Source organism: Symsagittifera roscoffensis, chromosome 4 (genome assembly GCF_963678635.1).
Source record: "Symsagittifera roscoffensis chromosome 4, txSymRosc1.1, whole genome shotgun sequence".
In the NCBI taxonomy this organism is placed as follows: Eukaryota; Metazoa; Xenacoelomorpha; order Acoela; family Convolutidae; genus Symsagittifera; species Symsagittifera roscoffensis.
The window spans coordinates 32614998-32759176 of record NC_087065.1 but is presented as its reverse complement, the minus strand read 5'-3'; the positions used below and the strand labels follow the sequence as shown (position 1 = coordinate 32759176).

The 144179-nt window shown below is 37.4% G+C and overlaps 3 protein-coding genes across 3 annotated transcripts; 2 read left to right on the top strand and 1 right to left on the bottom strand.

Annotated features, from left to right (window-relative positions):
- The first annotated feature begins 43420 nt into the window (after positions 1 to 43420).
- On the top strand, positions 43421 to 90189 carry LOC134844335 (uncharacterized). The gene is made up of 4 exons (XM_063860970.1): positions 43421 to 43547; positions 43905 to 44086; positions 44356 to 44572; positions 88637 to 90189. The coding sequence occupies exons 1-4, from the start codon at positions 43485 to 43487 to the stop codon at positions 88925 to 88927; spliced, it is 753 nt and encodes a 250-aa protein (XP_063717040.1). The 5' UTR covers positions 43421 to 43484; the 3' UTR covers positions 88928 to 90189.
- Positions 58963 to 84908, bottom strand: LOC134843640 (CAP-Gly domain-containing linker protein 1-like). The gene is made up of 5 exons (XM_063859832.1): positions 84594 to 84908; positions 83460 to 84117; positions 62843 to 63156; positions 62371 to 62557; positions 58963 to 61359 (listed from the first exon to the last, which is right to left on the bottom strand). The coding sequence occupies exons 1-5, from the start codon at positions 84871 to 84873 to the stop codon at positions 59277 to 59279; spliced, it is 3522 nt and encodes a 1173-aa protein (XP_063715902.1). The 5' UTR covers positions 84874 to 84908; the 3' UTR covers positions 58963 to 59276.
- Positions 90190 to 102565: 12376 nt separating the features above from the next.
- Positions 102566 to 103528, top strand: LOC134844846 (uncharacterized). The gene has a single exon (XM_063861663.1). The coding sequence runs from the start codon at positions 102566 to 102568 to the stop codon at positions 103526 to 103528; it is 963 nt and encodes a 320-aa protein (XP_063717733.1).
- The last annotated feature ends 40651 nt before the right edge of the window (positions 103529 to 144179 follow it).

The window sequence follows — 144179 nt, the reverse complement described above, 5'->3', positions numbered from 1 at the left end:
AGAGAATTGCATTCGTTTGGATATCCAGTCGAAGTGATCCGAAATTTCAAAAAATAATGAACCGAGTGTTTTGTTTTGTAATCGGACTTCCTCCATTCCGACAACTTTCAGATTTCCTAGATTATTTTGCAAGCATCATATGTAATTGAAAAAACAAAAGCTGATATTCGGTTGATCGCGTTTTTCAAAAATTGTTTTGAGCCTGCTACGTTTTTTGTAAAAATACTTTGGAGTAATTTTTTGAAAAAAAATTTAAAAAAATTTGAAGTCAGATTTGAAATTTATTGTTCCAAGTCATAGTTGCCCTCAACTTGGATCTGAAGTATTCAAAAGGAAACAGTACAATTTGGGGGTTGCTCAAGGTGTCCTATCGTCCAAACTTGAATATAAATCTGAAAAAATAGAACCCAAACAAATAGTCAAGTAAAAAATGCTACATCATTGCAAACCAACCATTTTGTCGCACGAGTGGTGAATGATATAGTTGATTTAGGGTGGGGGGGGGGGAGCGGGATGCCCCCTTTTTCAAAGATTCGATCCCCGGCCGACCCATTGGGTTCTTTTTTGATGACGGACCCTTTGGCGCCAACATATACAATTTTGGTTATACAATAGCTGGTTATATTGAGAGAAGCCGTAAAAGAAATTGATGGTCGACGTGGTGATTATTCTCATAATTGTGAAAAGTCGTTAAAACCTAATTATTGAGAGAATTGTCCAGCTCGAAACACTATTGTAACGATTGCGGGGGTCAAGGACACTTCTCAAAACATTGCAATAAAACGGGGTAAATCATGTCGATGGTACTAATGACTTTACTGAGTGCGAGACGAACGTGATAAACAGCTTTGATTACGGTACTGACAAAAAAAATTCGTGTATTCGCACTCCGCACGGTGTGGGTTAAGGCGAGAAAAGAAAACCGAAATTTGTTGAATGTAAAAATGGGAAAAAACCAATGCCGCTCAGAGTTTTAGATAGAATGCGCTAGCTCAGTCTCCTTCATGTCACAAGGAACATTACATGAGCTAAAGATATAAGATAGGACTCTTGCAGAAAAATTGGTACCAGTCGAGATACGGAACGACTGACGCCGTCATCAAGGTCATTGGACGATTTGTCGCAGATAATAAATCCGAGGGTTATATCGCCAATGGTGATGAACTATAGATTACCGAGGGCTTATAAAGAGACATTATTGAAAATAATAGCCTACTACTGCTCGTTATTGAAGTGAGACAAAAGTCATTGACGCGGGCAGTAAACTAAGTTAGAGGGAGGGACGGAGAGTATTACAGAGGTTAAAAACTTGACAGTAAAACTTATGTACATCAAGTGTAATCAGAGAAAGTTCCAAGGCCTCTTTGAACAAAAAGGTGCACTTAAAATATGCGAAGTTGGAACGCATTTCCAGGAAACGTTGCGACTGGTCCAGGTGAAACGAAAACGGGTCTCATTCCACGTTTTACCAAAAATTAAGGAAAGAGGGGCACACCGAAAAATTAGGCCAGTGTACCGAGGATTTTATCAACGGTTTTTACAGTTAAACGTGACAGAACGGTGAAAAAACTCCACTTCAAAACGCATATATAAGTAAATATAACGGGATTGGTATCAAATGAACCCGTAGACTGAACCCGAACATAAATGAATTCGCGGAAAATGTCGCATTAGCGACTAGTGGTAATACATCTGACCCAAATTTGTTTTATAATATCGACCTGAAAACTGCATATTCGCAAATGCCGTTAAGTGAGAAAACTAGTAGACAGTGCAACTTCAGCATCGTCGGGGGCAATTTAACAGGGACATATCGTTTTGTGACGGGGATTTAGGGATTAGGTGATATGCCTAATGAATTCCAAAAGGTTATAGATACAATGTAAGGCCATTTACCGGGGATGTATGTGTACCTGGAAGACACTCTCATTGCGAACAGAGGTTCAGGAGAGCGCCACTCCCGGCAGATTAGAAATGTCATGAATTAGTTGCATGAAAATAATGTCGCTGCAAAAAGGAGTAATATTACTTTCTCCGCGAAAAAAATTGAGTGGTTGGGTGTTCAACTTTCAGATGAAGGTGCAGTTTCAGTTGAGCGGAAAATGACTCCTTTTTTGGAATTGAAACAGCCCGAGAACAAAAACGATGTTAGATCTTTGATTGGGTCAATCAATCAACTCATTCGGATTTTTCCTAATTTAGCTGCTACTACAGAACCTTTTAGTGATCTTATTGAAAAACATTCACATTTTGAATGAAATGAAGGAAAGTGTTAACGATTTAGTGCATAATCATTTTTTCGATGTGAATAAAAGTACGCAAGTGAAAATTGACTCAGCGAAACATGATATGGGGCAATTTGGAGTAATTTTGCAAGCTGAGGGTCGGAAACCGGTATCGTACGCATCGACGTTTTTACATGGTCCCAAATTAAAATATAGCAATAACGTATTGGAAATTTTAGCTGTTATTTGTGCGTTAATGTACTATCAAAACTAATGTTTGGGGTTCCGTTCAAGATCACAACCGACCATAAAGCGTTGCTATGGTATTTGTTAGAGGAAAAGAACACAAAAACGACCCAAACTGAATTAGCAAGAAGGGTCGATCAATCATTACCATTAGACTACGAACTAGAGCCCATCCAGGGAAGATTATGTGGCTCGTTGATTACTTGTCTCGGTATCCGGTCGGTACAGCTCCAAAATTATCATTATTAGACGAAACATTCATGGCAGCGTAAATTAACGCGGTTAACCTTCTCTTTGCACTGTCGGCTAGTTAAGAATTCACTTCGCCAGCCTTCGGCTGAAACTTCCGTTATCCCTCAGGTTATGTTTCCGGCCCTTTTGTTAGATTGGTCCAAATTTTTTGACGCTGAGTTCGTCGCACTACTAATTGAGGCGGATGAGATTTTAAATTGTGTTGTTAGATCGTGAAAATCGAATAATCTTGATGATATTAAGAATCTAGGCTCATATTTTGCACACCATGCGGATAACTTATATACATCAAATGTCATGTTATTCCTCCTAGACCGAATGGTGGTACCGCCACAATTGAGAGCATCGACTATGATACGTCTTCACAAAAGACATTCGGGAATGTTTTAGATGATAGACGTGGCAAGCAGTTATTTCTAGTGGCCGCACATGAACCGACAGATACAGTCAACGGCAGCCAAAAACACTGTGCCGAGATATCAAATCTCGAGACACTTCTCAAAACATTGCAATAAAACGGGGTAAATCATGTCGATGGTAGTAATGACTTTACTGAGTGCGAGACAAACGTGATAAACAGCTTTGGTTACGGTACTGACAAAAAGAAATTCGTGTATTCGCAATCCGCACGGCGTGGGATAAGGCGAGAAGAGAAAACCGAAAATTGTTGAATGTAAAAATGGGAAAAAACCAATGCCGCTCAGAATTTTAGATAGAATGCGCTAGCTCAGTCTCCTTCATGTCACAAAGAACATTACATGAGCTAAAAATATAAGATAGGACTCTTGCAGAAAAATTGGTACCAGTTGAGATACGGAACGACTAACGCCGTCATCAAGGTCATTGGACGATTTGTCGCAGATGATAAATCCCAGGGTTATATCGCCAAGGGTGCTGAACTATAGATTACCGAGGGCTTATAAAGAGACCTTATTGAAAATAATAGCCTACTACTGCTCGTTATTGAAGTGAGACAAAAGTCATTGACGCGGGCAGTAAACTATGTTAGAGGGAGGGACGGAGAGTATTACAGAGGTTAAAAACTCGACAGTAAAACTTATGTACATCAAGTTTAATTAGAGAAAGTTCCAAGGCCTCTTTGAACGAAAAGGTGCACTTAAAAACTGCGAAGTTGGAACGCATTTCCACGAAACGTTGCGACTGGTATCGGAACTTTCACCTGCACACCATGACGCTGAAATAATGGTCCCAATTATCGCACAATAAATGTCCCAAATTGTCCAAAATGGCAATATTTAAAATCTCAGAGATTTTTGAGGGGGAAGCGCCTGCCGAAAAAACTCGATGTTTTGGTCATAATTTTCTAAAAAGTGCCTTAAACCATTTTCGGCCTGTTTTTTTTCTTTAAATTCTGCGTGCGGCGCAGAAAATTAGCCGACACAGGGACATTTTAAAGGGGCAAAATTTTGCTTAATTACTGATTAATGATTTTCAGCGTCTTTAATAGCAAGCTAAAAGTCAATTCAATTAAATGATCATTGTACTGTAAACAAGACTACTCGTATCAGGGCGAATCCCTAAATGTTCCGACTGCCTTTTAAGGTCAATGAAGCATAGATAACATGAAAAAAATTAAATGTGATAAAAATGAATTGAATTTTACTTTTTTCTATTTGAGATTTTTGTGAAAATCATCGCCCCACACGCCATAATAAGTACAAAGTGATAGATTTTTCTCCTAGTAACCAATCAATTATGGCGAATAATTTCCTGCAACCAATTTGGAACATTTTCTGAGACGGATTATATCTCTGCTTACGCGTTAACAGCGCTAAATGTATCGCACAATAACTGTCCGAAATTGTCCAAAATGGCAATATTTAAAACCTCATTACTTGGCAAAAATGATCACAGGTGAATTGTTTTTTTTTTCAAACTTAAGCTCAAGACAACAATACCTTTTGAATGATATAAAAAAAGTTTCCGTTAAAAATGCTTAGTTGAAAATCGAAACTTGTCTGCAGAAAAACCCAACCCGAGCACAAATATTCCGTTACTTTCGTAACAAAAGTTGGGGCAAAAGCAAAAATGATTCTGTATTAAATGTTTCAAACGGAAATCCGATTGCACATAGTAAATGAAGGGTATCAAGCAAAAACAATTCTCTGGGAAAAACTTATTTTTCAATCACTACTTGAAAAACGGCTATAAAAAATGGGCTTACAGCAACAGCAGCTTAACGTGCAAAGTTTTTGTCCAACGATTAGGATGATAACTTTTACGTTTTATCCTCTAAAATGAAAACCGAAAACCCGAGATTTTTTACAAGCAGTTGTGCATGGAGAAACTTACACCAGTGGCCGCATTGCACTTCGCAGTGGTGAGAGAGAGAGAGAGGTGAACTGCTATACAAATGAGTTAGCCAAGGGCATTCAAAATCCGCCAGACATTGATTTTTATCAAGTTTGGCAAAACTCAAAAAACGGTCAACCAGCTGGTTATGTTGAGAGAAGCAGTAAATGAAAATAATGGTCAACATATTGATAATTGTCCTAATTGTGGAAAGTGGTTAAAACCTAATTTTTGAGAGAATTGTCCAGCTCGAAACACTATTGTAACGATTGCGGGGGTCAAGGACACTTCTCAAAACATTGCAATAAAACGGGGTAAATCATGTCGATGGTACTAACTAATTTACTGAGTGCGAGACGAACGTGATAAACAGCTTTGATTACGGTACTGACAAAAATAAATTCGTGTATTCGCAATCCGCACGGTGTGGGATAAGGCGAGAAGAGAAAACCGAAAGTGGTTGAATTTAAAAATGGGAAAAAACCAATGCCACTCACAGTTTTAGATAGAATGCGCTAGCTCAGTCTCCTTCATGTCACAAGGAACATTACATGAGCTAAAGATATAAGATAGGACTCTTGCAGAAAAATTGGTACCAGTCGAGATACGGAACGACTGACGCCGTCATCAAGGTAATTGGACGATTTGTCGCAGATAATAAATCCGAGGGTTATATCGCCAAGGGTGCTGAACTATAGATTACCGAGGGCTTATAAAAAGACATTGTTGAAAATAATAGCCTACTACTGCTCATTATTGAAGTAAGACAAAAGTCATTGACGCGGGCAGTAAACTACGTTAGAGGGAGGGACGGAGAGTATTACAGAGGTTAAAAACTCGACAAAAAAAATTATGTACATCAAGTGTAATTAGAGAAAATTCCAAGGCCTCTTTGAACGAAAAGGTGCACTTAAAAATTGCGAAGTTGGAACGCAATTCCACGAAACGTTGCGACTGGTCCAGGTGAAAAGAAAACGGGTCCCTTTCCACGTTTTACCAAAAATTAAGGAAAGAGGGGCACACCGAAAATTTAGGCCAGTGTAGATACAATGTTAGGCCATTTACCGGGGATGCATGTGTACCTGTACGACACTCTCATTGCGAACAGAGGTTCAGAAGAGCGCCACTCCCGGCAGATTAGAAATGTCATGAAATAGTAGCATGAAAACAATGTCGCTGCAAAAAGGAGTAAAAGCACTTTCTCCGCGAAAAAAATTAAGTGGTTGAGTGTTCAACTTTCTGATGAAGGTAAAGTTTCAGTTGAGCGGAAAATGACTCCTTTTTTTTGGAATTGAAACAACCCGAGAACAAAAACGACGTTAGATTTTTGATTGGGTCAATCAATCAACTCATTCGGATTTTTCCTAATTTAGCTGTATTTTTTCGGTGTGAATAAAAGTACGCAAGTGAAAAGTGACGAAGCGAAACAGGATATGGGGCAATTTGGAGTAATTTTGCAAGCTGAGGGTCGGAAACCGGTATCGTGGCATCGACGTTTTTAGATGGTCCGAAATTAAAATATAGCAATAACGAAGTGGAAATATTAGCTGTTATTTGGGCGTTATTGTACTATCAAAACTGCTTGTTTGGGGTTCCGTTTAAGGTCACAACCGACCATAAAGCGTTGCCATGGTATTTGTCAGAGGAAAAGAACACAAAAACGACCCAAACTCAATTAGTAAGAAGGGTCGATCAATCATTACCATTAGACTACGAACTAGAGCACATTCCAGGGAAGATTATGTGGCTCGTTGATTACTTGTTTCGGTATCCGGTCGGTACAGCTCCTAAATTATCATAATTAGACGAAAGATTCATGGCAGAGTAAATTAACGCGGTTAACAATCTCTCTGCACCGTCAATTAGTGCAGGCACTTCTGGGCTGATCAGCCAGAATGAAGTTATTACCAGAACAAAACCAGAGTGGGCATCGGAAGGAATGGGCAGCGAAGAAACTAATCGAAACGTTTCGAAACTAACACTTGATCAAAGTTTGTGTTGCAAATCACAAGCGAATTGAAACTGCCGAAAATCTGAGTTTTTAAATTCCTTGAGGTTGGTCAAAACGTCTACCAAGAGTCAGCTCCTACCCGAGGGCGTAGGGCCGGTGAAATTCCTTCAATTAACGTTCATGGTAGGAATTCCTTTCGCCAGCATTCGGCTGAAACTTCCGTTATCCCTCAGATTTTGGTTCCGGCCCTTTTGTTAGATTGGTCCAAATTTTTTGACGTTGAGATCGTCGCACTACTAATTAAGGCGGATGAGATTTTAAATTGTGTTGTTGGATCGTGAAAAACAAATAACCTTGATGATATTAAGAATCTAGGCTCAAATTTTGCACACCATGCGGATAATTTATATACATCAAATGGCATGTTATTCCACCTAGACCGAATGGTGGTACCGCCACAATTGAGAGCATCGACTATGATACGTCTTCACAAAAGACATTCGGTTGTTTTAGATGATAGACGTGGCAAGCAGTTATTTCTTGTGGCCGCACATGAACCGACAGATACAGTCAACGGCAGCCAACAACACTGTGCCGAGTTTATCAAATCTCAAGACACTTCTCAAAACATTGCAATAAAACGGGGTAAATCATGTCAATGGTAGTAATGACTTTACTGAGTGCGAGACGAATGTGATAAACAGCTTTGATCACGGTTCTGACAAAAAGAAATCCGTGTATTCGCAATCCGCACGGTGTGGGATAAGGCGAGAAGAGAAAACCGAAATTTGTTGAATGTAAAAATGGGAAAAAACCAATGCCGCTCAGAGTTTTAGATAGAATGCGCTAGCTCAGTCTCCTTCATGTCACAAGGAACATTACATGAGCTAAAGATATAAGATAGGATTCTTGCAGAAAAATTGGTACCAGTTGAGATACGGAACGACTGACGCCGTCATCAAGGTCATTGGACGATTTGTCGCAGATAATAATTCCGAGGGTTATATCGCCAAGGGTGCTGAATTATAGATTACCGAGGGCTTATTAAGAGACCTTATTGAAAATAATAGCCTACTACTGCTCGTTATTGAAGTGAGACAAAAGTCATTGACGCGGGCAGTAAACTACGTCAGAGGGAGGGACGGAGAGTATTACAGAGGTTAAAAACTTGACAGTAAAACTTATGTACATCAAGTGTAATTTGAGAAAATTCCAAGGCCTCTTTGAACGAAAAGGTGCACTTAAAAATTGCGAAGTTGGCACGCATTCCCACGAAACGTTGCGACTGGTCCAGGTGAAAAGAAAACGGGTCCCATTCCACGTTTTACCAAATTTTAAGGAAAGAGGGGCGCACCGAAAAATTAGGCCAGTGTACCGAGGATTTTATCAACGGTTTTTACAGTTAAACGTGACGGACGGTGAAAAAACTCAATTTTCAAAACGCATATATGAGCAAATATATCGGGATTGGTATCAAATGAACTCGTAGACTGAACCCGAACATAAATGACTTGGCGGAAAATGTCGCATTAGCCATTAGTGGTAATACATCTGACCCAAATTGGTTTTCTAATATCGACCTGACAACTGCATATTCGCAAATGCCGTTAAGTGAGAAAACTAGTAGACGTGCAACTTCAGCATCGTCGGGGGCAACATAACAGGGACGTATCGTTTTGTGACGGGGATTTAGGGATTAGGTGATATGCCTAATGAATTCCAAAAGGTTATAGATACAATGTTAGGCCATTTACCGGGGATGCATGTGTACCTGTAACACACTCTCATAGCGAACAGAGGTTCAGAAGAGCGCCACTCCCGGCAGATTAGAAATGTCATGAAATAGTAGCATGAAAACAATGTCGCTGCAAAAAGGAGTAAAAGTACTTTCGCAGCGAAAAAAAATTGAGTGGTTGAGTGTTCAACTTTCAGATGAAGGTACAGTTTCAGTTGAGCGGAAAATGACTTCATTTTTTGGAATTGAAACAACCCGAGAACAAGAACGACGTTGGATCTTTGATTGGGTCAATCAATCAACTCATTCGGATTTTTCCTAATTTAGCTGCTACTACAGAACCTTTTAGTGATCTTTTGTGATCTTTTTGAAAAATATTAACGATTTAGTGCAAAATCATTTTTTCGAGGTGAATAAAAGTACGCAAGTGAAAAGTGACGCAGCGAAACAGGATATGGGGCAAATTGGAGTAATTTTGCAAGCTGAGGGTCGGAAACCGGTATCGTACGCATCGACGTTTTTACATGGTGCGAAATTAAAATATAGCAATAACGTATTGGAAATATTAGCTGTTACTTGGGCGTTAATGTACTATCGAAACTATTTGATTGTGGCTCCGTTCAAGATCACAACCGACCCTAAAGCGTTGCTATGGTATTTGTCAGAGGAAAAGAAGACAAAAACGACCCAAACTCAATTAGTAAGAAGGGTCGATCAATCATTACCATTCGACTACGAACTAGAGCACATTCCAGGGAAGATTATGTGGCTCGTTGATTACTTGTCTCGGTATCCGGTCGGTACAGCTCCAAAATTATCATAATTAGACGAAAAGTTCATGGCAGCGTAAATTAACGCAGTTAACCGTCTCTCTGCACCGTCAATTAGTGCAGGCACTTATGGGTTGACCAGCCAGAATTAAGTTATTACCAGAACAAAACCAGAACGGGCATCGGAAGGAATGTGCACCGAAGAAACTAATCGAAACGTTTCGAAACTAACACTTGATCAAAGTTTGTGTTGCAAATCACAAGCGAATTGAAACTGCCAAAAATCTGAGTTTTTAAATTCCTTGAGGTTGGTCAAAACGTCTACCAAGAGTCAGCTCCTACCCGAGGGCGTAGGGCCGGTGAAATTCCTTCAATTAACGTTCATGGTAGGAATTCCTTTCGCCAGCATTCGGCTGAAACTTCCGTTATCCCTCAGATTTTGGTTCCGGCCCTTTTGTTAGATTGGTCCAAATTTTTTGACGTTGAGATCGTCGCACTACTAATTAAGGCGGATGAGATTTTAAATTGTGTTGTTGGATCGTGAAAAACAAATAACCTTGATGATATTAAGAATCTAGGCTCAAATTTTGCACACCATGCGGATAATTTATATACATCAAATGGCATGTTATTCCTCCTAGACCGAATGGTGGTACTGCCACAATTGAGAGCATCGACTATGATACGTCTTCACAAAAGACATTCGGTTGTTTTAGATGATAGACGTGGCAAGCAGTTATTTCTAGTGGCCGCAAATGAACCGGCAGATACAGTCAACGGCAGCCAACAACACTGTGCCGAGTTTATCAAATCTCAAGACACTTCTCAAAACATTGCAATAAAACGGGGTAAATCATGTCGATGGTAGTAATGACTTTACTGAGTGCGAGACGAATGTGATAAACAGCTTTGATTACGGTTCTGACAAAAAGAAATCCGTGTATTCGCAATCCGCACGGTGTGGGATAAGGCGAGAAGAGAAAACCGAAATTTGTTGAATGTAAAAATGGGAAAAAACCAATGCCGCTCAGAGTTTTAGATAGAATGCGCTAGCTCAGTCTCCTTCATGTCACAAGGAACATTACATGAGCTAAAGATATAAGATAGGATTCTTGCAGAAAAATTGGTACCAGTTGAGATACGGAACGACTGACGCCGTCATCAAGGTCATTGGACGATTTGTCGCAGATAATAATTCCGAGGGTTATATCGCCAAGGGTGCTGACCTATAGATTACCGAGGGCTTATAAAGAGACCTTATTGAAAATAATAGCCTACTACTGCTCGTTATTGAAGTGAGACAAAAGTCATTGACGCGGGCAGTAAACTACGTCAGAGGGAGGGACGGAGAGTATTACAGAGGTTAAAAACTTGACAGTAAAACTTATGTACATCAAGTGTAATTTGAGAAAATTCCAAGGCCTCTTTGAACGAAAAGGTGCACTTAAAAATTGCGAAGTTGGAACGCATTCCCACGAAACGTTGCGACTGGTCCAGGTGAAACGAAAACGGGTCCCATTCCACGTTTTACCAAATTTTAAGGAAAGAGGGGCACACCGAAAAATTAGGCCAGTGTACCGAGGATTTTATCAACGGTTTTTACAGTTAAACGTGACGGACGGTGAAAAAACTCAATTTTCAAAACGCATATATGAGCAAATATATCGGGATTGGTATCAAATGAACTGGTAGACTGAACCCGAACATAAATGACTTGGCGGAAAATGTCGCATTAGCCATTAGTGGTAATACATCTGACCCAAATTGGTTTTCTAATATCGACCTGACAACTGCATATTCGCAAATGCCGTTAAGTGAGATAACTAGTAGACGTGCAACTTCAGCATTGTCGGGGGCAACATAACAGGGACGTATCGTTTTGTGACGGGGATTTAGAGATTAGGTGATATGCCTAATGAATTCCAAAAGGTTATAGATACAATGTTAGGCCATTTACCGGGGATGCATGTGTACCTGTAAGACACTCTCATTGCGAACAGAGGTTCAGAAGAGCGCCACTCCCGGCAGATTAGAAATGTCATGAAATAGTAGCATGAAAACAATGTCGCTGCAAAAAGGAGTAAAAGTACTTTCGCAGCGAAAAAAAATTGAGTGGTTGAGTGTTCAACTTTCAGATGAAGGTACAGTTTCAGTTGAGCGGAAAATGACTCCATTTTTTGGAATTGAAACAACCCGAGAACAAGAACGACGTTGGATCTTTGATTGGGTCAATCAATCAACTCATTCGGATTTTTCCTAATTTAGCTGCTACTACAGAACCTTTTAGTGATCTTTTGGAAAAACTTTCACATTTTGAAAAATGTTAACGATTTAGTGCAAAATCATTTTTTCGATGTGAATAAAAGTACGCAAGTGAAAAGTGACGCAGCGAAACAGGATATGGGGCAAATTGGAGTAATTTTGCAAGCTGAGGGTCGGAAACCGGTATCGTACGCATCGACGTTTTTACATGGTGCGAAATTAAAATATAGCAATAACGTATTGGAAATATTAGCTGTTACTTGGGCGTTAATGTACTATCGAAACTATTTGATTGGGGCTCCGTTCAAGATCACAACCGACCCTAAAGCGTTGCTATGGTATTTGTCAGAGGAAAAGAAGACAAAAACGACCCAAACTCAATTAGTAAGAAGGGTCGATCAATCATTACCATTCGACTACGAACTAGAGCACATTCCAGGGAAGATTATGTGGCTCGTTGATTACTTGTCTCGGTATCCGGTCGGTACAGCTCCAAAATTATCATAATTAGACGAAAAGTTCATGGCAGCGTAAATTAACGCAGTTAACCGTCTCTCTGCACCGTCAATTAGTGCAGGCACTTATGGGTTGACCAGCCAGAATTAAGTTATTACCAGAACAAAACCAGAACGGGCATCGGAAGGAATGTGCACCGAAGAAACTAATTGAAACGTTTCGAAACTAACACTTGATCAAAGTTTGTGTTCCAAACCACAAGCGAATTGAAACTGCCGAAAATCTGAGTTTTTAAATTCCTTGAGGTTGGCCAAAACGTCTACCAAGAGTCAGCTCCTACCTTCAATTAACGTTCATGGTAGGAATTCCCTTCCCCAGCCTTCGGCTGAAACTTCCGTTATCCCTCAGGTTATGTTTCCGGCCCTTTTGTTAGATTGGTCCAAATTTTTTGACGCTGAGTTCGTCGCACTACTAATTGAGGCGGATGAGATTTTAAATTGTGTTGTTTGATCGTGAAAATCGAATAATCTTGATGATATTAAGAATCTAGGCTCATATTTTGCACACCATGCGGATAATTTATATACATCAAATGTCATGTTATTCCTCCTAGACCGAATGGTGGTACCGCCACAATTGAGAGCATCGACTATGATACGTCTTCACAAAAGACATTCGGGAATGTTTTAGATGATAGAGATGGCAAGCAGTTATTTCTAGTGGCCGCACAAGAACCGACAGATACAGTCAACGGCAGCCAACGACACTGTGCCGAGTTTATCAAATCTTTAAGAACTTGAATCAAATCAATCCCGAATCAAATCAATCCTTACATGCAATACCGAGGGCAATGAGAACCGAACAAGGGACGGTATTTGTCGCCAAATCCATCGGCAAATTCTGTAGTAGAAAAAGTATAAAAATTATTGCGGCCCACTGGATTGGTGGAACGATTGATCCGTACCCGGCGGAAACAACTGATTGCATGTGCTTTTCAGCAGCCACGACAACCCTTAACATCAAGTTTGAAAGAAACTTTGTATAGCAAACGAACTACTACACATCAATGACTAGGAAATCTTTAGGTTGATCTCCGATGGAGGTAAATTTTGGCAGAAAAACAAATACGGTTCGGCGTAAAGTGCGTGTCAAGTTACCTTTCCTGGAAAATGTTTTGTATTTCCAAGAAAAAAGAAGAAGTTATTTCCGCTAAGAGCATCCGTTAGTGAGAGACTCATCAGAAAGGATCAGCGGCGAACAAACAAAAACAAACTCTCACGGCGCATCGAAAAGTTTACAAAACGTTTTGGAAAAACCAGGACCAATTAAATCCGAACTTTACGAGAAACCGAGCATACAGTTACTCTGGATTCGAGGAAAGTTGACAAGTTTAGGTGAAAAACCATCGGATGTTTGGGACCTAGAGTATTCTGCTCACGAAACAACGCCAAAAACACCAGAAAGCAGTACTTGGGAGACCGACGAAAGGAAGCCGCTTTACAAGCTACCCAGGAGAGGATGGATGACCAGGAAGAAGCCATACGCAGTAGTGGTACGGCCCATATCATGTTTTTCTGAGCTGAAAAAAATGTTCGATGGTGTGCTGAACAATGAACGAATTAGTTATCTTGAAAATGATTGTGTTCTTACTAAATTATTGAGCAAAAGATTTAGTTAATTCTATTTTGAGCAAAGTCAAATTTTTAGTACCTTACACATCCGATATTGAGAAAACTGATTTTGCTACTCCCCATAGATCCATAATCATTCCCTTCCTCTTTTATTATCGTAAGAACGTTTTCAGTAAAAAAAGTAACCATTTCCGTACTATTTCCTGCTTAAGCGATGTATCTGGCAAACTCAAAAACAAATTGTAGGCTGAGTGAAGAAACCTTATTTCTCAAAACTAATGAACATAAGCTTGTTAGTTCAAAACTTACAGAAATTGGAAATTAAACAGAATTTATGTACGTTTCTTTTCATCATGTAGATCTGTTTTCATTGACCGCTTTCATGAAATTTAACGAGCAAAAAACTAGAAAAATATTGAAGAGTCCAAAAAAATTGAAAGTTTTTTGTGTCCCAAGTTTTCATAAATTCCTGGGCGGTCCACCATATTCTCCTAAAATAAGATTAACGGCTTTTTCAAAAACCAGACAAACACATTGGAATATGATTTATCAAGTTTCAATTGTCCAACTTTCTATACAAAACTGTAAAACACTTACATTAAGTTGTTAGACTGAAACTATTTATAGTTTCAGCCAAAACAGAATAAATTTAACTTACTAAACAGTTGTTCTTCCTCAGAACAGTTCTTGATATCTAGCCTCGCAAATATAAGTATAAACTAGATTTATTGAGACTAAAAGATAATAATTCCGAGGGTTATATCGCCAAGGGTGCTGAACTATAGATTACCGAGGGCTTATAAAGAGACCTTATTGAAAATAATAGCCTACTACTGCTCGTTATTGAAGTGAGACAAAAGTCATTGACGCGGGCAGTAAACTACGTCAGAGGGAGGGACGGAGAGTATTACAGAGGTTAAAAACTTGACAGTAAAACTTATGTACATCAAGTGTAATTTGAGAAAATTCCAAGGCCTCTTTGAACGAAAAGGTGCACTTAAAAATTGCGAAGTTGGAACGCATTCCCACGAAACGTTGCGACTGGTCCAGGTGAAACGAAAACGGGTCCCATTCCACGTTTTACCAAATTTTAAGGAAAGAGGGGCACACCGAAAAATTAGGCCAGTGTACCGAGGATTTTATCAACGGTTTTTACAGTTAAACGTGACGGACGGTGAAAAAACTCAATTTTCAAAACGCATATATGAGCAAATATATCGGGATTGGTATCAAATGAACTGGTAGACTGAACCCGAACATAAATGACTTGGCGGAAAATGTCGCATTAGCCATTAGTGGTAATACATCTGACCCAAATTTGGTTTTCTAATATCGACCTGACAACTGCATATTCGCAAATGCCGTTAAGTGAGATAACTAGTAGACGTGCAACTTCAGCATTGTCGGGGGCAACATAACAGGGACGTATCGTTTTGTGACGGGGATTTAGAGATTAGGTGATATGCCTAATGAATTCCAAAAGGTTATAGATACAATGTTAGGCCATTTACCGGGGATGCATGTGTACCTGTAAGACACTCTCATTGCGAACAGAGGTTCAGAAGAGCGCCACTCCCGGCAGATTAGAAATGTCATGAAATAGTAGCATGAAAACAATGTCGCTGCAAAAAGGAGTAAAAGTACTTTCGCAGCGAAAAAAAATTGAGTGGTTGAGTGTTCAACTTTCAGATGAAGGTACAGTTTCAGTTGAGCGGAAAATGACTCCATTTTTTGGAATTGAAACAACCCGAGAACAAGAACGACGTTGGATCTTTGATTGGGTCAATCAATCAACTCATTCGGATTTTTCCTAATTTAGCTGCTACTACAGAACCTTTTAGTGATCTTTTGGAAAAACTTTCACATTTTGAAAAATGTTAACGATTTAGTGCAAAATCATTTTTTCGATGTGAATAAAAGTACGCAAGTGAAAAGTGACGCAGCGAAACAGGATATGGGGCAAATTGGAGTAATTTTGCAAGCTGAGGGTCGGAAACCGGTATCGTACGCATCGACGTTTTTACATGGTGCGAAATTAAAATATAGCAATAACGTATTGGAAATATTAGCTGTTACTTGGGCGTTAATGTACTACCGAAACTATTTGATTGGGGCTCCGTTCAAGATCACAACCGACCCTAAAGCGTTGCTATGGTATTTGTCAGAGGAAAAGAAGACAAAAACGACCCAAACTCAATTAGTAAGAAGGGTCGATCAATCATTACCATTCGACTACGAACTAGAGCACATTCCAGGGAAGATTATGTGGCTCGTTGATTACTTGTCTCGGTATCCGGTCGGTACAGCTCCAAAATTATCATAATTAGACGAAAAGTTCATGGCAGCGTAAATTAACGCAGTTAACCGTCTCTCTGCACCGTCAATTAGTGCAGGCACTTATGGGTTGACCAGCCAGAATTAAGTTATTACCAGAACAAAACCAGAACGGGCATCGGAAGGAATGTGCACCGAAGAAACTAATTGAAACGTTTCGAAACTAACACTTGATCAAAGTTTGTGTTCCAAACCACAAGCGAATTGAAACTGCCGAAAATCTGAGTTTTTAAATTCCTTGAGGTTGGCCAAAACGTCTACCAAGAGTCAGCTCCTACCTTCAATTAACGTTCATGGTAGGAATTCCCTTCCCCAGCCTTCGGCTGAAACTTCCGTTATCCCTCAGGTTATGTTTCCGGCCCTTTTGTTAGATTGGTCCAAATTTTTTGACGCTGAGTTCGTCGCACTACTAATTGAGGCGGATGAGATTTTAAATTGTGTTGTTTGATCGTGAAAATCGAATAATCTTGATGATATTAAGAATCTAGGCTCATATTTTGCACACCATGCGGATAATTTATATACATCAAATGTCATGTTATTCCTCCTAGACCGAATGGTGGTACCGCCACAATTGAGAGCATCGACTATGATACGTCTTCACAAAAGACATTCGGGAATGTTTTAGATGATAGAGATGGCAAGCAGTTATTTCTAGTGGCCGCACAAGAACCGACAGATACAGTCAACGGCAGCCAACGACACTGTGCCGAGTTTATCAAATCTTTAAGAACTTGAATCAAATCAATCCCGAATCAAATCAATCCTTACATGCAATACCGAGGGCAATGAGAACCGAACAAGGGACGGTATTTGTCGCCAAATCCATCGGCAAATTCTGTAGTAGAAAAAGTATAAAAATTATTGCGGCCCACTGGATTGGTGGAACGATTGATCCGTACCCGGCGGAAACAACTGATTGCATGTGCTTTTCAGCAGCCACGACAACCCTTAACATCAAGTTTGAAAGAAACTTTGTATAGCAAACGAACTACTACACATCAATGACTAGGAAATCTTTAGGTTGATCTCCGATGGAGGTAAATTTTGGCAGAAAAACAAATACGGTTCGGCGTAAAGTGCGTGTCAAGTTACCTTTCCTGGAAAATGTTTTGTATTTCCAAGAAAAAAGAAGAAGTTATTTCCGCTAAGAGCATCCGTTAGTGAGAGACTCATCAGAAAGGATCAGCGGCGAACAAACAAAAACAAACTCTCACGGCGCATCGAAAAGTTTACAAAACGTTTTGGAAAAACCAGGACCAATTAAATCCGAACTTTACGAGAAACCGAGCATACAGTTACTCTGGATTCGAGGAAAGTTGACAAGTTTAGGTGAAAAACCATCGGATGTTTGGGACCTAGAGTATTCTGCTCACGAAACAACGCCAAAAACACCAGAAAGCAGTACTTGGGAGACCGACGAAAGGAAGCCGCTTTACAAGCTACCCAGGAGAGGATGGATGACCAGGAAGAAGCCATACGCAGTAGTGGTACGGCCCATATCATGTTTTTCTGAGCTGAAAAAAATGTTCGATGGTGTGCTGAACAATGAACGAATTAGTTATCTTGAAAATGATTGTGTTCTTACTAAATTATTGAGCAAAAGATTTAGTTAATTCTATTTTGAGCAAAGTCAAATTTTTAGTACCTTACACATCCGATATTGAGAAAACTGATTTTGCTACTCCCCATAGATCCATAATCATTCCCTTCCTCTTTTATTATCGTAAGAACGTTTTCAGTAAAAAAAGTAACCATTTCCGTACTATTTCCTGCTTAAGCGATGTATCTGGCAAACTCAAAAACAAATTGTAGGCTGAGTGAAGAAACCTTATTTCTCAAAACTAATGAACATAAGCTTGTTAGTTCAAAACTTACAGAAATTGGAAATTAAACAGAATTTATGTACGTTTCTTTTCATCATGTAGATCTGTTTTCATTGACCGCTTTCATGAAATTTAACGAGCAAAAAACTAGAAAAATATTGAAGAGTCCAAAAAAATTGAAAGTTTTTTGTGTCCCAAGTTTTCATAAATTCCTGGGCGGTCCACCATATTCTCCTAAAATAAGATTAACGGCTTTTTCAAAAACCAGACAAACACATTGGAATATGATTTATCAAGTTTCAATTGTCCAACTTTCTATACAAAACTGTAAAACACTTACATTAAGTTGTTAGACTGAAACTATTTATAGTTTCAGCCAAAACAGAATAAATTTAACTTACTAAACAGTTGTTCTTCCTCAGAACAGTTCTTGATATCTAGCCTCGCAAATATAAGTATAAACTAGATTTATTGAGACTAAAAGATAAAAGAGTAAGATTAAAATTGGTATTAGACTAAGATTTATCACGAACCTATTCGGCCGAAAATACGATAGCGTGACGCACAGACGGTGTACCTGATCTCAAAACACTCTACGAGGGAGCTAACTCAAGCTTAAATTGAATATTAAATAAAAAAAGTTCAGACACCCAATAAGCCAAATATCAACCAATCTCGACTCAGAAACAGTCGCATGGAAAAAAGCAGGGTGAATGAGAAGCGTCTGATCTATTAGGTGCACATCCCTGTTTATACGAAAAAGCTGACTGCAACGATTATTTCTCTACAAAATTATCAATGCAATACATATTTGCATTCACTAATACGAATTAAAACACTTTGAGCAGTAACATTCATTTCCAAAATATATATCTCTCAATGATTTATAACAGGCAAAAAAATATCAAAGCCGATTTAAATCAGTCGTTCATCCTAAAGAAGTCTGCGGTAATTTTGAAACCTTTGTAATTTTAAAATTGATTGAAAAAAATGATTATAAAAATAGGTAGTTTGAAAATTTCAAATAATTTTTTTATTAAAACCTACTAATTTCCTTGCTTCTCAAGGACTTCTGTCATCTTTAACCTCGCTTCTTTGTTTCTTCATGTGAGGCATACCTGATAATCACTCAAAAAATTCATATCATTTAAACTAATAAATTCTAATCTTTCTTAAACAATTAATTTTGAGTTCCAACCTTGTCAGGGCCTATCCTTGTTTTATTTCAGCGTAAATATTTCTTTGAGCCAGCTTATTGTGGCTATCCTTTGCTTTTTAAATCTATAATTTAATTACTTTTTCCAAATCATTTTGAATATTTCCTTGGACCAACTAGAACAATTGAACCTTACATGCTCACTGTAATCCCGCACAAAAAATGATTCGAAACCACAATAATTTGTAGATGACCTTATCCTCCACTTTGTCATTAATCAATTAATCAATCTACAAAGCGATCCAGCTAGAGGACAACACCAACTTTGCCATAATTTAATCGTAAGTTTTTTTTCAAAAAGGACATAGCCTATAAACAAGAAATCAAGGAAACAAAAATCAAATGACAAATAGTTGATCACTACCTACCAAGCACCAGTATGGTCATGTCATATTACGGCACATTTGCCATTGAAATTCTACCATCGCAATCAACCATCGAAACAACACACTCAATACAAACAGATGATATTGAACTAGATTTCTCAAAAGTTTTTACAGAATATATCAAAAATATTCAACGTCAAAACTCACAAAAAGCCAACTCAATTGTCACAAATGATGTCTTCTCCATCATTTATAGTTATGTTTCTATATTAGAAACAAATGAAACAATTTAAGTATCATCACCAAAAACATCTCGACACGCAATAGTAAGAGGCAAAATAAATTTTTTTCCACAATTTCTAGACTCAGTTCGTGAAAAACACACTGATAGTGAAATATAACTAGATTCAGCTGTTACGAAATGTCCACACATGGACTATCAAACAAATAGATCAATAACTGAAAAGCGATCAAATAATAAACAAAGACACCCAAATGGAAATAAATTTGCAAACCATAATTCTGATTGTTTCACCAATAATAACAATAGTAATCCAATAGCACGACCATTTTATACAACCCCAAATTGAATTCCACAATCATAATTAAACCCAACAGGCACCAAAACCAATTTTTCAATCAGTAAGTTTTAATGATAAAGGAAAAACTCAGACAGACCACACTGAAAAATATCTTTTTTTTCAACAAAACAAAAACAAACTAATTAATAGGCAATTCCTTAGAAGCCAACCACACTACACTGAATTTGAAGATAAGTTTCATAGAATACAAAAAAAATATAATAAAAATTAACGAAAAAACCTCTGGATTGGTATAGATCAAGATTTTTTCGAAGCTTACATGAACTCCCATCAACCAAGACAAAAACAACAACAATCTTCTAAAAGATAAAAATTGGCACAACCTAGTAACAACTTGCAATCACTATACTATCAAAAAACTCAAAGTAATCCACCCAATTCCATGAAAAATGAAATTCTGTTACTTTTTTATATACAACTACATGAAATTACAAAAAATCAACTTACCAATTTTACACAAAAACCAAACACAGCAGAATCACTCAAAATGATAATGAATCTATACCATCTATAACATCTAATAAACGGCTAATGGTATGAACATCAACAGATCCGGAATACTCAGTAGAAGACTACTCAAATGCTGTTACAGGTAACCCAACCTTAAGTATAGGCCCAGAACCTGCAAATTTCATGCAATTTGGATTCATAGATGCACAGCACTTATACAAGATACACTTGACGGCGCAGCCCAAAAATGATTTCTTATAAAAATTAAACCCGATTGAAAGTTTTACCCATAAAAATTAAACCCGATTGAAAACGGTTTACTCAAAAATTTTCAAAAATGTTTGATTCTGAAATAAACAAACAACATCAAAGGGTTTTATGCAACGAAATTCGTAGACTTCTGATTGAAACTATAAAACAACTCGTAGTAAGAAGAGAAACTGTAGTATAAAAAGCTTAATCTTTCATTCACATGTCTACACAAATACACAAAAAAGAGCATCACACCCATCATCAATCCGAGATTTCGATATGGAATTACAGACATTAGTAGATAAATTAGAACCAGCTGAAAGCACAATGAAACTAGAGGAAAAAGAAAGTTTAAAACTATAATACATAAATAATGGTTAAGCAATAACCCCATATATAATTAACATCCGAGATTCCGACTAGAAATTAGCATTGAAAACACCCAAATCCTGAACATCTATGAAAATAAAGCAAGGTTTAAAGAAAATCTTCATTCAAAAATGGTATATCTTTTGCCGCAGATACGGACATAGCATTGACGAATGCAGACAAAAACAACAAGAAAAATCAAATAGACCATCAAAATACAAAGAAAGAAACAAATTTTTCTATCAAGAAATGAAAAAAGACCAGAGTTTACCAAACGAAAACAATCGAAGTAATAATACCTCAGAAAATCAGGAAAATCACTCCCAACTAGCTATAATAATAGCAGATCACAATACACTTCAACTAATATTTTTCGCGGAAGAGTACCAGATAGACGAAATTCCAAAATTCTAATAGAAGTTACTTCTCAGTTCAAACCCCGGAGTAAAGAGTATTCCAAGAACCGATTACGAAATTTTTCAAACAACAGAAATTGAAATTATTCGAATAATCGTAACAGTAACTACTCTAACAATAGATCACAAAACTATTCTAACAACAGACCGTATCATAAAAATAATAATAACAGATCCCGTGATAATTCAAGAAAAAGAAAAAAAAACAACTATCAAAACAGATCAAGAAAATATTTTTCGTCACCATATTTAAACAATTCACTATATTCAAATCCACAAATACAAAACAATAGAAGTAGTAATAAGCCAACACATCAAAAACGAAGCAAAAAATTTTAACCTACAAATGAAACAGTTCCAGACACCCCAGGTTTTGATAATACAGAAACTTCAGAAATTCGATTAAACCATACAAACTGTGAAAGCAGAGATGGCCAAAAGGAAACCTAAAGTAATTTATTTCTTAACATGCTTAGAATAGAACCTGAACACGAAGCCCCTATTGAGCCAAATTATTACCAGAATGAATTTTTTAACTCAGAAATTCAATAACATAAAAACAACCAAGGTAACATGAAGTAAACTTCTCATACAACCGAAAACAACTCAAATAAAAACAAAATATACCAGAAAACAACAAATAAAGTATCATCGCATCAAAAAATAACATAAACCAACAGATCTTGAAACAGATTTTTGAACCGACTCTGGAGCAGAATCAAACGTTCTTAATAATCCTATTTGGAAAGAAGTTCGTAATAGACACCCAAAACTTTTACTTTCCAAAACTTTCCAGTAAACTAGCCACCGCAGAAAGCACAAATTTAAAACTATGGAAAGATTCAATTATCACTTCAACCAACTCGAAAAATGGATTAAAACTTTTTTTACAAGAACTCTTTAAGCAAACATTTCAGATAACAGCTATCAAACACAATATAGTTCGAAACACAATTATCACAAAATGTATCCCAAGCATAAACATTCAAACAGAAAATAACCGATCAAAGATAAAATACAAGATTAAATAATACATCTCTAATTTTTTTCAATGATTAAATAAATAACCCCCATTATTTTTCTAAAATTTACCCTGAATATAATCAACACAGGAAACATTTAAAATCACTAACAGGACATGCATATGATTTTTCCATCAACCAAGTTCATCAATATAATAACGATCAGGAAAAAAACTATATATGTTGACCTTGACTTCAGACCGAATCATAAAACTTTTAGAGTAACAATTTCAACTATAAAATACGCTGAAAACTTAAATATAGATAAGAAAGCACAATATGTATTTAAAAATGGGCCATATAAAATAACGCTTCTTTTAGGACTATTAGAATATTGCGAAACAAATGCAATACTATAGCCTTGCACAAGAAAAAGCATACAGAATGAACAATATCTTAAAATTATTACAAAATTGTCAATCAATTTTTATGGAACAATTATCTATTAATAAAATTACCAAAGATTCGAAAATAAACACGTGTTATTTTACAAAATCTCTTATTTCAAACCACCATTCATAATTTCAAATTACACAAATAAACCACAACACCTTTTGACAATGTTTAATTTTCAATGTTCTCAAATTGATCAACAAGACTTTGAACAGTTAGCAGATTTAATTTTGGAATAGCCCATGGTTTAAGCTACATCAAAATTTGATGTTGGAAAAAAAATTCAATAACACACCTACCACTCAGACTCGACGCAATTTTCAAAAAACAACGAGCAAGTACACTTCCAATTTACTTACAGGATTTTTTAGACGTCTTTGAAGAATAGAGAATTATCTCACCAGTAAACAAGGAACAGCAACACATCAGCCCAGTAATTATTCTCGTTATTGGAGATTCGCTTGAAATTGTTTTAGACGCACGATATCTAAAATCTTTAATTGATAAATCAAAAGGCAATCGGCCTATAGAATCAAAACAAGTAATACTCACAAAATTAGGTGGACATTATCATACCACCGCAGATATGAATAGTGCATCTGATCGAATGCCACTAGATGAAGAAACAAGACGCTTGACACAATTCGTTATTGGAAACCCACGATACGAATTCAATAGACTAATTTATGCCATATCTTTAGAACCAAAATCTTTTTCTGCCATTGTGAGTAAAATTTTCAGACCACTAAATGTAAGCAAAATTTCAATACGTATTTGGACAATGTTTTCATATAATCGCAAGCAAAACACGAAGTGTTAAAAGTTTTAGAAAAAAACAACCAAATTTTGTTAAAAGAGAACCTGAAAGCAGCACGAGATAAATCACATTCTTTTCTTACTCGTGTAAAATTACTTACACATATTATCAAAGAAACCACACTAACACCCTTGAAACCTCGAATAGATGCAGTTTTAAAATTCCATCCAACATCCAATAAAAAGAAAATCCAAGAATTTTTTGAATGCTAAACTTTCTGAGTAAATAAGTTTAAAATATGCAATTAAACTTCAGACCATTCTACAACATTTCTTAGAACATCAAAAAGAACAACAAAAACGCTTCGATGAAATATCAACTCTTCTTACGGAACTCTTCTCGCGGGAGACGACAGCAACTTCGCCAAGTACGACGAGCCTCCACTCAATGTGTCCAAACAATGTCTCTTCGAAAGAGAGTTCAGAGACTTCTAATTTATTTCAATAAGTGACACAAAACTCAAAATCTAAGCTGAAGCCTACCCGGGTTGAAATAAGTTCTAGATTTTTTACCTTGTTACAAACACCTTGTAATGATTTTATCATATGTCAATTAAATCATTTTTTTCCACAACGAAATCAAATAGCAGAAAAACAAGAACTTAAAGTACAAAATTTTTATTAAAACATTAGAATCTCATTCGATACAAGACGCCCTATGTTCTTCTCCTGAGAAGAATACTCATATATAATAGTAATTGTAGAGGCATTTATACATTAAGTAGCACTCAACCCCGTACCTCCACGTTAGGCTTATTATGCATATACAACACTCTATGAACACTGGATAGCAAAGTTTGGTCGACCCGACACCCTAGTTACAGATAATGGAACAGAATTCATAAAAAAATGAAATTACTACCTTATGTCACCTTCACAGTATAAAACATGAACCTAGTACATCACATGCCAAATGAACAAATAGTGTAGTCGAAGGCTTGAACCGCTCACTACAAGAACACCTTCAATATATAATAAACGGAAACGATCAAAAAACACCGAATGGTCAACAGACGTAAAACTTTTCCATTAGCATATAAATCGCAGATCACAACAACAATTGGACTATCACCGTATAAAAAAGTTTTTAACCAAAAACCACGCAAACCTTTAAGGTTCACAGTCAATTCGTCAAAAATTGCACAAGTTTTTTGTCAACCAACTAAAGATTCAATTTGTTACAACCTACCACTTCACACTCATGATGAAGATTGTTTTCATCGTCGACAAATTTCAAAGTTAGCGCCTGGAAGCCACACAGAATCGGTTTCGAGCAGAGACAAAAAAATGAAAACCGTCAGAAAAACGCAAGGAAATTATAACAAAGACAAAACATCCAATCTCAAACAAATTCACGCTTTTCGCCAGCATCAGACCTTAAAATAGAAAAAATTGTTTCTATCCCAAATTTTTCAATACAAAGAGGAATCTCAAAAAAAGCTAAAACCTGATTGAAAAGGACCATATCATATTACAGAAAAATCTACAGATGTTACATATAATTACTTGACCACAATGAAAAAAAAATAATTAGGCATAGAAACTTTTTTTATCATAGTATCCTAAAAAGCACGCTTTTTACGAACTAACACAATTATATTCTTTTACAGGACTATACATTTATGACGAAACAAAAAAATAATACTACAAAAAAAATTGAACACGCTAAATAAATTCTCACAAACACCCTAGGTTATTCCAAATGAATTAAGACAAAAAATGCAAAAAAAAAATCATTCAAAAACAAAGAACTAATCACAAACTACAGGAAAAACTTCTAATACCCGGAACGAAAAAATCACAAGAACGCCGTTAATCTCGACTCAGAAGTCAACCAAGAAAAGATAACAAAAACTTCATCCATGTAAAAGAAAGTAAGACTCCAGCAGCAATCTGATTAGTTAAAAACATCAATAACATTTTCATAAAAAATATTCATTATATTCATCTAAAAAATCTTTCATTACGTATATCAAATTTTTCTCTTTCAGAAATAACTAGTTCGATTTCAGCGATTCAAATCACTAGATACCAGCTCACTTTTTATTCAAACACTAACACTATCATTAGCCGATATAGCTCCAACTTCAACTAAAGCTATAATTCCAAATCAAAGACCTACAGTGAAAACTAAGCACTCCTCTCATATTTGACAACTTAATTAAAGGTCGTACAAAAGTTACAACCCACTTCTATCAATCAATACAAAAATCAATAACATTTTCTCAATTGTTACACCGAACATCCTAAAAGGGAGAAAATAGCCTGGAGGAAAAATTCAAGCTGAACATTTAGCCTACAGACATTCTATTTAAAAATAGCGTCTGGAAGCCACACAGAATCGGTTTTAAACAGAGTAAAAAAAAGTGAAATCTATCCAGAAAACGCAAAGAAAACTTAACAAATACAAAACATCCAATCTGATATAAATTCACACTTTTTGCCAGCATCAGACCTTAAAACAGGAACATTTGTTTTTATATTAAATTTAACATTACAAAAAGGAATCTCAAAAAAGCTACAACCTGATCGAAAAGGACCAAATCAGATTACAGAAAAATTTAGAGACGTTACATATAAATTACTTGACCACAACAAAAATGAAACAGTTAAGCATAGAAACAATTTTTACCTTAGTATCCTAAGAAGTACGCTTTCTGCGAAGTAACATAATTATATTCCTTTACAGGACTACACATTTTTGACGAAACAAAAAAATAATAATACAAAAAAACTTGAAAACGCTAAATAAACTCTCACAAACACCCTAGGTTATTCCAAATGAATTAAGACAAAATATCTAAAAAAAAAATCATTCAAAAACAAAGAACTAATCACAAACTACAGGAAAAACTTCTAATAACCGGAACAAAAAAATCACAAGAACGCTGTTCATCTTGACTCAGAAATTAACCAAGAAAAAACAACCAAAAATTTCATCCATGTTGAAGAAAATAAAACTCCAGCAGCCTCTGATTAATTAACAACATCAAAAACATTTTCAAAAGAAATATTTAATATATTCGTCTACAGAAATCTTTCATAACGTATATCCAATTTTTCTCTTTCAGAAATAACTAGTTTGATTTCAGCTATTCAAATCACTTGATACCAGCTCATTTTTTATGCAAACACTAACACTATCATTAGCCGATAAAGCTCTAACTTCACCTAAATATATAATTCCAACTCAAAGACCTCCAGTGAAAACTAAGCACTCTTCTCATATTTGACAACTTAATTAAATGTTGTACAAAAGTTAAATTCCACTTCTATAAATAAATACAAAAATCAATAACATTTTCTCAATTGTTACACCGAACAACCTAAAAGGGAAAAAATAGCCTGGAGGAAAAATTCAAGCTGATCACTTAGCCTACAGACATTACACCTACCAAAACTCCCTCATCATTCCACAAATAAGAACAAGAACCAGATTTTTAATACCTAAAAAGCCACATTTTCCTGCAACAAAAAATCTTCATACCCGACCTACTTGTCAAAAATTAATAAACAATCCGAACCCATTTGATATAACCTCGAAAAAAGAAGAAAAAGAAAACGTTTCATTAAAGAAAGTTATTTTCAAATGCTTCTTTGAGACTTAATTCAATAGAATTTTATTACAATTATTTCAAATTTTCTTTTAACCTTTTTTACAAATTTCCAACTTTGTATTTTGTCAAAACTGTCGGCCAACTCGATTCGTTCAGAATCGGTACAATTCTGAACAAATTTTCTAAATTGCTAAGTCGGAACGACATTTTTATTCTTTTTTCACCTTGATACCCTTCCATCACCTTGATACCTTTCCTAATTTTGACAATTTGTAAATGTATTAACATAGCAAAAATTGCTTTTGTAGTGGCAATTGTTTTGATTATCATTTTTGCTGAAGACTTTTATCAAAAACATAAACTCCAGTAGTACATCAAAAAATATTCAATAAATTTCAAAATTGCTTATCCAAGCCCTTTTAAAGATTCCCAGCCTAACAATCCACCCCATGAACCTCAAACAAAATCTAAATCTAGTTAAACGAATCAACCGCAATCTATCGGTATATAATATGTAGAAAACTCCCACACCTTTGAAAAAAGACAAGCATCATTATCAGAACCATTAACACCAGCACCTCTGAGCGAACCAAATTACGAGCCAAAACTCAAATCTACCAACTAAAACTTACAAATAAATTGTTCATCGCCGACGCAAAAGAAATCTGACAGCATCACTTCAAATTAAAACTCCCTCATCCCCATCATCAACACCTCTAGATTTTTCTCATAGTACGATGCAAAATACTTCTGCCACTGCAATTCACTTTTCAAAAAAAAACTAAATCTTCCATCAAGTTAATTAGGTTCGAAACCTACTTCATCCGAAAGACTTCCACATTGGATGACCCAAACTGTTTCTCAAGGCGAACCCGACGTTGTAAACGAGCCAATAGAAATATGCTCGGATACCACCTTGTCATTACCAGAAACACGATCACTTCCATCAACACTCTCAGTCATAGGTCAAAAAACCTCAATTAACTTCCCAACAAACTTTCCAAGTCAATTAAACGACAGATACCGCGAGCAGCTACAAAGCACAAGTAAACCTTTTAGGCTTAGATTGGAACTCCTTTGTAGAACAACCTCCAATTTTTTGGCCAACACCTCAATAGTAGAAAACGACTCCATAATTGGGCACTAAACAGACTACAAAACAGACACAATTTTCACAAAGACATTCAAGAACATAACAGATTAGATAGTTTCACAGCAAAATTTAGTTCTCAAATTTGAATAAAAAGTAAAGTTTGAAAAAATAGTACATCATACTTTACCATAGTTACCACGAGACATCACTGCTCAATCCTTTCTCTCTCCATTTATCACAACAGAACCAATATATAAATACGCCAGGTACACAAAAAAATGGGCTATTTATCTTTTTTAACACTTTTTTAGGATTCTCGTACACATTAATCTTTTAGAAGTTTTCTCAATCAAATCTTTTTCTCTTTAAGTACACCATGAACTCATAAATCATAAAAAGCTTTCTTCCGAAACAGGACCAGAAGACCTCCTTGTCACACAAAATGATTGTGAAGATCACCAAGAAAAGACACTACACAATTATGCAATTAAACAGGTCAGACAAAGTGAATTTGACCAACATTTCATTGAATCACGACTGTAATCGCTACCCCAAAGCCCGAGCCACAACTCTAATAGGCTATGAAATTACAGGACAATTCTCTGAAAAGAAAGTACATGGTTCACAAGTTTCAAATGGAATTAAGAATAGACTCGGTCACAAATCCTTTTACCACAATAACATAGAAAGATTACTACATAATGACCCAGAAGACTCCAAAAACAAACAAAAACTTTTAAAAGTAATTACAAATAAAGCAGAAAATAGTGAATTAGTAAATTTTTAAATTTTTCCCAGACTTCGCACATCAAGCACAATTTGAACACTACCAAGGTCATATCGAAGCAAAAAAACTGTAAAGCAGAAAGTTCAAAAACTTCAGGATATTGAGAAAAAATGTTTTTTGATTGGGAAACTCAGTTCGAAAACGTACCACTAACACGAGATTTATAAAAAGACACTACATATATCAGGAATTCGCTTGCCTTGTAAGAACGATCAAGGATATTGAGATCCCACTGCACGATGATTTACAGTTGAATAAAAAGTTACAAAAAAGCCCCTGAAGAAACTTGTACCATATTTCAAGCCGTTAAAAATCACGCAAGATTGATAAATGTTCACAAAAGAATTCTATAGAATCCATACACTTTCATAAAATAATTCCTGACCAAACAAGATCAAACCCAAAACAATATAGGAATCTAACTTAACAGAAAAAAATTAAACGGTTTCACTTTTACCCTGAAACTGAAGTGGCATGCAAATACTCCAAACTACTTTTTCGAACCCAAAAATTAGAATTTATTGTCGAATACGAAAAAAGTTTCAACATGAAAACAGGCGAACTAGTTCTTGATATGGCAGAACCAAATTAAAAAAGAGAAAATGGAAAACCTTACTTTCCCGTATTATTTTACAAACCAATGAAAACATTGGAGAAAAAGTTCTTCAGGAAAACCAGGTTAGTAGAGCAGGACTACAAGAACTATCACATGTTCTGGTGCAATTCACTTTGACTTTAACTTTGATATGAAACTAGATTATCCAATCAGCGCAAATTTCACTTTCAGAACTCGAAACACTGCATCAATCATGTCAACTAGAACGAGCACAAAGTTTACAACCTCATAGTTTAGCAGTAATCCAGATACTTCATGCAGGATACATGTTATCGGGCGACTTAATTGATAAGGAAGGAAACTTTTTTAATGTATTCGATGACAAGAGATGCTACCAACATATACCTAGAATATTATAAAAAAAGGACATTTTGTAGACACCTTATCACGCCGCACATATTTGTGGGACACAACTGCCCATGTGAATCTGAAAACAACCATAATGTAGTACAGTTTAACCCAAACGCAGAGAAATTTTATCTACCCTGCTTTACTTCCGTCCTTAAAGAAATTCTCACCTGAAAGATTACGCGCAATTGCTCGTGAACCAAATATAGATTTACAATCTATAAGCATATAATCCAAGTCAGATATACAACATCACACTCAAACACAAAAATTTCAAACACAATAACAACACATTCAAACACAGCATTACATTCAAACACAACAATTAACTAAAGTGAATAAAATCCAAAGACAATCAATTGGCCGAAAACTCCACAAACTAGCTGAAACAGCAGGTTTTTCAGACATCTACCGACAAGACTACAAAGGATATTTCAAGGAATTTTAAAATTGCACATACCCAAATGGAGAAAAATATTGGCCACATTATATTCCATCTATCAAATTTTTTAGTTCTTCAAATATCAAAAATGAACTCCTAGCATTTCTATGCTGACCCTATTATATCTTAGAAAGACTGAATATATTAAACGCAATGTTTACTTTTATAGGTTTTGTCTTGTTATTCCTAAAAAATCTATAATACACGCGCAATACACAAACGAAAGTCAATAGACAAGCTAGAGTAGCACGAATTTCATTGTTTTCACCTCTCTTAACAAAATTACAATAAAAAAACGGATGCAATAAAAATTATCTAAATCCAAAAACATACGATACTCCAAAAAAGACAAAACTAATAACAAGACAATTACTACACCTACAGCACCATCACATTTACACGGTTTACAAAACAACCACCCTCTATCCTTAATCCCTCAAAGTTATCGAAATACACTTTCGAACACTGAATGAAGATTACATACTAGTAACTTACAACGTAGCCCTAGATCTCATATAGAACTTCAACAACCCACTATTGACAATACACACGAACAATTTTCGAACAACCTAGCAATTTGATTTTTTTTTCTTTATACAATCATCTTTTTAGCCCACGATGACGCGCCAAGTTGGATCCCTCAACCGTTCCCTTTTCTATCTATCTAATCTCCAACGCCATATTTCTCTCATTACAAATTCAGTCCTCATCTCTCATCTCTACGTAGAATTTTTCTAACTCACCGCGCATTAAATCTTATGATTCAAATCAAACTGTTTTTAACACTATTTCTAACTTCATTAACTCAGAAATCGAACCATCTGATGAGTTCCTAGATTCCGAGCCCAGTCCCACTAATTTTAAACAACCACCCTTTCAACCTATAATTCCCCCTAACCTGTTGAAAACTGTGCCGCACACCTCCTCGCATACTGAGGCTACCCCCGTCATTTCCCAACTTTCGAGTAATGCACCCAATGTACCAAGCCTCATCACAGATGACCAGCTAGAGCTTGATTTAGACGACTTTATTATTCACCAGTAACAGATTCACAACACCACTAACTCATTAACTTTTCATCAACTAACCCACTCTGGTTCAACCTCTGAATTCTCTATCGCATTGCCCCTACGCACGCACAAAGAATTTCTATAAAACGTAAATATCCAAATTCTACACAACAATTCCTCATTAACCGCCCATCATCATCTCGACTCTTTTACCAACACCCGCATATTTAGTGGAGAACCTTCCCTTCTTCCCTAATACACCTATTACAACGGAAAAAACTCCTCCCAACGAGCATAATATGTTGATGAACATTCCCTACTCCCAACTCTTTCATGGATATCATATTATAACTTCACTAACCCACTAAAACAACCCCTGAAAAAAACACAGAGGACGATGAGATTTGCGGCTCAATCATTCACCAATTCAGAAACGCACTTCTCCTAAACCATTTTACAGACATAGACTGAAATCGAACAATTAACGAATTCAATGCACAAAAAGCTAATCAATATTATTTTAATCACTATGATCATGCTGTCCTTCGATACATGGAAGACTCACCATTCGACACTGACCCTGACGTAAATGCACAATTAACTGAAAAATTTCTCATCAAATCAGAATACGTTTTTCACCTAGATAGTACTAATAAAAACGTCGACCTCATCATCGACACCCACCAATGAACATAAACTATTACGAACCATTTTTCAGTAAATTTGATCACTTTGCACAAACATTTATTTTTCTAACACCGAAAGAACGAGATATTAACTGTTCTCATGAAGTTATGTTGAAAAATAAATTAACACACAAATATATTTATGTGAAACTCATCCAATGACACTATCTTCACATTTCACCATCCCGCAACCCCAATGATCGCTTCATACTTATTAACTCTAAATATACATCACCTTACTTCTTAAATTTCACTTAGTGTATAAAATCAACTAAACTTCACAGCATTATCCTTTACTACGACCTCGTAAAACAAATATACATCTTTCGCCTCCTGACGAACAACACACATGAGTACCCGCAGGAGTACAACCAACCCGTCGAAATTGACAGTTTAGAAAATATTCATAATTCATTTACTCACCAACCTCATTCAAATTTCTAAACACGAATTGTCTGCAGTCCTCGAAGAAGTCGATATCATCAGCGCGCTTGATCTGCTTTGGCCATTCTTGCGCACTAAAAACGTAATCCGCATGCTTGCTAAGCTTTTAATAACCTCTGACGCTGTCAAAATTAACTTCCCCCTGGATTTTCTTCCGAACCAGACCCTTCATAAGTAAGATATAATTATATAGTTAATACAAATACAGTGATTCGTCTAGCAGAAAAGAATGAGAATAAAAAGAAAAATCAAACTCTGTTTCAAGTTTCAAACTTATAATCTAACTATGTTTCATATAGTATATCAGTGAAATAACTTCAATACAACAGCAATAAAGTATTAACAAAACTGTAAGTTCGCAATACAAAGTAGTAAATTGATAATAGAAAATATATTATTAAAACTAACCTTTTTATGCGTGCTTACATATACAAAATTTGATTTTCTCAAATTCAATCGCCCTAATTTCACGCACTTTTTCCACCCAAATTAAGTAACTCGTCATCGTAGAATTCTTTGAAAAATAAAATTCTATCTTTACAAACTAATTGATAACAACTTTATCTTGCTTGCACGCATTTCAAACTTTCCTGTAACCCTGATGAAAGAATTTAGAAATACACTTAAGCTAACCAACGCAGTTTTTTAATGCCACAAAACCAAACACATGTATGAGAAAGTCTCATAGTAACGAAACCAGATTAAACCCAGATTGAAACTGGATAAATTATTCTTTTGAAACGTGCTTTAAAGTTTTATTAAAACCACTTGAATCACATGTCAGACAAATGTGAACATAGTTGCATAGGCAAATGAGTGTTAAGCAACCCGTTTACTGAATTTGATTCAAAATCTCAGATATTGCAGTGTAGTTTTCAAGAATATTCAAAACGTTAAAAAAAGCAAAAATCAAATGTTTGACGTTTCCGGGGGCGATAATTTCTTGTGTGAATTTTTTTAAGAGTGGCCGCTAATGCAGGGAAGCTTCCCACTACCCGTTTTTTCTATTGAACCCACAATATCAAATTTGAGAAGTTTTTTTTAGGAAAGTCAAAATGTTTGAAAAAACGGTCAAAAATCAAAAATTTGACTTTTTTGACGGCCAAATTTTTTGTTTAAAAATATTTAGGCGGAGCTTCTTATTCAAGGGAGCTTCCCACAATCTATTCTAACCATCGAAACCAAAACTTCAGGTTCTGGAGCGTAATTTTGAAAAAATTCTAAGTTTCAAAAACGGTCAGATTTCAAAATTTTTACTATTCCAAGGGCCATAACTTTGTGACAAAGGTTTGGGCGCAGCCGCTTATGCAGGAAGCTTTCAAAAACTTTTCTATTTAATTACAATTATTCTAACTGTCAAATATTCCCCCACAGACTACTTCGAGGGCTGTAGACAGAAAAAGAAAGTAATAAGAGACACTAGGATGGTATGCATCAATAAACTTTTCATAACTAAATTTTCCATGTCTTTCTTTTGAACCGATCAAAACATTAGGACTTAAGCCGATAAAAAGTAGGCCGAAAAACTTTTTGCAGAGGAATTAATAAAAAAACAAAGACGAAAAGACGAAGTCAAGATAGGTAAAACTACAAATTGTAGGAGTAAATCTAACACAAAAAAGCAATTTAAGAAGTGCGCAGCAAAAAAAAAGATTCCAAGATGTCACAACTAGCCCAAAAAGAAATAAGCAGACAAATAATTGGCCGACAAAAGTTTTTAAAACGGAATTTTTACCGTTTGAAAAAAAGCAACAGCTACTGGTCAGATCTGTCCCAGGCATATTAGCCATCTCTATGCTAAGTTGGCGGGAAACGCATATAAAATTGAATTCATTGTGCAACACGCTGCAAGTGATTCTATTAATAAAGCTGCTAATCCGAAAAAAAGTCTATAATCCAATTTGATAACGTTTGCTAATCGCAAGCGTAGAAAAAATTCTCGAATCAATTTTGAAGTTTTTTAATTGTTTTTGAATTTTAGTTTTGTAGCGCAATAATAAATGCATAGATCTTGTATTGAGTCACAACTTTCAGGTCTTCACCCTGATGCGAACAGCCATGTGATTCATTCCGAGTTCTGAATACATTGAGGTAATGTATGTGCTCGGCGTGGTTTTCAGCGCGTTTTTTATCAAGTGTCTTGTAACCAAGAAGTAGAATTTTTTCCCTTAAGCAATTTTTTCCTGCATATGTTTCTCTTCTTTTTACTTCTTCTCTTCTTTTTTCTTTTCTTTTTGAATTTGAAGATTCTGTTTTTTTTCAGTATCGATGACATAACTAATTTTGATTGTGATGTAAGTAAGTTGCATTGCAGTTGAAAATGCAAGTGTTTTCCATCCTATTTCAAAAGGGAACTTAGAAGATTCAAAAGTTTTTTTTTTTAGTTCAGTTGGTGTCAGCTCAAAGACTTTCGACTTAGTTGCCACATATCTGAGTTGCCACATCACGACTTAGTTGCCATATCTGTAGCTACGAAAGTTGAAATGGTGCAAAAAACCAGCTTGATTTCTGGTTTCGAAAATATAATTTAAAATTTAGATTTCTCAGCGGAATAAATTTTTTTTCTTATAATCTAATTTTGGTTAATTTCATCAAAAAAGCCAAATATTATTTGCTCTTAAAACTCATAGAACTTAAAGACCATTTTTTTGAAAATCGGTTGTTGGAGTTTTTTTAAAAGCTTGCGAAAAAAAAACAGATGGAAATTGAAAAAATCCAACAAAAAAAATATATTTTTTTTAGAAAAAAAGGAAATAGTTTCATAAAAAAATCAAAAAACCCAACCATCAAATTTAAATTAAACTGTAGTATTACTGAGTGGCAGCTAAGCGAACAGAAAGTGCGTAGAAGCCCATTGAGCCCGAAACACGAACTTGCATAAAAATTGTTATGAAAAAAATCTCAAGCACTTAAATTGTTACTCTTTGAAATCTTACAAAATTATAAAAATTGTTCAAAACTTTCAGATAAAAAAATATAAGAGTCTGCCACTGAAGCGAAGCAAAATCGAATGACTAGACCAAAAAAATCGAAACTATTTTGGGCAAATAAAATTTTTCAACGAAAAAAAAAGAAAATAAACAACGAATCGGTACTAATTTTACAAATTACAGGAGTGAAACAAAAACATTTGCAGACGACAGTACAAAAAATGTTATTACAAAAAAATAAGCATGACAAAACATAAGCACACAAATGGGACTCCAGCAATTCGACTTTTCCCGGCCAGGCCTTAATTGGACAACTATGAAGCCGCAAAATCATCAGCAGAAAATAAATATCAAAACTCTTTAATTATAGATACGGTAGTTTGTGTTCTAGATATATCATGCAGTCGTAACTAAGAATCTAGCATGCAGTAGTTAAAATTGAGTTTTCATGAAATTGAGCATCAGAAAAGATTCAACTGATTTTGTGAAATTAGTTGTTAGCCCGGAAAAAGTTTTTTCTTCCGGTTTTATAAAGCTTGGTATTCGAAAGCCTAACAGAGAGGAGAATCGGAGCTTTGCACCATTTTCAATACAATACAAAAAAACATAAGTCGAAAAAAATTTAAATGTTGAAAACAATAGGTGAACGAAATTTCTTTGAAAGTCTCGATAAAAAAAACACCCACAGGCCCAGCTAAATCTGGAGGTACGTGCTTAATATTGAACAAGTCTGCTATAATGAGGCGGCAAGAAAATGTGATTTCAAAAATTGGATTTTGATTTTCTCAAAATTTCTTGCTCTTCTGAGTTGTTTTAGTAGCGAAACAAATAAAGTTATAGGTGAAGTCCATTTTTTGAAATCACATTTTTGTTTAGTTGTTCTGTACTAAAAAAACTCAGAAGAGTGAAAAAATTTGAGAAAGTCAATTTTTGCAAGGAGATAACATTTCTCTAACAGAAAAATAAGGAATCGCTGCTTTTGCAGGAACAATTATCGCAACCAGTTCACTCAATGGAACTTTTCGTTGTGTAAATTTGAAGAAATTTCAAAAGTTTCTGAGAAGCGGTCGAAAGTTCTGAAAAAAAGATTGAAAAGACTTCAAAAATCCACAACGTTCTTATGCAAACAACAGGTTATGGTCAAACAGAAAGTGGGTAGAAGCCTATTGAGCCGGAAACACAAACTTGCATAAGTAAAAATTGTTATGAAGAAATTTTCAAGCACTTAAATTGTTACTCTTTGAAATCTTAAAAAATTATTAAAATTATTCAGAAGTTTCAGATAAAAAAATTAAAATGTCTGCCTTTGAAGCAAAGCAAAAACGAATGACCAGGCCAATAAAAAAAATCGAAACTATTTGGGCCAAATAAAATTTTTCAACGAAAAGAAAAAAGTAAATATACAACCAATTGGTACTAATTTTACAAAAAACAGGAGTAAACCATAAACATTTGCAAACATTAACAATTGCAGACAACAGTAAAATAAAAACTTTTACAAAAATTAAGCAAGAAAAAACTTGAGCAGACAAATGGGAGTCCAGCAATTCGACTTTTTCCTGCCAGGTCTTAATTGGACAACCAAGAAGCCGCAAAATCATCAGCAGAAAATAAATATCAAAACTCTCTAATTATAGATACAATAATTTGTGTTCTAGATATATCATGCAGTAGTAGCAAAAAACCTAGCATGCAGTAGTTATTTTTGACTTTTCATGAAAATGAGCACCAGAAAATATTCAACTGATTTTGTTAAATTAGTTGTTAGCCCGGAAAAAGTCTACATTCCGGTTTGATAAAGCTTGGTATTCGCAAGCGTAACACAGAGGCAAAGCGGAGCATTGCACTACTTTCAATACAAAACAAAACAAACATGAGTCGAAAAATTTAAAAAGTTGAAAAAACTATGTGAATCAAATTTTTTAAAGTCTCGATAAAAACACCTACAGGCCCAGCTAAATCTGGAGGTACGTGTTTAATATTGAATAAGTCTGCTCTACTGAGGCGGCAAAAAATGTGACTTCAAAAATTTGAATTTAATTTTTTGAAATTTCCTTGATCTTCTGAGTTGTTTTAGTTGAGAAACAACTTAAGTTTTAGGCGAAGTCCATTTTTTGAAATCACATTTTTCTTTAGTTGTTTCCGTACTAGTTAACTCAGAAGAGTCAAAGATTTGAGAAAATCAATTTTTTGCAAAGAGGTAACAATTCTCTAACAGAAAAATAAGGAATCGCTGCTTTTGCAGGAACAATTATCGCAACCAGTTCTCTCAATGGAACTTTTCGCTGTGTAAATTTGAAGAAAAATCAAAACTTTCTAAGAAGCGGTCGAAAGTTCTGAAAAAAAAAGAATGAAAAGACTTCAAAAATCCACAACGTTTTCAGGCAAAAAGCAGGTTATGGCCAAACAGAAAGTGCGTAGAAGCCCATTGAGCCGGAAATACAAACTTGCATAAGTAAAAATTGTTATGAAGAAATTTTCAAGCACTTAAATTGTTACTCTTTGAAATCTTAAAAAATTATTCAAAATTTTCAGATAAAAAAATTAAAATGTCTGCCTTTGAAGCAAAGCAAAAACGAATGACCAGGCCAATAAAAAAAATCGAAACTATTTGGGCCAAACAAAATTTTTCAACGAAAAGAAAAAAGTAAATATACAACCAATTGGTACTAATTTTACAAAAAACAGGAGTAAACCATAAACATTTGCAAACATTAACAATTGCAGACAACAGTAAAATAAAAACTTTTACAAAAATTAAGCAAGAAAAAACTTGAGCAGACAAATGGGAGTCCAGCAATTCGACTTTTTCCTGCCAGGTCTTAATTGGACAACCAAGAAGCCGCAAAATCATCAGCAGAAAATAAATATCAAAACTCTCTAATTATAGATACAATAATTTGTGTTCTAGATATATCATGCAGTAGTAGCAAAAAACCTAGCATGCAGTAGTTATTTTTGCCTTTTCATGAAAATGAGCATCAGAAAATATTCAACTGATTTTGTTAAATTAGTTGTTAGCCCGGAAAAAGTCTACATTCCGGTTTGATAAAGCTTGGTATTCGCAAGCGTAACACAGAGGCAAAGCGGAGCATTGCACTATTTTCAATACAAAACAAAAAAAAACATGAGTCGAAAAATTTAAAAAGTTGAAAAAACTATGTGAATCAAACTTTTTAAAGTCTCGATAAAAACACCTACAGGCCCAGCTAAATCTGGAGGTACGTGTTTAAAATTGAAAAAGTCTGCTCTACTGAGGCGGCAAAAAATTGAATTTAATTTTTTGAAATTTTCTTGCTCTTCTGAGTTGTTTTAGTTGAGAAACAACTTAAGTTTTAGGCGAAGTCCATTTTTTGAAATCACATTTTTCTTTAGTTGTTTCTGTACTAAATAACTCAGAAGAGTCAAAGATTTGAGAAAATCAATTTTTGCAAGGAGGTAACAATTCTCTAACAGAAAAATAAGGAATCGCTGCTTTTGCAGGAACAATTATCGCAACCAGTTCTCTCAATGGAACTTTTCGCTGTGTAAATTTGAAGAAAAATCAAAACTTTCTAAGAAGCGGTCGAAAGTTCTGAAAAAAAAGAATGAAAAGACTTCAAAAATCCACAACGTTTTTAGGCAAAAAGCAGGTTATGGCCAAACAGAAAGTGCGTAGAAACCTATTGAGCCGGAAACACAACTTGCATAAGCAAAAATTGTCATGACGAAACTTTCAAGCACTTGAATTGTTACTCTTTGAAATCTTACAAAATTATTAAAAGTATTCAAAATTTTCAGAAAAAAGATAAAAATTTCTGCCTTTGAAGCAAAGCAAAATTGAATGATTAGGCCAAAAAAAAATTGAAACTATTTCGGCCAAATAAAGTTTTCCAACGAAAAAATAAAAGAAAAATTACGAATTAGTACTAATTTTATAATTTACAGGAGAAAATCAAAATTATTTGCAATTATTAACATTTGCACACGACAGTACAAAAAAATTAAGTACAAAAAACTGAGCATGACAAAACATTAGCAGAGAAATGGGAGTCGAGCTATTCGACTTTTCCCGGCCAGGCCCTAATTGGACAACCATGAAGCCGCAAAATCATCAGCAGAAATTAAATATCAAAACTCTCTAATTATAGATAAAATAACTTGTGTTCTAGATATATCATGCAGTAGTAGCTAATTATCTAGCATGAAGTAGTCAAATTTGAATTTTCATGAAACAGATTTTGTTAAATTGGTTGTTAGCCCGAAAAAAAGTTTTTATTCCGGTTTGATAAAGCTTGGTATTCGCAAGCATAACACAGGAGGAGCGGAGCTTTGCACCGTTTTCACTACAATACAAAAAAGACATTGGTCGAAAAATTTTTAAATGTTGAAAACAATAGTTGAACGAAATTTCTTTGTAAGTCTCGATAAAAAACACCTACAGGCCCAGCTAAATCTGGAGGTACGTGTTTAATATTGAAGAAGTCTGCTATACTGAGGCGGCAACAAAATATGATTTCAAAAATTGGGTTTTCTCAAAAATTCTTGCTCTTCTGAGTTGTTTTAGTAGAGAAACAACTAAAGTTTTAGGTGAAGTACAATTTTTGAAATCCCATTTTTCTTTAGTTGTTTCTCTACTAAAATAACTCAGAAGAGTGAAAAAGTTTGAGATAATCAATTTTTGCAAGGAGATAACAATCCTCTAACAGAAAACTAAGGAATCGCTGCTTTTGCAGAAACAATTATCGCAACCAGTTCTCTCAATGGAATTTTTCGTTGTGTAAATTAGAAGAAAACTCAAAACTTTCTCAGCGGTCGAAAGTTCCGAAAAAAAGACAGAAAAGACTTCCTTCGAAAATCCACAATGTTTTTATGCAAAAAACAGGTTATGGCCGTTTAAGCGCTAAGATTTGCCAAGCCAGATTTTTCGATTGAAGACTTGCTGGAAGGCGATAACTTTTTTTAACAAGCTAAGCATCGCTAATTTGAAAGGTAGGCATTCAACAATCTGTTTATTCGATTAATTCTATATCGGATTTAGCAGAAATGTTAGCAAGAAACGACAAAAAAACTGTCAACAAATCAAAAATTTTGACGATTCCGGGAATCATAGCTTTTTGGATGAAAAGATTCAGAAGGGATTCAATCAAACTTTAATTTCAATCGAACCCAAAATCTGGTAATTGGTATGTTAGTTTCGAGAAAAGTCAAAACTTTCAAACAAACGGTCACAAAACCAAAAATTTTATTTTTCCGAGAGGTAGTATTTTTGGAGTCAAACAACTTTTGCGTAATCACATAAGCAAATGAAATTGCCGAAGCCCGTTCAAAAAATTGAACCCAAAATTTCAGGCATGGCAGGATAGTTTTTGAGAATTACCAAAAAGTTTAAGAAAACGGTGAAAAAATCAAAAATTTGACTTTTCAGAGGACGATAACTTCTTAAGTAAAACATTTTATTAGTGTCCCTTAATGCTGATAGCTTCCCGCTACCGGTTATCTCAATGAACCCACAATATCAAATTTGTTAGAGTATTTTTCAAGAAAATTCAAAGTCTTCAAAATGTGGTCACAAAATCAAAATTTTAACTTTTCCGAGGGTGAAAAATTTTAGAGAAAAAAAATTTGGGCATGCTCGCATTAACAAATGAACTTTCCGAAGCCTGTCGTGAGAATTGAACCCAAAATCTCAGGTATGGCCGGTTAGTTTTTGAGAATATTCAAAAGGTTAAAAAAGGTTAACATCTTGAGTCAAAATTTTTGATAGTGTCCGCTAATGGAGAGAAACTTCTCACTACCTGTTATCTCATTGAACTCACAGCAGAAATTTGAGAGTTTAGTTTCCGAGAATAGATACACAAAAAGTTCAAAAGTCAAACTTTTGACTATTCCGAGTGCCATAACTTCATGTACGAAAAAAAATTGGTCGCAGCAAATTATGCAGGGAAGCTTGTCAAAACAGTTATCCGTCGAAACCAAAAACTCATAATTGGGAGAGGTAGTTTTCGCGAAAAGGAAAAAAAAATATGGTTCAAAAATTCCCCCACACTTAAGACAGAGGGTCATAAGTAAGAAAGACTCTGGTGGTGTATGCAGGCAGACAGAGAGAGTAAGCGGTCTTTCAACTGATACTTCTTTATGAAAATCAGAAGTTCCTGAGAAAAACTAAATTTCTGCATACAATGAAACGAAAAAATTGTATTTCATAAAACCGATTGAAAAACAAACAACCAACTTGAAAAGTGCGGAGGAGAGTGCTTAATTGTGTCGATCTTGAAACAACCCAAAATTAGGTCATTAAACCGATGAAATAGGCCGAAATATTTTTGGCCGAAGAATTTTTTTAGCGAAACAAAAAAATAAAGGAAATCTGAAGTCTGGGTAAGCAAAATTACAAAATGTAGGCGTAAATCAAACACTAAAAACAATATTTAAAAAATGCCCGTAGAAAAAAAAACAATTCCAAGATCTGACAACTAAGCCGACAACCGATAATCAGACAAATAATAGACGAAATTTTTTTGAAACAATATTTCTCGTTTGAAAAAAAGCAGGCCCTAGTCAGACTCGAGCTCAGGACCTTTGCCGTACCTTTGGAGGCTAAGTTGGCCAGGAACGCTAAGAAATTTGCACACCTAATGAAATGGGGTAGAGATGACTCCAGACGAGTCCTGTGGACAGTTGTTTACGGGCAAAAAAGTAACAGGTTGCATAACCCTTGCTTATCGCAAGGATAATTATAATTCGAAGTGTTAATTGGTTTTAATTTTGCAAATTTGGCCAGTCTGGAACAAATAACGCGCAATGTTTTGCGTTAGGAACGCTTAAACGGATGTTTACTCTATCAAACTGAAACAAAACGTGCTAATTGACCTACTTTTTCATTTTGACCTGTGCTAATTTTTGTTTCGACTTTCGAAGAAAGTGACAAAAATATTTGTGCTCGGCGTGGTTTTTTTCTCCAGAAAATTTTCCATTTTCCCTAGACACTTGAATACTTTGCTATATGCAAAACATACCATTTTGTACTTAGCAAAGCGTGTAGAATTGTCACAAAAACTAGCGTCCGGACTAATTAAGCCATAGCAAACATATTTAGTAACCATAGGTTACACAGTAAAACCAATAGTTACAAAAAACCGATGCTCGCACCGATGGGGTGGAAAAGAAAAAGAGCATACTTGCTTAAATGATGTTTTCATAAAGTATTTCAGAAACATTGAAGGACAGTCGGAACACTCAGGGCTTAACTCTGATACGAGCAGTCCTGTCTCAATCTGTACTTAACATAGCGTGTTGGGGTATGATTTTCAAACTAAAGATCTCAAAAAAAAATGATTTTGTTTTCATTTTTTTTAAAAATCAGCATGCCAGTTTATTTATACACCAAACACTAATCCATAGACTTTAACAGGCAGTCGAATCAATCATTCAGGTTTCGCCCTGATACAAGCACTCTTACTTTTTTCACATTCGAATAATTCGACTGGACTCATGTTGCATCGTTTATATATGTAAGGAGAAAAGTATAAATTAATTTACCTCACTTCAGAGTTCCCATTTTTTATTTTAAAACGTTCTAATTTTTTGGATTTTCATTATGACACGTGGTGTGTATAGAAATACACGTCAGCATAGCATCTGATGCAATTAATTATTTACAATAAAAATCCATGCGGCATCTTGGACTAAAAAACATTCGTGTTGAAAAATACTGGTGGTATCCAAATGGCTGAAAAATTGAGCAATTCTCACGAATTGGAAAGGGCCTCACCCAGGAAATCATCCAAGGTGATCTTTTGTAATTTTTTTCAATTTTTTTCTTCAGATCTGAATCGTTTTTTGGCAAAACTATGATAAGTCTCAAAACAGCAGGCAACTAAAATAAATGTTGCTTATTACCTTTGCTTCAAATATGGTTTTAGTTTATAGCTCGCATAAATCATTCGACGAATTTTTGATTTGTCCAAAAAGTGAACTTCAAAAAATAACAATTTCGCCATCCCATTATACTTCATGGCAAGCATGTTACCCAGGAAAACAAGAATTTTTTTATTTTTATCAATAGTTAATCAAATAAATTTATGAATTTAGATTAAACAGTTTCATTAAGAAAAATTTTGATTAACTCTTCTGACATTAATTCAGGACATGATGATGGAGCTGATGAATAAAGAGACTTCCAGACACAGAAGGAACTTCCTCTTGCATTGCCAGTTCCAGTCACTTCTGGATCAAAGCAAAGAGTTGAAGAGGCGCTGGAACAAACAGAGTACGTTCGATGCATTGCTAAAGCTGTCCGCTGAAATACATTTGGACAGGATGCCTGCGTAAGTCCGGAAACATAATTTGATTATTTTTTTCATCAGATTCAGTTCTGAGATCAATCGATTGGATGTTATTCACTCCGAGTTGGGCTGACAGCACCCGGGATACCACCGGGAAATTATGCTGCATTTGTGGCGACTAAGTCGATCAGTTTCTAAGACAATTTTTTTTTGAAGAATCAAAATTGAGACATAAATGAGATGGAGGCAGTGTGTATATTTTTACGCCCATTCGCTTGGTTAACATGTCGATGAGTATTGCCGTGCGATAGGTCAATTGAGGTCATAGTTGACGCAATACATTCTGCAACATTGGACGATACTGTTGTGCAGCAACTGGAGCAGTACATGGAACATATTGAGCTGTTGGGGCAGTGGAGAAACCAGTTCGAAAACACTGTAGTGCAAGTGCTGCAGACTCACTACATAGACTGGCGGGATCTCAACTTGACAGAGTACTCCGCATTTCTGGACCAATCCCTCACAGAGGTACCCAAATTTGATTTATTGTATCACCAATCGTCTATCGCCCATTCTACTCCCGACTGATTATCGCTGTAGACAAAAGAGTTGTTTAAGCAATGCTAGCTTGCAACACAAATGCGAAGTATAATTTGTCCAGTTTGATAGAAAACAGTGAACTCAAAACATGCACAGCAGTATTTTCCTGATGAACTTCAGACAAAAACCAAATCATTTCTATTTCCACAAAAAAGGTAGATAATATCGCCACTTAATGGTTGGTTACTATTGACAAAACTTCCTCTGTTTTTTTTTCCCGCAAAAAACTACCAGAAATCAGCAGCAAGTACAACAGATTTTTTTACGCCGTAGTATTGGCATATAAACATTTGTTCGACTAATTGCTATCAAAAATGATCAAAATTTCCAATTTTAAAGAGCAGGTGTACATTTTTTGCTTTTGAATGGGATCAATTGAGCAATCTCCACCATAGTTTCTTGAGACATGTTTATAACCACTTGAAAATAGTTTGGATGGTATGAAATCATAAAACAGATTCTCCAACGAATGTGAAACGCCAAAATTTACAATATCGAAGGTCAAAAATTACAATCAGAGTGAAAAAGAATCAATAAAAATGAGACATAAAGCGACTTTTTTCTGTCCTAAAAGGATGAAAATGTATTGCATACAAATTTAAGGTGCAGCAGAGAGCAGTTTTTGATATTCAGATACAAGGCTGGAGCAGCCACCCTGGTAAGTCGCTTTCCTGATGAAGCAATGGTCGCTCTAACAAAAATTTGCAAAATGTTTTAAAAAATAAAATTCGATTTTTTTCGTTTTCAAAATTTTTCTCTATGCTCATATAAACTAAACTTCAGTCGGTCAATTGATGGCGTGCTACGAGCATATCAACCATCTTCTTGCGTTTGCTGATGTCTTTTTGTAGCGCTTTATCGTTCTTGCTTGGTGGGAGATAGCTCAATTGCTCATTACGGGGGAGGGGGGAGGAGATTGCTCAATTGATGGGACGAATATTAAAACAAAAAAATCAAAAAACAACTTCCAAAAGTTCTTTAAGAAATATAAAATAAAACTATTTAAAAAATTCGGCAAAGGTTCTTGGAACTCAATTAATTGTACCAAAGGGGATCAAACTAGATTTAATTTTTTTAAATGCTTTAACCTTAGGCAAGTTCCAAACCGTGGCATCTAGCCGACAAAAACAGACTAAGATTTTTTGACGCGCGAAAACTTCAACAAGAAAAAAACTTATAGGCAGGTGCATTACCTTTGTGCCACATGCGCAAATCAACGCCTTTCTTTGAGAGAAACCAAAATGTAAAACGATCCAAGTGATTCTGTTAAGCTATGTTTTCCCGAAAAAATCTACGTTACCATTCAATAACGATCGCTAATCGCAAGCCTAATGAGAAAAAGAAATTGTCTGGTGAATCAAAAATTTACGGACCAGAAACTGAGTGAAATTTTTAAGCGTAAGCATTTGAGATTTGAAAAGTCAAACAGTTTATCTAAAAAATCGGGAAATGAAAATTCAATTTACATGAAAAGCTTTGACGCCTTGAATTTTGGAACTTAAAGCACTGCTATACTAAGTAGGCAGCAGCATGTCAGTATCGGGTTTTCGTAATAAATAGAGCTCGTTTTTCAAGTAGATGTAAGAAAAATTGTTCAATTGGAGAAAAATCTACTAGAATACAAGTTACTTGCTCTCGCAATTGTAATGTGAAACAAAACTGTGAAAGTCAAAGGATCGACTGCAACTAGGCGTAAAACTAAATTTTATATAACAATAAGCTGAAAGTCTAAAAGATGAACAAAACACCTGCCTGCTCGAACTAATTTAGTGCAAGTTTTTGTGCAAAGTTCGAAATGTCTGAGACATTTCGAAATTAACAACGAGGCCAAACTGTGCAAAACCTTATGATATTTCAAACTTCTTAACAAAGTCAACCTGTGTTTTTTGTGATTTATGAGCGGATTCCACAACAGGTCGAAAACAGATGTGTTGCGCAAGCCATAGCCTTGCTAGTTTTCTTGATCTTTTTTTTGCAGTTTTGGATTCCTCGAATAAATAGCTTAAAGACTGTATCGCTCAAAATCGCTTCAAAATAAGGAGATTGTGCAGAATCTGCAATCGATTTCCCAGAATCAGAAACAGTTTCTGGAATTCAGAAATAATTAAATGTATATGTGACTTGTAAAGTTATGCAGTCGCGGAATCCGCAACTGTCAGCGGAATCCGCAAATTGTAAGTAGAAGTCGCAAAACGTGAGCAAAACCCAAAAAATCTGCTCAAATTTAAACCTACTACAATTTTCTTTCACCCAAGCTGCCAAACTGTACGAAAGAGATCGAAACACTTTCAGTTGTTGAGTGCTGAATCAATTCACATCGTTTTTTTCTGACCACACTATCCAAATTGAATATGAGCATTTTGTTGTTTGAAAAAAGCTTTTCCTATGCTTTTCATTAGTAACATATGCTTTCAGACATACTCTTTACAAAAGTAAGAACAAAGAAAACAGCAAAATGCAGGTTTTGACACGATAAACTTGATGTTTTATTTCTCAGTTCAAATCTTTCAATGAACAATATAATATATTTAAAAAAACAATAACATACCTTTAAAATAAGGCAACAAAAGTTTCGTTGCCCAATAGCGTTGAAAAACAAAAAAAAATCATTACAAAAACTTTCTTTCCTTTTTTTGTTCCGTTCTTCTTCTTCAAGCAACGTTAAAAATTTTTCCTTGTTTTTTATTGAATTAATTTTTTTGAATGTGGTGTGATGAAAGGATCTGCCGAAAACCTGATTTGTAGACATATCCGAGTCACGGTAAAATGGTCAAACTGAGCAACAGTTTTTGTCAAGAACTGACTAGAAAAAAAATTAAAATTAAACAAAATATTCTTAAATTTTTTACAGATAATTTTGAATTTTTGAAGTTTTTATTCCAAAAATAGCGCTACCAAAAATTCAAAGACAAACAACTTATTTGCTCTATATTAGACTAACGCTTGAAATTTTTAAATCCGTTTTTCTCGACTGGGACCACTTTTCAGAAAAAATTTCTCGACGCTGGAACCACTTTTCAGATCCCGACTGAAAGGTCTTCAATATGATACATCATTCGACCCATTCCGATGATTAGTTGTACCTGATTTTGCGGCGAAATCAAGGAAAAACTAAAACAAACCCAAATGAAACCAGTTCTAGACTAGCATTTATAGACCAATAATATTTATGATCGAATATCACAAAAAAAAACATTTATAACTAACCAATCATATTCCATCTCTAACATTTACACTTATTTGTAAGCACTTAAACTACTTGTAGTTTCAGCACCAGAACAAATTGAATAAAACCTAGTATACAGTAGTTCTTCTTCTGGTAACTAACTTGCATAAATCGGTATACACTAGATCTATTGAGACTAGGAGATATAAGAGTAAGATCGGTATTAGATTAAAAAGTTGCACGAATCTTTCCGGCCGAAAATAAGATAGCGTGACGAACAGACAGTGTACCTAATCTCAAATTACTCTGTGAGTACAGTCACTAGTACATAACTTTGTTGGTCGGAACAAAAAAAATAACCGTTACTTGATGCAGTACAAACGCTATCAAAAAAGATTTAACTCATGAACAAAAAGTAGACTGGTTGAATCGAAGGAAAAATTGGAGTGAACAAAATTCAGCAACTGAAGCTGCATTTGTTCAAATCAGTTTTTATGTTCTAATGGACTACTAAATAGAGCAAAAGCATACTCAACAATCAGTTGGAAAACGTCAGCGACCTCACTTCGGCACTTTTCCAGTTCCATTCTCTTGACTTTTTGCGAACCTCAACTTAAGAAAGTTATTTTCTAAAATGACTTTTGTTATTTTTAACTGTCACAAAACGTGAAAAAGAGAACAGACTGTTAAATTAATTTTTAAATACAAATACTTATTATCTGACTTCCATTCAGCAAATGAAACTAAAAAAAGGCAAAAATTAAAAATGTTTAAAAAAAATTTAGAGCGATAAGAGCTTTTAGATTATGTGAAAAAGACAATTAAAAAATTTCTTTATTATGTTCCATGACACTTTAAATGTTTCGATAATGATCACCCTACATTATATTTGTCACCTCACATTCAAATGTCACCTTACATTTTTTTGAAAAGGGAAATACATTAAGTGACTCAAAGCGAAGCTGGAAAATGCAAAAATTACAAAAAGGGAAAAAGATCGGATAAACCCAACCGAAAATTCTTAAAACTGCGCGTATCAGGGCCTTCTGTATAAAAATTTTCCAAAGATTCTGGCAAAAAATGATATTATTATTGTAGTGTTGTTTAATTATTTTCATTTTTTTGGATAGTGAAGTATTCTACTCACACGCAATGTCAAGATCACAACTACTTTTTGCGTTTTTCAATACATTATCTGAAAAAAATTTCAATTATTTTGAATGCCATAAGAGAAATGGGAAATACCGCGCTTATTTGATTATCCTCAATTGGCAATTTTCAAACTCTTTCAATTCTCAAAAGTTGGTTGCAAGTTATACATAACTTCACTTTTGAGCTCCAATGAAAAATCTCGTCAAAAATGGCCAGCTTCAACTTTTCTGTTTAAAAACCACGCCGATCACAAATGTTCCGGCAATTTTTTCTTTAAATCTTTCATGGGATTCATTGTGTTCAATCGTTAATTCAAAGAAGCTACTATTTACCAGTTAACGCGGGTCGCTTCTAGCCACTAGTCTAATTACGGCAAAAACACGTTCCCATTTTCATCTTCTGGTCGCAAAAGGTTCTCTTAAATTTTGCTACCTGGTTTCCCCGACTGAACGTTTTGACTGAATGAACTTATGAAAAACTACATATTTTTTTTCTAATGCATCTTGTACATTATTAATTAGCGCAGTATTCTTGGATAAAATCGGTAATCAAACACGCCAAAACGAATGAAAGTCCTAGATAATTTTGTATCTCTTTAAAAAACGGAATTTTGATAAATGACGAGTGAAAATTTCTTGCTTGGGCTTTCTTTGGCCTAGGAAAATTTGCCATTCTCAACAGATCTCAACTAACACTTCAAAATAAATGCGAATGATACACAATCTATCTGGATGGAATTAAATAATTCTCGTAATGAGGATGAGGTTTTGAGGGACTACCACTATTATGGCCAAGATAACCATTACAGAAACATCCCTCATACAAATTGCAATTGATTAAGTCATTTGATTGTAAAGAGAAAACTTTTGAAGCCTGTATAATGACACTCGTGGCAAGTGTTATTTTCAGCACAATAACAGGGAATCATGCGACGTGGATTAAAAATTTGAAATTCATTTTGAGTCTACGTGTGTTGAAAACATTTGATCGTCGTCGCACTCGTGAGTCCAGTGCTCGAAGCAATCACATATGTCGCAGTAGGGTCTCGACTCGTGATGTTGTCGTTATTGCGTGTTGCTGGCGGACTCAGAGGTCTGCTATCCTGCATCGGACAATCCTCTGTGTCGCGCACGTCGAACTCGTCACAGATGTCACAGAATGGTCTAATGTTGTGATTGTATCCCTTCACAAGCGAGTCTTCGTCCAGCACACTCGGTCCACTAGACGCAACTCCAGTACCGTCCAAATGTCCTCCGAACGGAAATTCTTCAGGCAAAATTTTTCTCTATACTCATATAAAATGAACTGCAGTCGGGCGATTGATTGCATGCTACGAGCACATCAATCATCTTCTTGCGTTTGCTGACGCCTTTTTGTAGCGCTTTATCGTTTTTGCTTGGTGGGAGATGGCTCAATTGCTCATTACGGGTGAGGGGAGGGGGGTTGGGGGGGAGGAGATTGCTCAATGTATTCGACGAATGTAAAAACAAAACAAAAATCAAAAAAACAACTTTCGAAAATTCTTTAAAAAATAAAAAATAAAAATATTTAAAAAATTCGTCAAAGGTTCTTGGAAGACAATTAATTGCACAAAAGAAATCAAACTATATTTAAATTTTTTAAAATGCTTTAACCTTAGGCAAGTTCCAAACCGTGGCATCTAGCCGACAAAAACAGACTAAGATTTTTTGACGCGCGAAAACTTCAAGAAGAAAAAAACTTATAGGCAGGTGCATTACCTTTGTGCCACATGCGCGAATCAACGCCTTTCTTTGAGAGAAACCAAATTGTAAAACGATCCAAGTGATTCTGTTAAGCTATGTTTTCCCGAAAAAATCTACGTTACCATTCAATAACGATCGTTAATCGCAAGCTTTATGAGAAAAAGAAATTGTCTGGTGAATCAAAATTTTACGGACCAGAAACTGAGTGAAATTTTTAAGCGTAAGCATTTGAGATTTGAAAAGTCAAACAGTTTATCTAAAAAATCGGAAAATGAAAATTAAATTTACATGAAAAGCTTTGATGCCTTGAATTTTGGAACTTGAAGCACTGCTATACTAGGTAGGCAGCAGCATGTCAGTATCGGGTTTTTGTAATAAATAGAGCTCGTTTTTCAAGTAGATGTAAGAAAAATTGTTCAATTGGAGAAAAATCTACTAGAATACAAGTTACTTGCTCTCGCAATTGTAATGTGAAACAAAACTGTGAAAGTCAAAGGATCGACTGCAACTAGGCGTAAAACTAAATTTTATATAACAATAAGCTGAAAGTCTAAAAGATGAACAAAATACCAGCCTGCTCGAACTAATTTAGTGCAAGTTTTTGTGCAAAGTTCGAAAAGTCTAAGACATTTCGAAATTAACAACGAGGCCAAACTGTGCAAAACCTTATGATATTTGAAACTTCTTAACAAAGTCAACCTGTGTTTTTTGTGATTTATGAGCGGATTCCGCAACAGGTCGAAAACAGATGTGTTGCGCAAGCCATAGCCTTGCTAGTTTTCTTGATCTTTTTTGCAGTTTTGGATTCCTCGAAAAAATAGCTTAAAGACTGTATCGCTCAAAATCGCTTCAAAATAAGAAGATTGTGCAGAATCTGCAATCGATTTCCCAGAATCAGAAACAGTTTCTGGAACTCAGAAATAATTAAATGTATATGTGACTTGTAAAGTTATGCAGTCGCCGAATCCGCAACTGTCAGCGGAATCCGCAAATTAAAAGTAGAAGTCGCAAAACGTGAGCAAAACCCAAAAAAATCTGCTCAAACTTAAACCTGCACTTTTCTTTCACCCAAGCTGCCAATCTGTACGAATGAGATCGAAACACTTTCAGTTGTTGAGTGCTGAATCGTTTTTTTTCTGACCGCACTATCCAAATTGAATATGAGCATTTTGTTGTTTGAAAAAAGCTTTTTCTATGCTTTTCATTAGTACCATATGCTTTCAGACATACTCTTTACAGTAGTAAGAACAAAGAAAACAGCAAAATGCAGGTTTTGACACGATAAATTTGATATTTTATTCATCAGTCAAATCTTTCAATGAACAATATAATATATTTAAAAAACAAAACAAAAACAATAGCATATCTTTCTATTAGGCAACAAAAGGTTCGTTGCCCAATAGCGTTAAAAAACAAAAAAAAATCGTTACAAAAATTTTCTTTTTTCCTTTTTTTGTTCCGTTCTTTTTCTTAGAGCAACGTAAAAAGTTTTTTTCTCGTTTTTTAGTGAATTAGTTTTTTTCGTACGTGGTGTGATGAAAGGATCTGCCGAAAACCTGATATTTGGGCATATTCGACAGTCACTGTAAAATGGGCAAACTGAGCAACAGATTTTGACTAGAAAAAAAATTAAAATTGGACAATATTCTTAAATTTTTTACAGATAATTTTGAATTTTTGAAGTTTTTATTCCAAAAATAGCGCTACCAAAAATTCAAAGACAAACAACTTATTTGCTCTATATTAGACTAACGCTTGAAATTTTTAAATCCGTTTTTCTCGACTGGGACCACTTTTCAGAAAAAATTTCTCGGCGCTGGAACCACTTTTCAGATCCCGACTGAAAGGTCTTCAATATGATACATCATTCGACCCATTCCGATGATTAGTTGTACCTGATTTTGCGGCGAAATCAAGGAAAAACTAAAACAAACCCAAATGAAACCAGTTCTAGACTAGCATTTATAGACCAATAATATTTATGATCGAATATCACAAAAAAAAAACATTTATAACTAACCAATCATATTCCATCTCTAACATTTACACTTATTTGTAAGCACTTAAACTACTTGTAGTTTCAGCACCAGAACAAATTGAATAAAACCTAGTATACAGTAGTTCTTCTTCTGGTAACTAACTTGCATAAATCGGTATACACTAGATCTATAGAGACTAGGAGATACAAGAGTAAGATCGGTATTAGATTAAAAAGTTGCACGAATCTTTCCGGCCGAAAATAAGATAGCGTGACGAACAGACAGTGTACCTAATCTGAAATTACTCTGTGAGTACAGTCACTAGTACATAACTTTGTTGGTCGGAACAAAAAAAATAACCGTTACTTGATGCAGTACAAACGCTATCAAAAAAGATTTAACTCATGAACAAAAAGTAGACTGGTTGAATCGAAGGAAAAATTGGAGTGAACAAAATTCAGCAACTGAAGCTGCATTTGTTCAAATCAGTTTTTATGTTCTAATGGACTACTAAATAGAGCAAAAGCATACTCAACAATCAGTTGGAAAACGTCAGCGACCTCACTTCGGCACTTTTCCAGTTCCATTCTCTTGACTTTTTGCGAACCTCAACTTAAGAAAGTTATTTTCTAAAATGACTTTTGTTATTTTTAACTGTCACAAAACGTGAAAAAGAGAACAGACTGTTAAATTAATTTTTAAATACAAATACTTATTATCTGACTTCCATTCAGCAAATGAAACTAAAAAAAGGCAAAAATTAAAAATGTTAAAAAAAAATTTAGAGCGATAAGAGCTTTTAGATTATGTGAAAAAGACAATTAAAAAATTTCTTTATTATGTTCCATGACACTTTAAATGTTTCGATAATGATCACCCTACATTATATTTGTCACCCCACATTCAAATGTCACCTTACATTTTTTTGAAAAGGGAAATACATTAAGTGACTCAAAGCGAAGCTGGAAAATGCAAAAATCACAAAAAGGGAAAAAGATCGGATAAACCCAACCGAAAATCCTCAAACTTAAACCTGCACTTTTCTTTCACCCAAGCTGCCAATCTGTACGAATGAGATCGAAACACGTTCAGTTGTTGAGTGCTGAATCGTTTTTTTCTCACCACACTAACCAAATTGAATTTGAGCATTTTGTTGTTTGAAAAAAGCTTTTTCTATGCTTTTCATTAGTAACATATGCTTTCAGACATACTCTTTACAAAAGTAAGAACAAAGAAAACAGCAAAATGCAGGTTTTGACACGATAAATTTGATATTTTATTCCTCAGTCAAATCTTTCAATGAACAATATAATATATTTAAAAAACAAAACCAAAACAATAGCATTTCTTTCAATTAGGCAACAAAAGTTTCGTTGTCCAATAGCGTTAAAAACAAAAAAATCGTTACAAAAATTTTCTTTTTTCCTTTTTTTTGTTCCGTTCTTTTTCTTAGAGCAACGTAAAAAGTTTTTTCTCGTTTATTAGTGAATTAGTTTTTTTTGTACGTGGTGTGATGGAAGGATCTGCCGAAAACCTCATATTTGGGCATATTCGACAGTCACTGTAAAATGGGCAAACTGAGCAACAGATTTTGTCAAGGACTGACTAGAAAAAAAAATAAAAATAAACAAAATATTCTTAATATTTTTACAGATAATTTTGAATTTTTGAAGTTTTTATTCCAAAAATAGCGCTACCAAAATTTCAAAGACAGACAACTTATTTGCTCTAAATTAGACTAACGCTTGAAATTTTTAAATCCGTTTTTCTCGACTGGGACCACTTTTCAAAAAAAAAATTCTCGACGCTGGAACCACTTTTCAGATCCCGACTGAAAGGTCTTCAATATGATACATCATTCGACCCATTCCGATGATTAGTTGTACCTAATTTTGCGGCGAAATCAATGAGAAACTAAAACACCCAAATGGAACCAGTTCTAGACTAGCATTTATAGACCAATAATATTTATGATCGAATATCACAAAAAAACATTTATAACTAACCAATCATATTCCATCTCTAACATTTACACTTATTTGTAAGTACTTAAACTACTTGTAATTTCAGCACCAGAACAAATTGAATAAAACCTAGTATACAGTAGTTCTTCTTCTGGTAACTAACTTGCATAAATCGATATACACTAGATCTATTGAGACTAAGAGATATTGGAGTAAGATTAAGATCGGGATTAGACTGAGAAGTTGCACGAATCTATCCGGCCGAAAATAAGATAGTGTGACGAACACACGGTGTACCTAATCTGAAATTACTCTATGAGTACAGTCACTAGTACATAACTTTATTGGTCGGAATAAAAACAATTACCATTATTTGATGCAGTAGTAGTAGTAGTAGTAGTAGTAGTTGAGGCTTCTGGGAAGTCACGCTTGCCAAGGGTTTATGAGTCCCGTCATTTACATGTTTTCATCAAGTTAAGTTTGAGTTTCGAGTTTTGTCAAGTTGTTACAGTGAATGCATTTGCAGATAAATCTCCAAGTGCATCTGTTTAGATAATTGAATTTTCTGACAAAGCAATCCCAATAAAGTTTGCTTATTGATTTTTTGTCAAGTTGGTTCCCATATTCTTCGTAGTGTTTGATGACGATGTTGTGTAAGAGTTTCGTTCTGTGAAAAAAGTTTTCGTCTGATTTGTTCAGTCTGTTTTTGTTGACTGCATGTTCTCCTCTGCTGTGTTGGCGAGTTTTTTCTTCCTTAGAAGATTCAACAGCATTTGATATGTCATATTTGGAATTTACTAAGGATAAATACACGAGAAGATCGTGCATTTCAACGTAGAGGCATAATGGCAGTAGTTTAAGTTTGACTAGTCGTCCATTGTAGTCAAGATTGCAATTAAGAATCCATTTTGTGACCATTACTTGTACTTGTTCGAAACTTACTAAGATGGCTCTACTTGGTGACCAAGCTTGTGAACAGTAAGTTATAATCGGGACGATGTAACCAGTTTACGAGTGGAGTTTGTTAACCCATGAGCACGTAGCGGATATGTTTCACTTTAATTGGAAAAAGGCCCTTGTGGCCTTTTGGACACGCACTTTACAGTTTTCGTTCCATGTAAGATTTGGGGTTATTAAGAGGCCCAAATCCTTTTGAACATTCGTGGGATGCAGTTCGGTGTCGTTCAGTTTGGTGGATAGATTTCCTCTTAAATTTAGTAATTTACATTTACTCGTATTTGTCGTCATTAAGTTTTCATAACACCAGTTTTCAAGTCCCCGAGCGCCATTCCTTAGGTCGATTTCATTCAGAGCAATTAGTTTACAATCATCAGCAAAACCATAACTTTCAAGGTGAGGGCTTGCGTTGGGTAGATCATTGATGAATATTAAAAAGAGTAATGGACCTAGGATAGAGCCTTGGGGTACTCCACTGCTGACTTGTATTAGATTAGACGAGGCGTTTTCAATTTTACCGAATTGTTTGCGTTTATCGAGATATGAAATTATGATATTAAGTAGTTTTCCGCCCACTCCAAATATTTTAAGTTTATCGATAAGCAAATGATGCGCAACTTTGTCAAATGCTTTTGCAAAGTCTAGATAAACGACTGCCAATTCTTTTATGTTTTTGTCGTCGAACTTTTTGTATACAGAGTCTAAAAAGAGCAATAGTTGGACTACAGCTGACCTTTGTCTGCGAAAACCAAATTGGTTTTCATGCAGTTTGTGGCGACTATGTACATACAATTGATCAAAAAGAATTTTTTCGAACTCTTTTGAAATACAACACAGTAGGCTTATCGGACGATAACAGCTAACATCTGCTTTGTTTCCTTCCTAGAATACAGGCGACACCTGGCTTATCTTCCAGTAACTCGGATATACACTTTTATTCATTACTGTTTTATAAAGCAGGAGTGATTTCGGCAGGGATTTATAACAATTTTTGAGGACGATATTACCAATATTATCGGGTCCTGTTGACGTTTTCAGCTGTAAACTTTCAAGCACGGTTTCGATTTTCTTTTCCGTAATTTGTATATCGTTAACTTCTCTTTTGGTATGATCTGGCGTTATTGATTGTTTTTTTTTTGTAAAAACACTTTGAAAAAATGAGTTAAAAAGATTTGCTCTGTCTTCGCTTGACTCCGCAATCGTTTCGTTGAGCTTTATTATTGGGGGTATTGATGGATTTTTTCTTATTGACGACAGATATTTCTGTATGTTGCTAAAACGTCGTGTTTGGAACATATCAGCCTCAAAACAACATAGATCAGAATCGATTAAGGAGCTTAACTGTTTTTCCAATCGTTTGACTTTTGTATGTTTGGGTTTGGCCATTGACGCTTTTTCGTTGCTATTTCAATTATTAGAAAAGAAGATTGTTTTGAGATCCCGGGTGGAAGTGACGATCGATGTTTCGTGACTTTGGGTATGTTGTTGTTTATTACGTCTTCTATCCAGTTATACCATTGTTTGACTAGAAAGTCGACATTGCTATAACAGTAGTGGTCAAAAGAAAAAGTAAAGATAACAAAATATGCCTTTAAGAAAGCAAATTGGGATGAAATTAACAATGTTATGGATGGAATTACGATAGAATTTTTATTAGCAATAAAGCTTGTGTTTATTGGCTTGTGGTCAGAGCAAGGTTTGTTATTGATACTAAAATTGCTTAGGACGTCTAGGTCCTTTTTGCAGTCTGTAAATGGGTCGGGTTTGTTCGTCAGGATGACATCTAACTGAGATTCTGATATATTGGAAAAATTATGTTCAATTAGAATTTCTAATATACCGTTTTCGTATTCGTCATTTGAGCTCATGTCGCAGTACAAAAGCAGTACAAACGCTATCAAAAAAAGATTTAACTCAAGAGCAAAAAGTAGAATGGTTGAATCGAAGGAAAAATTTGAAAATTGGAGAGAACCAAAATCAGCAACTAAAGCTGCATTTGTTCAAATCAGTTTTTATCTTCTAATGGAATACTAAATAGAACAAAAATATAAACAACAATCAGTTGAAAAACGTCAGCGACCTCACTTTGGCACTTTTCCAGTTCCATTCCCTTGACTTTTCCGAACCTCAACTTAAGAACGTTATTTTTTAAAATGACTTTCGTTATTTTTAACTGTGACAAATCGTGAAAAAGAGAACAGATTGTTAAATTAATTTTTAAATACAAATTCTTATTATCTGACTTCCATTCAGCAAATGAAACTAAAAAAAGGCAAAAATTAAAAATGTTTAAAAAAAATTTAGAGCGATAAGAGCTTTTAGGTTATGTGAAAAAGACAATTAAAAAATTTCTTTATTATGTTCCATGACACTTTAAATGTTTCGATAATGATCACCCTACATTATATTTGTCACCCCACATTCAAATGTCACCTTACATTTTTTTGAAAAGGGAAATACATTAAGTGACTCAAAGCGAAGCTGGAAAATGCAAAAATCACAAAAAGGGAAAAAGATCGGATAAACCCAACCGAAAATCCTTAAAACTGCGCGTATCAGGGCCTTGTTTAAAAAGCTTTCTGAAAATTATGGCAAAAAATGATATTATTATTATTTTTCAAATGTAGTGTTGTTTAATTATTTCCATTTTTTTGCATAGTGAAGTATTCTCCTCACACGCAATGTCAAGATCACAACTACTTTTTGCGTTTCTCAATACATTATCTGAAAAAAATTTCAATTATTTTGAATGCCATAAGAGAAATAGGAAATACCGCGCGTATTTGATTATCCTCAATTGGCAATTTTCAAACTCTTTCAATTCTCAAAAGTTGGTTGCAAGTTATACATATCTTAACTTTTGAGCTCCAATGAAAAATCTCGTCAAAATGGCTAGCTACAACTTTTCTGTTTAAGAACCACGCCGATCACAAATGTTCCGTCAATTTTTTCTTCAAATCTTTAATGGGATTCATTGTGTTCAATCGTTAATTCAAAGAAGCTACTATTTACCACTTAACGCGGGTCGCTTCTAGCCACTAGTCTAATTACGGCAAAAACACTTTCTCATTTTCATCTTTTAGTCGCAAAAGATTCTCTTAAATTTTGCTACCTGGTTTCCCCGACTGAACGTTTTGACTGAATGAACTTATGAAAAACTACATATTTTTTTTCTAATGCATCTTGTACATTATTAATTAGCGCAGTATTCTTGGATAAAATCGGTAATCAAACACGCCAAAACGAATGAAAGTCCTAGATAATTTTGTATCTTTAAAAAACGGAATTTTGATAAATGGCGAGTGAAAATTTCTTGCTTGGGCTTTCTTTGGCCTAGGAAAATTTTCCATTCTCAACAGATCGGTTTGAAAATGGCTGATTTCATCAATTAAACTAATACTCTTCAAAATAAATGCCAATGATACACAATATATCTGGATGGAATTAAATAATTCTCGTAATGAGGATGAAGTTTTGAGGGACTACCACTATTATGGCAATGTAATCCAACATAGCCAATACAGAAACATCCCTCATACAAATTGCATTTGATTAAGTCATTTGATTGTAAAGAGAAAACTTTTAAAGCCTGTATAATGACACTCGTGGCAAGTGTTATTTTCAGCACAATAACAGGGAATAATGCGACGTGGATTTAAAATTTGAAATTCAATTTGAGTCTAAGTGTGTTTAAAACATTTGATCGTCGTCGCAGTCGTGAGTCCAGTGGTCGAAGCAATCACAGATGTCGCAGTAGGGTCTCGGGTCTGTGATGTTGCCGTTATTGCGTGTTGCTGGCGGACTCAGAGGTCTGCTATCCTGCATCGGACAATCCTCTGTGTCGTGCAGGTCGAACTCGTCACAGATGTCACAGAATGGTCTAATGTTGTGATTGTATCCCTTCACAGGCGAGTCTTCGTCCAGCACACTCGGTCCACTAGACGCAACTCCAGTACCGTCCAAATGTCCTCCGAACGCAAATGCTTCTAGCTTGGCGGCCAGATGTTCGTTTTTGTTGCTCAGCTCGACAATGACCGAGTTCAAAAAGTCAACTTGCTTCTGCAGAGAATCTCGCTCCGATTTGATCTGAGTGTTGAAGTCTCCCCCTGCTGAATACACACTCTGTGCACCCTCAGCCTTCTTCAGGGCCACGTCTAATTCTGCCTTAAACTTGGAGTTGGACTCCTTGTACTGCAGAATAGACAATTCTTTGCTCGCCACTTTCTCATTCAACTCCACCACATTTCGCTTCAGCCTCGACACTTGTTCTTTCAAGTTATCAACCACTTTCAATTGCTCCCGCGCTTCTTCTAGTTTCTTCTCCAATGCCGCGTAGTCTTCAATCAACAATGCAATGCGTGAACTCTGCTCTTCATTATCTGTTTCGAGTCTCCGCACAGTCTGTTTCGTTTCTACTAGCTCATTATCTTTACTTTCTATCGCGCTCTGCAAACTCATGTATTTACTTAACACTGTGTCATACTGCTCTCTAATCAAGCTCAACTCACTATCACTTGCAGACCACTCTTCTGCCGACAGCTTCATGTTAGCTATCTGCTGTTCTCTGGAGTTCAGAGCTACCCTGCAATCAGCTAATTCTTTTTTCAATCCTTCAATTTCACTCTCCAATCTAGAGACTTGATCCTTGTAGGGTATGGATTCAGACAACTTTTTTCGCAGCTCATTTAACTCGCTCTGTTGATCAATTGTTTCACTACTCTTATTGTTAGAACTTTCAATTTCTGACTTCGCTTGACTCAGTAGTTCACTCATTGTTTTGAGCTCATTCTCAGCACTTTGTTTCTCCAACTTCCATTTTTCTCTTTCCTGCTCCGCCAGCTCTCGTGCGCTCTTTTCATTCTGACACTTCTCTCTCAATTCATCCATACATTTGGAGCTCTTGTTAACCTCTACCTGATACCTTGTCATGTTTTCGTTCGCTTCTGCTATTTTGCTTTCCAGTTGGCTGATTTTCTGTTTCTTTTCAGCTAGTTCTTTCGAGTGATCGTCATTTGCATCCCTCAGTTTATCAGCCCACTCCATTTTAGTTGTATCAATCTGTGCCGTCAATCGAACTCTCTCTTCTCTCAACTCCTCCATCTGCGTTCTCATCTGTTCTGCTGCAGCCTGGTGACTCTTCACTTCTTTGGTCAGAATGGCTACTTGACTGTCACCACTGTTGTTGACCAGCGATTCTACCGTTGCCTCCAATCCCTGCTTTTCCCTCTTTAGGTAGCTTGCTAACTGAATCTGCGCTTTCAACTGCTCCTCCAGAGAGCTGTGGCTGATTTTCATCTCGTTCAACTTGAACTCTATTTCGTTGGCCTCATTTTGTTTGCAATTGAGACAATTATTCAACTCACCGAGCTCCCTTTTGAGCTCGCAAATTTCTTTTGCTAGCGAACTTTCCTTTGAAAGTTGGAGCTGCGCTTGTTGTAGAGTATGGTGATTCTGCGACTTTTGCTGATCTAGTTGGGCGCGCAGCTCACACAGGCTGTCTTCTTTCGCGCGGACTGTCTCCTCCAGTTCGGTTACGTGGACTGCAAGATTGGTGGTCAGTGAGTTGGAGTTGGAATTCACACTTACTCCTGAGTCGCACTCCTCTGACATGCTCTGTTCTGCTAACTGGAACTCCAGATCCGAGTAGTTCTTGCGCAGTTCCTCCAGTTGTTCACGAACCTCGCGCAGCTCCTGTTCCATCATCTCCTGCTGATGTTTCAACATATTCTTTTCGTTCATCAAGTCACCCCTCAAAATAGCTTCTTCCTCCATGCTGAAAAAAGAGCACAAGTGCATAAGTGGACAGGGAGAATAAATGGAAAAGTCCATTCTCACAAACAAGCCGACAGCTAACTCTCAACACATATTCAAAATAAATTGATAAATTCACTCATTCGAGTGTTGCTCTGTGAAATATTAAATCTTTCACAATACCAGACAAACATTTGCACTGTCTAAGATCATTGAACTTCAGTTGTTTTTCACACATGCAGCAAACTTTATGTTCAGAAGATCATCTATTTCCTCGGACAATGCGCAATAAACGAGCTGCTAGAATAAAAGCTTCTTCTTTGTTATGTGGCCAGTTTACATGGTAAAGCTAACGTGTTTTAATCTATCAGTTTTCTTTTAATAGCCACAGGACATCTATACTGATAGCATTCGTTTCAAGATAATGATAGCAATTGTCACTCATCACTGATGCAATAACGACATGGTGCCATTATTGCAGCTTGTGTTGCTCTCTCAAAGCTTTCCGACATCGCAAGGGTTGCATTAATTACACCCCTTCTGGGTTCATGACGTTTTTAACGTAAAAAACGTTATTAACTGTTAATAACGGTTAAGTTTTAAAAAGTTGGAGCAGTGTACCAAACAATGAATTATATTCAATCAGATTTTAGTACACGGAGACAAAAAGCCAGTTTCCAAACTTTTACGGAGTCGAGGCGGTTTCGCAAGTCCGAATGGACAAAACCCATTGTCGAGAAAGCTCTTTCCAAGCCCGCTGTGGTAGGTACTAGCTTGAACATTTTGAGACAGAGGTCAGCCAGTGCATCAGGCAATGCATTGCAACAGTTTATAACAGCAGTTTATAACAGGCCTGGTTAAATAACAGTGTTAATAACAGTGTAAATAACCGAGGTGTTAATAACAGTGCAACCCGGGACATCGCTAATTGAAAGAGCTACTCGCTTAACTGCTAACTTGCACTTGGCTAAACATGGAAAATTTAAGGTGTCCTTCTTTCCTAAGATTTAAGGGGAGAATGGTCGATTGTTACCGGAAATGAAGGTCTTCAACTTTGCGTCTCTCCTCTTCCAGCTGTCTGTCCAAATCTAACTTGGCCTTGTCGCTCTGATCAACCAGCAGGGTCAGCTGACTCTCCCTCACCTCCGCCTCCCTCAACAGCATCTGCAGCTGCTGCAGAGTACCACCTCCACTACCACCGCCACTGTTGCTCAGCATACCTACGAACAACTTAGAGCTATAAGCAGCTTCAGCGATAGCAATCAGCCGACTAAGTATTGCTGAATGTATCGAAAGTACAGCTACAATCAATCACATTCCTTGATCTCTATTACTTTGAGACTAGTAGCAGAATTTGTTTGTTTCCGTTTATTGCAACTATCCAGTTTTTTTTTTACAAGAATTTACTTCATTATTGAAATATTTATACGCCCAGTTGGCAGCCAATGCAAGAACAATTTCTTTTTAAACTCTTATAACCAAGTGGTTTGATATTGTGGCTGTACCGTTGAATTTGGCACTGGCGGCTGACCCGATGGAGCTGACGCTGCCTGAACTGCCGCCCAGTTTCTCTTTCTGCAGCAGAAGCTGTCCAGTCGCACTTCCCCTCCTCTTGGCCAGCACTGCAGTCTCCTGCTGTTGCTGTTGTTGTCGCAGTCGGGGGTCTACCACTGCAGACGCCGGCCTTTGTGGCGTGGCAAAAGACAGCAGCTGCTTCTGTTGCATGGCTTGTGGGAAAGCACTAGGCGCTCTTTTAGGCTCCTTCGAAATTTTGGAGATTGGCGAGAACAGACCAAAGCCATGCTCGCACTTGAAATATCTAGAAATGAATAAAGAGCTGGCTCAATCAGTTAGAAGCAAATACTTGCATGAAATATGCAACTACGCAACTTTACATGTCATGAGCGGGTAGGTTCAATGATTCACTGTTTAGATCACTGAGCCTACTACTAGAGCCTACTACTAGACTCATTCTATAGAAACGAACTTTACCTACCTCTCTTGACAAAAATACATGTAGATGCCATATTTGAACTTATTGAGTGACTTCCGTTTAAAATCAATAGATCAAAACAAGAATATTCGACAAAATAATCTGGTAGTTCTTCTTTACCCTGAAAAAAAATAATCCTGGAGTCCAGAATACATCACGCCGCTTCAAACGACATATTTGATTCAGTATTAACACATACAAGAAGCAGAGCTTTGTACCACTTACGATACAAAAAGTTAAGTGAAACAGGAAAGCTGTTGAATGAAAGTTTGAGCGAAACAGGAAAATTATTTTAAAAAAATGGAAACTAATCACCAATTCCAGAAAATAGTAGCTTGTAACGCACCTCCGGTGCTTCAAGCAGACTAGTGAACCTGAAGCTGCCTATAAATAAAATAATTAGAAAAATCAACGAAATATTTGATATTATTTGGAGGCACAATTCGCAACCCCTCGGGTAGCGCTGACCGCATCCCACTATTGGTCAGCTAGTTTCACACTTGGCGCAATAAACACAGAATTCAAGCTTGAAAAGCACCAACTTTTGTTTGATAGTCAAAAACGCGATTTAAAAATGCCATTTTTGACAATCTTAGGAGATTATACCCTCCTAGAACTTTGTTGGTCTATGTAAGAGGCTTAATTCCCCCTTTTTGCTTAAAATTTTGGTTCCGAATTCCGCAAAATAATTTCCACCATAATAATTCTGGTAAAATTCTAGCAAATTTTGCTCTCTTCACTTTTTCTAACCTCAACCCAATTTAATAAATACGTCTTTTCCGGATAAAACAAGTCAGTGCTATAAATAAATGTTCAGAAAACTAGATCTACCAAACAAAAATTCAGATGATTTCTCAGTTATTTTTTTAAGAAATTATTTTTCAAGAAAAACAATTTCCAGCATTAAATTAGAATTAAAACCAAATTTCCGAAGCGGTAATGAGTTAGGACCGAAGTGTAACTCATAGAGTAATTTCGGATAGGGTACACCGTCTGCTCGTCACGCTATCTTATTTTCGGCCGGATAGATTCGTGCAACTTCTTAGTCTAATACCGATCCTAATCTTACTCTTATACTATCTAGTCTCAGGTTGTTTAACTAGTCTCTGCTAGGCTCAATAGATCTAGGGTATACTGGTTTATTGCGGCTGCTGAAGTGCTCGGGAGAGTCCAACTAATTTCTAAGTTAAATTCAAATCTCTCTGGTGCTGAAATTACAAGTAACTTCAGCACTTACAAATAAGTGGGTTGTTAGTTAGATGGATCATGATTGGTTAATATTAAATACTTTACATTGGTAAAACATTTAATTTATCCAATCATAAAATGTAGTTTAGATCAGGTTCCACCCATCCGGGTTTTACAGAGTTTTTTAGAATAGTTCTTCTGCAATTCGAAGGATGGATGATGGACGTTTGTTTTTGGCGAACATCATAATTTTCTTCCGTTTCCTCTTTTGTTAGGGAAGTTCCAGGAAGCTGGAGTTAGAGACATAAGACGTTGTGTCTTCTAGTGACAACGACTACGTCTTTGCAACAAACTCAAATCTGATTTCAGAATGGTTTGCTATGTCAGGTTTTTCTGTTCTGCGTGGAGAACTTCTTTTGTGTATGATCTAGTTTGGGAATGGCGTGGAGATTGTGCGTGGAGGGGATGCCTGGTTACTCGGATCTGTACGTATACTTGAACATCGAGGTGGTCATTGGTCTAGTTCAATGAAGTCCTTTTCTGCGAGGTCAAGTCGTACTCTAAATCCTTTGAGTTGTGATTGTGAGCGGCATATCGATTGTAGTTGGTCATTCTCTCTCGAGTGTAGTGGGGTCGTCTTGTCTTTTGATGTTCGTCCTTGGTGTTGTATTCTGATCTATATATTGCATCATGTGATTTTACATTTTTTTAAAACTTTTATTAGTTTAATATTTTTTAATAATGATTTTAGTTAGTTGTTTTCACAAAAGCTTTTTGTTTTAGTTCGGTTATTTTGAAGAGTTACTCACACTTGAGTAGCTCTTATTAAAAATAGTGGTGTGGTCACAAAGCGTGGATGTAGCGCGGTGGGTTAGGCCGGCTATAGAGCATGCTCAGGACGTCCTTCCTGGTGGGTTAGGCCAGGAGTGGGAGTATGATTTCATGCGGTTTTTGTGAGGGGTCCTGTTATGTGACAACGTTTTATGTTGAGTTTGTTGTGGTCTTACTTATGTTTTGTTGGTTGTGTCCTTTTTTCAAAAATCAAATTGTTTGTGGTATGGGTTTGTCTTTCGACTTTTTTGTGTTTTATTATTTCTTTCTTAGACTTTATAATAGTCTTCAAAAGAATAAATTATCCAGTTTTAAACTGGGTTAATCCGGTTTGGGTACCGTTGGTTTCTTTTTCTAAGTCATGCTGTTATTCTATGATTTGTGGTATTTAGTAAGCTGCGTTGGTTAGTTTTGTTTAGTATATGATTCCTTTCCAACCGGGCTAAAGGAAAGTTTGAAACATGTTATTATATGTTAGAGTTGTTGAGTGTGAAAACTTGAAACTGAAATTCATTATTTTAAACAATTCTTCGTGGGCGAGCTGTGCGAGTGTGGATAGAATTTCTGTGCGAATGAATGAAAATATCAAAAGGTTAGTACTGCATTTGCATTTATTTAATTTACTACATAGAATTTAGAAATTTACTGCTAGTCATGGGGGAATATTAAGATACAAATTTTCATCATAATTAGATTTACTGCTTGTGGGGGAAAATTTTAGAAATGAATTTACTGCATTGGTATTAAATTTATAAATTTATAAGTGTAAGAGATTAATAGAATTTTTGAAATCTGTTTGATGAAATTTGCGATTTTTATTTGTCTTTTGTGGTTTTTGTAGGTGATCGTCGGATGAAGGCTAAAAATCTAAAGAAAACATGAATAAAGTATGGTGAGTTTTTTAATATTTTAATTAGTTAGTAATATTCATTTAATTCATACTTACCTGTTAGTCGTCGGGGAAAAAACCGTGGGGGAAGATGTCGTGAATTAGTTCTGAAGTTGTTAGTAGTTTAGCTAAGATGCGGATGATATTTTTAGTTTGAAGCAGTGGCCAAAGCAATTGAAGTGCCTTGATAGTGGTTAGTTCTTCAGTGCCAACTGCAAACTCATAAGGTGTGTTTTGGATTAAGTTATATAATTTGTGATTGAATTTAGTGTTGTGGATGAATTCTAAAATTGGGATTTCTATGGGTTGTACAAACTCGTGCGGGATAAGGAAGGGTCGGGATTCTTCGGCGTTGAAGGTCTTGGTAATGGGACAGAAGATGTACATTTGGGTTATGGGGTCATAATTACGAAGAATACCATGGAGGTTAGTGTCTTTAATACAATATGTGAAATTTAGGAAAAATGGTGAAGTGTATTTGGAATTAATGAATTGAAAACGATGGTGTGGTTGTCTAGAGGGTGTGTGTAGGTCAAAGTGATTTTGGATGAAACGATAATAACTATATGTGTGGGTTTGTTTAGTGCGCAACATAATATCGTGTGAGCAGTGTAAATCTCTTTCGTGTGGTGCAAGGAAATGAAAGGTTAGTGAAAATATTTGGAAGCGTTCTTTAAAACTTTCGTATGCTTGTGTGTCTGTTAGTGCTTCTGAAATAATGTGATCAAACTTTCGGTCGAAGATGTTTAGTGTGAATGTATATGGTGTCTTGATGAAAAATTTCTCGGTAATTTGTGGATTAGCGAAGCGATCGTCGTCTAAGAATTGATCTTGGTTAGCTCTGATGATGTTGTGATCATAGTATTCGAGTGTATATTCGTTAGCTCTAGGTGCAGTGTGTGTTTTTAGTGATTTTTTATATCCAACGTAAGTAAATTGTCTAGGTGTTAGTGGTGTAGTGAGTCGATATAGTATGTCCGTATTTCGCTCTATATCGATGTGAGTGTTAGATAAAGGTAAGCAAAGAGGGTTAGTGAAATGATAATATGAGGTCCAAGAGAGAGTAGGCATTAAAACGTATTCATCTACGAAGTTGCGTGTTTCGTTAGTGTCGTGGGGGGTGTTTAAGGTGTATTGTGGGAATGAGGGTAAGGTGATGGCTAAAAATTCTTTTGTGTTAGTATGCTTGGGGTGGTTGATGTATTCACGGGCTGTTCCTGGTTTTGCTGGGAAAGGATGGTTGGGGAACTTTCTTTTAAAAGTGCGGTAAGCTCTATTAGTGTTGAGTGAAGATTCAGTTGATGTGGATGATGGTGCTAGTTATTCAGTATAAGTTGAAGAGGGTGTAGGGGTAGGGGGGTTGGATGAATTTATTGTGGAGGAGATTTGATTTATGGTTGGGGTATAAAGGTGGTAGGGTTGTTGTTGAAGGGTAATAAAATTATCTAGCTCTGGGGAGATTCGGGGGGTGTCTGGAGAATGAGATGATTGGTCAGAATGGTATGAGGGATAGGTTGGGGTAACTTGGGAAGCATAAGAGGGTGTGGGAGTAATTGGGTCAGGGTTATTGGATAATATGGGTTGAAAAGGGGGTTGAGAAAAATTAAAAGAGTTATGAAAATTATTGGATGGGGATGGTTCTGAGTCGGCGAATTCATCGGGGGTTTCAATATTCGGGTTATTTAGCTGTGAGATGGAGTATAAAACTGAGATGTGTGAATTAGTGTCGGAATTCATGCCTGATGTTACATTACTAGATGGAAAATCGGGTGGCGGAAAAGCAAAAAGTGGTATTATTGGGATTGGAGAGGTAAGATTGGTTGGGTGGGAATTTGATCGGTGTAGTGATCCAAGTTGGCGGCTCATCGTGGGCTAAAAAAATGATTATTTTGAGACTGAAAAGCGGTGGTATGGGGTTGTTCAATAATTTGTTCATAAGTATTATCATCTTGTGACTGGTGTGTCATTATATGTTGAATGGGACTTTGTGATGTGGTGAGTCGAAAATTTGGATTATGTGTGATGGCTAAGTTTCGAAAATTTCGTGGGACTAGGGATAGTGGATGGTTATTTGGTAGGGCTGGTAATTGTGGTGCCGTTGGCGTTATGTCTACATTGTTATGTTCTTCGTCGTATGTATTTTGTCGTGTTGTTATTTTTGTGTTATATTCTTTTATTTGTGCGTCTAAAAGAATTTTGTTTATATATGTAGAAAAGATTCCAAAAAATCCTGCAAATAGTATGCGTGCTACACTTGCTTGTCTGTTTACTTGTGTGTGTATAGCACATGTGTTGTAGATTCCTTTTAAAAGTGAGAAAAGAAATCCAATAAAGTTAAACATTGCGTATAAAATAGTCAATTTTTCTAAGATGTAGTAGGGCCATCCTAGAAAATCGAGGATCTCATTTTTGAGTGTAACAAAGCTAAAAATGTTAATTGGTGATATATCTTGGGGACGGTATTTTTCACCGTTTAGATATATGTAATCTTTAATGTCCTTAAAATATCCGCTATAGTCTTGCGTGTAGATATCGGCAAATCCTGCGGTTTCTGCAAGTTTGCGTAAATTTTGGTCTATTGATTGTCTTTGTATAGTGTCCATTTGTGTTAATAATTCTTGGAATTGTTGTGTTCTAATGTGATGTTGAATATCTGATTTTGAATAGATTCCTATTGATTGTAAGTCTATATTTGGGTTTCGAGCAATAGCGCGAATGCTTTCTGGTGAAAATTTTTTGAGTGATTGCATTAATGTGGGATATGGTGTGAGAAGATAATATTTATTTTCATCAGGGTTTAGTTGTACTACATTGTGGCTGTTTTCTGATCCACATGGGACTGCGGTATCCCAGAAATAGGTTCTTCGTGAAAGTGTATCCACGAAATGTACTTTATTCTTATAAAAGATAGGGATTCTTTTATAACATCGTTTATCTTCAAAAACGTATAGTGGTGATACTTTTTTAGTACAAGTATAAAACCATAAGATGTTTCCTTCATAGTCTAAAAAATTTGATCTATTTCCAGATAATAAGTATCCTGCATAGGGTATTTTTAATACTGCTAGTGCAAGTGATTGTAATATTTGTGTTCGTTCTAATTCGCATAATTGGTGTAGTGTTTCTAATTCGGAGAGTGACATTTCTTGAAAAATTCGGCTAATTGTATAATCTAGTTTCATATCTAAATGAATATCATAGTGGATATTACCGAAATATGTAGTGTTCATTAGTGATAATTCTTGTAAGCGTGTGCTTCTGGTGTCCTGAGGTTTTAGATGTCCACCAGGTTGTCCGTTGCTTTTTTGAAAATTAACTGGTATATAGGATGTTCCTTCGTTTAAAGGATGACCTGTGGCATATGGGTCGATTTTTATTTTTCCAGTGGTCATGTCGAATCCTTTTTCGTATTCAACTAATATTTCAGAGTATTGTGTTCTGTGAAGTGGATTCCTGTATTTACATGCAAGTTCTGTTTCTTGATATATTTGAAAACGTGTCAATTTGTTTTCTATATTGTCTATGTTTCTAAAATTAGAACTTAGTTTTCGTGATGGATGGACTTGTTCATATGGAATTGATTGTATAAAATATTTTTCGTGAAATTTTATCATACGAGCGTGTATTTTTGCTACTTGAAATGTTGTACATGTATCTTCGGGGAACCAAACAATTGTTGCTTGTGTTCTCGTTGTAGGGTCGCAATAACCTTGATCATTTTTACAAGGTAATCGGATTCCTTGATAGATCATTGTATTATCTGATAAATCTCGTGTTAGTTGTATTTTTTCGAGTTGTATTTTCCAATCGAAAAACATTATTTCTTGGTATCCTTTATTTTTTGTGTCTGCTTTGCAGTTTGATGGGTCATTTATACCAATGTGTGGTATCCAATGTTTATCGTGTAGGTCATAGGTTAATCGTCCGTGTGCGCCGTTATACGGGTATTTTTCGTCTAGTTTTATATGTCCTTGGTGTCTTTCAAGTTGTGATTGATGTACAGAGTCTGAAAAAACTTGAAAATTAACTAATTTTCTTTGGGAGTTTTTATTTTGTGTGATGTTTAGTCTTAGTAATTCATTTTTACAATCGTCGGGATTGAGATGTAAAAGACGTTCTATATTACTTTGATAGAATGATTCATGGTCAAGTCGGTTTTTGTTTCCATTCGAGACTTGTGAACAATGTACTTTCTTTTCGGAAAATGTTGCTGTGAATTTATAACCTGTAACTGTTGTTGCTCGGGCTTTTGAATAGAGTGTTGCTATTACATCTGTGGTTTCTATAGCTTGTGGTTCTGTTTCACATTGTGATACTTGATTTATTGCATATTTATGTAGTGTTTTTTGTTCATTTTCTTCACAATCGTAATGTGTTACTAGTAAATCTTGTGGTCCTGTACGAGGAGAAGGGTTTATGTTTTGATTTGAGATTACTAGAAAAGGGAGTTGGAGAAAAATTAATAATTTTAGAATATACATGTGTATGATAATCCTGAGTATGGATTATAAAATGTAATGTAGCCAATTGTGTTTTTGGTATATCTGTCGTATTTGTATATTACTTCAGTAGTTATAAAAGGTGGTGGTAGTGATTGAGCTGTTATGTTAGGTGGATTTAATGGGTAGGGATGTTGGGTAATATTATTTAACTTAACTGTGATTTCAAACTTTAATTGTAAACTGTTTTGTTGGAGTATTTGAATATTATGATCACGGATATCGTTGTGAATATCTTGGCGATATTGTAATCTATTAAGTGCCCAGTTATGAAGGCGGTTACTTTCTTGATGTTGTCCAAATAGTGGTGGAGGTGCTGTGAATGTATTCCAATCTAGTCTTAAAGGAATATTTATTGATGATTGTTCTCGATATCTGGCGTCGAGATTATTTGGAAAGTTTAAGTTAAAGGGTGGTGGTGAAAACTGGCTTATTGATGGTGTTGATGGTAGTGATAATGTTTCTGGTAGTGATGAGGATGTTGTTGTATCCGTAGAAATATCTATGGGGTCATTGACTAAATTTGGTTCACCTTGTGTAAATGAATGTGTAGTCCAATATGGTAGTCGCGATGCCTGGTTTGGGGGGTTAAAGGGATTTTCACGTATTTGCTCAGATGTTGGTGTTGAACCTAAGTAATCTGATGGTAGGCTTGAGGTGCTACGTTGTGAAAGAAGCGTAGGGGTTTCTGGTAATATACCAATGGGGTTTTCTGGAGTGTTTTGTGATGGGGATTGAGGTATATCAAAATGAACTCGGGGAGTTTGAAGATTTCTGTTTCGTCGAGGATGTATAATTTGTCTATTTATTTCGACTGTATTTTGGCTTTGACTAGAATTTCTTATTCTACTTAGTTCTTGTGGTAGTGTTGGGTATAGGTTATATGTTGGTTCGCTTAAAGGTGCTTGTCGTTGGACTGGTTCTAGTGGTTCTGATAAACGAGTATGTCGTTCTTCAAAAGTGTATGGATTGTCTTGAAAAGAAATTCGTGTAGACGTTTGAGGATTTTGAGTAGTTGAAGGTGGTGTTTGGTTATCTTGGGATGATGTCGGTGAAGACTGATGCTGTGACTGTTGGGTAGCAATTTTTGATGGTTTTTTGAATTATTACTTTAGTGAGAAATTTTGTGTTTATTATAATATTCTTCCAAAAAAAGAATTAGAAGGACTGTTGCTAGGGCAAATGTGAGGATTGCTTTCTTTATACATTTACAGATGGTCAAAATGAGGGATGATAAAAATGTTATGAAAATTACAAACAATAAAAAAATATCGGTTCTACTGAAAATTGTTCGTATCATTTAGACAAGTTGTTAAAATCGTACCTGTGGATATATTCAAGGGTTTTGGAAAGTTGGAGGAATAGTTCGAGAATAGTGTAGAAAATTAAAAAAATGTTACAAAAAATGATTAGGATTATTAGAAAAGATTCAAGTATATCAAAAAGAAATATTATAAAGGCTTCAAGTATTGAAAAAAAATGTTTAAAATTTATAAGTATTTGAGCAACTGTTTGAGAGAAGAGCATTTAAGAAATGATCTCTTGGTCGAATATTTTTTGCTGTTTGAGGCGATTTTCTAGTGTGGTCGAATTATTTATTATTTTTTTTGACAAGTGGGTTGAGTTTTGTAAAAAAATTGTTGGGGGCAATTTTCATGGTGACTGGGAGGTCGTCTTTTTCTTTATTTTTGTTTGTCAAATGATCCGGGGTATGGTGAGATTTTTATACTTTAGGCTAATTAAAATCTTCATTTTGTTACTTTAGGCTAAGTTATCAAATTTGTTTTGGGGGTATTCGTGGTCTGAGTTGGGGAAATATTGTTGATCTTTGGGTTATTAGATAAGGGAGGGGTACGGTATTATGGTGATATTTATTTTAGCTGTCAAGTTGGAGTGATTTGCTTATTTTTGACCTGGAGGTTGTAAAGTTATAGTTAGAGATGTGCCTGGAGTTCTAGATTATTCGTCTAATTGATCTTAGTTTGAGTTAGAGAAAGTGGCGGATTGGATGAATCCTATTGGTCTATTTTGAACTAGAATTATTGCGTACTTGTGAGCATGTTATTTTGAAAAATTGAAATGAAAAATGTTACGGAGGTTTCAAGATTGTGAAGTATGAAATCTTAAAATTACTTTTTAAATTCTACTTTCTTTAATATTTTAGATTGGGGGATGAACATTTTGTAGTTTTTACGTGGTTGATTTCGGAGTCTTGTTGTTTTTCTATGTTCAGATTTGTCTATTTCTTCTTGGGGTATTATTTGTTCTGTCATTTTTCTATTTTTTCTTTGTTTTGGAGATTCTTTATGGTTTTGTGTATTGTTTTTGGTGGCGGTTGGTTTTGTGTTTTGATTTTCGGTGGGGTTATCATTTTGTTCTGTGTTTTTCAGATGTGGTTCATTTTGAATGATTTTTAATCCTGTGAAAGAATATAATTTAGTTAATTCGCGGAGTGCGTATTCTTTTGGGTAATAAGGTAATAGGTTGTTTCGATGTTGAACGATTTCTTTTGTGTTTGAGTCGGTAATTTTATATGTGACATCAGTGGGTTTTGCAATTATTTGGTATGGTCCTTTTCGAAGGGGTTGTAATTTTTTAGAAATTCCTTTTTGAGTATTAAAATTAGGTATTAAAACAAATGTTCCAATTTTTAAATCGGAGGCTGGTGTAAAACGTGAATTGATTTGTTCATTGATGTTTTGTCTTTGTAATAACTTTTTTGTTATTTTTTGATAAATTTCATTGTGTTTTTTATCTCTATTTAGAATCCATTCGGTGTGTGTACCGGAGGCTAGTTTAAGAATTTGTGGGTGATGAAAATGATCTTCATCATGTGTATGTAAAGGTAGGTTATAACAAATTGAGTCTTTATTTGGTTGACAATAACCTTGTGCGTTTTTATGAGAATTTGCTGTAAACATTATTGGTTTGCGTGGCTTTTGGTTAAAAACCATTTCGTATGGTGACATTCCTAAAGTTGTCGTTATTTGTGAATTATATGCTAAGGGAAATAATTTTACATCTGCTGACCATTCGGTATATTTTGTATCATTTCCGTTGATGATACATCTAAGATATTCTTGTAATGAACGGTTCATACCTTCGACTAAGCCGTTTGTCCAAGGTGCATGAGATGTACGTGGTTTGTGTTTAATGTTATATAAATGACATAGTGTGATAATTTCATTATTTATGAATTCTGTACCGTTGTCTGTAACTAAAATTTCTGGTAGTCCGAATTTTGCTATCCAGTGTTCATAGAGTGTTGTGTAAGCGTAATAAGCGTTACAATGTGGTACTGGGTTAAGTGCTACATAATGTGTAAATGCGTCAACAATTACCATAATGTAGGAGTTTCCTTCTGATGAGGGTGAAATTGGTCCCTTAGTATCAAATGAGATACGATGGTTAAAGTACAAACTTTGTCCTTTAAAATCTTGTTTTTGTGCTATTTGTTTTTGATTTGGGTAAGGTTTATTTAGTTGACATACTATACAATCATTGCATAGTACTTTTATCCAAATTGGTGCATTTGGGAAGTAAAAATTTTGTATAAAATTTGAATATGTTTTTTCTGATCCAGAGTGTCCTTTAATATTTTGTGTATGTGAAATATTAAAAGCTATAAGAATCATACTTAAAGGGAGACATGGAACTGTAGATTCATTCAGGTTATACTCTAAAAGGTCTGTATTTTCGTTAATTGTTGTGTTGTTAAATTTGCGAAAGTATCGGAGGAGTGTTTTGTTTCCTAGAATGGTTGAATCTGGTTTGATAGGTTTAGTTTTATATATGTGCCATGATTTCAGTTGTCGAATTACTGGGTCAAGGTTTTGATATTGTTTCAGTGTTGAAATTGTAATTGTTTCTGTTGGGGGGAGAAAAATGTTTTCGATTTCTAATTTAGATAAGGGTATTGCGTCAAGTGGGTCGTGAAGGTCAAAAACTTGATTTATTGTGTATTTTGAATCATTTGTTTGTGGTCCTGATAAATTTATTTTATCAGTTAAATCTTCTTTTTCAATTAGTGGAAAATGGTCTTTTTTAGGCGGGTGTTGTTTTGTTCGTTTTTGTTGGGTGTTATTTTTGATCCATTGAGAATATGGGATTGGTTTGAAAGTTGATGTTCCAAGTAGATCAACTTCATAATGATTATTTTGACAATCTAAATAAAGTGGGAAATGTTGTAAATTATTTATTTGTGATTGTTCAACATCAGTTTTTACTGCATATTTGCATTCCAATCGGGGTGATGTTTCGTTTTCTGCAAGGTAGAATTTTATGTTTTTGGGTATTTCAACTGTTGTTTTTCGTGTAAGTAATTCAGGTGGTGTATTTCGACTTAAGGTGTCTGGTAATGCAAGATTTTTTCCTGCAGTCCAAACTATATGTAAGTTTGGAAATTTCATTAGAATTAGTTGAAATCTGTAAACTCGGTGGTTTGGATTAGACTTTTGTGTAAAAAGAAAAATGATTGGTTTATGGTCTGTGAATAGAACTGTTGGATGTTTTGATCCAAGTATCAGAAATTCATATTCTGTCAGTGTATATATTATGGCTGTGCATTCTCTCATTAGAGTTGAGAGTCGTAGCTCTGCTTGAGTGAATAGTCGAGAATTTGCTGATATGAGGTTCATTTTATTTGTACCATTATGTGATTGTAATAGTGCTGCACCGATGCCAAAGTTCGAAGCATCGCACATTGCATAAAATGGTTGATTTGAGTCTGGAATTGTGTTTGAAATTTGTTCAGTTAAAAGTTTCTTTATTTCTTCAAATCGTGTTTGATGTTCTGTGTTCCATTCAAAATTATTTTGTTGTCTAAGGATGTTATAAAATGGTCGTAGATATAATTGCATTTTATAAACATATTTACTTAAAAAGTTTAACATTCCAAGAAATTCTTGGATTTTCTTTTTATTTGTTGGTGGTTGAAGTTTTTGAATAGCGTCAATGCGTGATTTCAATGGAGTGATTGTTTTTCTTTCTATATTATGTCCTAAGAATTTAACTCTTGTCAAAAAAAAGTGTGATTTATCGGGGGCGGCCTTCAGATTTTCGTTCTGAAGTATTTGGTGATATTTTTCTAAAACATTGAACATCTCGTCTTTTGTTTGTGATTGCATAAAAACATCGTCTAAATAGGTGATTGCGTTTTTCTTGAGTATTAGTGGTCTAAAAATTTTGCTCATAAAAGCTGAAAATGCTGCTGGTCCTATGGATATTCCATAGAATAAGCGGTTGAATTCATATTGTTGGTTTCCTATAACAAATTGTGTTAAACGTCGTGATTGTTCATCTAGTGGCATTTGATTGTATGCACTATTCATATCGGCGGTTGTAAAGTATTTGCCGTTTATTTTTGTTAAAATAACTTGTATTGGTTCAATGGGCCAATTACATTTTGATTCATCTATGAGTGAATTGAGGTATCTAGCGTCGAGAACGATTTTTAATGATTCTCCTTTAGCTAGAATGATAACAGGGTTGATGAATGTGTTGCCTTTTGGTTGTTCTTCTTTGTTTACTGGTGATATAATGTTGTATTGTTCTAAAATATCGAGTAATCTGTTCACTTTATCATGTAAGTGAATTGGTACTTTACTTGCTCTCTGTTTTTTGAAAACTGCGTCTGGTTTTAACGGGAGATGTAGTGATGAACTGATTTTGCCAACATCGAATTTTGATGTTGCATAGACTGATGAATATTTAATGAGCTGTTTGGCTAATTTTTCGAATTCGTCTTGTGTTATTTGTGAATGTTGGAAATTAAACATTGTTAAAAATTTCTGTTGGTCCTCTGTGTAGTTACTTATGTTGAATGTAGGTTTGAAATATGGAGTTTTTGTGAAATAATCCGTATTTCTGTTTTCGTTACTTATTATATTATTTATAGATAATTCTTCATTAAGAATTGTAGATTGGCAAATATCTAGTAATTGGAGTATATTATTTACGCGATAGGCTTTTTCGTGTATTGGTGATATTGTAGCGTTGGTTTCGCAGTATCCTAAAAGTCCTAAAGGTAATGTTACTTGGTAAGGTGTGTTGTTATAGACATGTAAGGAAATGATATCGGAATTCGAATTTTTCAAATATTTTATGGATGAGATTGTGATTTTGAAAAATTTATGAATAGGTTTGAATTCAAATTCTGACATATAAAATTTTTGTTTGTTTTGTTCTTTATCATATTGGTGAACTTGTCTGATTGAAAAATTATAGATATTTCCTGATAGTGGTTTTAGGTGTTTTCTTTGTTTGTTAAATATCGGGTAGAATTTTGAAAAGAATGGTGGTTGTTTATTTAATCTTTGAAAAAATGTTAAGGATGTTTCTTTTGTTTTTGTATATTTATCTTTGATTAATATTTTACTATTTAGTATGTTAATTGTTGGTATATACTTCGAAATAAATGGTATTCCAATGATATTATATTTAATGTCAGTGATATGGAATATTTGTTTAAATGGCTTATTTAAAATTTTGCTTTGTTCCATTGTTCTGGTGGGGAGGAGAAATAATTGGATTTTTCCGTAGTTTATCAATGTTGATCCTTGTGCTGTTGCTAACTTACTGGAGGTTTCAAGAGGTATTAACTTTGGTTGTAAAGTTTTTATTTCATTCCATGTGGGGATGTTTATTATGTTTGATTCTGCTCCTGAATCAATTAAAAAATCTATTTCAAGGTCTGGTGGTTGAAATTCTTTATTTCTTGGGCTTTCTAAGAGAAATGGTATTGTCCAAATTTTTTCTTTGGGTTGTTCTTTTTGTATATTTTGATAAATGTGGTTTGTATTCAAGCATTTTGTTTTGGTATTTTTATTGGTTTGATCTGTAGTGTTAATCTCGTTTGTTTCTTGCGTCGTTGGTGTGGAATTTATGGGTGTAGTGTAATAATTTTGAAGAAATTCTGATTTATTTTCATATATGTGTGATGAAAAGGGTTGTTCATATATGACAGATTCATAGTCATTTTCGACTTTTATCATATTGATAGAAAGAGTGTTTTCAGTATCACTTTCTGAATCTGATGATGTACAGTTTATTTGATTGAGTTGTAACGTATCAGTTACTGTGTCATCAATACCTGGAGGGTCTGATGTTGTTTCTGGGTTAGATTGTACTTGATTGATTTGTCTTTGATGTTTAGGTGTACTACTTCTGTGGCGATTATTAGAATTATTATAGTTATTATTATTCCGGTGTGGTGATTGGGAATAATTTCTATAACGATTATTATAACTTGGGTGTCGATTTTGTGAATTATTTCGCGATCTGTTTTGGTAATTATTGTTTGGTCTGTTATAGTTCGATCTATTATATGAGTTATTCCTTGATCGATTGTTCGGGTAATTCTGGTTTCGGTTGTTTGAATAACTTCTATTTCGATTATAGGAGTAGTTTCTATTCCTGTTGTATGATGAATTTCGTGATTGGTTGTTTGGATAGTAGTTATTTCTTGATTGGGAATTAGATCTAGAAACAAATCGTTGTGTGTTTGAATTTGATCTGGAGTAGTTATTTCGACTATTTGGTCTATTGTAGTGATTTTGTGATGAATTATACGTGTTTCTTCGTTCTGGTGATCTTCCTCTATAACTTGAGTTATATGGTGATTGATTTCTTGTATAATTTGTATTGTTCGGGAGTGGTTTTCCTGAACTGTTGTTGCTGTGGACTGTTTTGTTCGGTAGATTTTGATCTTTTTTCATGTATTGATAGAATGATTTATTTGGTTCTTTATATTTTTGAGGTTTATTTTGATTATCTTGCTGTTTTTGTCTACATTCGGAAATACTATGTCCGTATCGTCGGCAATAATTACACCATTTTTTGAAAGATGGTTTGCCTTTAAAGTTTGGGTTCTTTTCGTAGATATTGAGTATTTCAGTGATTTTTTCAACGAGGTCTGTCTCTGATTCCTGTATATTATTAATATTAGTGGGAGTCGTTTCAATTCTGTTAACGTATTGTAATTTCAGATTTTCCGTTTCTTCTAGTTTCATCGTGATTTCTGCTTGTTCTAATTTGTCTACTAGTTTTCGAAAATCTAAATCGGGTTCTCGAATTGAAAAAGGATGTGATGCTCTCTTTTTTATTGCTATTTTCCTTAATTGTGGTGTTAAGGTCATCATTAAGATTTCTGTCATCTTTGTGTTTTTATAGTCATGTGTATTTAATGAATATGCTTTTCGAACTAGTGTTTCGATTCGTACTGCTATTTGCTTGATGGTTTCGTTTGGTAATCTGCGAATTTCATTACATAAAACTCTTTGTTGTTGTTTGTTTCTTTCGGAGTCAAACATTTTTGAAAATTCTTGTGTAAATCTTTTCCAGTTTGATTTTATTTCTAGAGGTAGTACTGAAAACCATTTTTGGGCTGCGCCATCTAAGGTTGTTTGTATTAACGCTGTGCGTCGATGTATCCAATTTTGATGTAGTGGCGTATTAATTGGTTCAGGTCCAATATTTAAAATCAGGTTTGCTGTTACTGCATTTAAATAATCTTCTACAGAGTATTCAGGGTCTGTTCCTGTGAAAACCATTAAAGGTTTGTTTGATGTTATTGATGATCCACCCATAAGGTATGGATTCATTGTCATTTGTAATGATTCTGCTGCATTTGGCATTTGAGAAAAATTTGAAAGTTGGTTTCTTGTTATCTCATGTTGTTGGAGATAATATGGGAGTGGTATTTCATTTTGCATTTGTGATGGTTGATACGAGTGTGCAGTCATTGGATTTTGTTGTTGAATTGGTTGAAAAGATTGTGTATTAATTGGATTTTGTTGTTGAATTGGTTGTTGATTTTGTGCATCTATTGGTTGTGGAGAAAAATTTCTATGATTTGTACGTGTTCTCTGTATTCCTTGTCTACGATATTCTTGAGTATTTTGTGCAAATATATCTGGTTGTAAGAAATCATCATCTGAGGATAAATAATCCATTTGATAAGATGTCTGTTTTTTATTTTTATTTTGTTGAAAAAATGGGTAATTTTCACTGTGATCCCGTGGAGGATTTGTTTGGAAATTTGTTGAATTAGGTTGGGCCATTGGGTTATCCCAATTTCGAGATCTTGTATATTGGTTAAAATTTCTTTGTGGTTGATTATATGTTTTTGATGGATGTGTATAATTATAATTATGGTCTGCAAAGTTGTTTCTAGTGAATGTTTTGCGTGTTTTTGGTGGTATTGTCATGGGTCTGTATGTTTGGTAATCCATATGTGAATATTTAGGGGCAACCGAAGGTTTAACGGTTGATTGTAAGGTTACCTGTGTTTGTGAAGGATTTGTATTTCTTGGTGTTGTTAAATTTGGGCGTATTGGTGAAATACTTTGTTGTGTAGTTGTTGTGTGTATACAATTTCTTCATTTATGAAGTGTGATGGTGTCTGGATATCTTGTTGAGTAAGATTCCTAGTTCCATTGAGGTTTTCATTGTGTATAACTGTAGAGTTTAAACTATTATTTTGTGTATCGGGTAAAAATGTATTATAGTTTAATGGTGTTGCATCAATTGTTAATGGTATTACTCTTACATAATCTCTTATGTAAGATATTGTACCTATTGCTTGACTTGAGATTGATTGTGGAAAGCTTATAAATGCGGGATGAGACCATTCGGGGTCCCAAACATAATCTGATTGTTCTGTGATAGCGGTATCATCGTTCGAATTTTGGGGTCTAAAATTTTTTCTTGCTTGTGCAATTAAATCAATATTGTGTGTGAAGTAATCTATTATGAACCATGCCAAAATTTTTTGTAGATCGTGTTTTGTATGTTGTGAAACGTCGTCTTTCGTGAAATTTTCTTTAATGATGTTTAAATAACTAGAGAGTAGTGTGATTTCATGTCGTACTTTCAAATGTTTAGATGTTTCTTTTGGTGAGACATTTGTTATTGGGATTTCGTTTTCTAATATCGAAATATAACTATATATTATTGCGAAAACTTCATTGGTGAATATGGAGTTTGCTCTTTGTGAGTTATGGTATTGGATGCTTTTTATATATTCTGAAAAAACTTTTGAAAATTCTGAATCAAGATCGTCTGTTTGAATTGTATATTTTCTATTATTATGGTTTGGTGAGGTGAATTCTATGGAGTAGATTCCATACTGTTGTGTTATGTTGCATATATCTTTTAGATAGTGATCTATGATTTGTCTTTTGATTTTTACATCGGGGAACTCTGTTTTACATGGACTGATTCCGGGTTCAAATAAATTTACGAGTAAATTTTGACAAAATATGTGTTGTCCTCTATCAGTATCTGCGTCTACTATAAAAGGAAAGATTTCATCATCATCTGGAGTTTCTTCACCTGGGGTGTGCGTTGAACTCATTTTTTCGTTCGATTACTGTTAATATGTAATTATTAATGTGTCGAATTGGTTGATTCCAATTGTATAAATGTACTGGTTTGTGTTTGTACTGCTTTTTTATTCTTCTTTTTCCTCTTTGTGATGAATTTGAAGTTGTTTCTGAGTCAGAGAAATATAATTGATCGTGAATTGGGCAATTTTTATCTATTGATTCTTTTAGTTTGTAAAGTTCGTCTAAACTGTTGGTTTCTGATTCTGAAAATGCGTTTCGATTTTTTGAAAATCTTTTTCGTGTTATTTGTCTTTGTTTCGTTATTATTTTTCTTTTTAGTGTTTGTCGTTTTGTTCGAATGTATCCAACTGTTTGTGTATGAGGTGTGATTACAAGGTCGTATTTTTTGTTATCTATTTCACAATTGTGTAAAACGATTGTTTGTTTATTTCCTAGGTTTTTAAATGACATAAGGTTTAGAATGACGGATGCAAAGGGTTGTTAAATGATTTCTATTTTCCTAAACTGTTAGTTCTTACGATTTTTTGGTTAGCTTAACCTGGGTCTGTTTGTTCAGGGTTGGAGAGAAAAGTATATCGATTCCGAAGAATGATTTTTTACTTTCTCGTGGCTAGTATAAGTTAAGGTGTTAACTTACTTAATCTTACTTAGGGGTAGTGATTGTGTTCAAGGGTTGGAGAATAGTAAATCGATCCACAAGGTTCAGGTATAATTAGAACGCGAGTAGTTCGTTAGATACTATTTTAAACTTACTAAGTCTAAGATTTATCCTGGGTCTGGTAAGAGGGGGGGTCAAGTGAAGGATGAATAACCGAAGTTCTTCACTGTTTATCCTAATTTGAATGATTAGTTTTGTTTAAAAATTTCTATTAGTCTTAGGTCTTTAGAAAGGGTTGGGTAGTGAATCGACGTTTGAGGTCGTTAGACACTAATTAAGTGGGTGGGGGAGAACAAAGTTGTTCTGTTTGATCCAAGGATAAGCCTTGATGATCAAATTTGAAATTTAATTAAGTAGAAAATGATTTAAGATCCAAGGATAAGCCTTGATGATCTGGTTTTAAAATTAAGTGAATTTAAGTTTTAATAAAATTTTAAATGTGTGTAAAGGAAAGATTTAGTGTTTTGATGATATTAGTGGGTTTATGATTGCTGTTATGTTTTAGATGATGAAGCTGGAACAACAGGATGATTTATGATTACTAACCATTTATTGTCATGCTACTAATTTTTATTTTTATTTTCCAATAAATATTTTTCAAACATGTTTTGTATAATACTGCAGAGTTTTAGGAAAACGATCTTAGATCTTTTTATCAATCGTTATTGTATATTAATAAATTTGTTTAGCGCCTGAAATGATTTTGAAGAGTAACTTCAAGGTTTTATGTTTGCAAATGGAAATCTAAATTCATTGCAAGTAGTATTCGAAATATAAAAGTTTGTTCTGGCTTTTGCCGAACTATCATATAACTATACGGCAAGTTTCTACTTTGTCGTATGTCGTCTTTGGTTCGAGGTCTTCTTCCAATTCCGGGTAGTTCTGTTATGGTTCGGAATATTGGCTCTGATCTATTGAGTCGTAGAGACATTTCGATTAAATTATTGTCGTATAACATTTTTGTAAATGTTTTTGTCTAATTTCTAATCTATTTTGGTTAATTCTAATCTATTAAGGTCTTGTTCGAGACTTATGGTCGCACCAGATGAGTTAGGACCGAAGTGTAACTCATAGAGTAATTTCGGATAGGGTACACCGTCTGCTCGTCACGCTATCTTATTTTCGGCCGGATAGATTCGTGCAACTTCTTAGTCTAATACCGATCCTAATCTTACTCTTATACTATCTAGTCTCAGGTTGTTTAACTAGTCTCTGCTAGGCTCAATAGATCTAGGGTATACTGGTTTATTGCGGCTGCTGAAGTGCTCGGGAGAGTCCAACTAATTTCTAAGTTAAATTCAAATCTCTCTGGTGCTGAAATTACAAGTAACTTCAGCACTTACAAATAAGTGGGTTGTTAGTTAGATGGATCATGATTGGTTAATATTAAATACTTTACATTGGTAAAACATTTAATTTATCCAATCATAAAATGTAGTTTAGATCAGGTTCCACCAACCAAGCGCACAATACTTTGGCTGACACCTTTCAGCCGAGAAAAAAGAAAGTCCAGTCGCGTAAACATAGTTTTGAACGCAATAAAAAATTTAGTACCCGGTTGCAGTACCCTTGATTATTGCAAGGGTAATAATGATCAGTCAAATGAGAAAACAAATCTGTTTATATCCCATTGACTGAAATCTTTTGCCGCAATTTTCGCAAATTATTGATGATCTACAAAACTCTGAACCATTACATTTATTTTCCTTAAAACATACCTTTTGCCACTGACAGATCCGTCATTTTTGCCTGATTTGTCTCCGAGGATGATTCCGACCCACACTCCGGTCGCAAATTCGGTTTCTCCCACAAAGGCCACTGCACCTTGTTTCAGCCCATTCACCCAAACTTTCTCGCCTACAGTCAGGTCTTCTGCGGAGAGAACGTCGGCCTGGGCTCCTGGTTTCACTCGCATTTGAACTGCACCGAAGTTAGACTGGTTGTTGGCCGGGGTCATTGACCGCATGGGAGCATTGCTTGTACTAATCTTTCGAGGAGTACTCGCAATGTCTGATAAAGGCGCCATATTCAAAGGACCAGAAGGCGCACTCATTTTTTTGGAAGGTACTGAGACTTCATTGCTACGTATTGATGAGTTAACAGCATCTCCGCTGCTGTTCAACTTAATGGCGGAGCGCGATTGATTGACAGTTAGAGGTACTTTGACCTGGGCAGGAATTATTTTTGGTGTCTGCTGGTCAACTCGCGTGAGTTTATTTGGCTTGATAAATATTCCATACTTGTCTGGGCAAGTGAAGTAAGACTTCCCGTCGAGTGATCCGTCGTTCTTCCCAGCAGCTTCATCCAGATACACTCCAGCCCACTCTCCCTTGGCGAAGTGGGTCTCCCCCAAGAACAGCAGCTTCCCTTGCTTGCCTTAAAAGTTGCTTACATAATAAATTAGACTACTTAGATTTTTTGATTTTTGTTCAAGCGACACGCTTATAGATCTGTAAGCGTCAAACTATTATTATTTCTCCTCTAAAACAATTTGGAATTCCAACAGACATTTGAAAAAGAGTCGATGATATACTTTTTAGACATAACTAACCCAATTTGAGTAAACTGGATCAATGGGTAAAATTAATATTCTGCTTGGAAATCTGAAAATTAAAATTAATTTTCGAAACTAGTTTTTCGTGACCTTTAAACTCATTCGATCGATCATGGAGTTTCCTTTCATATTAACAAGCGAAATGAACTAGAAAATAAATCAAAAGTCAAACCGCAAAAAAAAATCAAATTTAAGCACGAAAAAAATCTAAAAAAAAACTAACAAAAAATCTTCACGATCTATGTAAGACTCTTCACCATGTTAACCTTGGGAATTCAAACTGATGCCAAGCAATTACCTCCAGGAATTGAAACAACGTCTCCAACTGAAAGTTGTATTTCGGATGGATTTGTAGCTGTGTCGGCTTTCTTAGCTGTTGAGTTGACCGATGTACTGGAAATGCTGGATACCGAATCCCTCCTCTCAGCACCTCTGTTAGCACCCAAAGCAGCAGCAGTTGCAAGAGGGTTGGCGGATAACGCAGTGGCTGCCGTCCCTGACCCACCTAATGGTTTTCCTATTGGTTTCACTAGCCTAGAGGACGGCTTCTGTAGTCCACTAGCTGATCTATCTGCCATCTGTAATCGGTTGCTTTTCAGTACATAGCTCAAAATTATCTGAATTATACACTGAGGTTTCGAAAAATGCAATAAGATGTCACTACCTTGACTACCGATAGTGAAAATACCGAAAGCTTTCAACAAAAACAGGGCTATTTGTTTGCTGCGCCGGTTTCGACACAGTTTACCACTTACTACAGCAAAAGGAAATCTAACATTTTCACAAACAAGCGTTTTTTCAAAAAAAGCCTGCGACATTAAATAGGTCTTCTGAATTGTTTTTCGAGCTCTCCTCAAAGGTCAACAAGATCTCATTTTTCAAACGTTTCCGCATCACAAGAACAAAAACTGAAACTGCCAAAAAACTTTGTTCGTTAATGGATGATTCAAGAAACATGTCAAAAAAATGGTTCTTGAATCTGAATTGATCTGAGTTATACACTGATGTTTCGAAAATTACAATAAGATGACACTGCATTGACTACCGATAGTGAAAATATCAAAAGCTATTAACAGAAACAGGGCCATTTGTTTGCCGTGTTAATGGTAAATATGCATATCAAATATTTTAATTTGAAGCACCAGAAACAGTAAGGGACAGTTAACGAACCCATTTGGGCTGCGAAGCACTGCCCGTTAATCAAGCATAAATACAAAAATTAAGATCTTCAAAGAAAAGGAAGACATATATGTGAAAACATAAAGGAACACATTAAAAAAATGTTAACGTTTAAATAACATACAGCAGCAGATTAATGGCATTGTTTAGCCAGGTTAATGACATAAGGTCCAAGCTCTGCATCAATATTTCAACTGATTGTTCAGTCGTATTCAGTGTAAAACCAAGCCAAATAAGAAAGAAGTTCAAATTCATCCCCAAAATTTCTGAAACTCGCTAGTCGTAAGCACTATTCGGTATGAAAAACATAACTGGAATAGTCGTAAACCCTATTCGGTTTGAAAAAAAAACAACTTTAATTTGTTCACTTTATGATTACAGCTTCTACTAATTGTGTCCCATCCCTTGAAGCCTCTTTAACATCAGTAGAACTGATTAGAACATCAGTAGAACTCTGACATCAGTAGAACTGTCATATCTAATCGCAGCAGAACTGTCATAGTAATTCGGTGATTATTTTTACCATAGCAATTTGCCCTGACCGACTCCCTATTGTTTCCTCAATTATTTATTCAATAATGGTAAAACAACCTTCTTGTTAACGCGAAAACTTGCAAAAAAATGTAATCAAAACAACGTGTTCGTTTAAACCGTGTATAGTTTACGCGGCTCTAATTGCTTTACATTGCTAAGCTTCAAGAGCCTGAAATCTTTCAAACAGAGGCGAAGCTGCATTTCAGCAAAAATAGAGAAAATTCACTAATATTTTTAGATATAAAAATTTAAACTCAGTAGTGGATTTAGTCCGCCCCAACCGACTCAAAGCCCCCCTTTGTACTACTTTGAGACATCCATTTTTGACTCACTAGCCCTTAAATTTTTCTAAAGGCGCCTTTGTCGCCAAATAAACTAACCTTGATGGGAAAACGCGTGCCGAAAAAGTGTGATTTTTTTCGTGCACATTTTCCAAAAAGTGTCTAAAACAACTTTTTTGGCTAGTTTTTCAAAAAATTTGACTGCGGCCCAGAAAATTTGATCAAAATGGGGCCTCTACAATGATTTGGGGGGAGTCAGAAAGTCAATTTGGTCGACCTAAAAAAAGGTCGACTAAATTTTCGAAGAAGTTTTTTGAAAATCCCCTCTCGAGATAATCTCCTAGATCCGCTCTTCGCACATGGTCTCCCGGTAAAGTTTCCCTTGTTTCAACTGTGGACCAGTAGCGGGATTTAAGGGAGCGCAGATGCTTCCAGGTCTAAGTCATTTGACTTCTTCGCCACAAAAAGCTTTTAATACTATTTAACGACATAAATTTTCGGCTGAAAGTACCTAATTTTCATTCAGGCGCCTTTGGTTTCAAATAACTTGCTTTGATGAGTGTCCCTCCGCCAAAAATAAAGCAATTTTTTGTTCAATTACTATCAAAAAATTCCCAAAAAAATTCTGCCCCTTGCTAAAGTCCGCGCTTGCAATTATCCAGGTCGTCTGGAAGATTTCTGGCTTCAAGTATTGATTATTCTAAGACGCATCAGGCATAAAAAAACTCTTTACGAAACTGAATATAGCTAGTTCCTATTGTTCAATGAACGGCTTGAAATTTGTGATAAAATAAACAACTTTCGTTGCGAAAATGGACTGATCTTATGAACTAGAACTTTACTAGACTAATCATAACGAGTACCCCAGCTAGTTGTGAGAACCATCCCCCAAACCAAGCTTTTCCTGTGCATTGATCCTTTTCGAGGAAGTCATTTGCCTGCGCTTTATTTGGGAGCGATACATAAGCCCCCAAGTTTCAAGTCTTGGAAGCGTCTAGTAATTATCTAGTTTATACGATCAGTCCATTTTCGCAACGAAATCTTTACATTTTATTGCAAAATTAAAGCCGTTCATTAAATAACATGATCTAGCTAGATTCAACGTTTTCTTTTATGCCTTTTATGAGAAAAATCAAGGTGTGAAAGTGAAATTAGAACACACAAGACCACGTAGCTGATTGAAACCGCGGAACTAGGATTTTAGCAAGCGGCAGACTTTTTTGAGGTTTTTGTTAACATAGGGACAAATGGCATACTTTTTTGGGATAAAGGACAGACTTTTTTGTTAACATAATTTCTACATTGACAAATGCGTACAAATGGCAAAAGGAAACAATACTATTGTTCAGTGAGAAAAAACGAAACCAAAGGCAAGAAAACCATTGAAGTTGAAAATCCAAGCATTTGGTTAGTCTGATAAAATTAGACTTAGCATCGCTTGAGTAAAACAGAAATTTTTGCAAAGGGTTTTAGGCTACTGCAGGTCTTTTTGAGCCGAAAGAAAGAGATTAGAGAAGAAACACATGAAAACTAATGGTGAAAAAAGCAGAAAGAAATTCTTCGCAATCCGAACCAGCCACAGGAACACGTCACCGCAGGAAACAAATTCAAAGCAAGACTATCAGCAGCTTCAAATGGAGACCTGACAGAAACTGGAGAACAATCGGGATGAAATAAACAAGAGGCGCAACGCCAACCGGTCATAAAAAATTAACTCGAATCAATTCTGAGAAAAGCGGATCACTTTCTTGAGTTCCGTGCACTGCAATTATGATGACATTGGATAATATCAGCCTAATTAGTGTAGTAATAGTTAGGCTTTTGTGCGGGGGCACATGGGGCTATCACCCCAGTCTGTTTACAAGTTCTATAATGTCGTCTTATTTCTGCATTTATACGTCAAGCAGTCGCAACCAACTCTCCATGTGCATTTGTTCATTTACTCGTAACCCACAAGTTTTCGCCAAAATATACGCAATATCTGTTTTTCACTCCATCTTTTTGACTTTGACCAACTTTCGCAAAGTTTGCTAGCCTGCACGACAGAAGAGAGACCTAATTTCAAAAAATTTGCATTTTTAGTTGGTCATCTAGCTGTTTCGGCAACACATATTACCTGAAAGTTTGCGTTGGAAAATTATGCTTCCAGTGAATTGAAACGCTAGGCGGCTAAATGTACGAGAATTGATTGCAACTGCATTGAAATTAGATACGTATTACAAATGGTTAAATACTATCTCTCAGATTATATTGTACAGCTTTACCCATATACTGCAATATTTTTTACTGTAGGATTAAATACATGAAAATTTTGATCTATAAATCTCTCACCAAATATTAAAATTAGGTGGCTATTACCCCTCTGACAGTGACGGTTTCCGAAGACCTCGAAGACAGAATGCACTTAGTACAGATCTGGTCTGACCTGGATTCTTTGTGCAATCGGTTGACATTGCTTATCCCAGATACTCGAGCACTTTCCACCCATGTAGAGAATAGAGGTCAAAACAACATACTCTCTGAGCTGTTTGACAAGAGCAGTAGGGCTGATATCTTGCACTACATCAGGTTCGAAATTGGTGGTTTTTTTTTTCAAATACTTGTAGCTACGTATCAAAAACTGATAGTTTTTCACTAAACAAGGTATTTTTTTACTAAATTTTTCATTTAAGCAACTGGATGATATTGAGAAAAACGTAAGAGCAGCTACTTCCTAGTTTTACTGGTAAAAATCATATAACCGATGAAGATCGCCGCCTTTTTGCACAACTACTATGAATGGGAGGATTAGACGACCACCTCAGTAACATGCACTTTTCTGGCAAATATGAGTGGTCACGAGCAATTTGTGATCCGTTAGAAAACAGTGATCCAAAAACAACTGAAACGGAACAAACTCTGATAAAAAGAAACAGATAAACTGAGAGACCGAACATCACGTTCTCAAAAAGCTGAAATTATGGAAAACTGCTAAGCAGAAAAAAGGCGAAAAAAATCCAGCATCACAGAATGGAGCATCGAACTGGCTAAGCGTGCTCCCTTAACAAAGACAATTTTTCCCTCAACAAATCAGAGTTTGAAGATGGTTTTACCACCAAACAATCCACATACATGACAACGTGGACAACCGATTTGTCCCGCTCAAGGAAGCCGTTGAAATAGCCCTGAGGCACGGAATTCAATACCGTGAAAAATTGTTATTGGTTTTGACAGAATCAGGTATTGGTATTGGAATTGGTATTGATCAATACCAGGTTCCTCGTATTGGCATTGGTATTGATCAATACCAGGTCACTGGTATTGGTATTTATCAAAACCAGGTTCTTGGTGTTCTGAATCGTCTCAGATCACTCTAAAATCACAAAAACCAATGTAAGATTAATTTTTCATTGTTCATTTTTCAAGATTAATGTAGAAAAACATAAAAATTTTCACAAAATCAATTTTTATAATATAGGTAGAAACTCAGCGTTCTTTGTGTTGAAAACATTGCGAGCATGATGCTCAGCAGTCATTCTGTTTTGCAAGTAGATTTTTGAGTACCCGCATAGCGAAAAAGGACGCTCAGGATCTACGCTCGCTGGTCGAAAACTTTTTATGTAGTCTTCAACGCGGAAATCGTCCTCGCTCACCCTTTTGGAAAAATCTTCAAAGGAAATGTTATTTTGAAGATTATACAGATGCTCATTTTCCACACTTTCTTCATAAATCATCCGATCTCTCATTAAATTGTACAAATCACCACGTTTCTTCATAAGTACTTCCACAGTTGAGTTGTCAGTCAGCCATTTCTTAAGACATCTTTGACGTCTGAATTTATAGTTTGGACAACTGACTGTAAAAATAAAATAACCTTCTTAGCGGTTTCATTTAATACACTTGCGCCATTCTGTTTGAAAATTATTCTTATTTAATACACTTGCGCCATTCTGTTTGAACATTATTCTTAAACTGCACGAAAAACTTTTTGTTGACTTCCGATTTTGCCGTTTTGTTTACTCGATATTCCACTAACACTTCAGTTACAGCAGTATCTTCGCGAGTTGTTATTTCGTTACTTTAGAAAAAAAACGTTTATGTTACCTTTACCAAAAAACGATTTTGTTTTGTTACTGAACAATCTAAAACTAGTATTGAATACCCTCCGATCGTTAATCATATGTTAAAAAAAAATAGAAAATTATAGAGAACTCATGCCAGACATTTCGATCCGAAATGTTTCGTGTTTCAAACGTTTGGCGATTTTTGAGGTATTGTAACAAAGTATTCAGGTATTGACTGGGTTTGGTATTGGTATTGATGATTCAGTTCGGTATTGGCCTTGATTTTGGTATTGTGGTATTGGTATTGAATTCCCTGCCCTGAGGAGATTCTATGAGCAAATCAATCTTCCGGAAATATCTCGCAAAACTATGAAAAAACTACTAAATTTAGCAGTGAGTAGTGTACACTTTAAATGCAATGGTTTGTGGTATATTAAAAAAAAAACAGTTTAACAATGGGCGCATCCCTTGCAGTAACACTGGTCAATTTGTGAGTCAACGAATACGAAGCTGCGTTAGTGAAAGAAGTACCAAAATTGACAGTGCCAAATGAGGATAACAAGAAAGTCTGCCCTGGATGTCAGAAGAAGGCGAGATATCGAAATAAAGGGGTAGAATGCAAAGCTTGTTTGATTTGGTACCACTTAGAGTGTGGTAACATATCGGGATCTGAAGACGCAAACATCGCTGAAACAGTCTGGTATTGCATGAGTGGCAAAAAAAAACAAAAAAAAGCAGCTCGGACTGAGAAGGGTGTTAAAGTTTTTCTAAGATATGTGGACGACATAGTTAGAACTATCAAGGGCGATCCTGAGGTAGTCCTCGAGGCTGCCGAAAATTTACATCCAAATTTGGAGTTCACCATAGAAGAACTCGAAAAGGTACGGTAATTTGGTTTTTTTGGGTTTAAATGTCAACGTGGACTCAGGAAAAAATGTTACAGGTGGGTGGTACCAAAAACGCACTGATATCGGCACCATCATGAATTCTAGAGGCTGTGCACCTTTGCAATACAAAAGAAACGTTATTGAAGGGACGGTCCATAGGGTTTTCAGAAGTACCTCAACATGTAAAAATTTAGATCGGGCATTGGAAGAAAGTCGGAAACAATGGATTGAAGGGACGGAAAGGACGGATTGAAGGGACGGTCCATAGGGTTTTCAGAAGTACCTCAAGATGTAAAAATTTTGATCGGGCATTGGAAAAAAGTCGGAAACAATGGATTGAAAATCAATATCCGAAAAATTGGTCGGACAGGGTAGTGTTTGAAACTCTGAACAAGATCATTGAAGGGAAAAACTTAGAGGTGACGGCATCAGAACCGAGAACTGATAAGTGGTTGAAAACCTCACCCCCTTTTTACAATGCAATATCGAGGCAATCCATCTCAACTGTTAGCTGCAAAGATTAGACAAATATCCGGGGCAAAAATAATTCTTACAAGAAAATTAAAAACTTGCTTGCCATCCCTCAAAACTTCCTTTGCTCGTGAATTGAGATCCAAAGTGGTATATAAGCTTACATGTAGTGGATGTAACTCCACGTATGTCGGTCAGAAGTCCGACATTTAGCCACGAGGGTCGATGAACACCGCAAAGAGGACTCCCCAGAAGGGCAAACTTGTTAGAATGTAGCGAGGAGGTAGGCGGTACTGCTGAGCTGAAGTCAGAGATTATAGACTAAGCAACCAACACTCAGAAGCTACTCACACTAGAAGCTTTGCATATTTGGAGGGAGAGGCCGATGATTTCAGGAGCCGGGAATTAACACTAAAGTCATAGTCCATGTATAACATGGCTAAATTGCAAAAAACTGACATGTCAGAATCAAAAAACAAAAAAAATTACAGAAATTTACAAGAAAATGTTATTAAGGATTACGTGATTTATTATGTAATTACAGTTGTTTAAATTTGATTGGTCAAACAATTTTAAATCATTTTTAGACATGTTTCTAATTTTTTCAGATCTTTGATCGTTTTGTAAACCTTGTAAAAATTTTAATCCTGATGATGTACAAAATGTGCGAAAACGTTTGAATTAACATTTGAAATTTCTTACTACCAAAATCCATTGAAAAGAGCGTCAAATCGCGTGATCAGTTCTGATCTGTCCTGTTCAGCTGTTGTGGCTCTAAAACAGAAGTTTGAGTGGCGGCAAAACTTTGCTTGGTACTACAATGATTGAGCGGTCCCTCGAAAAAGCGTTATTATAGATAGGTCCTGCATGATTTCGCATGTTATAATTTTGAAAAGTAATTCGTGAATAAATTGTTCATATCAAACATCTCGTGAAACACGTTGAATCAAAAACTTATAAGATTAACATTTGTAATTATTACTTTTAATTTTTACTATTTTCTCACTTCACTTTAGTTTACGGTTTAACAACTATAATTGGGTTGATTAATTTGTCAGCAAAAACCACTTAAAAGGTTTTTCTTTTAATGTTAACGGTAAAAAGGTGGGGGGACAATTCAAGAAAAAACAAAAGACCAAATTTGTTTGAAATATACTGCGATATCTTTTTGAATTGCGAAATAAAAATTTATGAACGTTTTCAGAGCTCTGTCTCATTCTCAAGGGACTTGGTTATTTTCAAGGGACCACTCTATCATAATAGTACACTCTGCTTTATAAGGAGTTTGTAGTACACTCTGCTTTATAAGGCATTAGAAATTGATTAATGCCTACATAATCTCCGTCCTTTTTTCGTGTTTTTTGTTTTTTCGAGGACGCTTTTTCTTCATTTTCTTTTTGTATTTAGTTGTCTGAAACATTCCAATGATTTGGTCGATTGATATTCTTTTGTGGTAAGGACAAAAAGATTTTCTGAGAAACTTAATAGGCTATGGTTTTTGAGAACGATCATAGATACTTTCTTTCTCTTAAATTTTCTAAGCTGTATCAAGCTGGATTTTGCCACGTTTAACTTTTTTATCGCCTTTTTTGAATTTGTACACAAAGATTTTTTTCAGTTCGAGTTTTAGTTAATAATTTTCGTGGCTCCGCCTGGTCTACCGTGCTATTAAAACAAAGCTGCCAGTCCCAAGCTCGGAAAAAGGAGGAGGGTGGATGCCAGTAAGGGCATCCGGTTTAGATAGATTTCGTTCTGAAAAAGCTCTGTTAAGAACATCGCTCTACATAATTCTTGGAAAGTCAACCTAGCAAGGGCTCTCAGTCGCGTGTGCACCTAAATGGGGAGTGGTTTCCAACAACATCACGGTGTCACTAATATGACTAATGTATAACTCAAATGTATAAAACAAAAAGCCCGCTCTAGAAAAATTCGTTTCGGCTATGCTCGTGGAACGTTCGCACGCTAAAAAGAAAACTCCTTAAGATATGGGAAACTCTAGAAAAGAGTAGATATCCATGTTTAGTCTACATGAAACTCGTTTTGAAGGAAGTGTGGCACCAGAAGTTTTAGAGATGGCGACCACAAGTTTTCGTTTTTCTGGCAAGTAGACTCAGAAGTCACAAAAGGTGTTGCAATAGCCAACACTGGTAGAATTCTGGAAAAGTTACCGGAGGCCAGTAGATTAAATTAATCCAGTACTGGAATCCAGTAGAATTGTTTTAGGGCACACTGTGTGCAATGTATCTGAGCTCGTACCACAAGCTGGAGGAGAGGATTCAGAAAGAGAAGATTTTTTATAAGATGCTAGAAGATACTATGTTATATCTACCTGATCAAGAATATACTTTGACCGCAGAATTTACTTTGAGCAAAACTATGCCAGGTATATACTCTGACGCCAGGAAAATGTTTACGAAATTTGCCCATTCTGTTTTGGTACTCAAAATTCAAAAGATCGGATCAATTTCTGAAAACTCAAAAGAACAGAGATCAATTTTTGAAAGTCACAAAAATTAGCCGTCCTAAACATTTTAAAAATAATAATGCGAAGTTGATTACTGTACGTTTCAGAGGGGTAAAAACTCCACCCAGATTGATTTAATTTTAACACCAACGTTTGTGTACAAAACTAGAAGGATATCAAGGACGAAGGTTGTGGCACTAAGCCCAGACAAGTTGTGGTTGAATTTTAACTTAAAATTCCCATTTACTGCCAATAATCAAAACCAGTTAGAAAAAAAAATGCGGAAATTAAATGAACAAATAGTCAAATCAAGTACAGTGACCAAGATGTTATCTCGCAGTGGCTTAGCCGTTCTTATGCCGTTTGAATTAGATATCCCTGCAGTGGTTGGCCCATTGGAGGAAATTTCTATTCAGGAAGTGGCACTTGCACTAAGAGATATGACAAAAAGAAAAAACACAGGACCAACAGGGCTAACTTTGGACATGATATAATATTCAGGGTATGGTGGACTTCCTGGACTTTTTCAAGTCCTTAAGTAAGTTTGGACTCTGGTTTAACCCCTTCCGACTGAAGCGAAAGTGAAATGGTGAGTTTTTTTTTTTTAAATAAAATCCGTTAGAATGTGGTGACTACAGAGGCATCCAACTGCTGAAAACCAGAATTCACCGGCTCCAAGGAAGCAGTAATTACTTCGTTAACAAAGTACGCCTGCACCAAGGATCGGAACCTAGCCCATTTTTACTTATAAAAAAATGGTAGATGCTACGAGAAACTGTGGTTCTTCCACGGTAACACAGGAGCTTCTATCGTCAAATGACCTTCTGATATCCGCTGAGCCGTCAATAAGTTCAAAAGTTTGAGAAAGTTTGTACAAAAACGCGGTTTAAAATCAAAGTAGATAAGACAAAGAATTTGGATAAAAACGATGCGCTTGTTTTTTAAAGGGAGTCATCTCAAGGGGTGCAAAAAAAATTGCATTAGCATCAGAAAAATACCTAAGCATAACACTAATTATTTTTATCTTATATGCAATAATCCTTCCAATTATCACTCAAATCAAAACTTTACTGTAGGGATCAATCAATTTGAAACCCTGAGTACTGTCAAATTTTTTCTGCTCTCTGAGTGACATAATTTCTCTTTAACGTGACGCAACACGTGCATCATTGGTTAGAATAACGGTTTTCTGGACGGAATGACGGTAAAATCCGCCTCTGCTGAAAAAAAATTTTTTGACCTGATTTCAAGTTATCATGTCTACGAAGCTTGTGTCTGACCAGTTCTGATGTACTGCTCTGAAACCTGGGTGCAGAGGAAAGCAATATCCAGCTCACTCAAAAGTGCTGATGTGAAAACTGTGGAAAGGATTACAGGAGTCAATTATAAAAACAGAGTGGCCAACAAAGCAGTATTTAAATCGATAGGTCCTGTTGATCTGGACAAGATTAAAGTGCTGTCGCGGCTACGATGGTTTGATCATGTTCACCGAAGAGAAAATTACCATGCGGTAAGATTAACAGACCATGTTTCAAAGCCAGGTAAAAGACCAGAAGAAAATTCTAAGAAACGCTGGGTATATTGTGTTAAGCGAGGCCTGAATGCTTTGGGTTTGAAATCACAGACTGCCTTGATCGAATGGCATGGAAAGAAGTTTTTCTCCGAAAAATTGCTTAAATGCCAATTCCAGATGTCCAATCCCTCCACAATGGGCAAACGGACAATAAGCCCATTAGTAGTTGTAGAAAAATTTTTATTGCTCTATTCAACTGTTTTTTTGAATGAACTTACAAGTTTATCGAAAATACTGTAGAAAACTGAAGTTGAGTACTCAAATTGGCCGACAACAAGGCATTGTAGCTAAGTTTTTAAGGCAATTTTGGATATATAATTTTACGTGACAACAAATAATTTTATACCGGGTGCCGTTTTCGGTAATCAAACCCAAATCAACATCAAGTCCCAGGTACACAAGTTGACATAACTAAGAGCAAATTTGGTTTTCAACGAAATTTTTAGAGAAAACACGTGCAAAATCAAAGCTACCCTCCATCATACAACCAAAACTTAACAGGCAGTTTTGCACGATGTCCATGATCAAATTGAGGATGCCGAAAAACACCTTGATTAAAGAATGCGAGAATAAGGAGTGCACAACTCGGGGAACAATTAAAAAGGTCTAGAGAGGAGATCAGAAATATGAACATTAAACTCAACCAGATGAGAGATCCTTAATTGTTTCCCAAACAAAAAAGCGCTCTCAAAATAGGAGAGATACTCTATTTTGTTGGAGATTCAAAGAGCAACCTCTTAAATCAGAAAAGCCAAAAAAAAAACTGAAAAAAATCTCAAGGTGGCACTTGCTCTGGAAGCAGTTGCATTTGTGTTTTGCGCAGAGTTCCTTCTTGTTGCCTAGAAGTTTGCACGATATGCTGTTTTTTACGGGAGCTTATGCCAGCCAAAAACATAGCAAAGCGTTTTAGAACCTTTTCTTTATTATACAAAAAAAGATATAAAACATACAATAAAATAGGTTTGGATGGTGCTAGAGAGTTTTTCAGCAGTTGGATGGATTTTGGAAAAAGATAATGATTCCTTATATAATGATATGAGACTGATTGACGTTGCACGAACAACCTTTTTTTACGCTTATTCGAGGAGTTCACATGGATGCAAAAAACAGAGCAGATGAGGAAATCTGGCACTTTCAGAACCTGATTACATTGGTTAGTCTTTTTAACCAACGATTGAATGTTTTACAGGGGTACTTTTCCATTCACCCTGGGCCTGCGTGAAGAAGTCAAAATTTCTTTGATCAAAAGTGCCACGTGATGTTTTTTTTTAATATGCTTTGCTGATAATTTAACAAGCGGATGTGAAATTGAAGAAGAACCGAATTAGTATTTCATCCTTAATCAGACGGGTATCTTTTTTCTTTCAAAAACGATAAGACTGGTTTACTAAGCGTTCATTATGAGGTTATGGTTTTTAGAAAAACCAACCAATCTATTCTATGTTTTTCAAGGTCTGATAAAGTTGAAGCCAATTGTACTGGAAAATGCGTTTCTCTCTATTGAACATCTCGGTCAACAGAAAGTTTGGTATCGAAGATGTTATTACAGGAGGCATTCACCGACTGTTTAACTCAAAGCCTATTCAACTAACTTTGAGCGCTTGGAGGACCGAAAAAATTGAAACCTTACGAAAGTGGAGCAAAATTGATAAACAGTAGCATTATTTTGCGTTAAGATGGTAAAAATTTGCAATCAAGTTGTAACGAGTACTTTAGAGACTACTAGACAAATTTATGATCGAATTATATAGATACTTTAAATGCATTATAGTGAAAATGCGTTTTGGAAAAGCTGGCGCAACGCTTGCAGCAGGCAGGTGAAAAATAATCAACTTTTTATAGATTTGCAGCAATTGGCACTGAAATTGTACTCAGTCATGTCACAGAACTTACGGTATCACCTAGTGCTTCGAGAAGGGAGCGAAACACAGTCAAGTTAGACTTGAACTCAGGAAGAAGTTGTACTCAAGGACATCAATAAAGCTACGTTTTAGAGCAAGGGTGAAAACCGTTACATGAGCTGAGGAGGCGTAATTAAGGCCATGGGTAGCGGTGATTCCATCAAATAAGTTTATAGCCGCTGCTGTTTTCCGTAAGAAAAAACAACCTGAGAGCATAGTACTGAACCCACGTCAACATCAAGTACCAGGTACACTAGTTGACAAAACTAAAAGCAAATTTGGTTTTCATCGAAACTTTTAGAGAAACCGAGAGCAAAATCAAAGCTACCCTCTATCACCCAATCAAATTTTGACGGTCAGTTTTCTTGATCTCCATGATCAAACTGAGGATGTCGAAAAATACCTTGATTACAGAATGCTGAGAATAAGGAGTGTACAACTCGGGGAACAATTAAAAAGGTCTAGAGAGGAGATCAGAAATATGAACAATAAACTCAACCAGATGGGGGGATCCTAACACAGATTGTATCATAGACTCATGGAAAAGACACTTTCAGCAGATATCAGTTGGTAAAGAAAACAATACCCGAAGCAGTGACGGTCGGAGAAACGGCGAGGGCTGGAAAGAACGCGCTGCGAAAAGGAAAACATTTTATTTAGAAAATTTTCACGAGATAGGGTAAGAACTATCATTCCGGTACCAAATACAATTGTGTTTAAACGCTATACGGGCGTATCATTTGTCAACACTGAATGAAAGGTACATTGAATCTTATTTTGTAATACACATGGTTCAGTACTTCGAGAGCCTCATTTTTTTTCCAATTTTTCTGTTTTTAATTCAGTAAAATTTTGGTGGTCTACTATAGTTTGCCCGAGTCCATTAAAAACAATCATCGGCAATCTTTGGTTTACATGATACTGAAGTTATGATTTCCGGAAACTTTACAGTATAAATGGAATAAAAGAGGGCCCAAAGTAGAGCCCCGATGCACACCTCGTCAAAACGATGGCTTGTTGGAGTGAAAAAATCGCTTTAACGCTGTAGAACTGCAGTTTAAATGTCCAATGTGTTGCAATTTATCCATCAAAATATCCTGTTCTATTAAATCAAAAGCTTTTGAATAAAAAAAAACAGAACTACTGGATTTTAGTGAAAAAACAGTTGTCTTTAGGGAACGGCTATCACAAGGCGTAGAGCAGGCATAGGAAAAAACGACAAATTTTCTAAGAGATTAGAAGCAAGTGCTTCGAGAACTTTTCGAAGGGACACAGTCAAAATAGACTTGAACTCATGAAGAGAGTTGTCAGCAAAGATATAAAGGTACCGAACGCTTTAGAGCAATCACTTCAGCTGAAAGCGCTGATTAGAATTCAGAGCCTGAACAAAAGTCACGGGAAACAGCCACACAAAATGATTGAACAGATGCCATCAAAGACTCGATGAGCAGACCCATCCAGCAGGTGTCACTTGGTAAAGATAATATTTCCACGGAGCAGTAATGGTCCGAGAGACAGCCGTCACATAAGAGAGGACGCAAATTTTACTGATGTAGCAGAAAGATTTACGAGGTAGATCAAGAACTCTCACCCCGAACCAAGAACTCGCGACTAAAAAAACAAGTCCAAAAGGTGAATTAACTACAAAAAAAATTGAATGTATGGGCAAGAGCGTCATTGTGCGACGATCTTAGAAACTTTATCAAATGTTGAAGCTCCAAGGACGATTTGTGTCCATTGCCATCTACCCCTGTTTATCGTAAAAATTGATAAACAGGGGTAGCACAATCCATATCACCACTAGTAATAAAAGGCCTGCGAAAACGAAGAGAATTCCTAAGCAACGAAGAAAACAATTTATTGGTTTGTGTTTATATGGAATTTTATGGGTAGCTTCAGTAGCAGTTACTTATTCATCATCTGAATTAGGAAACGGCATTCGGTACAAATTATCTTTAATATAAAGTCATGTCAACATAAAAATTCAATTCATAACTAAGTCGAGAGTAAAACACTTCTTTTTCGAAGAGGGCTTGTAAAACTTGAAACACCTTTTTCTCTGTTAAAAATCAAGGTGATAATTTAAATTAATTTGAATTAATCAGCCAAATTATGCGACATATTGCGAAAATTAGTCTGGGATAAACCTACATCAATAGAAAATGATATGGCTATAACCCGCGTAGGATTTTCAAGTGAACGTAGGTTGAGTCCTTAGGTTGCAGAAATTAAGTCAAGGTTGTGTTTGAAAAAAATATTTAATGTAGTTGATATAACGGTCAGTGTTTTGGTCTGCAGTCTGTTTTGGTACTCAAAATTCAAAAGATCAGATCAATTTCTGAAAACTCAAAAGAACAGAGATCAATTTTTGAAAGTCACAAAAATTAGCCGTCCTAAACATTTTAAAAATAATAATGCGAAGTTGATTACTGTACGTTTCAGAGGGGTAAAAACTCCACCCAGATTGATTTAATTTTAACACCAACGTTTGTGTACAAAACTAGAAGGATATCAAGGACGAAGGTTGTGGTACTAAGCCCAGACAAGATGTGGTTGAGTTTTAACTTAAAATTCCCATTTACTGCCAATAATCAAAACCAGTTAGAAAAAAAAATGCGGAAATTAAATGAACAAATAGTCAAATCAAGTACAGTGACCAAGATGTTATCTCGCAGTGGCTTAGCCGTTCTTATGCCGTTTGAATTAGATATCCCTGCAGTGGTTGGCCCATTGGAGGAAATTTCTATTCAGGAAGTGGCACTTGCACTAAGAGATATGACAAAAAGAAAAAACACAGGACCAACAGGGCTAACTTTGGACATGATATAATATTCAGCGTATGGTGGACTTCCTGGACTTTTTCAAGTCCTTAAGGAAGTTTGGACTCTGGTTTAACCCCTTCCGACTGAAGCGAAAGTGAAATGGTGAGTTTTTTTAAAAAAAAATAAAATCCGTTAGAATGTGGTGACTACAGAGGCATCCAACTGCTGAAAACCAGAATTCACCGGCTCCAAGGAAGCAGTAATTACTTCGTTAACAAAGTACGCCTGCACCAAGGATCGGAACCTAGCCCATTTTTACTTACAAAAAAATGGTAGAGGCTACGAGAAACTGTGGTACTTCCACGGTAACACAGGAGCTTCTATCGTCAAATGACCTTCTGATATCCGCTGAGCCGTCAATAAGTTCAAAAGTTTGAGAAAGTTTGTACAAAAACGCCGTTTAAAATCAAAGTAGATAAGACAAAGAATTTGGATAAAAACGATGCGCTTGTTTTTTAAAGGGAGTCTGCTCCAATTTAAAACACTGCTATTTTTTTAATCAAGGGGTGCAAAAAAATTTGCACTATTTCTGTTTTTAATTCCGTAAAATTTTGGTGGTCTACTATAGTTTGCCCAAGTCCATTAAAAACAATCATCGGCAATCTTTGGTTTACATGATACTGAAGTTATGATTTCCGGAAACTTTACAGTATAAATGGAATAAAAGAGGGCCCAAAGTAGAGCCCCGATGCACACCTTGTCAAAACGATGGCTTGTTGGAGTGAAAAAATCGCTTTAACGCTGTAGAACTGCAGTTTAAATGTCCAATGTGTTGCAATTTATCCATCAAAATATACTGTTCTATTAAAACAAAAGCTTTTGAATAATAAAAAAAACAGAACTACTGGATTTTAGTGAAAAAACAGTTGTCTTTAGGGAACGGCTATCACAAGGCGTAGAGCAGGCATAGGAAAAAACGACAAATTTTCTAAGAGATTAGAAGCAAGTGCTTCGAGTTCTTTGAGGACTTTTCGAAGGGACACAGTCAAAATAGACTTGAACTCATGAAGAGAGTTGTCAGCAAAGATATAAAGGTACCGAACGCTTTAGAGCAATCACTTCAGCTGAAAGCGCTGATTAGAATTCAGAGCCTGAACAAAAGTCACGGGAAACAGCCACACAAAATGATTGAACAGATGCCATCAAAGACTCGATGAGCAGACCCATCCAGCAGGTGTCACTTGGTAAAGATAATATTTCCACGGAGCAGTAATGGTCCGAGAGACAGCCGTCACATAAGAGAGGACGCAAATTTTACTGATGTAGCAGAAAGATTTACGAGGTAGATCAAGAACTCTCACCCCGAACCAAGAACTCGCGACTAAAAAAAACAAGTCCAAAAGGTGAATTAACTACAAAAAAAATTGAATGTATGGGCAAGAGCGTCATTGTGCGACGATCTTAGAAACTTTATCAAATGTTGAAGCTCCAAGGACGATTTGTGTCCATTGCCATCTACCCCTGTTTATCGTAAAAATTGATAAACAGGGGTAGCACAATCCATATCACCACTAGTAATAAAAGGCCTACGAAAACGAAGAGAATTCCTAAGCAACGAAGAAAACAATTTATTGGTTTGTGTTTATATGGAATTTTATGGGTAGCTTCAGTAGCAGTTACTTATTCATCATCTGAATTAGGAAACGGCATTCGGTACAAATTATCTTTAATATAAAGTCATGTCAACATAAAAATTCAATTCATAACTAAGTCGAGAGTAAAACACTTCTTTTCCGAAGAGGGCTTGTAAAACTTGAAACACCTTTTTCTCTGTTAAAAATAAAGGTGATAATTTAAATTAATTTGAAATAGTCAGCCAAATTATGCGACATCATATTGCGAAAATTAGTCTGGGATTAACCTACATCAATAGAAAATGATATGGCTATAACCCGCGTAGGATTTTCAAGTGAACGTAGGTTGAGTCCTTAGGTTGCAGAAATTAAGTCAATGTTGTGTTTGAAAAAAATATTTAATGTAGTTGATACAACGGTCAGTGTCATGTAATTGTTTTATATGATGTTTATAAGATGTTGTCTTTCAGATAACTATTGAGTTAAAGCTTCTCCCCAAGCCGTGTTTTCCTCTACACAACAATTTAACTCAATAGTGTCAATGAAGTTCAAACCTCCGCAGCTGCCCACCAATCCCACACCTGAGCAGTGGCGATGGTGGAAGCGCATCTTCATCGACGGGCTAGCCATCAACGAGGTGGTTGAGAATACCCACAAACTCACGTTCCTCAGGTCTCACGCCGGCTCGGAACTGTATCCCTTGCTACAAAACGCGGAGACCTTTGACGCCGCCATGGATATCCTGGACGCGCAGTTCGAGAAACCGACACGGGTCATTTTTGCGAGGCATGAGCTGCTATCCTGCCGGCAGAAGGAAGGCGAAAGCATTGCTGACTTTATCAAGCGACTAAAGATTCTCGTCGAGCTCTGTGAGTGCAAACCCCTTACAGCATATGTACATAAACAACTGTTGCTTAGAGACGCGCTTGTTTCCGGATTGAGGTCCGATCATGTCCGATCGAGGTTACTCGAACTCGACGACACCAAATCTGTCGACGATTGCCTAGCACTCGCTAATGCAGTAGAGCTCTCAACTGATTATTCCAGGTCATTCCGCGCTGAAACCTCGGAACAATCAAACTCCGTTTCGGCTGTCCAGCCTGAACAGGTTGCAGGGGCGATTGCACAGATGTACCCCCGAAATAGCCGATACACAAGCCAAAATAACGCGTCACATTCAAACAATTCAAACTGTGGGTACTGCGGTTTGCGTTTTCACATACGCAGCAAGTGCCCGGCAAAGCGCGACACGTGCCATAAGTTGGGGCATTGGGCCACTGTTTGTCGTGCAAGTACTCCAACTACAGCCGCGTTGCAGGGTGAGGAATCCAAAGGATCCCTAGCATCCGTCCTCTGTGCATTGTCTCCCAACACGGAGGCGAGACAGACCGTTTATGAGAAGGTACTGATTGGTGGCGTTCATCAAGCACTTGCACTGATTGACCCTGGAGCAACCGATTGCTATATCAAGTTCAAGCTCGCACGAAATTTGAATTGCCTATAACCGACGTTGACTCATCTACCAAACTAGCAAACGGTGACAAATTGAATAAAATTGAATGTGCTTGGCTTCATCGACACACAAATCACAATAAAGGCAGAATCTTATTGTTGTCGCTTACACGTGGTTGAGTCGTTAATTGCCGATTTGATCATCGGAATGGACGTTCTTGCTAGCCATCAATCGGTTTATCTTGACCTCGGCGGTCCAAAACCACCTATCACTTTCCACCTGGGAGGACGTGATACCGAGATAACTCCCCCAATAAGCTTAGAACGAGATCAGTGTACAAAAGCATGTTGCAGCATGTTCCCAATTATGACAACCGAGCCTCCAGCACTATTTCCTGACAAGCTCCTGACCGTTAAGCCGATTTCTTCCAAGTCTCGACGAGTTTCTGCTGACAACGCGCTCTTCATGAAAACTGAAGAAAAGAGGCTTCTGGATCTCGGAATAATTGAGCTGTCTGTTTCACCTTGGCGGGCTCAGCCCTTCATTGTCAAGGGAGCAAGCAAGAAGAGAATGGTAATTGACTATTCCGAAACAGTGAATCTATACACCGACGTTGACGCATACCCATTTCCGGATGTCGAGTCCATACTCACTCGTGCGGCCGCTTTTCACTATTTCAGCAAAATAGATTTGAAATCCGCACACAACCAAATACCGTTGCGATCAGATGACAAACCATTCACAGCCTTTGAGGTTGGGGCAGACTCTACCAATTCACACGCTTTCCATTCGGTGTTACAAACGCCGTCCCAGCATTCCAGCGAATAATGTATAGCTTTATTGAAAGAAACCAATTGCGCTGCGCCGAACCGTACCTCGACGACGTCTATATCGGTGGGATCACAAAGGAGGAACATGACCGGAATCTACACGCGTTCTTGAAAGCCGCGGAAAAGGAAAGCCTGACGCTCAACATGGACAAATGTACATTTGGAACCAGGAAATTATCCTTGCTGAGACACATTATTGAAAACGGCTCGAAGAAGCCTGATCCTGAATGCTTAAGTGTTCTCATGGAGTACCCAGTGCCCCACACCGCAGCTCAGCTGAAACGGCTACTCGGGTTCTTTGCTTACTACGCGAAATGGGTGTCACAATATTCACTTAAAGTAAAGCCGCTACTAGAGGCCCAGAAACAGGGTGCCTTTCCTTTGAACCGGAACTGTGTCGATGCAATTGACTCGCTCAAGCAGGGCATTGCGTCTGCATCTCTGGCTATACCTATAGCGGGCGCCGGGCCACTCCTCCTCGAAACAGACGCATCTGGGACAGCACTAGGGGCAACATAATCACTAGGTGGTCGCCCTTTGGCTTTCTACTCTAGAACCTTGTCTACTTCAGAACAGATGCAGTCGTCAGTCGAGCGCGAGGCCATGGCTATTGTTGAGGCGTTTAGGAAGTGGGGGCATTTTGTTCGAACATACAAAACGGTTGTTAAAACGGATCAAAAATCGGTTTCGTTCATATTCTCCAAACACCGGTCAAAAACTAAAAATGACAAACTCACGAGGTGGAGGTTAGAGCAGTCGGAATTTGCCTACACCATCATGTATCGGAAAGGCAGCGAGAATGTGGGCGCGGACGCTCTATCCAGACTCTCCGCTATCTCGTAAGAATCCCCATGTGTTACGTTACATTGGCAAATTGCAGCATCCGGGCATCGTCCGTATGTGGGAGTTCGTGAGACGTCATAATCTAGCTTTCTCTCTTTTAGAAGTAAAGGAGGCTATACATGACTGTGATACGTGCAAAGAAGTCAAACCGGCATTCTACAAACCTGGTGCGTTGTCAATAATTCGAGCTTTACAACCCTTTGAGAGACTGGCCATGGATCTTGTCGGTCCAAAATCCGCCGCCCGAAAGACCGGTAACTGCTACGCCCTAACCGTAATTGACGAATACAGTAGATTCCCTTTTGTATTTGGTAGCAGAACGATTACGAGCGAATCCATTATAGCATGTCTACGCCAACTTTTCTCAGTCTTTGGGTGTCCAGCATTTATTCACACAGATCGGGGCAGCCAGTTTCTCTCTTCCGAGTTCGACCAGTTTTGCTCACGAAATGGCATATCTCATTCGAGAACGACCGCATACAACCCGCGTGGTAACGGCCAATGCGAGTGATACAACGGCACAATATTCAAGTCGGTTAAGTGTATCCTACACTCGCGTAATTTAGGTGCTGATATGTGGGAATCTGTGTTGCCAGAAGCGCTTGCTGCTGTGCGTGCACTCCTGTACTGCCACAAATGAATCGCCCCATTCCAGGTTTTTCAAGTTCCCGCGGCGAGCCGGTCTAGGCTGCTCTCTTCCAGAGTGGCTGAGCAGCGGCAACCCTGCATATCTGGAAAGGAGGACACGCAGGTACGACCCGTCAGCATCTCGGAGGTCATTAATCCTCATTTCGCACGAGTGGTATTCCCAAATGGACGTATTGACACTGTCTCGACGAAAGATTTGTCACGGCGCAATATTCCAGCCCAAACGGACGCTACAGAACCCAAAAGCCCGCATCTGTCCCCAGTGAAGAATTTACCGAATGCCATGGAACATTTTCCAACGATCATCCCCGAGGAAACCAGCAGTATCCCAGTGACGACCGAGCAGGGTGCTGAAGAAGAGGACAGTTCACCAGTAACCACTCCCAAATCAACGCCAGTATCACCATTTGCCGGACTGGAGGTCCGCAGATCAACGCACCTGCGACGACCGCCGGCACACCTGAAGGATTACATCCAATAACAAGTGGGGGTGAATGTCATTCGGTAAATATGATGTTTATAAGATGTTGTCTTTCAGATAACGATTGAGTTAAAGCTTCTCCCCAAGCCGTGTTTTCCTCTACGCAACAGTCAGAAAATCATGTAACAGCTTTAACTATCCTCAGAGCCAATTTGTCTAGTAAAAATAATCAAGAGTGTTGGACAGGTGGTTTGAAAAGTTCAAATTGTTTCTCCAAATTAATAATAGTAGTTTCAATCCCTGAGTTTTTTTTTCGTTAAAATTGTTAAATTTCGTCGCAATTTAAAAGACAGCTTAATTTTGATTTGAATATATCGATTATTGCTCCCGTGAAGCAGAAATTGGTTGTATATTTCGTATCTCAAAACTATCTTTATTGATTAGCCAAGTTTCAAAAATTGCTCCAAAGAACCTATCAGACGAATCAATCAGTATCGTCGCAGTTCTTTTCTAGTTGTACTTTATGGAACCAGATCTAAACTCGTATTTATCATTGGTTATTATTATGATATTTTATCTCTATAAAATATTGAATACTAACCAATCATACTCCATCAACTAACAACCCACTTCTTTGTAAGTGTTGAAACTATTTGTAGTTTTAATACCATAATAATTTGAATTAAACTTAAAAAAAACAGTTGCCTTCTCCAGAGAGACCGACTCGCATAATTCAGTATACACTAGATCTATTGAGACTAGGAGATATAAGAGGAAGATTAAGATTTTTATTAGACAAAGAAGTTGCACGAACCTATCCGGCCGAAAATAAGATAGCGTGACAAACAGACGGTGTACCTGGTCTGAAATTACTCTATGAGTATTACCAAAAGGTCTTAACTCAGTACAGTTCTATGAAAATAAAGTATACAACTAATTAAACATAGGGGAATGAAAAGCAATTTTTTTTAACATGCATTGGGTTTTGAAGCCGTAAAAAAATAAATAGACCATGTTTTTGAAGATTAGGCGATCAAGGTAAATTGGATAGTTGTGAAAATCAAAATGTTAAAAGCAAAAAATCCACGGAGTGTGAAGAAAACGATATACAGCTGGTCAAAACGTAAAATCGCGCAGTATGTTTTTTTCTCTTTTGGCTGCTCAACCTTTGTTCTGGTGTGCAGTACTTTCCTCGAGTCCTAAAGCTAACGAAACATGTGACATTCGACCAGAATGGCCAAAATGCAATCTCTGCAGAATTCGGAATTTTAGCAGTAAGCCTTCCGGATTGGTGGTTTTTAAGAACTAAGGGCGTTATTGGAACGTTTAGCCAAACGGTGAAGGCTGGAATATTCTAGTATTTTAAAATTTCAAAAATTCGAATGATGACGTCACATTTCTGAGAAATGCTGAAATGGCCATTTTAACAAAAAACGAGTGAAAGAACAACAACTACATTAGTTGCGCTGACGAGAACAACTTTATCGAAATTGAAGAAGTCGAAATTGAAGAAAAACAGCAGCAGATTGCAGAGAACGTTCCGAGTTGCAACTATTGTGCTGCTACAATAGTTGCAAGGCCGTTGCGAACAACGGTGAAGGGTAAGAAACCAGCCTTCCGTGTTGTCGTGAAATCGAACTTAAGGAGCTTGATTCACCGGATTCAAGAATCCGGAAGGGTCTCGGGACGGAAAACTTTTATTGACTCATATGAACTTTTAGCATCCTGTCATGTCCTGACTTGAATTTAATTGATATTTGGATTAGTTTTGACAAGGATGAGGTGCTAAGAGTTGGGGGGGGGGGGGAAAGGGTTGATCCATCTTCGATGGAGATGATGATTTTTATCTACTGAACAAAAATAATAGTAATATAATAAGTAGTAGCCCTGTTTTTAGGAGTGACCTCGTGGTCTGGGGATACTGAGACCCAGCCATGAGCTCACTATTTTTGCATGTAATTCAGTTAATTTGAGCGTTCTGTTCGAAGCCGGAGAACAGTAACGTTTTTGTCGACCCGATGTTAGAAAAGACCACCGAAAAGTACTGGCTTGGTAGAGACGGTGAAAAACATGCAAAGCTCTGTTTAGACGCTAGCCAGTCGTCTTAAGACTTAGTTTTGTTATCCGTCGATATGTATCTTCCGGGCGAATGTTACATGTATGTTTTTATGGCGCTCCTGGGTGTTATTTTTTCATAACATCATGACCGGCGGAACCGTTAACGAGCATTCCGCGCCGAGCGGATGCTCACATTAACGCCCTTAATAGGCCTAAACTGCCGGGGCGGAAGGGTAGTTCGGAACGCGGAAGCCTTCTGGATTACCGTGAATAGTTTTTTAACCTAGTTAAGACCGAAAATTCACGAACCAGGAAGGGCGGGGGGAATCATGAACCCCTCATCCCCTGAGTGGTTTGTGACCAAAAACACTTAAAGATATAAGCAAAACCAAACAAAAAGTAGTATAGTACCCAAGAAAAACATAAAACATAAAAAATAACCGAAAAAAAAACCAAAAACAGTAAAAAAGTAAAAAATCAGTAGAAATCATCCCCCCAGACAAGATGTGATTCAACCCCCCCGTTTGTTGTTGATAGATATATTGTTGTTACAGGCATTTATATCACTCAGGATCGTTACGATCAATTTTGTGGCCCGTTTGTGAGGCTTGTACTGTAGGGTTATTTGAGCATTTAAGCACGTTAATGATAAATTGCGCTCAATCCGGAAGGGTCAGCTGATTTGCGCTCAATTCGGAAGGGTCCTGGGTGAAGACCGATCCGGCAAGCAGTACAAGGAGCAACAAGAAGGGGCTCAACGACAACAACAATCGACTGTTGGGTATCGTTAACAAGTTTTGTATCCCTTTTGGTACAAAAAGTAAGATAGTAATCTGTGGGGGGCTCGACAGTGCTGCACTGTAGTGACCCTTCACCGAACTGCGAATATCCGAGTTAAGCACCTTAATTCGGATAATAAACAAACCCGGAGGGGTATAGTATTACTAATATTATTACTTATATAGCCTATATCAATAGTCTTATATCGTTTTTCAGTGAAAAACAACGAAAACAGACCGGTTTTTGGGGTCAAAATAGCGATATTTTGATCCCCCCACAAGTCGCGATTTTTGAGATATCGATATTTTTTGAAACGGAAAAAAGCGCTAAGTTAGTGTGTTACATCGTAACTGCACTACTGTAATAAGTAGAACCGGTTAACTTTAGTACGGAAGTGGTTGGAACTAGTTTGGTACCAAAAACCAAATTTTTCCATTTTTTGATAGTAAGAAACACTATAAAATCAGAAAATTTTTTGAAATCTTTGAGTTAGGACAGTAAAAATAGTTGTTCGGACAACGTCCACTAGTGAATCTACGAGTTTTAATACCCGCTACCCGAAAGCCTTCCGGGTTGCAGAGAAATCGAACATAACGTGTTTGATTTGGTGGATTCATCAATCCGGAGGGGTCCAGGTAGCATAGTTTTTCGAAAAAATTTTCTATAAAAGCGTTTTAGATCGGGTCTTTTGCATTGAACTAGAAGAGTATAGGCCTTCTGAGCTCGGATCAATAATTTTTAGGTCGAAAGGAACAGAATTGCGGAAAAAGTTAGGCGGAACCTATAAGAGAGGAAATTTTTGAGTTTGGAAAAAAGACGTTTTGGTTAATAACTTTGGAACTACAGAGCATATCGAGTCAATCTTGGTACCATTAGATCAGAAATTAGCTGAACTTACTAGTAGGAAAGAGAATTACTCAAAAAAGCGAGCGAGAAAATTTTTTGAGATTGTTTTTAGCAAATTACACAAATCCGGAGGGGTACACCCTTCACGTTTTATAAATTTTTCTGAAAAACCCTTATACCCCTACCAGAAGTTGATAGCGATTGAACTAAGTAACTTAGGACAGTTCTAGACAAAAAGGGAGGGCTGAAGGCACAAGACAACCATAATAGAGTCGAAATTAGGCAAGTGATAAGACCCTTCACCGTTAGTGTGAATTGTCAAATAAGTGCCTTAACTTCAATCCGGAGGGGTCTAGGAAAGGACCCTATACCCTTCCCAGTTAATTCAAACAGCATAAAAGCATCGCAGAACGTATCCGGAGGGGTATAAGCTGAAATTAAGAAAACTACGAAAAGCTACTTTGACAGAGCTAAGGGCTCCCAATCCGGAGGGGTCGAAATTTTTCAAAGTCAGAGGGGTCCAAACCCGGAGGGGTCTACTATTAACTAACTCGGAGGGGTCCCAATCAGGAGGGGTTCATATTCTGACAGTTCGGAAGGGTCCTATTTGTGCCAATCCGGAGGGGTATCATTTTATTAAGGACTTAGGTAAACGAAAGAAAGACTAAAAAGCGAGAGGTATTAGGTTATTAATACACAGGCTAGGTATCAGTGACTGCACTGGTAACTTGCCTTACAAAAAGAACCAGACTAATACAAAACAGGTCCGAACTCGGATATTCGCGACACTAAGTCTAAATTAAAAAGAGCGTGACTCATTGGTGTGGATTGGAACATAATACGTTTTTGGGAAAAGTGACTGCCCTGAGGATTTTAGTAGGTCTAGCTCGGGCAGTCCGAAGGCAGATAGGTAACACAGTACTCGGTGGGTGCAATAGACGCCCACTTGAGAAAATAACTGCCTTCAAAGTTTTGTCTGTTTGGTGCAGCACCAAGCAGGGAAAGCTTTTTCTTTAAAAGACAGGTTCGACTATTGTACTGCGACCGACTAAGAGTACAAGACACATACGTTTTTTTATATATACATTCATATTGTGTCAATATATATTTTTTGTTTTTGATTTTAAATCAACATAAACTGTGCTTGATCGGGTAGTGAATACACTATCTTTTAAATTGACTGATAACATCATATTGTGCTAGTTTTAAAATCTTTGGACCGATAATCGGTTAGTGTGAATAAATTTTATACAAACTGTACTCTGACAACATACAGGGATTCGTGGTCACTATTTAAATAGAATCTGGTGAAATTTATTGTGTTGTGTCATTATTATTGTTAATAAAACCATAAGGAATTGAGTTAAGTATAGGCATTAAAAAGTGACAAATAGAGAATGAGTCTAGACAAGTCAAGGATACCAAAACGAGGTAATAGCTCTAGGAAATTCATACCTGAAAAGCAAAGAAAAACGATGACCGATCCTTTTGTGGATTGGATCAAGCGATCCCGGTCTGACAAAAGGGGGACGGTTTCAGGCAGAATGGTTGAAACGAGAAGTCAAAAGACCTCAGAAGAGCGAAGAGAACTGTTAGAAGTGGAGGTCAATACGGACCATACCATGAATGACAACCAGGAAGTAAATGAACTGGAAGGGAGAGGCAGAAGGCTGGCGAGTGAATCTACCCCGGTAGAACAAGGCCATGATTTTGCCACTTCCACCGGGACATTGGATCGAGAAGAGATGTCGGAACTGTCCGACATCTCAACTGAGGCAGCGGCAACGAGAAGATCTCCGACAGACAACACTATGATGGCAAGCGGAACTGGGAAACAAACGACATCATCATCGTTCTCAGAAAGAATGAAGAACACCTTCGGAAACATCTTTCCATTCAGCATGGGAGGAGGAGCAGGAAACGATGGTGAGTCTCAGGAGGAAGAAGATGAAGAGGAGCAAGGGGACTCTGGATCTCAAGTAAGCCTCAATAGTTCGATCCAGGAGAGTGAAGCACACGTAGGAAGAGAGACTGGAACCATGGACAAATTTGGTGTAGTGACAACGATAAGCAAGGAGGCAAACACACCAGGCCAGTCAAAAGACTTCGCGATTAGAGCAAGTTCGGAGCCACAACCTGGTGAGAATAAAACCAGAGGGCTCGGCAACGCGTTAATTGATCCTGAAACAAATAAAGAAGAGATGTTGAAACAGAGGGTCAAGGCCCGGATCTCGACAAGCACGAAGTTACCTGGGACCGACAGGGTTACACCACCACTAGTGACGCCACTCGTGGATAACGGGGCAGCACTAGAGGAAGCCTTAAACAACATAGTGGACAGTTTAGGAGAACAAAATGAACAGATGTCGATAAGGATGAGTGAACTAGAAAGAGCAGTTCACATTGAAAGAGAAAGTCTGCGGGAAGAAATAAACCGCAACAGACAAGAAGTTGGCAGAAGCGAAAAACGCTTGAAAGAAAGAACGGACGAACATATGACGAGGAACTTGTCGCGAATGACAAGAGAGGCGGAACAGAGGGAGTTACGCTTAAGAGCCGACATGGAGAAGTTAAGAATTTAGCAAGAGCAGTCTCTTGGGTCTCTTGAAGAGGCGAACGCAGGCTATCATGGATAGGTTGGACGGGCTACTAAGCAGCAAGAGTGGACCAAAAGAAGGAGAGCCGAACTCGGGAGGTCCCAGCAGGGAACCGAGGGTGAACTTCAATGACTATCAAAGGAGGAAGACATATGGATCCACTAGAGGCAGGGGCAGTTCATCAGGCTATGCCACAAGGGGTAATACAGCATGGGGCCCGAACAGTAGAGCAAATTCAACGGGGAACAGACAGACCTCTGACGAACGACCAACGCAAGGCACACATGCGACTGGGAGAAGTGATTCCGGCAACAGGGGGCATGCAAGCCCGAAGAGGAGTCATGCAGGTCAAGCAGGAAACGCTCATGGTGATTCGGATTGCAGGGATGCACCGCACACAGAGCCTTCGACAAGGTGTGAGGACACTCAAGCGGGACACTCAAGGGATGCTACGGCAATGGCCACAGCATTTGAACCCCTGAACAGGTCTTTGGAGACATTCCTGACGAGGTTATCTAGAACCAATGAACGCAGTGAGAAGTCCAGAAGAGTCTTTAAGAAGCCAAGATGCTACAAAGACGAATCTGATGGCTGTATTGATACCTGGATAGAGGTAATGAAGCTGCATTTCGAGGAAGAGGACTTGTCGGAGAGACAGGAATGCAGCGCGCTCACCAGCAACTTAGAAGGGACAGCCCTGAACTGTGTCATGGCCAAGAAACAGTATCAACGTGACACTGCTGAGAAAATCTTCGAAATCTTGTTAAACGGTTTCGGATCAGGGGTGCAGGGGCACCAGGCGATGATGCGCTTCGAGAAACGGAGGCAACGAGAAGATGAAACAATAGACAAGTTTCTCGATGATTTGGAAATGCTGAGAAGACGCAGCCAACCGGATGAGTCAAACCGAAGGATGAACCTGGCCGTAGCCTCAAAATTCATCGATGGTGTGAAAAATGATGAACTTCGTACGATGCTAGCAACGCATTACACACCACTATCAACTAATGCGCCAACACCGGAGGAGTTGAGGCTCAAATCAAAAGAGTATCTTTTGTTGAAACCTCCTTCGAGATCTGGATATTACAAGAACAATTATGGCAATTTTAACAACGGACCAGCAAACCAAGGGAACAATTGGTATAAACCGAGGGATGATATGGACAAGAGACGTTCTTGTGCTAATTGCAGTTCAACAGACCATCATGTGTCAGCATGCCCAGCTTACAAACAAGGCATGAAAGCAATAGGCTTTAGCCTCGAGGACGAAGATGCGTCAGAGTTGGATCATGAGGATTTCATGAGAGGAGTAATTGCGAAATTCGGCCCGAGGTGTTTCTTTTGTAACTTGGAAGGTCATTTTAAATCAGATTGTCCGCAATTCTGGGATGCAGTGGCAGACATCAAGCATCCAAGACATGAAGAAGCTTTGTCAGGAGTGAAAGCCAGCAAGGCTCGACTTTTGAGTGAAGCGGAGGCACGCAGAAAGGACAAACCTCAAGAGCTGGTAGCAAAGAAGATGCAAGCGGTAACAGAGGAAGCACGTGAACCGGAACCAGCAACTGCGGCCGATGACTTCAAAATCGATTATAGGGCAGCTGCGAGGGATGCTATAAATAGGGTACAGCAGGAACTAGTGACGAAAGAGATTGAGCAAAAGGTGAAACTCGAGCTGGAGAATGAAAAATTACAGGAGCAACTGAACGCCTTTGAAGCAACGGAAGTTGAAGAGGCAAAAGCACCAAGCAGCTTGAGCATGAAACTTAATGTTATCTCTGGTCAGAGGTTCGGTATGGCACCGCAAGGAAGTAAAATACAGTCGATAATTTCGGTGGCAGGGCATCAGGTAATCAGAAATCTGAGTGAACCGTCTGAGTTCGCTTTGATGCATTTGGACACATATGCAGACTATCTGAGGCAGATGGAGCCACGCACCGAGTCGAGGGCTGTGAGGGCACTACTAACCACGGGTGGCCCTCGCATGAAGAAACTTCATGGACGCTACCTAGAAGTCTATGGGCCGTATCAAGTGATGCTGAACGTGGATGGGATCAGTATCTACACCAGGACTTATGTAACGACAGATGATGACCAAATAGGGCAGATCTATTTGGGTGAAGAGGAACTCAAAGTCCGCAGGATAGGCCATGACGCCATGATGGAACAAGACGCGGTACACATTGGATATGAAGCAGATGTGACAGCACACCTGCTCGACACCAACGGAACAAAAATCGGAGTCACAGGCCTTCTGGACACAGGAGCGGTGGTGAGTGTGATGCCGATAAAAACTTGGGAAAGAATGGGCTTCACACGGGAAGATCTGATTCCTACGAACCTCCGACTGGCCGCCGCAAATCGAGGAGCCATCTACGTAGCCGGAAGAACACCGATAACGGTCCTTCACATGGGAGGACGAGACCTTTGGATGAGCTTCCTGGTGGTAGAGAATCTGGACGACGCCGACCAATTCATCTTGGGCAGAGATTTTGTCAGGAGTTTTGACGTGATGATTGACTTGAACAACGGTCTAATACGGATTAGAAACCCGGACCGAAAGTATGTTAAGAGACCAATTAATAGGATAATAACAGATGAAGATAAGGTACCAGTTTTTTTGGATAGAAAAGTAAAGTTACCACCAGGACAAGCTGTAGTAGCAATTTTTAGAATGAGAAATTTAAATTCGTTAAGTGATAGCAAACAGGTTTGCTTAGTACCGAATCCAAATAGTCAGAGTTCGGTGATTTTAGGCCGGAGCTTCTCGGTAACGCGAAACGGACTGTGTGTCAGTGTGTTGTTGAACACACTGGACACCACGGTTTCAATCCAGCGTGGAAAGAAGCTTGGCTACGCTTTGCCGATGAGGACCGACTATGAGGAGACACAAAACTTGAAGAAACATAATGTGAAAGACTGTGCTTATCATGCCAATAAAGACAAAATTTTAAAGAGGATTAATGAATTAAAATCTATTCATAAATTGTTTTCAATGAAATCCGAAACGGACGACGGCTTATCAAGCTGCTCAAATTTTCCGGAACGCCCCTCGTCATACGAACTAGAATCTGACAAACCAGTTTTGCCAGAGATAGAACATTTGAAAGGAAAAATAGGTGAGGGAGATTTCGAAAAATTGCGGGACCTCCTAGATCGGAACGCCGAAGTATTTTCAAAACATAAGGCGGACATCGGTTGCTGTAATTTCGTCGAACACGAAATCGAACTAGAAGAGGGCGCCGTTCCCCATAGGGAAGGCGCAAGGCGAATGACGCCACATAAATCGGAAGCGTGCCGAGCGGAAATAGAAATGTTGCTTGAATACGACATGATAGAACCCTCGAAATCGCCGTGGGCTTGCGGGGTAGTCATGGCGAAAAAGAAAGGGGGGCAGCTTAGATTTTGTTGCGACTTTCGTTACTTGAACGCGGTAACGATTAAAGATGCGTACCCGATACCGCGAATAGACGAGAGCCTATCTAAACTTGGTGATGCAAAGTTCTTCACCACATTGGACTTGGGTTCTGCCTTCTGGCAGGTTCCTCTGCGAAAGAAGGACAGAGAGAAAACCGGATTCGCGTGCGAATTGGGGTTGTACCAGTGGAAGAGGATGCCCTTCGGCTTGTGCAATGCAACAGCAACTTTTCAAAGGCTGATGGCTCAGGCTTTGACAGGAGTGACCAAAAAGTACGGGAATCTCTTGATGTGCTACGTGGATGACGTAGTCATAGCGACACCGACCCTGGAGGATCACATTGATCGGCTCGATGAGGTCTTCGGATGTATGAAAAGAGCAGGCTTGAAATGCAAACCATCGAAATGTGAAATCCTTAGGGATTCGATCAAGTACCTGGGAAGAATGGTGGACAGGCATGGTGTGAGGCCAGATCCGGAAGCAGTAGAGGCTGTGCTGACATGGAAGGCTCCGAGGACGGACACACAGCTAATGAGCTTCCTAGGGTTTGCCAATTACTACCGAGAATTCATAAAAGGATACGCGGACAAGGTGTACCCGATGCAGAAGCTGATGCGCAACAAAGGGAAAAAGTTCGAATGGAACGATGAGGCACAGGTTGCCTTCGAGAACAGAAAACGGGAACTGTGCGAAGCGCCAGTGCTGGGCATGCCTACAGAAAAGGGCATGTATGTTCTCGACACAGACGCATCGGTGGTGGCCATCTCAGGAATATTGCATCAAGAGCAAGAATGGAACGGAAGAACAGTTCTCCGTCCCATTGCATACGGCAGCAAAGTCTTGAGTGACACAGAGATGAAATATGGCGCACCAAAAGCAGAAATGTTTGCAGTAGTCACCTTCGTGGAGAAGTACCGTGCATACTTGGGGAGCGCTCCCTTCAAGTTACGCGTGGACAACAGAGCGTTATCCTGGTTGAAGACCTACTCGATGGATCAGAGTTATATTGGTAGATGGATAGTAAGACTGGATGGCTACCATATGATAATCGAACATAGGATGCGTGATAAACACCAGAATGCTGACAGCCTCAGTAAGAAAACTGAGTTCTATGAAAGATTGGAGCAGAAGCAGGCCAATCAGGCGGAAGTAAAGGAGGGATTCTCGTTTTTGGACAAAGAAACTTATGAAGCGCTTCCCTTAACGAGATGGTTGGATAAATCTGGACATCCAATTCCAGGGCATCCTGAGTTACCTGTAGAGAAAGCAGCCGAGATAAAGATCCTGTCAAGGGAGGACCCGGTCCCATTGGATCTGTTGCTGCGCTCGAATCTGGTCCAGCAAGAACTCTCTCGCATGAATATAAACAGCCTCCCAGTATTGGATAAAACGGTGCAAGTCGCACCACAAGTAATGCGGGTGCTGGATGGATTGTTAGAAAGAGAAGTGACCAGAGATGACCCCGAGTGGACAGCAGCAGTGGCATCGCTAACAGTCAGAGAGAAAGTGAAGATCATGCCGTCCAGACGACAGCACGAAGAGAACGAGAGGGATTGTAGGACAATAGTTCAGCAACTAGTATCCTCAATACCCCAAGAGATTTTAACCAGTACTTCATACGGACAGAAAGAACAGGAGAGCGGCAAGCAAAAGAAAACTGTCACTTTTGTAGACCGGGATAAAGAGGGTGAAGTTGTAAAACAAAATCTGCTGCAAGACTATTTGTCCGGGGAGAAGGATAAGGAGAAAAACCAGCGATCACAAGATCAACACCCGGGACAAGTGAGTTTGTCCGGGGAGTCCGAGATAGACGAGGAAATTCCTGATGAGAAACAGGACCTAGAGAACAAGGTTTTGTCCGGGGAGTTCAGATGGATGCGAAGGAAATACAGACATGATCTGGAGGAGCGTGCAGTCTCCAGCACAACACCTTCGACGGATGATGATTCCCGAAACTCAGGAATGGATACCTATTCCGACAGGAATTCGACCTCGGGATCAGAACTGTCAGAACTAGCGATACACACGCTACTAGTGGAAACTCGGGCAAGGGACCTGGACAGAGAAGTGTACCAGGATCCTGACAGTGATCGCTACCCAATACCAAGCAAAAGAGTCTTTGACAACGCAGCGGATGACTTATAAACGATAGCGGTATCGAAACGTTCGATAAGCTTATTGCCACAGAAAGAGGCAGTCAGGACTGATCTTCAACAGTTTCAGCAAGAAACACAACCGTTGGCGAAGATTTGGTGCGTTAAGATGGAAGAAGACACACATCAGCCCAACGAGCTGAATAGTCAGATGAGGGTCATGAAGACGTACTTGAAGGCGAGATACAGACTCTCGGACCTTCTAAGGGCGCAGAGAAATGATCGCATGACAAGCAACCTAAAAAGGTGGATAGAAAACGGTGCACCTGACAAAGGTGACCTGGAAGAAGACAGCTATAGGATCCTGAGACAATACTTCATGCAGAAGGAGGGGAGATTGTATCTGAACAAGGACGGGATCGTGGCTTGCAGGAGAAGAGAAGAAGACAAGGTCTTATACAAATATAACGCGATAGTGTTGCCGCAACTCTATCAGACAGAACTATTATTCAGGTCGCATGATCAGATGGGCCATCAAGGGATCGACAAAGTGTATCAGAGGATCCTGAAGCGCTTTGAGTGGCCTGGGATGAAAAAGGCATGCGAAAATGGGTGACAGCATGTCTGTCATGCCAACAGGTCAAGGATTCTAGGAAGTTGCGATTTCCTTTACAATCAATTGAGTCGTCTGAATTCAACGAGGTGGTGCAGATAGATCACCAGAAGATATGCATGACAGACAGCGGTTACAACCAAGTCTTGGTCATGATAGATCACTTCACGAAGTATGCAGAGGCCGTGCCCTGCATAACTGCCTCGGCGGAAGAGACATGCGACCACCTGATCAATACGTGGATAGCAAGACATGGTTGTCCAATGACGTTTCAATCGGACAATGGAACGGCTTTCGTAGGCGAGCTTACGAAAGAGCTTATGAGACGGTCACAAGTCGCTCAGGCTCACTCCACGACATACCATCCTCAGACGAATGGCTTAGTGGAAAGACAGAATAGGACGTTAGTGTCGATGCTGAGGGTATATTGTTCCAGGTACATGACCGATTGGGACAGATACCTTCCACAGGTGATGGGAGCTTATAATAGCACGCAACACTCCACCACTGGGGTCAGTCCACACATGATGCTGACGGGACACGAGAAGTCTTTACCCTTGACATTCTTCTACCCAGAGTATGAGGGGAAGAAAACATCTCCACAGGTTTACGTAAGGGATGTGATCAGACGTCAACAGGAGTTGAACGATCTGTGCAGACGAAATACTCAGCAAGCACAGGCAAGGCAGAGGAAAAAATTCGACAAGAAAGCAGCTGGTGCAAAGGCCTACTCGGTGGGAGACTACGTATGGGTATTTCAGAACGTTATACCACCGAAAGGAACAAAGAAGCTTCTAAAAAAGTGGAGGGGACCCTTCATGATTACGGAGGTGCACCAGGAGGGACGTTTTTATAGACTGAGTACTGACCGAGCGGCCCACTACGAGAACATCAAGCCACACAATCTATCGACAGAAGACTGGTGTATACCTGCAGACATGGAAGAAGGGGATTATCTAATGATGGACCCTGCTTGTGAGGTCAATGAAAAAGGCACCAGGGAGAAGAACGATGGAAACGAAGTCGTAGAGGAAGGCACGGATACACCATTGGACCTGGATCCAAACGAACAGATCGAAGCAGACGATGAAACCTTGCCCTACGCAGAGGAAGATTGGCAGGATTCCGAACAGACAGAGGTTCCCAAGAACATGGAACCAGATCTTCCGTTCACGATGCAGACTCGTCAGAAAGACGGGACGAGACCAAGAAAGAAATACAATCCTTACGGTGACGACTTTGTAGTGGATAGGATAGATCTAAAGAAAATAGTGGAGGAAGTAGTGGGTTTAGAGGAAATAACCGTGTCACAAGACATTGACATAGTCGATGATCACAACGATGAGTGGGTTGACGACTGGTCGAAACCCGAAGTAGAGTTCGACGATGAGCAACAGCAGTCAAATGAACAAGACCTGACGAACCTGCGCGTCTTAGAGTGGCTGAACGAAATGACATCAGACCCTGAAGAGACCAGCGTTACGATTCAAGACGTAGATCGCGAAAGCGCGAAATACATTAAGACCGAACGAGATGATCCTTCCTGGGCTGCCCAGGAAGGACAACTTCTCATTCCAGCTTCTAACCTTGACTTGATATCCGGTATGCGATCGACGGGGACGCCGATGGATGTTTTTGTCCGGGGAGTGGGGGTAGGACTTACCCACACTGAAAACCTGATAATAAAAAAATTGAGAATAGCAAGAGAAACAGGAGAGTTAGAAGCAGAAACAGGCGAAGAACCTAAGAAACCTGACATAGGCAGGGTAGTTGAGTCATATTTTAATTTACCAAATGAATATTCTAGTAACATAATACTAACAGACAGTGATTTCATACTCACAAACAGAACATGTGCGATAGCAATCACCGCAGACATGAGTTTTAGGACAGCGTTAGCGGCAGATTTTAAGAGAGAATACAAAAACGTGGAATTCCTTTGGAAGCAAAGACCAGGGATAGGGGGCGTAGCAGCCTTACCTCCGGCGGTGTCGCAGATACCGGGAAAGTACTTATGCTTCTTGGTAACGAGGGCGACAGAGAAGCAGCACGTGGACCCAGAAAACCTAGTCTTGTCTTTGACGAGGCTGAGGGACTTCCTTGTGGAAATGGACGTGAAGGAGCTCTCGCTTCCAGTGTACGATCCAAACAGAGGAAGACTGCATCCTCGGGAATTGTACGCGCCTGTACACGTGATATTCTCTGATACAAACATACAAGTATATCTACATAAGAAATATTACTTAAGTATAGGCTGAGTGAAGTGTGAAAGAGTGTTAGGCCAAAGATTAAGTTGTGTGTAACATATGATATGTGTGTTATGTTATGTTATGTGTTAGGTTATTAAGATCATGGGTAAGTAGGGGTTAGTGACCATGAACAACTGAATGACGATCTTGGGAATAGATCCAAAGTTTGGACTGTCCAATCTTAGGTCGAATTCCAAAATTTTAGAAACCAATTGATTTTAATAAATTTTAGGATAAATCTCTTTTTATCTGAACGGTTTTAAGCAAATTTTAACGATATATGTTAAGGTGAAACTGACAAGTGTGACATTCGTGATTTTTTTTCTAGATCCTGATTGATCATTTAAATTACTCACTTGAGTCAAAGAATCGAATCAAATCAAACTTGGAAAGAACAGTATGGACAATTTCAACCTGGAGGAAGTGACGGACAGGGTGGAAGCCGTCAAACCGAAGAACCCATGCAACAAGATCAAGCTGGTGGGGAAGACGACAGGGCATCGACAGGAGGAACATCCAGCCTGGATTTCAATATCTTCAGTGATCTTGAGAACAATGCAGACACGTTGGAAACGACTGAGCCAGCGGAAGAAGGCATCTCGACACTGGAGCCTCCGTCAGCCTTTATGGAAATGAAACGGAATTTGCCGGAGAGCAGCTCTCCTGGCAATTCAAGAAATAACGACCAGAGAATCCTCATGGAATCACCTCGGAGGAGAAGAATAGAGGCCTCAGCCAGAGTACCCTTCTTGGGAACGCTGCCCGAAGAAGAATGGGAAGTACATCACCGAGACCACGAGAGTAGGACGGGATGTAAGCTGGACAGAGTGGCGTTCATGGAAGAAGTCTGGACTGCGATTCAGAGCTATGGAACCCAGTCCATTCTCAAAACAGGTCTAAATCAACCCTTGATGAGAGAAGTACTTGACAAGCTTGATGAGTGTGAAGGGAGACTGAGTGAGTTGTTGATCGACTCAGCCACTGATGAGAGTGAAGCGAATTCTCCCATCAAGATGACACCGCAGGACGATTAAGGAGAGACGGTGTATCTGTCAAGAACCAGGAGAGGGACGATGCGATCGAAAATGGTGATTGATAAAATCAATGCGATGAAAATGAAGTTAGGCAGCAGAGTGATGCCGAGGAGAATTGGGAAGACTAAAGTGGATTCAGAAATATCGATGAAAGCTGGTAGCTCAGTGAAAAGAAAACGAGTCGAGGAAGTCATGGATTTGGGGCAAGGTGATTATCAATTGTCTGGCACAGATAGAATATTAACTGATATAGCGATGGTGCCACCCATTCTCATGGCGGGGATAAAGTCAACCGGTTATAAATCCAAAAGGAGTGACCGCACTCTGACTGGAGCAACGTTAGAAATGGAAATACTCAGCCAATGTGGAGAGAGCAAAATGAGGGAATTCAAGCCATCTCCCATGAATCATGGAAAGAGAAGTGTTGCAGGACAACTAACACCAGTGGAATACAACCGACTAACCGTGTCGGAGACAGTGTCGATAGATGAACCCACTGGAGGATACATGGAGATGTTGGAATACCGAAACTCGGCTAGAGGGTATGTAATGGCCCTGGAAGACGAAAAAGCCATGGAGGGTTATCTGGAAATGATGTTGCAAGGCACCACCCTCAAGCAGAAGGCGTATGGAACTTTGGCGTCGTCTGACGTAGAGGCGGAAACGATCGGGCAGTTAGTGAGCCTTCCATGGAAAGCAGTAGTATTGAGGTATTTCGAAGAAGAAATGAGGACTACGCCAAGAATACATGCTCTCGTGGCAGTACCTTACGTAAGGACAGAGTTACAACTCAGGTTCGCCTGGTGCATGATGGGACTGACTCGCGAAGAATATGATTCAGAAGAAAGAAAGAGATCAAAAGAAGAAAAGGTTTTCCTTATGACGAATCTGAGGGATCTGATAGTCCAGGAGGGGGCAGCAGTAGCGTGTGCGAAGCGGAGAGACGCTCTCTGTTTCATTCGATTCCTGATAGAGCAGATTTCAGTACCTGCATTAAACACTTGTGTTAAAATGTTGAGGGAAGGCGATGAGCGAACGAAAGCCTTGTTCTTACTAGCAATGCTGGATATGCAGCAAAGTAAACCGATGAGGGTAAACATGAAAGAACCTGAAGAATTGGAACCCATGAAAAAGATAGACGAGATCAGGAGATTCTCAAACAAGGAGTTGAGACTCACTAAAGAATCTATGGGAGCATTGCCGAAATCCAGTGAATACTGTGGACCGATCAAGAAGAAGTCATATAGCTACGTATCCGGGATCATAGGGATAGCGTACAATCCTTTCCTGAGTGAAGACATACGTGATTGCTTCTTTGATTATGAGCAGGCGGTGTTACTAAGATTCTGGACGTCCAGAATTGTAACGATCAAGAGCGTTAACAATCCACAGGCCAAATTGGGACTGGTCTTGGAAGAAGAGGTGACTGCACCTTCAGTACCAAAATCCGACAAGAGAGTGGAGTTTGGGTTGGGATTCTCAGATGAATTACTGAGAACGAGCTTGATGGCAGTGTGGGAATTGATGAGGCCATCATGGTGTCCTAGTCCCAACGCTGACTCAATATTACGTGCGACACAAGACGTACAGACGGAACTGAATGAAGACTGTAACCTGCATGACCTCAACATCATATATAATGTGATGATAACGGCATCTAAGAGCAACGGAGAAGATAAAGTAGAGTTGCCTGGCTGGGGACCAGAAGACTGGGTCAAGCCTGGTAGCTGTCTGGCGGAAGTCTGTGGACTGGAGGGTCATGTTTGTGGAGGTCTAGACTGTGTGAAAACCCTGGATAAACAACACAAGCAATTGACAGTATTGTTTGGAAATGTGGTGATGAAAGCAAGAACGGAGACGGAACTGATAGCAGATTGCCATGGAGGAACCGATGTGAATCTAGTGACTGCACTAGGATTCTACAGCATGTTTGGTTCTTTAGAGTCACTATTGAATATAGAACAGAAACATGAGATGGTCACAGCCATCAGCGTAGAAGTATTCCCAGGAGTTCTGCAGACTGAGCAGAAATATCTAGGAAAATGGAGGGAAGCAATCGAAACGGAGATGAACATCAGACACAGCGAAACTTACTGTAGACCATCAGGAGCACGATATTTGGTGGGTTCAACGTTGGCTCCAATGTGCAAGAGCAGATATCCTGTGCATTTCGTGGCTGTGGACGTGAAAAGTACAAGAACGATCGTGGATCAAGTCTTCTCAGTGCCGAAGTGTGTGAGATTGGCGAGAATGTCTGAAAAGTCTTACGAGTTACTATGTAAGATGTTCTCAGCAATTCCGGAGAGAACCAAAGAAGAGTTGGAGTCAATACTAGGAAAGAAATTCATGGGATATGTGAGCGGGAACTTCAGTGACTTTGAGAAACAGAAACAGAGAGGATCAACTGTCACAGATTACAATGCAGTAGATGAGAATAATGAAATCCACCGAGTGATGATGGAAGTGGAACCATTGCTGGAAGCTTCGGGAAAACGTAATTGGAGGAGCATCATGTTGACGCATGACGAGTTTCCTTGCCACTGCTTGCTGCAGACCTGGTGGTATCCCAAGCGTAATAATCTGATGTTGATCTGGGACTCTGGAGAGCTGCTCTCCATGGGTTTACCAGATTCATCACAGCCCGTAACAATAGTGATAGTGGGAGTTATGATGGCGATACGATGGCTGGAAGCTCATGTGAGAGAAAATAATAGACAGGAGGCACCGACGAGAGAACAATTGCGGAAATTAGATTGTCTAAAAGATTTAGATCTTTTTGAGACAATGTGCAAAGTTCTAAACATTCCGATGGAAGTGAAGAAGATATGGGCAAGAAAACGATTGATGCCATGGTTCAGAGCTAACATGACTGCATGGTTGTACGAGTATGCGAAAAAGCATATGTCGAAACATGGCAGAGTGTACAGTGAATATCAGCTGGACATTGGGGCAGGAGCTTTCAAGCGAGCTTTCGTGACTCATCGGAATGCAGTGACCACCGCTGTGAAAAGAATTTCCAGGACAAGCGAGCGTAGTGGAAATGAGAAGGCAGAGATGCTGAAAGAAGATTTGGAGAGAAACGTGACGTTGTGTCTCCACAACAGCTTCTGTAGAAACAGAGAATCAAACGTGGATCCCCTACCTTGCTGTAAACAGAGGGTGGAAGAGCAGAAGTGTTGGAGGACGGCTTCCAACAGCGTCAGGATAGTCAATGACGTGCTACAAGACACGGAAACCGAAAGTGCGGAGTCAGTGTCACAGGAGGAGGAAATGGAGCATTGACGAATGGTCGAGAAAACAAGAGGCAGCAAGAAAGAAAATTAGAAGAATTTAGAAGTTTTAGAACTTCTAAACGACGAAAAAGAAGAGAACAAAGGGATGATGAAGAAAAGTCAAAACTCAGAATTGTTTTATGTGTGTGAAAAACTCAAGTGAGAAACCAAGCAACCAAGTTGTAATTGAAAACTGAAACATTTAGTTGAGTTTTGAAATTGTTGCATTTATAAATTTGCATTTTGGTTTTAGTTGAAGTGGCTTTAGAGACACTCACTTATTATTTATTTAGAAAGGCTTGAGGGAAGAGTATATTTAAATATTCCAGCCTGCATGATTGTTTTTAATCAATTAGGAAGACTGATCACTTTGTGGTGATGTGGAAGGCTTGAGTAATCTCTCGAAGAGGGAGATTGTTTCATTGTTCTTTCTAACCACAAAGTTTCTTAGTTTTAATATTAAGGACAATAAACAAGCAAGATTTCCGAAGGGAAGGAGCATAATAGGATAATTTTAGCTTGTTGGTTGGCAGGACTGTCCTGCAAGCCAGCACCTTTTAAATCTAAGAGAAAAAGTTTCAATCGGGACATTGACACTGGAAGTCAGAAAATATGTTTTATCTTAAGTCATATCCTCAATGTGCAGATTAATGAAAGAATTTGAAGGCTATAGTGATGTAGTATGATGCCATTTATATTCTGCAGTGAGTCGATGTGACGTAGATAAAAGTAAATTCGTGCATTTTGTAAATTCTGTTCGATGACACTGTAACCATTTAGAACATTGCGCGATTCAATGAGGACATTGACCGGACTGTCCGGGGAGTTTGTGACATTCGACCAGAATGGCCAAAATGCAATCTCTGCAGAATTCGGAATTTTAGCAGCAAGCCTTCCGGATTGGTGGTTTTTAAGAACTAAGGGCGTTATTGGAACGTTTAGCCAAACGGTGAAGGCTGGAATATTCTAGTATTTTAAAATTTCAAAAATTCGAATGATGACGTCACATTTCTGAGAAATGCTGAAACGGCCATTTTAACAAAAAACGAGTGAAAGAACAACAACTACATTAGTTGCGCTGACGAGAACAACTTTATCGAAATTGAAGAAGTCGAAATTGAAGAAAAACAGCAGCAGATTGCAGAGAACGTTCCGAGTTGCAACTATTGTGCTGCTACAATAGTTGCAAGGCCGTTGCGAACAACGGTGAAGGGTAAGAAACCAGCCTTCCGTGTTGTCGTGAAATCGAACTTAAGGAGCTTGATTCACCGGATTCAAGAATCCGGAAGGGTCTCGGGACGGAAAACTTTTATTGACTCATATGAACTTTTAGCATCCTGTCATGTCCTGACTTGAATTTAATTGATATTTGGATAAGTTTTGACAAGGATGAGGTGCTAAGAGTTGGGGGGGAAAGGGTTGATCCATCTTCGATGGAGATGATGATTTTTATCTACTGAACAAAAACAATAGTAATATAATAAGTAGTAGCCCTGTTTTTAGGAGTGACCTCGTGGTCTGGGGATACTGAGACCCAGCCATGAGCTCACTATTTTTGCATGTAATTCAGTTAATTTGAGCGTTCTGGTCGAAGCCGGAGAACAGTAACGTTTTTGTCGACCCGATGTTAGAAAAGACCACCGAAAAGTACTGGCTTGGTAGAGACGGTGAAAAACATGCAAAGCTCTGTTTAGACGCTAGCCAGTCGTCTTAAGACTTAGTTTTGTTATCCGTCGATATGTATCTTCCGGGCGAATGTTACAACAAACAACGCTTTCCAAAATTGCAAAGGCAAGAAAGATAATTGTGAAAAACCTAGACCAGTTCTTTGGTGTCTTGTTGTGTTTTGAATTTTTGTCTAGAGACTAGAGAAAACTTTCGACTCTAAATCAGCCAAAATATCAATCAAAAATATATCAGCTAGAAGCTTATCATCATTTTTTTGTAAAAAAGTTTTGAAACATTTTTTGATGACTCATTTTTTCTACAGATTTTGATCGATATGGATTTCGTTACCCAATAAATTGAATTTCAAAGTCATACCTCGAAAACTGACACCAGCATTGTGATAGTGGAAAAGATGTGTCTGAGAAATCTTCGAGAGTTTATGGGGTGCCCATAACTCGATTCTGTCTCCCTTACTGTTTCTGCTTGATTGTAATAAGTTTTCCAAAGTTATGTACTAACTGCAAAACAATCTTTTTCGCAGATGACAAAATTTTGTTAGGAACCCGTTATAAAGTGAAAATTTAATAATGTTTTGGCATGGGGCTTGTAAATTTTCACATCAAAGATAGCGCGGCTGAATCGTGAACCCCAGAGTCCATTTGCCTTAATGTGAAGTTGTAGTTCATCTTCAGTGTTAGTTGAGTTGTTGACAAAGCTTTCGCCTTGCAACGGTGGAAGGTTCGGCTCAATCTCGACGTCATGGCAAACCTCGTTCATAAGGTTGGCAAAAGTTTCTCTAATTTAATTGTGTCTTATGTGTGTGTAACCACCCCTTGTACAGTGAAGATCATGGGTCAAGTCGAAATTAGCAGCACATGCACATGTGAGTGGGGCTTTGGTCGGTTCCCATCCGTATCTTACCTAGATACCATCTCTGAATTCTGATTTATTCAGGTTGAAGTTGTATCTACTCAGAAGTAAAACATTGAGCCAGTTAGAGGCTCCCTTTTCAGAGGCCAGGTCGATTGCGTATTTATCTGTTTCATTTAAGGAGTTAACGAGTATTTTTTTCTGATTTGTTCTATCAGTTTTCAGTTTTTTGATTTTTGTACATGTTTTTTCTTGATGTTTTACTGCTGTAACAGGATCTTGAGATTCCAGTACTAGTGATGTTTCTATAGACCATTTTAGATAGCTTTCATGATCGGACGGCAGCTTGATGTTAAGTCCGCCCATTTTAAGGGGTAAGGAAGATATCTCACGGAACTGGGGGTTTAAAGTGTCTTTACCGACTTTGTTAGGTAATAATTGTTCTTTGATATTTTTTTTCACATATTTCTAAATTTTTCTTAATATTAGGCGTTGTCCTGGCAAGAAATGAAAAGCTTTTTTTGAACTCTTTTAGTATAGCAGGCATAAACGTTTTGGGGGGAGGTTAAAGCGATTTACGGTAGTTTTTTCAAAATTTTGATTTGCTCATTCTGTTGAAACTCGAGGAATTTTTTACATTCAGATTCTGTTCCTATTACTGAACCAATCACTCGGGCTCCTGCTTTTATAGTGATTCCTGTATTTGCGATGATTTTCTGAGCTTCACCGAGTTTTTCATCCTTGACAATGAGTTGGCATTTGGATGCTTTCACATGGTAGCCGAAAATTTTACCCAGTGATACAATTTAATCGAGGACGGTTCGTAGATTGCTTAATTTACCGACTGCGTTTCCGTCGTCTGCGTACTATTTCTGGGTTACATCGCTAACTGATAAAAGTTTTATGAGGGAAATTATGGCTAGACCGTACATGGCCATTGCTAGTGGATCTCCCTGGGTTGTCCCTTCTTAAGATTAGATGGTTTTTGTTTGTTAGCCTAATTGTAGTGATAAACTTATTCAATAGTCTTTCTTTGTTCAAACTTACCGCTTGTGTGTTTTTATATCATATGCGCGCTGGGCTTTCCTCTTCTGATTATCTTACCAAATCTCGCCGTCCCAGCCGTAGGCGAGTGAAGTTTCCCTGGCGTAACTAGACGCAAGAAGGAGTGAGCTGGTGAATCGAAATCGACCTCCAAATCGACGTCAAGTTGTACCACTCCTTTCTTTTTCTTTTTTTTTTCTCTTTTGTTTTCATCGCCTTTGCCTCAGCAATTATAAATCCTAAGTGAAAGTATTCATAAATCACCCCAAAGAGCTTCCTTTCTCGCCCCAGTTGTCTGTGTTTCAGCTTGATGCCGCGATTGCAGGCAAGACGCATCCCTGAGTTCTCACAGAAACTAGTTATCGGGAATATATCAAACCAGCTCTAGTAAAATCAACAATTCACTCCTACCGCGGCGCAACGCTTCATGATCTGTTTGAAACAGTTTTACAATACAGACCAAAGCGCCTAAATACAGTAACAATAGTTGCTGGATACAATGACAACAGGCTGCATCCACAAGAATTAGAACAGCAGTGGAAAAACTTGATTAACCTCGTCACTAACAAGTTTCAGCCCAAGACACTGATCATCCCCAAAACAATTCAGAACTGTAATAATTCCGAGAAAACCGCAAAATTTATATTCATAATCATGTGCTGTTTAATTTGATAAATAGATTTGTACAACCCATACACTTATTGTTTCGCCTAACCTCAACCTAAATCTAACCCCTCAAATGTTCTGCCGTGATGGCATCCATTTCTCGTTCTACGGTAATGATTTCTTTACAAATTTTTTTGCAAATTTAATCTATAAATTCTCTCGCTAACTTGACACCGCCGTCCTTCCTAAAATGGCTACTCAAACACACTGCCTTATTTGTAAAAGCAGCCTGCGAGGCGGAGGTGTTTGGTGCTTCACATGCCCAGGCTACATGCATGTAAAATGCAGCGGCCTAGCCCGCAGCAGTGATCACTATGACGATTTCAGTTGTCATCGCTGCACCAACCAATTTCATTCAGCTAACGACAAGCATGAATGCAATCCCCCAACCCTAGCTACAACCACGCTCCCCCAAATGCACCCTCACCCTTCCACTGCCCCACACTCACAAAACTCAGGAGAGTCTTCCACTATAGAACCCAGAACAATACAAGACCCATGGTCAAACCCCTGTCCAGAACTCATAGAAACCACCAGGAAAATATACACCGAAGTGGTCCACTGGAAACCGGTCTTTATGATCTTGTCAAAAAATAAAAATGGTTATAACTTTATTGAAACCCTCAATAGAACTTTGAACAGCCTAATAGAAAACAACAAAAATGCCTTCGCAATGCACCCAGCAATGATTTTTCCACACTTATTACTGTGCAAAACAAAGTTCGAAATTGATGGATCTTTATCCAAAACAATAGCAAGGCGACTTAAGCAATGGCAAGACGGAGACCTGGATGGACTATATAACGAAGGAAAGGCGCTGCAAATGCGCTTGTTAAAAGGAAATAGAAGAAAAACAGAAACTGAAGCACAACAGTTCAACAAACTAATGAATACTGGAAAAATATCAAGCGCAATTGCAAAACTAACAGACACATCTAAAGGCGTTCTTTCGCTCGACGAGATTGTCAAAGGTAAGACAGTTGAACAGACGCTTATAGAGAAACACCCACCATCTGAACCAATTAATGAGAACTATAATACACCAGTCTCAAACGAAACAATTCCTTTCCATCCATCGATATTTGATCAGATAAACGGTCAACATATCAAGAAGGCAGCCATGAGAACGCATGGATCGCATGGACCATCTGGCCTCGATGCGAATGAATGGAGACGTATTCTAACACACTTCGGGCAACAATCAGTTGACATTTCAAAAACAATTGCTAAAATTGCAAAAAAAATTGGCCACAGACGAACTAAATCCAGAACTAATGGAACCATATAACGCATGCAGATTAATACCCTTAGATAAGAATCCAGGGGTAAGACCCATAGGCATAGGAGAAGTTATGCGTAGGATAATAGGAAAAAAATAACTAAATGCCTAAAAAACGAACTCATGTCGCTCGGTTCAAACTACCAACTCTGCCTAGGACAAAAATGTGGCTTTGAATATGCAATCCACACGCTAAGAGATCAATACAGCAAAACTTCCGCCGATGCTATTTTACTGATAGATGCCGAAAACGCTTTCAACTCGCTGAACCGAAAGCTGGCATTAAAAAACATCGAAAATACCTGCCCTTCCCTTTTAACAGCGATTAAGAACTCCTACTCCTATCCATCTAAACTATTCGTTAACAAAAAAAAAACAATCTACTCTCAAGAAGGGACAACCCAGGGGGATCCACTAGCAATGGCCATGTACGGTCTAGCCATAATACCCCTCATAAATTTTTGTCAGTAGACGATGTAACCAGAAATGGTACGCAGACGACGGAAACGCAGTCGGTAAATTAAGCAATCTACGAACCGTCCTCGATAAAATTGTATCACTGGGTAAATTTTTCGGCTACCACGTGAAAGCATCCAAATGCCAACTCATTGTCAAAGATGAAAAACTCGGCGAAGCTCAGAAAATCTTCGCAAATACAGGAATCACTATAAAGGCAGGAGCCCGAGTGCTTGGTTCAGTTATAGGAACAGAATCTGAATGTAAAAAGTTCCTCGAATTTCAACAGAATGAGCAAATCAAAATTTTGAAAAAACTAACGAAAATTGCTAAAACCTCCTCTCAAAACGTTTATGCCTGCTATACTAAAGGAGTTCAAGAAAAATTTTCATTTCTTGCCAGGACAATGCCTAACACTATGGAAAACTTAGATATATGTGAAAATATTATCAAAGAACAATTATTACCTAACATAGTCGGTAAAGACACATCAAACCCCCAGTTCCGTGAGATATCTTCCTTACTCCTTAAAATGGGCGGACTTAACATCAAGCTGCCGTCCGATCATGAAAATTACCTAGAATGGTCTAAGGAAACATCACTGGTACTGGAATCTCAAGATCCTTTTACAGCAGTAACACAGCAAGAAAAAATATGTACGAAAATCAAAAAATTGAAAACTGATAGAACAAATCGAAAAAAAAACAAACCTCATTAACTCCTTAAATGAAACAGATAAATACGCAATCGACCTGGCCTCTGAAAAAGGAGCTTCTAACTGGCTCAATGCTCTACCACTGAGCAGATACAACTTCAACCTGAATAAATCAGAGTTCAGAGATGGTATTTACTCAAGATACGGATGGGAGCCAACCAAAACCCCACTCACATGTGCATGTGGTGCTGATTTTAACTTAACACATGCGCTTCACTGTGCAAAGGGTGGTTACACACACATAAGACACAATGAAATCAGAGACACATTCGCCAACCTCATGAACGAGGTTTGCCATGAAGTCGAGATTGAGCCGAAACTTCAGCCGTTGCAAGGCGAAAGCTTTGTCAACAATTCAACTACAACTGAAGATGACGCACGACTTGAATTAAGGCAAACGGACTCTGGGGTTCACGATTCAGCCGCGCTTTCTTTGATGTGAAAATTTTCAACCCCCATGCCAAAACATCGCGAAAACTGCATAAGGATGCATACAAATACCACGAAACGCTGAAGAACTCTAAATATCAGCAAAAAATTTTAAACGTAGAGCAGAGTAGCTTCTGCCCGCTAATTTTTGGATGCACCGGTGGCGCTGCTCCAACAGCCACGCGGACGATGCAGCGATTGGCCGAAAAACTAAGTGAAAAAAGACAAGAAAGCTATCCAGAATCTATAAACTACATAAGAACTAAAATAAGCTTCGCGCTCCTGAGGAGCTCTATACTTTGTATAAGGGGGTGCAGATCGCTATGAAAATTTCAATTTATCGACAACTCCATAAGCGCTATTGTAGAGGAAGGACGGCTAAGATAAATTAACATTATGACGATGCATTTAATGCTGATTTATGACTTCATTGCTGATATATATGCATTTTTATATCGCTGGTATGGCCCTATCCAGCTTGTGCACTTACCGTAACTAAACGGAAGGGCCCCTTTTGTATTTATTATTTTTTTTCCAACAATTTGAATTAGAGAATGCGTTAAAATTGTAAATTCAAACAAACGTTTTCGCACATTTTGTGCATCTTCAGGTTTTAAAAATTCTAAACTATCTGAACAAAATGATTAAAGACCATAAAAAGTGTCACACACATCATTTCTTCGAAATTTTAAAAATTCAACCAATCAAAACTTTACAAATATCACTGAAATTATGTAACAACTATTATGTAACATTTTAAAACATTTTGTAACAAATTTCTGAGAGTTTTCTTCATTTTTTTTTCACATTTTCGTTTTGTGGCTAATTTTTATGCTAACTTGTAAGTTGTATCAAAATTTTGTTGTTTTAGCCAGAATTTTTCGATTCTGGAACTATAGCCTAAGTGTCAGCTCCCTACTTCTAAACTCGTCGCGCGTGTTTATTGCCGGTCTCTCTTTCCTAATTTGCAGCGCCTCTAATGTAAGTAAATTGATGCTGCTGGACGCCTGGTCGATTATTTTCCAATTAAACTCAGACTTACCACGCTCACTACCACACTGCCTTATATGCTGTCCAACTGGGGTATCCTCTTTTCGGTGTTCCTCAATCCTTGTGGTGAGATGTCGGACCGTCTGGCCAACATAGATGGATTGGCGCCCACAAAATTCAAGTCTGTACACCACTTTTGATTTCAGTTCACTGGAAAAGGAGGATTTTAGAGAGGGCATACAAGTTTTCAATTTCCTCGTCGTGAATATTATCAGCGCATGGTGATATCGCGCACTTTTTTTTGCTAATGTCTGACTGTGATTCCCCCTATATTGGACCATCAAGATGGATGGTGAATCACTGCTATAATCACATGGCTTCTTTTTCTCAGCCATGTTCTTTTTGTTTTTGCCCTCGCTGATGATCTTTTCAAGGGCATGGGATGCAACCCGCGACGACCAACTTTCCGGATATTGGTTATCCAACCACTGCTCACGGTTGATTTTCATGGCTTTATCATATTCTTCCCATGTTGACGTACTGCGAAAAACCCGGTGAACAGTTCCTTCAATGACACTTCTCTTGTACTGAAGGGGGGCGCAGCTTCTAAAATTGAGTATGGTACCTGTATCTGTTGGTTTTTGATACCACCCACAGCTAATTTTCCTGCTTTTGTCAATACTAATTTGTAAATCCAAAAATGCCAAAGTTTCGTTTGTGTTGGGTGTCTCTATTGTGAACTGTAAATTTGGATGCAGTAAGTTTGCAGCCCGTAGCACTTTTTCAGGATCACCCTTCACTGTTCTCACCATATCATCAACGTAACGGAGAAACAATTTAGATTGTTGCCCTGACTTATTTTTCTCCCTTATTGCAATGCATTTTCTGCAGTACCAGACGGTTTCACTTATATTTCGATACTCATCATCTGATATATCACCGCATTTTACGTGATACCAGTTCAAATAGCATTCACATTCTACTTGACCTGTACGTGACTTTCTTATTGCACTCGGGACATATTCCGTGAAGATCTTTCTCGGGCAAAAACTTTTCGGGAATATCCCTTGATAGTGCAGTTTCGTACTGCTTCAGCCAAAGATTTGCTAAAATAACGGCAAGAGATGCCCCCATTGCCAAACCATCTTTCTGAACGTACCATCTTGCTCATATAGTTTTCTCAGAGCTATGTCTATCGCTTCTTTCAGTGGAACATTTGTGTACAAATTCTTCACATCTAGGGATATCAAGTTTTTATTGGGCTCAAGATTAATGCTCTCTCTTAGATTTCTCTCGCATCTAGTGAGTTGGTTTCGATGTTTGCGCCCTCAATTTTCTCGAAAAATTTAGCAAGGACTTTGTTCAAGTTATAATAAGAGCTACCAGGCAAGGAGAGGACCGGTCTTAATGGGGTATTCACTTTATGCACTTTCGCCAACCCATAAAGCCTGGCGGGCTGCCCCCCAGTAGACCTCATCCTTGTGTAGAGACTCTCACTTAATTCATCTTTTTTCCTCATAGCCAACATTTCCTTATTGATGTCTCTTTCTATCTTCAAAACAATTGCATCACTTGTTCCTTAACTTTTGCTGAATTGATTTGAATCTAATGTATCCGACAACTTGTTCTCGTAGGTGTCCTTTCTCATTACACAAAAACCAACGCCTTTGTCATACGGTACCGCAACTAATCCATTACTCTTCAGATACTTTCGGGCCTTCTCAACGCTTTTGTCAGATGGTGTTTGTTTCACCCCCTTAGCATAGGCTTTTGCCACAGCTTCGATCTCACAAAGGGCCTCCCCGGGGACTTTACGATTTTTGAAACCCGATAGAAAGATGTCAATGTCGGCGAGAAAGTGTGTCTCATTAAATTTATCCCTGACGGGATGCTTTGGCCCTAATGCCAACACTTGTTGTACCCAATTTGCTAATTCAACATCATCAAGAGCTCTTACCGAACCCTCACCTTGCTTCCCTAGAGGTCGGTCTTGCCTTTCTGATAGTTTCATTAGCTTCTTCTGATGGGTTTCTTTGACTGTTGCTGTTTGTCTTTGTCCCCTAAGACTTAAATATTTAACTACCGAAGGCCAAAACTTCTCATCTACACCCCTCTGTACTGCGCCTCTCGCCCTTTCTAGTTTGACTTCAACGTTTTTCTCATCTGTCCTTGCCTTGTTTATCTCCGTTCTTAGAAGTTTTGTCTGAAAACTGTGAGCCGCTTGGTTCGAAAACACCCCATTTTCCGGTACCCTGAACCTCAAAAAATCAGGTATAATGTCGTTTTCTAGACAAACTCTCAAAAATTTAACACGTTGGTGACAGTTGATAAATTTAACATATATGGACGCATAATCACGGACTAGTTTCCAAATGAGTTTGTTTTTCAAAGTCCAAAATTTGAAATTTTGAATTAGGCTTAGAATACAGTTGTTCTCATTCTGGAACTAACTCGCATAAACCAATGTACACTAGATCTATTGAGACTAGGAAATATAAGAATAAGATTATGATTGGTATTAGACTAAGAAGTTGCACGAATCTATATGGCCGAAAATAAGATAGCGTGACGAGCAGACGGTGTTCCTTATCTGAAATTACTCTATGAGTATAATCAAAACGTCATAACTCATCTGGTGCGACCAAAAGTCTCGAACAGACCTTAACTAACCTAGAATTAGACAAAAATTAGATTAGAATTAGACAGTACATCATTTCAAAAAAGTTATATGATAAGAACTTAGTAGATATGCCTCTACGACTCCTCAGATCAGATCCAATATTCCGAACAATACAAGAACTACCCGAAAAAAACGTCGAACAAGAAACGACATACGACTAGGATATTCTACCAATCGATTTCATGATTGTACGACAAAAACAAGATCAAACTTTTGTATTTAGAATCATACCAGCAGTAAATTTAAATTTTCATTTACTGATATAAAATTTTGAAGAATCATCTTCAATAACTTTTCATGGCGCTAAACCTAAAAATTATACAATAACCACTATTAAAAAACAACACTTGTCGTTTTACTTGAATCAGCTGTAAATTAATAACATCTTGAAAAAATTTTTATTGGGTATAAAAATACAAAAATTAGTTAGTATAAATCATACATTGTTAGTATATATAATTTGATTATTGATATAAACACCTAAATATAACAGCAAATCTCAAAACTAAGAATCATCAAAACTAAAACTTAATTTTTTTAACAAACTTTTAATGATAAACTATCAAGGCTTATCCTTGTTTTCATTTAATTAATCTGATTTTAAACAACAGATCATCAAAGCTTTGCTTGAATCTTTAAATCAAGTTGAATTATATCTATAATTTTGATCATCAATGCTTATCCTTGGATCAAATAGAACAACTTTGTTCTCGCCTTCCAGTTTATTTAGTGTCTAACGACCTCAAACACGTCGATTCACTACCCAACCCTTATCAAAGACCCAGATTTAACAGAAATTTTTCAAAAAAACTAACATTTTTTAATTAGGATAAACAGTGAAGAACTTCGGTTACTCATCGTTCACTTGATATCCTTCCTCTTAGATGACCCAGGCTAAAACACTTAAACTAAGTAGGTCATAAAATAGTATCTAACGAACTACTTGCGTTCTAATTATACCAGAACCTTGTGGATCGATTTACTATTATCCAACCTCTGATCACAAATCACAACCCCTAAGAAAGATTAGTTAAGTCTATCTCAACTTAGAATTATTCACGAGAAAGTAAAAATCATTCTCACGAATTGATATACGCTTTTCTCTCCAGCCCAATAAATACCACCCAAATTAAGCTAACCACAAAAAATCTTATGACGTAATAGTTTAAGACATTAGAAATCACTAAATTCAATATTGCATCCATCATCCTAAACCTTATGTCAAGAGACAAATAAGGAAACAAACAATTAATCATAATACACAATTGTTTCATTAATGACAAAAGATGCGACCTCGTAATCACACCACACAGACAATCAATAGGATACATAAGAACAAAAAGACAAACACTAAGAAAGAAAAGTATTAACAAACAAAAAACAAATTATTAGGAAACGATTTTCAAAACGAAGAAACGCAGTCTCAGAATCAGAAACAACCTCAATTTAAAAGACACAATAAATAAAAACCATCAAATTGACGATCAAATATATTTCACTGACTCAGAAACCACGTCACCAGCATCAATAAAAAGGAAACGAAATATAAAAAAATTGTTACACAAACAAACCAATATGTTTGTACAATTATCAACCAAAACGACACAATGAAAAGTACAGGCTAACAGTCATACAACAGAAAAATGATTCGAAATGAAGATAAGCTAGAAGATTCAGTAATTCCATTTTTAATACATCCATTAACTGACGCTCGAGGACAGGTACAACTTTGCAAAAGTTTAATTGCAAAATTATTCAAAAAAAGAGAAAGTCCGTACACAAGAGGATTTCCTGATGTAAAAATCAGAAGAAATTTTTGTGACCACTATGTCAAAACATTATGTAGTCTCACATCACAATATGGAATCTGCACAATAGAAATCAAATCACCAAACGCATTTCATTACAAATAGCTCATTCAAACTGATGACTTAGATATCGAATTTTCAAAAGTTTTACACAATACATCAAAAGCATAACATAAAAAAATTTTCAAAGAGCAATGAAGATCTAACAAGTAATGACATAACGCAACATGTTAAACACGATTTACAAAAAATCTTAACATGGTTCATAATCGATTATTTTAGTCATAAAATTGATCTTATTGCACAAGCAAGAAAAAATTTTAGACCACAAAATACAGATGATGAAACCATTTTAGCAGAGCAAACAGATTATGTTTGGGACCCTGAAAGGTCCCATGAATCATTTATTATTATACCAACTTGTATATCGAGTCAAGCAATTAGCACAATCTCTGTTCAAAAAGATTTTGTTAGAGTATACCCACTTACGATTGACGCAACACCTTTGAATTATAATTCATTCTTCCCTGAAAGAACAGAAAATAATAGTTTAAACTCTACTTTTATAAATCAAGACAAAGTAAATGGAACAAGAAATCTTACACAACAAGATATACAAACTCCATCACATTTCGTAAATGAAGAAATAGTTGAAACAATAACAACAACAGAAGCACAACGAAGCATTTCACCTACTCAACCCAATGTTACAACTCCAAAACTAAAAACCCAACGCTACAACAATAATTTATACAATCCACAGTAAAACCCTCTGTTGCACAAAAACAAAACCCTTTATTACCCTTTAGACTTGAAACTAGCTGCTGTCTTACGTTTTCCTCCATTTCATCCATTTTCTTAACTGCTTCCGGAGTTGTTCTGGTTAAAAAACTTAATTTATTTTCATTTCCCTTTGTGTAGCAGGAGTACGCATTTTGTTGTGATGTTTTAGCTATTTTCGAAAGCTTTTCAGTTAGTGCAGATGGCTTTTAAATTTCGCTTTCCATGTTTTTATCTCATGCTGATGGTGTTCTTATAACCAATCCAAGCTTTCTAAAACCGTCTACTATTGTTATATTTGTGCCTTCGAATACTTTTATGGCGCTTTCACGACGGTTTTCCTTTACTATGAGTTGACACTTGGAAGGCTTCACATTGTATCCGAAAGCCTTTCCGTGCACACCCAGGTTGTCCAGTATTGCACGTAGATCACCTGCAGCGCCTCCGTCATCTGCGTACCATTTTTGGGTGACATTTGGTTTTTGCAGGAGTTCAATCAGTGGGAATATTCCAATTCCATACATAGCCACTGCGAGGGGATCACCTTGCGTTGTGCCTTCGGTAGATGTCAAAATCGTGTTACTGACAAATCAATGTGAGGGATGTTTATATGCGTTGGCCAGTGCATGATGTAGTGCCGGATAAAGGATTTCTAGGTTATTTAGAGCAAGTTCTCTATTGAGTGAGTTGAAGGCATTTTCTGCATCAATAAGTAGTATGGCGTCCGTTTCCGGTTTCTAAAACTCGTTCCTCAAGGTGTGGATAGCAATTCGAACCCACACTTCTGGCCTAAGCAGAATTGGAATTTTTTCTCGAGATTTTTGAGGGCTGATTATATACATTGGGTGATTGTTTTGCAAATTATTCTTCTCAGAACCTCGCCTATACCAATGGGCCGTACTCCTGGGTTTTTGTCCAGAGGTATCAGGCGACACGGGTTGAACGCCGTTAGGTTTTCATGGGCAAGAACTTTACTTGCTATTATATAGGACAGCTTAGCATTTATTTTGCCAAGCTCAATGGATGTCTGGTTGAAGTGAGTTAATATCCTTCTTCGTTCGCACGCATCTAGACCTGAGGGACCATGGCTTCGTTACGTTTTCAGGGTTGGTTTTTGATCTGTCTTGGCGTTCATTTTTTCGAATATTGAGAGGTGGTACCCCTGGCATTGTGTATTCACTTACTTCAGTTATATAGTTAGTGTTCGCTGTTTTGACTTGGCGGTGTTTTTTTCAGGTTACCAAGGATTGTTTTCCTTGAATGACTTCGTTTTGGGGAAGCAACCCTTTTGTTTTCTTGTCTGAAAGGCATCCAATGGCGGTAGATATTTTGGTTGTACTCATTAGTTTATCGAATTGCTCAATTTCCTCGTTTTCTTCGGACTTCTTCTATTTGGATGTCCAATTTATTTGGAGAGCTTTCGCTTCAGTGAAAAGTTCGTCTATTAGGCCATGCTTCCATAAAATTAAGCGCCGGCTCAGTATTTTGAAAGTTGATCCGTTTGTTTCTGATTTAGTTTTGGGGAGCAGCAGATGTGGGAGAATCATTTCTGCTTTCATTACGACGTTAGAATTTGGTGTTTCTTCTACTAATGACAACAGCTGCTCGTTCAGTAATTCTATGCATTGGAAACCGGGCTTGTTCTTGCTGAGAACTATGAAGCGCGGTTTCCAGTTGACGACATTTTTACGTATGTCGTTTGTTTTAATTTCAAGTTCATGGTCGATAAATTTCCAGGGGTCGATCGGGCTGTAGTGATTGCTAGGGGCGATGGATTAGATTGTGTTGCGTTGGGCCGTACGTTTGTTTCAGGTGTCGCCGGTGATGTTTCTTTTTGAGTTGTTCTTGATGGTCTGTTGTTGGAGATGGGCCCTTTTGCAAAGTTCTCGGGGGTGCATTGTTTGCAAGAGAACCCATCGTAATAAAATTTGCTGCTCTGTAGGCGGCTACATGAGACATGGATGTAAGCTTTGCAAATGACACCATATGCCTTCTTTTGGAAAAAGCGTTTGCAAATATGGCAGTGTGTTTGATCTGCCACGAGGAGGGTAAGTTTATGGTGAAAATTTAAACAAGTTAGCTGAGCGAGCAATAAACTGAAAAATTTGTTACCACTAAAAGAAACATGAATACCATCGTTACAAAACATATTAGGACTAAAGTTAACGTTTAGATCGGGGGAAGTAATTTGAATTCTTGAAGGGTAAAGTGTATTAATAAGGCGTAACAAAGAGTTATTTAGACCACCAAGTTTTCTGTTCATGAAGTGATTGTTTGCAGATGATGGTTTTGGGGACAAAAAGCACATTTGGGTTAAGACTATGAATTATCAAATTTTTTAAAAATCTCCAATCATTAGCAAAGTCTGAAACCGTAGATGAGTTATCATTTAAGCCGGATACTATAGTAATTCAGTTCAGTTTCTGCGAGGGGTAGCGCGAGACAGTAGCGGCAAGGTCGGCTAGCTTTGCATCTCTATACGAGTGAACCGTGGCTCCGACATCTTTGGCGCTACAGTACTTGGTCCTTGAGGTTCCTATTACCAGTTTCCTGCTCCACTTGGGTAGCCACTTCGGCCTGTACTTCGGCACGGAAATTCACTAAAAAGGGTACAAAAGAGGCAAAACAAGATAAAGAATAGATTTAAAAATAGATTGTAGAGAAATGGATTTAAAAAACAAATAACAAAAAAGAAATGAAAACGAAAATGATTTTTCACGGGTGGAGGTTCCGGCGGGGATGTCCGGGTAGAGGGAAAGTATCGCGGCTTGAGGAGCTTGTCTCTAAAACCCCGTACCGGGCCTTCTTCTTACAAGCGTACCATTATGAGCGTATCAAAGGTGATTCGATTCGAGTGCCTAATGCCGTCATCTCTCTCCATTAAAATCTTGAAGTCTTCAGTTGCATCTAGAGAAAATTAATGAAAATGAAAACTTATCGTTCCTCGAATTGAATATGAGAGTATCAATCGGTTAGGTGACAAGCAACAATTTCGACTGATTTATTGGATCTGCGCCTCAATTCGTTGCCAAAAAAGCGTTAACAGAGGCACCGTACCTAGAGTTCTTAGAAGAGAATCTACTAGGGAATTTTTTCAGAAAGCTATGAAACTAATAGCACGCAATGATTGTCTATTCAGTAACCTGGAAAATGGTCCGCAAAATGTGGCATCACTAAGAGAGTTAATCTTTGTTTTTCTCAATCAAAAACAAAAGTGAAGCCGCCATTGCTGATGGTTTACTCTGTGGGCAGTTACAACCAATATTTCGCAAGCATAAAAAAATGCTTTCACAAAATTCAACAGTTTTCACCGCAAGAAAATGACAGTCATGCTGATCATCACTGAAGTCGAAATTCTCTTATGACTTTAATTCAAGAGTGGCCTTTAAACTGTCTTGAGGTGGAACTATAGACAAACTGTTGACACTAGAGGCACTACTGTTGACACTAGAAGTAAAACGTTTTTATTGACATCTTCCAAGTTCCTCAATAGAAATTAAGGTAGTTCAATTTTTTCGTTACTTTCCCTGTGATGCAGCTGCATAATAGTCGTCAGGGGCATGGGTCAGTTTGTTTAGATCTCTTTCGGAAAACAAGCTTTTTTGAACCTCATTCTAATCTGACCTGTTGAGAAGTTGAGGCTCAAAATGAGGAGGAACGTAAAAGAAGGTGAATTCTACTTAATAGGGGCCTTATTCTTTGAAAGCCTAAGAGATCTGTCTGCATATTGCAGACAGGATATGACAATTATCCGTTTTCGGTAGCTCTCTCCCGCAGACGCTTTTGTTTTTTCATTTCTGTGTCGCCACTCAGGGACATCATATATCCGGGATATCATTGAAAAATTGCTGTCTAAATTTAACCAGTTTAGCATAAAAGCTTTTCACTTCAAAAATGGTTTTAAACTGTTGTACCAATTGGCTTAGATAAACAAAATTAAGACACCCCTAAGGCCGGTTCTAGGCAACTTGTAGGATAGTCTTTACAAAAAAAGCTGGCAAAATCAACGGAGCCAGTATAAATACCAGTATTCCATATGCAATGAAAACGATTGAAATTACTGTTTTTTAAAATCCAAATGAAACAAAAAATTTTGTTGAAAAGCTGATAGACTAATAGAAATATAGAAAATCACAGAAACTGCTCTACAAAAAGTGTACAAACAAGAGTCTCCGCTTACTATTCAAAGATCTACAAGGAAAAAGCGGTTGAAAATTGCGGACAGTAACGTATATTTCAATTGTAAACTTTCATCCTATCCCGAGTCGAGATTTTTCACCTAATTTGAAGCAAGATTTGAGCGGTTTGAGCGGTTTTTTTAGACAATTACGCTCAAAATCTTGCTTCAAAATGAGCGGTTTGAGCGGTTTTTGAACGATTTATCTAAAAAAAAACGCTCAAAAACCGCGCAAGATTTGAACGGTTTTGAGCGGTTTCTCTAAAAAAACCGCTCAAAAACCGCGCAAGATTTAAAAATAAAAAGTCGACCACAGAGGGATTCGAACCCCCAATCTTCTCATTCGAATTCAGAGGCCTTATACGTTATGCCATGCTGCCCTGAAACTAGTGTCGCGCAGCGAAGCCAATATAAATTACGCACCACAAAGAATACTGACTCTGCATTCTAATTCATTCTTGAGCGCTTTTTGAGCGGGATCGCGACCCGGGTTTGGTTTTGATTTGGTTTCAGGAACAACAAGAAGTTTTTTCAAAGCAAATTATTTTACCTGCATTCGTGAGTTGACGCAAAACGAATGGCTCAGACTTTTAGGCTCAGAATCTTTCCGGGTCGAGGTACCACACCCTTGTCCAGACTTTGAGGGTCGCGAAAGTCTGGAAATGGCAACTCTTGGTCGCGAGAGTTTGGACATGCCAAAGTTTTGTCGCGAAAGTATGGACATGAATCTGGGACCTCGACCCGGGAAGACCGCTCAAAAACCGCTCAAAAACCGCTCAAATCTTGCTTGAAAAACCGTTCAAAAATCACCGCAAGAAATGAGCGGTTTTTGAGCGGATTTTTAAGCAAGATTTGAGCGGTTTGAGCGGTTTTTCCAAAAAAACCGCCCAAACCGCCCAAACCGCTCAAACCGCTCAAATCTTGCTGGAAAACCGCTCAAACCGCTCAAATCTTGAGCGGTTTTTGAGCGGGATCTCGACCCGGGATGTTTGAGGTGACGGATAACCTATGGGCCTTGCACTGTCATTAATTCTGTTAAGCTTCTGGCTCAAAGAGTAATAATTGGCTCTACGACCAGAAACACCCGCAGATTTACAGATTTACTAGTTTTAAGAGGTTGCGTAGGGAACAAAGTTTTTTTTCATTGATCCACGGAAAGCCTTGATGATCAAATATTTCAAAATATTATAAGAGTTAAGACTAAGTTAAATGTTAAAGAAAAAGGATAGCCTTGATTATTGGATTTAAAGAAAACTTAGGTTGTTGAAAACAAGGATAGGCCTTGACAAGGTTTAATTAAAGGGTAAAGATTAAGAAAAGGTTAGAATTTTAAGAAGGATTGGTTAACAAGTTAAAGATTTGAATGATATTAGTTTTTTGAGAAGTCGAAGTGTTTATGAGTCCTTGAGAAACAGAGAGTTTTTTATAAATTTGATAAAAC

What these genes read in the sequence shown, in the direction of transcription:
- LOC134844335 (XM_063860970.1), top strand. Translation starts at nt 43,485, where the DNA reads ATGGCTGAAAAATTGAGCAATTCTCACGAATTGGAAAGGGCCTCACCC. An exon ending in CACCCAGGAAATCATCCAAG is followed by an intron (nt 43,548 to 43,904) that starts GTGATCTTTTGT and finishes ACATTAATTCAG; the next exon opens with GACATGATGATGGAGCTGAT. An exon ending in CATTTGGACAGGATGCCTGC is followed by an intron (nt 44,087 to 44,355) that starts GTAAGTCCGGAA and finishes GCCGTGCGATAG; the next exon opens with GTCAATTGAGGTCATAGTTG.
- LOC134843640 (XM_063859832.1), bottom strand. Translation starts at nt 84,873, where the DNA reads ATGGCAGATAGATCAGCTAGTGGACTACAGAAGCCGTCCTCTAGGCTA. An exon ending in CGTTGTTTCAATTCCTGGAG is followed by an intron (nt 84,118 to 84,593) that starts GTAATTGCTTGG and finishes GCAACTTTTAAG; the next exon opens with GCAAGCAAGGGAAGCTGCTG. An exon ending in GGATCTGTCAGTGGCAAAAG is followed by an intron (nt 63,157 to 83,459) that starts GTATGTTTTAAG and finishes ATTCATTTCTAG; the next exon opens with ATATTTCAAGTGCGAGCATG.
- LOC134844846 (XM_063861663.1), top strand. Translation starts at nt 102,566, where the DNA reads ATGAAGTTCAAACCTCCGCAGCTGCCCACCAATCCCACACCTGAGCAG.